Raw genomic sequence first — 101861 nt, 5'->3', positions numbered from 1 at the left:
GACTTGTCCCCATCAAGGTTTGCATCTTGTCTATTAAAAAAATGTATTGCATGAAATAGTTACAGGTAGAATTGGACAGGTTTGAGGCATGAGAAACACCACCAACAATTAACAAGTGAATGTTTGTATCTTTCTCTGGAGTGCAGAATTACGACATGAAAACTTTCCCCCCAGTGCATAGAAGCATCATTTACTACAGACTGAGGTAGGAACACCACACCAGAAGTTCTTGTTGCTTTGTTGCATAAAACATTATAAATCCTTGGATATGTCCCTCCATCTTCACATAGACAATACAAAGTGTAATGTTATGTGTTCCTCTTGCAAAAACCGCAATTGCTTCTGGCTCCCGAGAGGCTGGCCGTGGTATTTAATGGTTGACTCTGAGGTGGGTTCGCTAACCAATGTGCATGCACCCCGTCTGAGTGCAGCAGAGTTGCCCATTCCCATGTATTGCTAATGCTGTTAATTGTGCTCTTTTTTGAATGGTGAATGACCAGCTGTGGAGGAAAAGTCAGTGCGCAAAGTCCCACCTCCATAGCCTCCTTCCCATTGGTTCTGGCAGTGCTTCGGTTCTGCTGAATCCAGAGGGCCTGTGCACATACATGTGGCTGCTCGGGCAGAGCCAAGATAATGAAACCAGCCTCTCGAAATATTTCTGATTAGATCCCCGAACAACTTGAAATCTCTCCCTGAGATGAAATAGAACCCTTGCCAGTCAGATTCCGTGCTCTTGCTCTCTTCCCGTGTGTTATTGCTCCCTGTACAAATGAGCTGCTTTTAGAGAATATTCTCTGAATCACAAAACAAAACACAAGAAAGTCTGGATTTCCTTTGCTTTCCAGACAATGTTGGGTTGATTGTTTTCTCAGTGTTTGCTTGCCATTTTTCCTAATTTTCATTTTAAATAGCACAAAACAGCCCACTTTTTAGAAACAATGGATGGTTTATGCAGTGTTAACACATTGTTCTAAAACATTAGTAACCTTGTGAGTATCATCCAACACTACATTTATCCAATTTATAAAGTAAAAAAGGTTTGGTTCATTAACAAAATATATTTTTCTTAAAATATAGGTTGAAATAAGTTCTTTCATAATACAAAAAATTTACAGTTTACTGTGGCAGAATCTCATTCAAAGAATCCAGATCTGATGATTACTGCTACAGCAAGACTTCAGAAACAACAATCAGGTGCACAGATTGACTCTTCCCATCTACATCGATTCCTGCTTCCTTTGGCAGCCAACTATTCTAAGAAAAGGTCTCTCTGGGATTGTAAAGGACAGGGGTTGAAGTTCACCAAAGACAGATGTAATGGCCATTGCACTCCATGCTAAGGGAAGAAATAAATTTATGCCTGCTGACTTCCTCTCATAACAATCTATTGCTTGAAAAGAATTAGTAATGCTAAATGATCTCACAATATTGGCATTGGTCCTATCATTCCCCCCCCACCCACCCGCGGCCACCACCCCGTCACTCCCCCACATAAAGCCAGGTAATTGGTAAAAAAAATAAAACTGCCCTATTTTCAGTGTCCATTTCCAAGATGGTAGTGCTAAGCACAATGGCAGTTTTAATAAAATAATACTATATTATTAAACTTACAACTCAGTAGCACCATTACAAAAGCTCCTGCATAAAGTAACAGCTGTCTTCGTGAACTGGTGTCCCAGCTGAAGGCTGGCATTTAGTCCAATGATAGTAATAATAAAATAAGCTCTCTACTTGAAGTTTCTGCAATTAACACCTCTATGAAAGCAAAACTAAATTTGAACAGTGCAGAGTAATTTGAATGTTGGAAAGCAGAACTTTGAAGGCGCTTCCCACAAGAGGACCTGCAAAGAAATTGGTTGTGTGGTGGGTTTGATCCTTTCCTTCGGCTGGGAAGCTGCCCTCCTGGGCCGCAGCGTGCTTGGAGTCATGAGAGGAGGGTTTAATTTATGTGCTGATGGCGCCACGATGAGCCCCGTTTTCTGGGAATGGGCGGCAGGGTTCTTCCACAGTCCTCCTGGCTACTTACTAGGAGGACAACTGCCTTCAGGTATCATTGATCAGGCTGAGTACGGAGCGGATTTTGCAGGCAAACCATCGCCTGAGGGGACAAAAGTATTGATAATGGAATTGTTCAAACTCGGGGGTCTGGCGAATATCACGGAAAAAGGCAACGTCAAGGTCAGACTCCGTAAGGATGATCAGGAGAAGGAGCAAAACCAAGAGGAGTCCGACTGTCACAAGGAGCAGACGGAGGACACTTAAAACAAACTTATTCACCTGTTCGGATTGGGTTCCTCCACTGCTGCACAAGGCGCGGAGGTCCCTTCCCAGCTCCTCTGCCTCCCCCGCCGCAGCGCCAGCTTCCGACTCCTCTTCCTCTATGCTGCAAGGGGTGCCGTTAACTGGCCGCGACAGCAGCATCAGTTCCAGGCTCTCTTCGGCCACCGGAGTGGGCAGCACGCTGTCCGACGGACTGTAGACCTCATCTGAGATGACTGCCACACGCTCGGTGCTCTCTGCCCTGCCGCTCCGCGAGTGGGGCAAAAAGGTGTCGCTGTGGGAGGTCGACCTGACCGGGGTTGAGTGAGCGCTGTCCCGCAAAGACTCGAGCCCTGGAAGAAGAAAGGTCATTGCAGAGCCACAAACTTTTTTTATTTAACATTGCAACTTTCTGCTTGCAGGAGGTCCTATAGGAAAAGATAAGCATTGCCAGTTCAATTAAGGATAGGCATTAACGAGTTGGTTTGATCAACAGAAGCGGCTAGAGCACGGGTCAGCAACCCGCGGCTCTGGAGCCGCATGCGGCTCTTTAAGCCGTCTCCTGCGGCTCCCAGTCCTCCTCCGCCATGTGCAGTTCTGAAAAAAAGTTCAATCAATTCAAAATGCTCACCAAAAAAAACCCCTCCCGAAGTTTGAATTGATTGGTTGAGCTTCTCAAGCCGGACTGCAAAGGGCAGCAGCGGAGGAAGAGACGGGACGACTGGAAAGGTGAGTGGGCCCTTTTTCTACCTGCTGCACGGTTGGGGGGCGGCCAGTCTCGGGGTGCCCCGGGCCTGCCTCTTCCCTGCCTGGCAGGCCTCCCCTTGCCCTGCTCCGCCGCCACCTCTGCTAGCCTGGGGGGGGGGGTCCCACGGGGGTCTCAGAAGCTTCCCCTGTTGGCCCCGCCTTTTGGCCGTCTCCTTTTCTCAGCTGGCTGGCCCGAACGAAGGCAGCTGAGAAGGGGGCGGCAGAGGCTGGATCCCCCGAAAGAAAGAAAAAGCAGCCGCCCCCTTCTCTCAGCTGCCTGGCCCGAACGAAGCAGCAGCTCTGCAAGCCTCTGGCAGAGGCTTGCAGAGCTGCTGCTTCGTTCGGGCCAGGCAGCTGAGAGAAGGGAGCGGCAGAGGCTTGCAGAGCTGCTGCCTTCGGCTGCTTTTCTTTCGGGGGATCCAGCCTCCGCCGCCCCCTTCTCAGCTGCCTGGCCCGGACAAAGGGGGCGGCGGATCCCCATACAGGGGAGACGTTGTTTTTATTCGGGAACTAAATTTCACATACGTTTGGCAATGTTCATGCCAAAGCAGGACACGTGTGCGCAGTACCATAATCGAGGCCGTGCAAGGAGCCGAGCTTAGCAAAAGCGCCTCCGGTGCCTTTTCCTCCGACCGAGAAGCAAAACCAAGTGCGCTTAACGCTGTTTTATGTTTGGAACCCACACGCTCCATTTGCAGTTAGGGTGTCCCTGGGCGGGCTTTTTATTGCTTGGCCCACCTGTTTTGCAGGAAACCTTTCCTTTCCCCCCCCCACTACTACCCTTCTCCCCCTGCGTTCGGTTGGCCTTGGAGCCGCTGCTGGGCAATGCCGTTGGTGCGCTACGGAAAGGGGGCGATCCTGGGAAACCGCTCTGCCCGGCCGGAGGGGGCTGTCCGCGGAAGGCGAGAGGTGCCGAGCGGCTGCTCTCCCGTGAGCAGCGCCTCAAGAGCTGGGCGTCTTTTTTGTTCTCTCTCTCTCTCACACACAAACACAGAGAGAAAAGAAGGAGGGTGTCTGGCTTTAAGCGGCAGAGACGAGAGGCAGCAAGGGCAGGAGACGAGGGGTCAGCCTCTGCACACGCACAGACTTCAACGGAGGCTTTCAAACCTGACAAGCACACATCCTCAACCTCCCCCCCCCCGCCCGTTTTATTTTAATCCCACCACCGCCTCCCTCTTTGCAAAGCCTCTCCTCCTCCGCTTCTTTGGAACCTTCGCAAAAGGCGGAAAGGAAAAAGTCCCAGAGAGAGAGAGAGCGCAGGGGGGGGGGGGGAGAGCAGGCTTTTCTGAGGGAGGAAAAGCCAGGACGGCAGAGGTGGACGTGGGGGGGGGGGCAGGGCTGGTGCACATTTTGCGGCTCCCACTCTTTTGTGTGTGTGACGGAACCAGTTCCGAGTGGCTCTTGCTGTTTCAGGTTGCCGACCCCTGTGCTAGAGGATGAATTTCTGTAGAGATGTAGCAATTTCTTATAATGCAACTCCACCTCCTCTTTTGTTAGTTCTGTTTTTTGAACAGTTTATATCCTTCTAGCAGTATATTCCAGTCACCAGTTTCACCCCACCATGTTCCAGTAATGGCAACTATATCACATCTGCCCTCGTATACTAATACTTCCAAGTTTATCCTGTTTGTTCCCCAAACATTGAGCATTACTGGGTTTGCTTCCCACATCTCCTTTTTATTTATTGATTTCCCTTTCCTTCCCATCATTCCCTATCTCCTTGTTTGATTGGTTGTCTTCTGGCTTATGCTTGGGATCAGGTCCTAAAGATTGATCACCCTCCCACCCTCAGGTTTATCTTAAAGCCCTTTGGATAAGCTGAGCAGGTGGTTTTCCAAATACACTCTTCTCAGCTCTTGTGCAGCCCATCCCCTGCCAGACCGTTTGTCTCCACATGGAAGAGAAGAAAGGGATAACAGTCTGTGGGCTCTCGTCACTTCCAGGATTGATTGTCGGTCTACAAATTGCTGATTCCATTCCTCTGAGAAGTGAGTCTCCTATCATCACCAAACTCCTTTTGTGGGGGGGATGAACTCTGAGCTACTTTTCTTACTGTCACTGGAAAACATGTCAGAATCAGAATACAGCTGGAAGGGACCTTGGAAGTCTTCTAGTCCAGCCTATCCTACACCTATACCATTTCAGACAACTATCTAGTCTCTTCTTTAAAACCTCCAGTGATGGAGCACCCACAACTTCTGAAGGCAAGCTAAGTCTCAACATCTTTTTTGTTGTATGGTGACCAAAATGGGTTGCAGTATTACAGGTGTCTTAGTAGGGTTTTATCGATGTGAACCACATCAGCTCTTTTCCAATCCTCTGGGAGTTCCCCGGTGTGCCAAGATTTTTTAAAGACATGATATAATGATTCTGAGATAGCATCTGCCAGCTCCTTTAGTACTCTGGGATGTAATCCATCAGATCCCAATGATTTCATTAAGGTCAGACAGGTGATCTCTTACCATTTCCTTGCTTATATTAATTCTTATTTCTAGTCTTGTCTTTTACAGTCATGTTTTGGTAGGTTGGGTTATAATTTCTTTTTGCATGAAGACTGATGCAAGTTAAGCAGCTCTGCTACCTCTCTACTGTTTGTTACTTCCCAGTTAATTATCTTTGACTTTTGTTGCAAGTCTTTGTTTCTGAGCCTTTGCTTTCCCGATTTCATCTTTGCAGATTCAGGCTATCTGCTGATATTCTGCCTTAGTTATGTGTCCCTCTTTCCATTTTTTGTAGTTGTCCTCTTTGTCTTTCAGTTTATCAGAGAGATCTTTGTGCAACCATGCTGGTTTCTTCTTGGATTTCTTGATTTTCTTTTTCAGTGGTATTGTGTTGGACTGGGCTTTTATGATCGTATTTTTCAGAGTTTCCCACACTTCTTGAGTTGTTTTCCTCTTTAGGATTTCCATCCATGGAATTTTTCGTAGTCTTTCTCTGAGTTTGTTAAAATCAGTTCTTTTGAAGTTTAAGACATTGGTTGGATTATTTTCTATTGCTTGTGTTTGCATTATATTGAATTCCAGTATGACGTGGTCACTCTCGCTCAAAGTTCTGGCAACTTCAACTCCCTCTATCACTTCTTCTCCATTAGTTAGTTCCAGTAAAGTAATCCCCGTGTTATGAGCATTCATTTGCTCATTCAAAGTTACGTGATCAGTGCCCCCTAGTGCTTATGAGCAATTCCCAAAATTACGACTATTACAGCACCATGGCAGCGAGCACCACGAGTGACTGCAGAGGCTCTGCAATACAGTATTTACCCTATTCCCTTCCCCACTCCTCACAACTGCTTCCCCCTCCCTTCTTGCCATGCTAGAGTCCCTTACCTTGCAAAATCTGTCTCCTCTCTGCCATGGTTTCTTTCCTTTGAGGGAGAGGAGAAACCACAGCAGGAAGGGAGGCGGAAGCATGAGGTTTCTTAGTGGGTCAGGGAGGCTTTGTGGGCCTGTTCCATCACTAGCCCCCCTCCCCCCTTGGCCTTCCCCAGCCTGAGATACCTCATGTTTACTTAAGGAGCCATGTGCATTTTAGCGAGGAAGAGAATGATCTCGCTAAAGGAACGAGATTCACTCTACAAGTTTTCAATTTATGAGTGGAATGGGCAGGCTCCATTACACTTGTAACTCGAGGATTACCTGTATAGCTTTTCCTCTAGTTCCTTCCGCTACCTTTTGGATGACAAGTTGTCAGCTAAGTTGGTTAGGAATCTGTTCGATCTCCCACTTGCTGCAGAGTTTGTCTCCCAGTTGATATTAGGTTAATTAAAGTCTCCCATTACTACTGTGGTATGTTTCTTACATATATTTGTTAATTGTTTAGCAAAGAGTTCGTCTGTTTCTTCTGCTTAGTTGAATGGCCTGTAGTATGCACCTATAGCAATGTCATTTTTTCCCTTTTATACTGACCTATATGGATTCTAGGAGGTTTTCATCCTTGGTTTTCTGTAGTGATCTTTTATGTATGATGCAACTCTACCTCCTCTTTTGTTAGGTCTATTTCTTTTGAACACTTTGTATCCTTCCATAAGTACATTCCAGTCATGAGTTTCACCCCACCAAGTTTCAGTAATGGAAACTATATCATATCTGCCTTCATGTACTAATACTTCAAGTTCCCCATTTGTTCCCTAAACTTTATGTGCTCGTGTATAGGCATTTGAGTCCTTTATGGGTCTTGGGTATTTTTTTTATTTTTATTTTTTTCTATATCATACTTTGTAAGTGGGATTTACATTCTTTCCATCACACTGTTTCATTATTTTTTTATTTTATTTTATTTTAATCCCATTTATATCCCGCCCTTCTCTGAAGACTCAGGGCGGCTTACAATTTAAGCACAAATCAATGTGCTTAACAATAGCCTTCATTCTATGTATATGCCTGCTTATTAGGGCTTTCATACACCCCCCAAGCGGCATTATTACAAAGTCAGCTTATTGCCCCCAACAATCTGGGTCCTCATTTTACCTACCTCGGAAGGATGGAAGGCTGAGTCAACCTTGAGCCTGGTGGGACTCAAACCTGCACTAATTGCAGGCAGCTGGTGTTACTTAAGGAGGCAATAGCCCACTGCTCCACCAAGGCTCTATGTATTATGTTTTTCTTTTTTTCCTTTTTCTCTTTATTGCCTTCGTCCTTATGTGATTGGTTATATGGTGGTTTTTGCTTGGAATTGGGTTCTATAAGTCGTAAAGATTGCCCCCCTCCCCCCTCAATTTTAGTTTAAAGCCCTTTTGATAGGATGAGTCAATTTCCAGTTCTTCTGAGGTGCGCTCCACCCCTTGCCAGAAGCCCTTTATCTAGGTAATGCAGACCACGGTTAGGAAGCCAAAGTTCTGTTGATGAAACCAGTGGTTTAAGCCAGTGGTTCATTTATAAAATCCTTTGCTCCTTCATTGGATATTGGCCTTTTGTTGGAAGTATAGATGAAAACACCACTTGTGTTTTTAATTCTTGAACTTTCTTCCCTAGCTGTTCATAATCTTTTGTTGTTGTCAGATTCATTGTTGGGTCACTGTTCCCCCCCCCCCCCCGTAGGAGAAGAAAGGGATAGTAATCCATGGGGTTTATTATTTTACTAAGGTACTCAGTTACATCTTTGATTTTTGCTCCATATACCTCTATACCTCCCTAGACTGGCTGCCTGGTCTGCAGACTATAGTTTCTGTACACCTTAGAATTGAATCTCCTATCACCAATATTTGCCTCTTTTTTCCTAGGGAAGTCTGGAATGTTTTTCTTCCTGTCGTAGGACTGCTGGGTTGTGCCTCTTTTTTAGAAACCGCAAAAGAAACTATGTCCCTTCTCCAGCTGTCTGTGTGCTTTCTTCTGGGCGAGGATATGAAATCGGTTGCTCAACTCCAGCAGGGCTAGACTGGATTGGGCTGGCCTAGACCAGAGGTCCCCAACCTCTTGGGCGCCAGGGATCAGTTCCGTGGAGGGGAGGGGGTTTTCCACGGACCGGAGGGGGGCTGGTTTTGTGTGCTGCCTGCATCCCGTGGATGGGGCTTTGCTTGTTTGTGTGGACCAGTTGCTAGCATGCCGCGGCCCGGTACTGGTCCACGGACCGGGGGTTGGGGACCCCTGTTCTAGACAGCAGGGACATTGTTCTTGGTTATTGTTTTCCTCTATGAGTGACATGTTGCCATCGGTCTGTGTCTAAAGATTTATAAACAGGTTCGTTTCTTCTGGTAGCTGGCAAAATATTCAGCAAATGCATGAAAAGACATTCCCCTGCCACAATTTTGGGTAATGCTGAACCCTGCCTTATAAAACTACTGAAAGAACAATCCATGAATTTGCTTTGCATATCCTGTATCGCTCTTCAGAATACACTTCCCTGTTCCACACTAGCAAAGAAGGGTGACGTTCGCCCAGAGCCTTTGATCATTCCAATTTGGCATGTGAAACTGAAGCCTCAACTCCCAAGCCCTTTTTCCAATACCTAGTTCCAAAACTGATTAAAATCTACAACAAAGACATCTGAGCAATAGAACAAAATGAACTCCAGTGAACCAGAAGCAGTGTGTGGCGATTGTTCTGCAGTTGTCAGCTGCCTATCTTCGCTTTCTTTGAAGCTTGCTAGCAACCGCCATAACCAGGAGGGAGGGGGGCGCTTGGGAGGGAAAGAGTGCTGGAGGTGTGAAAGAATCTTGTGGGAAATTGGAGCATGGACACTGACGGGAAGCAGAGGTGCGAAATCGAGTCCAGGACAACAGCCCTGGGAAAGGAATTTGCTGTGGCACCGGAGGCACCATGTTCCCAAAACATCGGAGTAAGACCTGATTGGACTGCTTCCCCCCCCAGGGGGGAAGGGTTTTGGACATTGGGTATGGCTTTCAATATATGGTTTTCATGCAGCTTTTCTTTAGCGCTCACGCTGCACTCGACATCTACAGCAAAAGTACCTTTTCTCTATCAACTATAGAGTCGAGGGTTCTTTCCTAGGTTGGGGCCAGTCTGACAGTAGTCCTTGTTTAGCAACTGTCTTGTTTAGCAACCATACGCAAAACAAGTGATGAAAAAGTAACTTTACGGCCAACCCTCACATTTTCAATCTTTGCATGTCTGCAAAGCCAAGGAAAGCTGAAGAAAGATTGTAAATAGAATCATGGTTTCACTTAGCAATTGTTTCTCTTAAGCGATCAATGACCAGGTTGCTGGTCCTAAATGTGGTTGCTAAACGAGGACTACATATATCAACTGTGATCAGCAACCTGGGCAGCCAACTCACCTTCCATGATGGAGATGTGGACAGCTCTCCTCCTGGTCCTGGGAACGCTGCTGAGCCTGGGTCCATGGGGGATGGAGGGGCAGCTCCGGCTGGGAACCAGTCCAGCCCTGCGAAAGGAAGGGCGCAGGGCAGAGGCAGCCTTCCCATCACAAGGGTGGGGTCTGGCAGAAGGTCCAGCACGGGTCCCACCACCCCTGTCTTCTTCCTGCTCATGGTGGCCCTTGACCCTTTCACTCTTCCACAGCTGCCTTACCTGTGTATTTCTGGAGGCTCCCTCTTAATTTTGGCACTAGACTCCATCACTTCTTTGGCAACTCGGCCGCTGAAAGAGATTGGAGAGCTGAACAGGTGACAAGCATGGCAAACGCCCAGCCCGAGATTCTGCTTGCAAACTCCACCCGTCCTGAAGGTCAGGAGCATGGCAGTGCTTCTCCATCCCGTGCAGAGTAGATCTGCAGCGTCACTCAAGGCTATCGTTTGACCCCTGGTAATAAGCGGATTGTCTACAATACCTGGGAAGGTTTTGACTGGGTGCCTAGCTTGGCAAGAGCACCTGGGCAACCGTGCCGGTTCTGGAAGAGCCAAATGGTGGTGGCTCTGTGTGGTGTTGGGAAGGGGGACCTTGGAAATGCCAGGACTGAATGGGTCCAGCTCAACTCAGAGGAGACTGCTTTTGCACTGTCACCTCCCTTAATCAGTTCTCAGGCTTCACACAACCAGGCGTGAGTCAAAACAGATCCAGCAAACGCTGCTTGGAGTCCTCATTTACCTGTATCGGAACCGGCTCCCTTTGAAAAATAAGTTGCTGCTGGAGACGGTGCGAACTTGACTGGACTTCTCCAACCTGAAGCAAGAAGCACAGGTGGGAAAAGGGGTCGATCAACAGTTGCGTGGCTTTTGAAGGGCTGCGACGGGAGGGGGCTGTTTTGGAAGCTTGTCAGTTCCCTGTGCTGAAAATGAAGCAAAGGCTCGGAGAACTGGCCTTCAGAGATCGGCCCCTGGGGGAGCAACTGGCTTGTGTGCTGCTAATGGCCACGAAGCACAGAGGGCGGTTTCTCCTGTTCTATGGGAGCTGCCCCTGTAAATCGGTGCTGCTCAGAAGCGCACGTGGGGCCAGCTGAGGCTTTCGCAAGGGCCATTGTGGACATGTGGGTGACTTCTCAGACCTGCCTGGGGGGGGGGGGCCCGGGGGAGCTTTTCCCAGTCACGGTCAGAGTGTCATCTGAGCTTGCCAGGATTCATGGCACTTCTCCCTGTCTTCATTGCTGTGGCTCTGTCTTTATGCAACCAGCGAGAAGTTGTGGTTAAAGTACAGCCAGCCTGACTCCTGCAAGGCTCCCTGTCTAAAGTGGGGGGGGGTCTCCACCTGCGATGCCCACAGCCTGATCTGCAGGGCACCTGCCTAGCAGGAAGAGCCGCAAGGGAGGCCTTTCCAAAGAGGCCTCCATTTCTCCTGCCAAAAGCCTCTGCTTGGCACAGGGGGAGGACATCGCCTGCACTGGCCAGGCCAAGAAATCTCCCGCTTGGGGATTTGCACTTTGCCCAGACACGTGTCCCTTACCAGGGTCATCACTGCTAATTTTAATATTAACCTATTTTCTAATTTTGTGTGTGCCACTTTTGTCACCTTGGGAGCTACATACCCAGCTCAACAGATGAAAGGAGGAAAGTGGGGTGTGTGACTGGCCTCTTTACCTTTTTGAGGATTTTGGCCTGACAGGAGAGGGGAAGAAGTGGCTTTTGGCTGCTAAAGAGAGATGGAAAGTGAGTCAGATGGAGCAGCTGGCTGTTTCTTACGAGGTTAAGAACAGTTTTAAAAGTCAGCTCAAGAAGTCTGAATTTCAGGCTTTGGGGCCTCCATTTGAACTTTCATGTGTAGTTTCTGAGAGCTGCTTAGCAAGATAGAAGAGAACCGAGTTTTCTCCCAATATTAAATTGAGTTTTGGTGAGGGAAAGAGCACTCCTCAGAGGAAACATGGGAATGCAAGTGGCATTTTAAAAACGGCTCTTCAAGATAGGCCAGGACGCTCCACGATTGAGGCAGAATCTCTAAAGCCCAGCTGTGTTTCCCCTTCCCTCTCTTACACCAACAAAAGTTGTGGAACCAGAATTTGTTTCTCTTCCCACGCTGAACTCCTATGTGACTCAGTGCCATCGCATCCCTTCTCTGGCTTTCTCTATCCCACTTGGCTGAGTCATCCCTGCCCGCTGCCCAAACTGCCATCCTGAGCTTCAGCCTTGCTTTGCTAGATGCCAGCCTCTGGGGGAGGGCGCTGCAGCGAAGGGGGTAACTCATCGTGCCTTCCCGAGACCCAAGCCAGACACCTGGCAGGGGGATGCAGCCACTCACCATCTAGGCCACGGATGCAGGGAGCGCTTCCAAAACAATTCTTTTGAATGTGACTGGACAATAAGGAGATAAGGGACAGGAATGGGAAAGGGAAAGTTAAGTGGGGAAACTTCATGTGCAACCTGTAGCTCTGGGTTGATTTACTGCAATTCACTTCTAATAAAATTATTCCTTTTGCAACCAAAAGAGCCAAGGATCATTTCTCTACTTGGGGGTCCACCTCCTCGCAAGACAGACCACAGAGAATGCCAAGGGTCATCTCCTTGGTTAGTGGAGCCAGTCACAAGATCTTCTGAGCTACTTTCAGGGGAATCCATTTCATAGCTGATCAGTAGCACTGATCCAGTTGAGATTGATTTGACTTAACAGAATTGGAGATGATCCAACCTGGGAATCTATAGCAATATCTGGAAAAGCTGCACATTAAATTGCAATCTTAATGTGTTATTTTGGCAAGCCTCCAAGACTACTCAGGATTTGGTTGGTGCACATGTACAATATTTGGTGTGGATCTGTACAAATTGGTTTAGAATAATTAAAAGCTGTTCTTTGGTATGTAGCCCCAGCTCTTAAAACTAAAGCAGAAATATCTATCGCCTCTTCCAGGACATGCATCAACCTCAAAGCAATTATTGTGGCCACTTTTCAGCCTCTCCCTAAAAAACCCCAGAGAATCTGTCAAATAATGCAGCCCATGGCTTTTGCCTTAGTATAAGGGGAAGGAGGCTGCCTCAACACAAGATTTCCAAACAGGTCCAGGCATCACACAGAGCCAAAGGAAATTCATGTGATGCAAAAGAAAAGGTGACTTGGGACATGCACACAAGACACTTATGGACAGCAGATGCTCTTCATAAGAAACTCTCACAGACGCTTTAATTTCTCAGGCTTCTGTGCTTTGGGAGATGGGAAGACTTCCCAGGCAGAAGCCAGAGGGATCTCCAACCAGATTAGGTGCCCATTTACAGAGCAAGATATGGCTGCAGCAGAGAAACCAATCCTGGACCAGGTTTCTGCAAGAAACGTCACTGCCTCCTTGGGTCGAGCGGTTGGGCTCTGCATTGGCAAGGCTGCTACAATTCCTTCCCAAGGATATAAAGAAACCCTGGAACATACATCTACTCACTTATAAAAGGCTTGATTTTCAATCCCACATTTCCAGAGATGCTTGCAGGCTTCAGGAGTCGGAGCAAAATAGGCCAGAACAATTTTCCTTTCCTGCCAAAATCCCAGAAAAATCCTTATGGTTAATTTATAGGTGTTCTTAATACTGCTTGAAGGAAAGCATGCAAAATATAATTGCTAACAGAAACATGGTTTAAATCCAGCTCTGTTGCAAGGATGCCTGGGGGAGAAGGAGGAGAAGAAGGAGATTGTTTACAGTCGAGATGGTGGGTCACACCCACTGGTAGGTCAGAACAGGAAACCAAGTCCGCACTCAGTGTGGCCAAAACTGCTTTTATTTGAGCTGGCCTCTAAGAACAGAACTTTGCCACTCTTGCTCCTCATTATGGTCCAGTGAATTAGGGAGGAGCCTGATCCATTTCCAAGTGTTATCCAGGCATTCTAGATTTAACAATTATTTTAGTCTCCTGCCTAGGGTTAGGGTTGGGGGATCCTGATGATGATAACTTTATTGTCACTTTGAATGTACACCAATCGGCATACATCAAAATGAAATTTCGTTGCATACAGCTCTCAAAGGGTCACCACCTCCGATATATACTCCTTGTTCGGGGCCCGCTCAAATTTCACATTGGCCAAGTGAACGATGGCAAACAGGACAGATGGAAATGGGGCTCCATGTGGATTAGCCCTCAAGTTAGCTTGTATTCTGACAACCTCGCCTTCTTTCCTTTTTCTGATGCTGACTCTCCCACCCTTTCCTTAAAGAGGAAATGCATAGCTCCCTTCATCTTCACCTTCCTACATCATGCCATCAAAGTTCTACCCTGGTTTTTAAACAGAGCAGGTGGCCACCATCTTGACTTTTTGACAAAGCAGACACCCTTGCTCTATTGGACAGCGAGAGCCTGGAAAAACGCATCATTTGAGTAACTGACCTGGGCAGTCTTTCCTGGACCCCAATATTTATTTATCTCCCCACCCAGCACTGTCCTGAACTCCTCCTTATTCCTCTGCCTCCTCCCCCCACGTCTTTAGGGTAATGAAGAGGGAGGTGCAGAGTGTCTGCGGGCGGGGGGACGGCGGTAAGGATTGATCTTGAAATGTGGTGGGGAAGAAGATAAGTTATAGTATTCCCTCTGTCTGGCAATAAGTGCAGCCCTTCAAATCCCAAAGGTCTTCCAGTCCGGATTTATTTATTTATTTGTTTGTTTATTTGTTTGTTTGTTTGTTTGTTTGTTTTATATACCGCCCTTCTCCCAAGTCCCGGGACTCTGTGCCTGGGCTGTGATGCTCCTCGCAAGGATGAAGAGGCTGCTCTAAGGGGGCAGCAATTGGGATGGTCCTGGAGGTGGCCTGGAGAGGTTCTTCTCCATCCAGAGGGAATGCTCAGCATTCCACAAACCCAAGTGGGTGGATCTATCCACACTGTGGCTCCATCCCTTTGAGCAGCAGACCATTGATCGAGTCGGCTCTGGGCTGGGCTTCTCTGGGTTCAGTGGAGCCTAGAACCAAGGAAACATTCCAGATTCCCAGTCTGATGGTTGCTTTCACGAGGTAATACAGAGTTTAACCTGGATCCACACAACTTCCTGAGATATCTTGGGTGATCTGCAGACAGAGACACCATTGGATTTGTTTGGTCTCATTAAGCAGATCACTTTGGAAGGCACTCACCTCTTTCTGACTTACGTATAAATAGAACGTCTTGCCTTCAAATTTCATTTTGGCCACTTCATTCCTGCAAGCAGAAGAAAAGCACTTCCGTGAAAGAGGAAACCGCCTCAAAGTCTGGGGCATCGCGTGACAAGGACAGGCCCACACACAGCGTGGAACAGGTTCTGGCAAAAGGCAGATTTTAAGTTAAACTGCACAAAACACAAAGTTAAATGAAACTTCTTTTGGAAAAGGAGAGCAGTTGCAGATCTAAGTTGAACACGTATGGCTCAGGGCAGGGGGCTCCGGCTGAAAACAGCGGTGGGGGTGAAAGGCATCTCGGCCTCAAGAGGGGCAGCAGCACTTGGTAGCCTGGCAGATTTGAAGGAGGAGGTCGAATGGAGAGAGCCACGCTTGGCTGATGCGGGCAGAGGATGAATCGTAGGGCAACCAGGTCCAGAGCTGAGGGGATCTTCAGGTGGCTGTGCCAAGAACATGGACAGTGCAGACAAACGGACAAAAGGGTATATTTGGCGGCACAAACTGAATATTGCGGGCACAAATTACATGGAACAGTCATGCAGTGTACTGACCAGGAAAGGGGTTTAGGGGATATTGTAGAAAAATCCATGAAGCTCAGGATGGAGCTGCAGTAAAAAGGGCAAACAGGATACTAGGGCATATCAACAACGGGCTACCAGACAAAGCAAGAGAAATGATACCAACTACACATCACGTGGACCAGTTCACGGCCAGATTGTTCCCAGGGAAAGAGGTAGCTGGGTCTTGCCAAAAGGAGTGCCTATGAGAGCAGCACAAGCAGCACAAGCACAGCCAAGGCCTCCGTCTGTTCTCAGCAGCACAGGCCCACCCAGGGCAGCCCCTTCCCCAGTGGCTCAGATCCGTTTCCCTCCCTCTAATGGAGGAAGCCTAGTTCAGATTTCAGTTTAAAACCTTTGATCCCTTCTTTCAGAAAGTCAGTTCTTTCAGAGTCTGTGGGCTACCTTGGATCTCGCTTGGATGCCCACTGGTTGCAGCAACGGGCAGATGGCTCGTGTGCCATTTCCCAGGAGCAAAAAGCCCGGTCCAACCGCCCCCTTCTTAGCCTGCCAGCCATTTCAGGTCTTGCCAGCCTCCTGATCAAGGGCAGGAAGTCCAGCTTTTTCCCAGAAGAGACTTTGCACACCCTGAAGAGGGCAGCTTTTCCTGTCTATTCATCCTGCACCTACAAACCTGGGAAAATTATGCTTCCTTTTTTGTGGCCGTGGGAACTTTTCTCTGGCTAAAAAGACACGGAAGCCGGACTGTCGCGTGAGGCCAGAGATTTAGAACTCCCCACTGCCTGCTAGGCTCCCAGTCCAGGGCTGACTCTTGTCTACACACACAGGGAGTGGCTTGTTGGGTTTCACAGTCTCTCAGTCTGGGTCTGCACCTGCACAAAGAATTCTCCAGAATTTCTCACTTTCCAGAACCCAGCCTGGGTTTCACAGCCTGCCAGCCTTCTCTGTTGGCCCAGAGCAAGGCAGAGACTTGAAGCATCCCGTCAGGAAGGAAGACACAAGATCCCTTTGGTATCACAAGGCACTTTCCCCCCCTTAAAATTGGGAGGACGGATGGAAATCACGTACTGAAGGATCTGAGGTTGACCTAGGAGACAGAAGCATTCCACATCTCCACCTCCAAGGGAGATTAGCTTTCTGCCCCTTCTATCGATTTAAGGGCCAGCTTTTGATCGCAGAAGCAGAGGCTGCCTTTGGAATAAACTGGCAAAGGCTGATACCAGTCTGCCATTTCTTTTTCTAGTAAAGTGTTCTACACTGTCTGAGGAGCAGATGAAGACCAATGGGGATGTATCTTAGTGTGCTCAGTTGCAAAGAACATCATAAAAGAAGCAAAGATAGATTGCACGTTGCTCTTAAAGAATCAAAAGTAAAACTGCTAAAATGATTTGGTGTGCAACTGAGTTGATAGGATTCTGCAAGGAGTATTTTAAGAGATTTGTATGGGGATGGTTAGTGATATAAAGAACATGTTGCTGTAATACTGTGTTTCCCTGAAAAAAAGACCTATTCCAAAAATAAGCCCTAGCATGATTTTTACACGTGCGCCTAATATAAGCCCTATCCCCCAAATAAGCTCGTTTTGGGGTGAGGCGCACACATAAAAATCAAGCTAGGGTGATGGTGGAGCTGCCCCATATGCCCCATACCCGCTTAAATTAGGACCGCTGCAGCCAGGCTTCCCACATCCCAACACCTGCTGTGCCGCTGCCCGAGTTCTTCTGTGGCCACTTGAGGCCGCTCACAGCAAGACGCCGCATGACGCTTCATGCCAGTTCCGCTGCTTGCAGCAGGACAGCACGTGGCTCATTGTGCTGGGCTGCGGTGGCACCGGCACGATGAGACATGTGGCCTGCTGCGAGTGGCGGCACCAGTGCGACACACCACATGGCGTCCTGCTGTGAGCAGCCACAAGTGGCCGCACAAGAAGTCAGGCAGTGGTGCAACAGGTGTTGGGGCATGGGAGGCCTGGCTGCAGCAGTCCTAAAGTAAGCAGGTAAGACATCCCCTATCTGGTGCCTCTTTTGGAGGCAAAACAAATTATAACACAGGGTCTTATTTTCGGGGAAACACGGTATTAGCACTGTAATGCTAATATTAGCATTCAAGAAACATTATGAACAAGAAGCAAGAAATACTGGCAGAACATTGAAAAGGGGTAAGGCTGCAGGTGTAGATGGTGTAACTAGAAGAACCTTAAAATGTTGATGTAGTTTACTTACGTTCAACTTGTTTAATGGATAAAGCCTGCATTTGTGACTGTCCAATTGTGCCCTTTACAAAGGCAAAGCCAGTAAGAGTGAATGCAAAAACAACAGGGGGATCAGTTCGTTAAGTGGGAGGGGGCTGACTGAATTCTGAGAAAAAGGTATCATTGAACCTTATCATGGATGCATGAATAAGGAATAGTTGTGATGAGATTACATTAGTTGGGAGTGTGAAATATTGTGAATCTTCCTAATAAAAATGGTGATAGTTCACAAAGATTTCTAGGTGCAAGTAAAAATACACACTATTTCCATAGCAAGGAAGATAAAGCAAGAATGGTTAAATTGATCGTTTTATTCAAAGAGGAAAATATATTGAAGTACTTTTTTTCACTTGGATATCACTTCTGGATTTTATGCTTGTGATAAAAAAACCACCAAATTTTGACTTTGGTTTTGTCGATTAGATAGATTTGTCATTACTAGTCATTAGAAACGGCTAGTTATATACTAATTTGTAAAAGCAAAAAGTTGAGGCTAGAGTGTTTTTATTTTGTGTTGTGCTAAATAGACTCAAGGGACGCAGTGGCTTAGTGGGTTAGGATGCTGAGCTTGTCGATCAGAAGGTCGGCAGTTTGGAGGGTGGAATCCCGAGTGCCACGTAACAGAGCGAGCGCCTCTTACTCATCCCAGCTTCTGCCAACCTAGCAGTTCAAAAGCACGTAAAAACGCAAGTAGAAAAATAGGGACCACTCCGGTGGGAAGGTAACAGCGTTCCGTGCGCCTTTGGCGTCTGTTATGACTCAGGGCCAGCCGGTGGGTCCGGCAGCCGGTTCAGATGTATCGGATGACTCAGATGAGGGGGAGGAGGAGGGTGTGGAAGACGAACCGGCTGATGATGGCTTGGAGGCTTTGCAGAGCCCTCAGCCGGGGACCTCTTCTCAGCTGCGTGAGCCCGATAGTGCGGAGAATGATGACCCACAGCTGGCCCTGTTCAAGGACGCCCGACGCAGGAGGCAGTCGAGCAGGAACAAACAAAGAAAGGCTGTGGGACTCCTTGGGAGGAGGCACAGGGAGACCACGCCCTGAACTCTAAATAAAAGGAGTGTTTGGGGAGGGGCTGGTTGCTGAAAGCAACCCTTCCGCTTGAGGATTCAAGTTCCAGTGTTTTTGTTTCTTGTTCTGTTAATTGACTAATAAATCTTGGCAGACGCTTTTCAGCCTTGGACGCTCTCCAGTCTCTTCTGTTTGAATAGGGGTTTGCCTTACTACAAGGCCGGAAGAGGGCTGGTTCAGAACAGCGTCTAGTCATGCCGGCCACATGACCACGGAGACGTCCTTGGACAAGCGCTGGCTCTTCGGCTTTGAAACGGAGATGAGTTGGAAACGACTAGCACGTACGTGCGGGGGAACCTTTACCTTTTAAAATAGACTCAGAAATCAACGCCTTTTCTTTTTTTCCCTTGTACTTCTCTTTTTCCCCTTTTTCCTTCCCCTAATTTTTTATTTCTATTTTTTTATTTTATATATAAAATATAAAATATATTTTATATTTTATTATATATTATTTTATTTTTTATTTTATTTTATTTTTAAATAAATATAAAAACTTTAAAAAAAGAATCCAGAAAGAATGGAGAGAGCATAGCAAAACCCAGAAGAGTTAAAGGAATACAAAAGTGAGTAATCAAGACCAAGAAAGTATAGAGAGATGGTTGTGCCGAGAGAATGGATGGCCACTTGGCTTCCTTCTTAGGGTTTTTTATTGACTCTTTTCAATGGTGCATAAATATTGTTCATTTCTCTGTGCCTGTTGATAACTGATTTCTCTGAATGCTTCCAGGACTTCCCTGACAGTTTTGGATTTAACTTGGATTTAGGATGACTAGAGTTTTCCAGTTGCAACTGTGGCTGAATCTGTCCATTGTGTTGCTACATGAAGGAGTTTCCATGAACACCAACTAGCAGTCAGAAGACACAAGGAGAACTCCTTCATCTCACACCATACAGACTCAACCATAGTTTCGGCCAAATCAGCCACGATAGACTTAAGTTAACAGAGGCAGAGATTATCTGTGATGTATAAAGGTAGCCAACAGTAGTTAACGGAAATTCACGACTTACCCTGGATTCACGACTTACCCTGGAAGATCACGTAGCAGCTGTGACTAGGGGGGCTTTCGCCCAGGTTCACCTGGTGCGCCAGTTGCGGCCCTATCTGGACCGGGATGCCCTGTGTACGGTCACTCATGCGCTCGTGACCTCTCGCCTAGACTACTGTAATGCTCTCTACATGGGGCTTCCCTTGAAGACCACTCGGAGGCTCCAACTGATACAGAATGCGGCCGCGAGAGTTGTCTTGGGAGTTTCCCGGTACTCCCATGTTACACCTTTGCTCCGCGAGCTGCATTGGTTACCAGTTGTCTTCCGGGTGAGGTTCAAGGTCTTAGTGATGGTTTTTAAGTCCCTACATGGCATGGGTCCGGAATACCTCGGGGACCACCTGCTGCCGGCGTCAACTCCCCTCCGCCCTGTGCGTTCCCACAGAGAGGGCCTCCTCAGGGTGCCTCCGGTCAGAGAATGCCGGCTGGTGGCCCCCAGGGGGAGGGCCTTCTCTGTGGGCGCCCCGGCTTTGTGGAATCAACTGCCGGTGGAGCTCCGGATGGCACCGGATCTCCGCTCCTTCCGGCGCGGGTTAAAGACCCACCTATTTGAACAAGCTGGCCTGGCCTGATGGGGAGTTAATTTGGGTTTTAAATATTTGTATATTTTATTGTTTTATCTTGGGCATTAATTTAATTCTATTTTAACTTTTGTAGTTTTGTATTTTTATTATATGCCCTGTTCACCGCCCTGAGTCCTTTGGGAGAAGGGCGGTATAAAAATTTAATAAAACAAAACAAAACAAACAACAAATGTGAAGAGTATGAAAGGAGATGTTTACCATACGAACTTGTGAAAAAGCGTGTGTGTGTGTGTGAATGATACAAATACAAAATGCAGACAATTTTAAAAAAATTAATATTTAGTGGAAAAACCAGAATTTTCCTCATTAGGACTGACAGACAGCTGGCTAGAACAGACTCGGGGAAGATTGGTTTTATATACGATAACTGCAGTGAGGCTATTATGTGCACAAAGATGGGGAAAGGACAGAAATACTCATAATGGAAGAAGAGATTGTAAAGATGGAGAAACGCAGAAATGGCAAAATTTATTTGTTTGATTAGGGAAGGGTAACACTTACTTTTCCCAAAGGCTAGAAGCCCTTTATGGACTTTTTGCTGAAAATGTATGGAAATGAACGGGGCTTTATTAAGACTGGCTTTATATGGGAAGAAGGGAACTGGATCATATAATTTGGGAGGGCATCCAGACAAGACCATCTATCTCTGTAAGTACTGCAAAGACAATCAGAAGTCAATTCTTTAAATATTCTTTCTTTCTTTCTTTCTTTCTTTCTTTCTTTCTTTCTTTCTTTCTTTCTTTCTTTTTCTTTCTTTTTCTTTCTTTCTCTTTCTTTCTTTCTTTTTCTCTTTCTTTCTCTTTCTTTTTCTTTCTTTCTTTCTTTTTGAATCTATAATGTTCACCTTTGTCTGTGCTTTGTTTCTTTCCTATCTTTCTTTTTATATCTTTTCCACTTTTCTACATACTTTTTTACTTTTCTGTACCATTTAATTTTGCAAACCACTTCTTCAAAAAAAAAAATGACAAGGAAATAATGAAGTCTTCTCTGGAGGGCGAGGGAGAGGGGAGGGGAGGGAGTCTGGCAAGATCAAGCCCCAAAGACCCTGGCTATGTAGACCTGGTCTTGGGGGAGAGGCTGCCACTCTGGCAGAGGCCACAGACAGACGTGGGAGGGGCTGAAGGGGGGCTGATGATGTCACTGTATTTGGGGAAGCCTCCCTTCCTCCTATGTAAGTGTAGGAACAGGGTTTTGGCGCAGAACTCACCATTTGATGAAGTGCACCCGCTTGTTTCCCTGCAGGACCACAAATCCGAAAGGGGTGAAGGCCAGAAAAGCAGCATTTCCGGACACATCCTGCAACACACCAGCAGCTGCTCACCGAGCGATGCCACGGCTGAAGACAAACTCAGCGCTAGGGGGAGCTGGCCAGCCTCTTCGGCCACCAGGATTCTGAGCTGGATGAACACCAAGGCTCCGCAGCTCTTGAGCCCTGGACATCGCTTCCCTCCCCCTTGGGGGGAGCAGCGTCCCCAAGCTTCTGGGAGCCCTTCCAGCATTTGGCTGTCTCCGGGCCTCTGACCCGAAGGGGCCTCTTGCACGCCCTGCCTGGAGGCATCGCAGCCCTCTTCTTCAAGTCACCTGGGCTGGTTTATTCACGGGCAGGACCAACACGCGTAGCTGCACATATGCAGCCACACGTGGTCCCAGAAAAGAGGGACTGACTGTCAACCTTTCAAGGTAGAACAGACAGGGAGACCAAGTCACACAGGCAAATGTTACTTTTCCGTAAGTTTAGTGACAGCATCCTGAAAGCCTGAATATGTTCCCCTCCCCCCTTATCTTTTGAGATACTTTCTCAAATTGCCTTTCTGCCCTGGACCCCAATTTCTTTTCTCTGAGCGTTGCCTTGGCTGCTGCCCTTCCTTCCATTTCTCAGGGTTGTTCCCACTGCCCAGCTTGAACTGGGAACCATTCTTAGACTGGGATCCAACTGATGGCCTGATACCATATCTGATATTTGGGTACATTTATGCATAAAATCTATATTTTATAACATACCTAAATTAAAATAAATTCCTAATAATATAGCCTGAGCTATAACCCCTCCGCAGGGGGGCTGGATCCATTTGATTGGCTCACCCCACAACAGGGTTTCAAAGAGAGCTGGAGGAAATCCTACCGATCTGCCACTTGGTCCCGCAGAGGCCCTGGCAGCTGCCTGGAACAGGGAATCTGCTGGGGCCCTCAATGGGATCGTGTCTGTGTGGTCTCTCGTGGCCCATCACTCCCGTTACTCCACACGGTTCATGGAGGAGTTGTCGGAGTTGAAAAGACGCCTAGACCACCGCTAGAAGACAATGAAGAATGAACTCCACTACTAACGTTTATCCCGTGGTGCCAAAGGGCCACTACTTCTCAGTTCTTAGGGGTGCCAAAGGGCCACTACTTCTCAGTTCTTAGGGCATCCACAGAAAGCCACCAGCAGCCCTCTTTAGGGTCACCCACTCAGACCCTCCTTGGAAAGACTGACTCAGAGATCCCTCTACAGAGCCACATGGAGGGATTTTCCCGGCATCTGGATGCTTGGATTCGTTCCCAGGTGGACTCCTGGTGTGGTGCAATTCCTGTGGAGATGCTCAGGGAGCAGACTTTCCCAGTTATCTGGCAATGGTTTGAACCTGTTGACCTGAGGAAGTGGACAGGATCCTGCGGAATGCAAGTGCCACCCCTTGCGAGTTAGATCTGGGCCCCTCTTGGCTGGTCAAGGCCGCCCAGGAGGTGAGATACGGGTGAGCCCAAGTGGTGGGCAATTCATCCTTGGAGGGGTGGGTGGGTTTCCCAGCTCCTTTGAAAGAGGGGCTGCTGTGCCTCCCACTCAAGAAGCCATTGCTGGAACAACTTTTGTTCAGTCTCCACCTTTTTAGGGGAGGTGACTGAGAAGCTTGTGGCGTTGCAACTCCAGAGGATCCTGGAGGAAATGGATGATCTGGACCCCTTTCAATCAGGTTTCAGGCCCGGATCTGGGACCAAAACTGCACTGGTGAATGGGTTTTTAGCAGCAGTGGGACGGAGGTGGTACATCCATCCTTGCTCTTCTTGACCTCTTGGAAACTTTCCGTACTATCAACCGGGATATCCTCTTGGGCCAACTGAGGGAGCTGGGAGCGGGTTGCCCAGTTTTGTGCTGGTTCATCTCCTTCCTCCCAGGCCGACACCATTTGGTGTCGACAGGGAGCCAGGGGGCCACCCAGGGCCCCTGCCCTGTGCGGGGGCCAGAGGGCTCCGTGCTCCCTCTGCTGCTGGGCAAGCGCATCCGTTGCTGCAAGGGGGCAGGCAGTTGTGGGGCTGGTTAGTGCCACGGGAGCCCTCCCTTTCACTCTAATTTTATGGAGCTCAATTATTCTTGCCTCCTTAAAAATTTTTAAACTTCTTAAATTTTCTAAAATGGTAACTCTAACATTTTGACTGTTATATATTCTTTTATGTTTTGATGCTTTTTCTGTACACCCCCCTTTATTCATTATTCTGCAGGAGACGCTGCTACCTGAAGTGGGCCCTGGAAGCCAAAGAGGTGGCATTCTGGGCTGGCACCGCCTGCTGCGGGAATGCCTGGCATTCCAGGGAGGGCCTGAAAACAAAATGGAGTAAAAAATCATCTTGGGTTGGGCAGGAGACCACTCAGAGATCCTGGGCAGTAAGAAGTTGAAGAAAGGAAGCAGCAAACCAGTTCCCTTCTGCTGGCAGATAAAGGGATGGGAATGAAGCCCTGACGGCTCTAGGAGCCCCACTCCGCTCATGCTGAACCCCACAAACCCTTGAAGAGCCTCTGGAAGCTGCAGCTGGCAGAGAGAGTGGCAGTGCGGGCAGCCTTTGGGGCCCCTAGCATGGCCCATGTTGCCTGCTGTTCTGCCAGCTGCGCTGGCTGCCAGTTTGCTTCCAGGTGCACTTCAAGGTGGCCATTACCTTTAAGCCCTGGATGGGACAGGTCCAGTTACCTGAGGAGCCATCTCTTCCCAATGGGATGGGCCCACGCCGCCTGCACCGGCAGGGGCGGCATGCTACGAGCCCCCCCAGTCAAGAAATCCTGGCTGGCGGGTCGAGGAGAGCCTTCTCTGCCTTGGCTGCTGCCCTTTGGAGCATCTGCCCCCCCCCCCAGGTGAGATCTGCTTCCCACTCCTGACCTTCCGTAAAGGCTGGAAAACCTTTGGGGCTCCAATGGGGAGCATCACACTGGAGGTGGTTGATGGGCTAATAGCAGATCCCACCTCAGTCCTGCACACTTGTTCCCTCCCTCCCCAACTGATTACCAGAATGTGTAACTGAATTGTTACTGTGTGTGTGTCTGTGTGTGTGCAGTGTGTGTGTAATTTTATTGCTTCTGACCTTGTAAGCTCACTTTGTGGCAAGATGGGTGGCAAATAAATTTAGTAAATAAGTAAATAAATAAACTTCATAATTAATTTGGAGCACAAGGCAAGCAGCCTGAGGACTTGTCCTTGGTAACTGCTCAGATCTCTGCCATAATTGGGTTGAGCGGTTTGCTCCCTGCCAGCTGCTGGATGGAAGGCAAAGTATGGGAAGAAAGAGAGAGAAAGAGAGAGAGAGAGAGAAAGAGAGAAAAATAGAAAAAGAGAGAGAGAGAAAGAGAGAAAGAGACAGAGAGAGAAAAAAGAGAAAGAGAGAAAGAGAGAGAGATAGAAAGAGAGAGAAAGAAAGAAAAAGAGAAAGAAAGAAACAGAGAAAGAAAGACAGAGAGAGAGAGAGAGAGAAAGAGAGAAAGACAGAGAGAGAGAAAGAGAGAGAAAGTGCTGCCCAGCACTTTCGCAGCTGGATCCTGCCGAAGTCTGAGTCTCAAGTAATCAGCGCTCACCAGCCTTAAATTAGGGTTGTTTCTCTTGCATAAATTATATGTTTAAGTAAATTGGAGCAAATGAAGACAATGCCAAAGACAACAACAATTAAGGCCCAGGATGAGGTCTCACTGCCACAGAAGGTCTCCATTGTGGGAAGGAAGGGTTTTGCTCAGGCTTTCTCTCATCACAGAGTTCTTAAACTCTTATTTTGTTTCCAAGTGTGGCCTGGCTTATTTCCCGGCAAGGAAACTGTCACTTGCCATGCAAAAGAATGGTCCAGCAGGCAGGAATCCCACTGGGAAAGCTGGGCTGTTTGCGGGCCACGCTCTAGGCGTGCCAAACAGACAGCTCTCCGAGCTGGGAGATGCCATGTGGCACTCAAGGAAGCCTCACATCGCCAGTGTGCAGGTTGTCCTTCTAGGCACTGCCTTAAATATTAAAGACACCGCAAGAGTCAATCCAGCTGATCTGACAAATATCTTTCTGCTGCAGATCCTTCTTGAACTGCTTTTGCTGCAGAATTTCCTTTCGGATGTTTTGAGTCATGTTAGCAGTTAAAGGCAGCTGTGTCCATTTCTCTCTGTTCATTTCTGACAAAGGGGGAGGCGGCAGTTTTGCTTCCAGATCTGAGCAGATTGCCGTCAATCAGCAATTTAAGTCCGGTTCAACGGGGGAGCCCTACAAAACCAAAAGGACCAAGGTGTGCCCGGGGGAGGGGGGGAATGGTGGTGTAGAGAGGAGGACTCAGGTCAGGGGCTGCCTGTCTTCCACGGGGGAATCCAGCCTCTCCCAGGAGGAGGATTTTGTGGCCAATGCCACAGCCGGCAAGGGCAGCCACTGCTGCTTGTGTGGGACCTGGGTGCGGAAGAAGGCAGGCGGCTGCAGGCAGGCAGAGGACGGGGACAGCACTGTGTACCTTGCAGGGATGTGGGTCCACGCCATACGTCTCCAGGGTCTGCGCTTTCCTGAGAAAGTTCAGCTCTGCCATTGCGGGGGTCTGCCCACTGGAAGAGAAGAAGAGGGGGGGAGTGCAGCCGTCCCGTGGCACCAGGAGCTCCAAGCCCCACCTGAAGCCCTAGAAAACCAGCTGCAGGCCCCGAGCCTGGTTGCCTCCGAAAGCCACAGCTGCACAAGGGTGTGCTCAGGCGAGGCACCTGCAGAGGGAGGCTCCGCCCTCCGGGCCCAGGGAAGCAGCCCAGCGGCCCAGGCAGGAGGAGGCAGCTGACTGTTTTATGCTGATGCCATCCTTGTGTGCCTAATTTGGTATTATTGATGGGTTTCATTTTGCATTATTAATTGGTCCTGCTTTCCTAGCCCAGCCAGAGAACTGTCAGGGTGAAAGGCGGCCTTAAATATTCTGACAAAATGCTAATGCAGTAAGTAGCCAGAAGTGTTTAACGAGGATTTAATATGTCATTTCTTAGATGCCTCTTGAATCACGTGAGAGGCAATCTTCTTGCCCAGTAATATAACACTACAGATAACAACGCAGCAGAGAGAAGGAAGACGGGGAGGAGAAGAGAGACGTCCCAATCCTCTCGCATCTGCTTGAACTGTGAGCAAACTGGGAGAGCAATTTTGCCCAGCCGGGCCAGGGAGCCAGAATCCCACCTGCCAAATGGGGTAAAACTTAAAGAGGTCTTCAGGCTCAGCTTGGCTGAATTGTTGCAAACTAATGCCTAGATTTTCAGTCCCAACTGCAATGTAATATTGGAATTATATGGGATTAAATTGCCATCTGGCTGAATTTGCATCTGCTGGACCAGGCCATTTGTGTTTCAAAGGGACCATTTCATCTGCACACAAGCCAGGGGTTCTCCTTAGCCGGCTTCTCCCCACTCCAGAGACACTTCCACCCTTCCACGGATCTTGCCCTGTTCTGTGTTCTCCTTCCCTGGATCAAGCAATGCCCTGAGGCGATTCATAGCGGCCCTGCCTTTTATTAGTTAGAGCGTCTCCTGGCCTGACCCCAGAAGTCTTGCGGAGGTAGAGAAAACCTTGGTTCTTAACTCCTCCTCGTTCCAGGGATGGCCTGGAGCCAGGAAAAATAGTTGGGGCTACTAAATCATATTTTGCTTTGGAAGGCGTCCACCAGGCCACCAAACAGAGAAACAGTCCTCTGAGGAGCTGGAAGCAAACAGGGTGACCACGTCTTTCGGGTGCAGCTTTAAAACCAACCATCCCGGTTGCTGGGAAGGCCGGTCCCATTAGCTGACCACAAAGCAGGGTTGATCCACTTGCAGGGTAGTTTCACCCTTGTGGTCAAGTACTGGGCAATCAGGCCTCATCTCCTCTGCTCTGCCAAATGACCAAGGCCATCAGGGTCAAAAAAAATCTCTTCCTGAGCAGCTCCAGGCACACATTTCCCCTGCCTTGAATCAGGGTTCGAAGGTCACTCAAATTCCCCCCTAGCAGTGCTGAGCTGGATAGCTGAATCAGAGATCGCAACTCCCGACTCAGCGCAAGACTCGCTACAGGAGACTTCAGGAACCGCCTTTGCACAATGTAGGAGACAAACGAAGGAGCAGCTACTAAGAGAGTCACCTGAGCTCAATCTTATGGATCTCAGCAATTTTCCTCTCCAATTTTTCAGAGTGTTTGGGGAAAAACTGGAACTTGGAACTGTATCCCTCTGGGTGTTTTCCAGGATCATAGTCACCAATTTCAGCTGAAAGAAAGAACAGAAACAACCAATAATTATTGACTTTGGCAAACGTAAGCAAAGGGGATCTGGGACTGTTGTTTTGGAAATATCCGCTTAACCAAACAGATTCTCCAGGAAGCTGATTGGCTGCAATGCCTGATGTTTATTTGCAGGACCCCTTTCCACCCCAGGAGGATTGCCAGAAAAAGGCAGAGATGCGCTCTTCTCTTCCTTAAACTATTTTCCCCGAGAAGAAAATGGGTCGGGGTGCAAGTGAAACCCCAAGACCACGTCTCATTTGCCAGTCCTTTGTAAAAGGCCACGAAGAGCTCCTGCCTGGGGGCAAAAGGGCTTAAAGGCAGACCGGCTTAACTGTGTTGCTGGGGGGGCAGCTTGCAAGAAGGCCTTGGTGGGGCCCCCAGCTCCCTCCCTCCCAAAGGCCTCCCTCTGAACCCCTCCCTACCTTGGAGGATGTAGGCGGCCAGCAGAGCAGCGTCGGAGGTCTTGCACAGGAGACGCCCGTGATACAGATCTCGTTTGATCTGCAAGAAGACGAGATACCTGTCAGGGGAACCAGAGCGAGAGCCATGAGTGCCTTCCTTCCTGCACCGTCCACAGAAGCCACTCGGGGCCTTCCCAAATCCCTTCCGGGCCTCTTCCTCTTCCGGGCCCCTTCCTCGCCAGGCTTCCCTCTCCCAGATGGGTCCGAAGAGGGCTCCCTTCAAAAATGCCTGGGCAAGGTCGTTTCTGACACACACGCCCAATGCCCGCCGGGGAGCCAGTCTGGAGGAGAGCCTTTCCACGCCTCTGTTCCTCTTCTGAGCTCGATGCCTCAGGCAGCCCTTTCAGATGTACGGCTAAACTCTGCTCCTCTGAACAACACTGTAACCCCTGGGGCGGTTGGGTTGAAGGCTGCCCAAGTCCTGATCCAAGGGGGAGGTGAGGAGCGAGGAAAAACCTGCAATGGGCATATCCTACAGGGATGCCACCAAGGGATGGACCAAGTGCAGCTAGATGACAGCTGTGAAAATGGAAGATCCACTGCTCCTGGCTTTGAAGGCATCTCAGCAGCCCTTGAGAAGACAGCCCCACCACAATACCTAGTAGAAAGGGGGAGATGGGCAACCTAATCTGTCCCAAAGTTCTAATGGATCTCCTCCTCCAGTTGTTTCCAGCAGGAGGCTCCGAAGCAGAACGCAGCCCTCCCTGGCAAAGCAGGTCCCCAAAGGGAAACACCCACTTTCCTTTCCCTTCAGGTGTCCTTGCTGCCTCCTTCCTCTCCTTCCTCGCTGAGGCATCAGAGCAACAAGCGGAGCCAAGGGCCTCTGATGCTCTCAGGCTCTCCTGCCCCCCTGCCCCCCCAGCAGCTTTTCCTGTGGCCAGCCCTCTTACCTGGTGATCTCCTCTTTTAGAGCGGCTGGGTCGGTGGGGTAGAACTTCACCCGGAAGCACATAGTGAAGGGGGGCTGAGCTGCAGAAGAGAAAAAGGCCTCAGATGGGCTGGGGGTCTACAGGAGCCCGTCAGCCCCGGGGGGCCCTTCACCCTCCTGCCCCCTCTCCAATCTGGCTTAGCAAAAGTAGACTTCATCCAGGGCAAAAAGAGGATTTGTGTCTTGGAAAGGAAAATCTGACCACTGCTCGTCAGAAATTGGAGAATATAATGTGACAAGAGGAAGGGAGCCACATCTAGGAACAGACACAGGTCTTATTTGTAGCTCACCTACTAATCCAGCCAGGATCCATTTGGAAAAGTCAGTACTTCTCTCAACTTAGTGGATCCCATCAAGTCAAGAAGAATGAGGGGAACCAGATTCCACTAACACATCACATTCACAGAGGTTCAGATGGCAGCACAGACCACCCCACCAACATGCAGAGTACAAGTAAGAAGGCACCACATTGTTGTGTGATGCACTATAGTGCAGGGCTTTTCAACCAGTGGTAAGGGTACCACCTGTGGTACATTGGCACCTGGCAGGTGGTACGTGACCATCCTAGAAAAGTGGTAGCGGGGGAGGGGAAGGAGCTGAACCAGTGGCAGCACCACACAAGCCTGAGCGAGAGACGGCTGGAGCTGCAGGGCTGTCAGGGCTCAGCGGAAGTGCCAGGATCAGCGCCAGGATCCAGCTGGAGCTCGGCGCTGATCCTGGCACTTCTGAGCCCAGAAGAAGCGCTGATCAGCTGGAATGTTGCAGCATCTCCAGGGTCTTGTGATTTACATTCAGATGATTGGCAAATGATTCATATTTATGATGGGCACAGTGTCCCAGGGTCATGTGAAGTGACCAAAACCTGCTGCAACCACCCAGCAGATGGGGGGGGGGAAATAAAAACCAAACATCCCACCCCACCCCACCCCCACTGCCAATCCTCAACAGAAATGCTCACAATGAAAACCTCGGACAGGAGAAAGAGCGCCACCGGGCAGGCGGGTAGGCTTCTTGCTCGGCTGTGGCTTGGGGGGCACTTTTTTCAGTGCCATTGTAACTTCAGTCACTAAGAGAACTGTTGTAAGTCGAGGACTACCTGTACTTTATCACTTTTTTTCCTTTTTTTTTGTCATCAAGTTTTTGACACCTTGCTAGGCGACTGGTGGTACTCAGATGTTGCCATATCCTAAAGTGGTACAATGGGTGAAAAGGTTGAAAAGCCCTGGCATAGTGAAGTTTCCAAACATTGCCACTGGCTGTGATCCTCTGAATGGGATCACTGAAATGGCCTCTAAAGCTCCTGAGGAAGTTCTGATACTTGCTAGTATAAGAATGGATTAGGAATAGGAATTGGGATGGGATGGGATGGGTTGGGATGGGATGGATAGGATAGGATAGGATAGGATAGGATAGGATAGGATAGGATAGGATAGGATAGGATAGGATACAAAAATAAAATAGAACAAAACAGAATAGAATAGAATAGAATAGAATAGAATAGAATAGAATAGAATAGAATAGAATAGAATAGAATAGAATAGAATAGAATAGAATAATAGAACAGAACAGAATGGATAGGATAGGATAGGATAGGATAGGATAGGATAGGATAGGATAGGATAGGATAGGATAGGATAGGATAGGATAGGATAGAACGGAACGGAACGGAATGGAACAGAATAGAATAGAATGGAATAGAATGGAACAGAACAGAGACAGGGACAGGGACAGGATACGATAGGACAGGACAGGACAGGACAGAATAGAATGCCTGGTCATTTGGCAACTCTGACTCTGCTGTCCGTGAACATCTTGCACTGAGTAAGGAAGGTACTGAATTGGTCCACATCCTCTCCACACTTCCTCAACCAGCCAGCTGCCCAGGGAACGCACAAGGATTGGCTGAGCTGCTGTTGTCAGTGTGGCTGCAGCTGCTGGACATTTTGCCTGACCTGCTGCAACAACTACATCATTGGGGCTTGTGGAGTATTGATCTATGCATCCATCTTCTGCTGGTGCTGGAGTAAGATCTCTGCTAGTTGCTACTGATTCCTTGTGGATCCGTGGGCATGCTTGATTCTCCTCCCTTTTTTGTGGAGATCGATGTCAGGTGTAGTTCAAGAACAACGTAACACAATCCAGCCAAATTTATTTGCTTCCACTATATAGACAGAATCTTGCCAGACTAAAGCTACAGTACTCTAACCCTAATGGATGTATTCTGGGAGATTTTTAGAGAGTGGCTATCCTAATTCTCTTCCTCTTCCTATCCAGCTCTGGGCTGCCTTTTGTCTATCCCCCACCTCAGCATGTGCTTTGGAAAGTGCTGCTTCACTGCAGTGCATCCACCCCCTCCCCCTTCAGAGATCCAGTCCCTCACACACTGCCAAGTTAGAGACGTGCCAGCTCACTGAAGAGCGATCATGGAGATAAATACTTACATCGCATTTGCTTCACAATAGACTTTGTGAATTCCAGCCAGTGCTGAAGCAAAAAAAAAAAAAAAAAGAGAGAGAGAGAGAGAGAGAGAGATTCAAAAGCTAAAGAGGGTGGCTGCACTATCTTTCTGCTTGCCCCCCCCCAAAAAAAAACCTGGCTTCAGTTATAAAACTGCACTAGCTGCAAAGCGGTTGGGGCTGAGCAGAAGCCGTGTAGAGATCCTGTAGGGATATTTGGGGTAGCTTGCTTTCAAAAACCTAGAGCCCTGATCTTCACAAGGCGAGCGAGATTTGTGCCTGTAAATCATTTCAATATTCAGGATGTTTTTTCCACCCCTGCGTATTTTGCAGTTCCTTTCTTAGGTTCTCGTGATCCTAAGGTGGTGGCTTTTTGTAGCCGGCCTCAAATTATTTACGTGCACCCAAGGCTGGGCTCTTTTGCTGACAAGGCAGCTCCAGAGTGTGTCCTGACCGAGGAGGGCAGGGCTGGCTCTGGTCTCACAGCCTCTGGGTGAGATAACCCTCTGCAGAAAGCAGCAGTCTGGGCAGGGCAACTGGCATCCTTGGGCACTCCTCGTCTTGTTGGGCAGGCAATGCTGGGCCCGAGCTGCAGAGGGCACCTCGGCTTCCTTTGTGGATAACTTCGATCGACCTTTTTGGCCTTTCATAAACTTTTAAAATGGGGATGACTTCAGGGAGTTTGGGAGGACAAAGTGGTGCCAGGAGTTATCCTGCCTGTTTCCTTTGATTTTGACTATCTCCCCGGGTCAATTCTGTACCTTGCACTGCTTCCTGTCGTGATATTGTGGGCCACCAAGAGCCTTTCAGCCCCACTGCTACAAATCCAGTCAATGCTGTAATTGCTAAACAGCTGTCAGTCATCATCGGCAGCAGATCTTACACCGCAAGCAGTTTCAGAGAGCGAGAAAGAGTCTCAGGCCAGGCGAAGCACCCTCAGTGCCCACCCTGTCTCTGCGCTTGGACCTCCCTCGCTTAGCAGGCCGCTTCTGCTGAGCGTCTGCACGGACAGCGATGTTGCGAAGGCTCTGAGTTGTCCATCATTCTCCAGCTGGCCCTCTGCTTCTTACCTGAAGATTATACACTCTTCTTTATTTGGAAAGGTGCGGAATATTGTGCGCCAGTGGCTCAGACAAGAACCGTTCCTGTTGACGGACTGATTACCTGTCACCTCATGATGATATCCCCCTAGGCTGGTCCTTCAGGTTTTCCCACAATGCAACCACAGCTGCTGTAACTGAGCCAGTCCCCCCCCAGCTGCCGCCCCCCTTTCCCTTTCCTTCCACTTTTCCCGGCATTAGCAACTTCCCCAGAAAATCTTTGCATAATGTATCCAAAGTATAATTAATAAAACATTATTTTGTTATATGATTTTATCTATATCCTACCTACACCATATAGTTACCTAATCATTTTTATAATTTTACTATTAATAGTTTCTATATAATCATGCTACAGCTTTTGGGTAATTACGATAGCTCTCAGATGCCTGTTCCATCTTCATTCTTCTCACAGGTTCAATTGCTGTTATTGGGGGAGCTGTAACTGTCGGCACAGGCAGCGCAATGTCTCCGTGCCCCCAAGGACCCCCGGCCTTGTGGGAACCGTGGAGGGATGGACCGTGGAGGGCAAGGATTTTGCCTCTTGGCCACCTGCTCTCCCAGGCACCCAGGGGACCCTTCTCGGGGTCTTCGCTTATTGCTACCCGGGAGCAGAGAGACGAATCTAGGAGGGGGCAATAAGAGACCCCCCGGGCACCTGATCAAAGCAGCTCCAGCCAGGACAAGGGAGGGTCAAGCTCTGCCTGGCTCCCTTCTTTGACTCCCAGCACTGTAGCAGAGAAAAAATAGGGGGGGGGCTGAATCTATTGCTCTGGTTCCCAGAAGAATGGGGATGGGAGATTCAATTTTTCCAGTCTGAACTGTGCTCCAAAAAGCACTGAGAAGGGGTAGAATTTCATTTAATTTGCGATTAAATCAGATTAATTTCAAAGATACTCTATTCACACATAACCATATAATATCTACTAATGTGGAGTCTCTGGGTATCTCATCCAAGGCTTACAGGGCCACATGGGGCCTGGGGCCTTTACTGAATATCTGACCTCAAAGTGTGGTCAGGTATAAACTCAAGCTGGGAGCTAACAAGCAAGCAAAGATGCCGCACACACATTTGCTGTGTAGGGAAATCCTCACGAGGCTTTTTGACAAGTGGGGCAAAGCAACTCCAGTCTTTTAAGTGGGTCTCTGGTCTTCTCCCTCTCCAGAATAATGCAGGAACAGCTGCTGCAGTGGAGTTGAAGGCCCACCCAGCAGGAGTCCCTCCGCCTGCAGCTGCTCGGCTGGCCTGGAGACCGGGCACAGGGAGGGGGCTCTGCTGACCGAAAGCACCAAGCTGGGACTTACCCTCTGCTTGTCGGGGTCAACAAAGCGGATCCCAAAGTAGTCCTTCTCCAGGAGGTTTAAGTGATGGCACAGAAGGTCAAAGAGGAATTGGCCTTTGGCATCTCTCTGCAAAAGAAGGGCTGGAATCAGTCGGGACAACAGCCAGAAGCGGGCAGGCGGGGAGCAGGAGGGAGGTCTGAAGGATGGACCCAGGCCAGGCAGCAACCGCAGCAGCAGATACAACTTTCCCAGAAGTAACACGCAGTATACTGAGTCTCCACCCACATAAGACGGCATGAAGCATCAGGAGATGGGAAAGGGAGTCCCAGGCAGATGCAGTCCCTCTCCACCCATGCCGGATGGTGGTGCGGGAGTCTTCTTCTGTGCAAAGTAGATTTCCCACCAATAATGGCAGAAGAATTGTTGGCCAGAAGCACATCATGAGTCATGAGAACCTCTGCAGAACTCGTCCATCAAAGGACGAGAAAGGCAACAGCTGGATGGGACCTAAGGGGGAGGGGATGTGGACTCCCCCATTCCTCCCCCCTCCTGAATCCCTCAAGCAAACATGCCAGTCACTTGGCGGGGGGGGGGCTAGGGAGAGCCCCTTAAAACTCACCCTCTAGAACAGGGGTAGGCAACCTTGGCTCTTTTGATTCATGGACTGAAGTCCATGAGTCATAAAAGAGCCAAGGTTGCCTACCCCTGCTCTAGAAGTCTAAGATCTGTCACCTAGGGAGGCTCCATGCCCGTCTCCCTCTGGGTGTCTGAACCAGCCTGGTAGATTCTTACCCACCCATCTCTTGGGGGAGAATCTGAGCCCTCCTGAGAGAATGGATGGGGCTCAAATCTGCCCCTGCTTTGCTCCCAGGGCAGAGGTGTCCCAAGGCACTTGCCCTTCTGCTTCCCCTCCTGACAAGTAGGCTGCTTGGCCTGGCCCAGAAGCTCCCTCCTCTGCAGTCATGGCCTCCCCAGCAGGAGCTCTAAGATGGAGGGGGCATTTGGGGGCCACTCCCAGGGGCCATTTTGCCATTTGTCATCCAAAACTGCTGCGAGGAGCAACCAGCAACAACCCGTTTTGAGGGCTTTTCGGATACAGTCACATGCAGAATAAAGTTTGCAGCTGAGCAGCTGTGGGTGAGTTGTGATAAAAGAGCAACTGAATCCTGCAGACAGCCTCTCACTGCCTAACCCTCGCTTAACGACTGCTGTCAAAACAGTCAAAAAATCAGATCTGGTCACATGGGTGCCTCAACTTGAGACTGTCCTGACTTACAACTGAAATTTCAGTGCCAAGTGTGGTCATATGTCAAGGACTACCTGTATAGGTTTGCAGCATTCCCTGAAAGTCCCTGAAAGTCCCTCCAGAAGCCAAAGATACACTGAGTTATTTTAAACCAATTTCCTTTCTCGTTCTTCACCTACAGACAGAAATTTTGCCAAACTGAAGCAGACTCCTTGCTGCACGAAACATAGTCTCTAGGAACTATGAGGGAGGAGCTGTCTTCATTCTTTTTCTCCCACACGAACTATCTAGGCTGCTCTGCCTCTTGCTCCTCTGGAAGGCGGCCCCTCCCTCCCAGCTGGGAATCCAGACTACTTTCCACCACAGTGGAACTGAAAGCTCTAAACTTCCTCCCTGGGAAAGAGATCAATGAGCCGACAAATGCTGCTAGGCCTCCTACGGTACTGGGGCTCCCTTGGCCCCGCCCTCCAGCCTCTCTGGCTGACTGCTGTGTATAATAGGGAAGGGGGTCCCCTCCTGCTTGCATTGGGGCAGTCACGCCACGAACCCTGCTGTGCAGCCGGCCAAGGGCTGTTCGTGAGCACACAGGAGCTAAGAAAGAAAGGGAAGCCCAGCTGGGCCTGCTTCCAACTCTGCTGCTCTGGAGAGCGGGGCGGTCTCCCCCAAGAGCCCAGCTGCTCGGTCCCAGGGCAGCTGCCCTCTCCTCCCCACCGCCCAAGCCCAGACCAGCCTTGTTTGCAAACAGAAGCAGCTTTGAGGTTTGGCAAGAAGGACCCCCACAGCCATGCCAAGAACATGGAGGTGGAATTTCTCCCTTCTGAAACCTCCAAACTGGGATGTCTGAAGAGCAGCTCTCATCTGACAGCCTGGCTTCAGCCGAGAAGGGCCTCCCCTGGAAGGTGCAGCTCAGCCTTTGCAGAGTCCCGTCCCACCTCAGCCCAGGGGAGGGGGCAGCTGCCTGGCTTCAGCCTGGGCCTCGCTCACTGGGCCTCACCCTCCCCGAGAGCCTCGCTGCATCTTCAGCGGAAAAAGAGCCAGGCCTTTCTGGAGGGCAACGACTTCCTCTTCCCCACTTTTCCCATGACTCTTGTGAGCAGAAAATCTCTGTGTCCCCCTCCTTTCGGAGCCAGGGTCCCCACTGGGATGCAGGGGGCAGGGCCGAAACGGGCGGCTCGGGGGCTTCTCCCTTTGGCTTAAACGACTGTTCCGGATGGGGGGAACCTGAGGGTGCCGAACTGCCTTGTGGCTCTTAACCCCCCTCCTCAGACCTCGCAGCAGCCCTGGCTGAGCGTCCATTTTAGCTCCGAGTGGCAAGCAGGCCAGGCCCAGAATCACACATAAACCAGTGGCGGGAAAGAAAGCCGAGCCCTGGAAGCCATTCTCAAGACAGAGGCCGACAGGGAGGATCTAAACAGTAATGGACTTCAGCGGAGACAAATGCAAATAAACGCCGCTCTAGGACTGTAATAAAGCTTTTTGATTTGATCTGATCTGAAATGCTTTGGGGAATCTAGAATTAGTGATTGTCAGTGGCAGACCTGACTTAATGGAGGTCCAGAATCTGAAGGCGGCAGCAGCAGCGCAAGGCAAATGCCAAGCAAGCCCCAGCATGGCTGCACCTGATCCGGAAAAGGGGGGGGGTTCTGGGAGGCCGGAGCCACAGAGAGGGCAGAAGGGGGGGGGAGACAGGGGGAGGGGGCAACCTAAGGAAATGGACAATGAAGCAAGTGCATTTTCTGCTGCTCCAGAAACAGGATTCAAAGGAAAGGAATCAGATTTTAAAAAGGCAAACTAAAGACTAGGGCAGAATCGGTTTGTTTAGTTCTGAGTTCTAGTCCTGCCTTAGGCGCAACGCCAGCCGGGGGTCCGTAGGCTGGGGACAGTCTCCCAGGCCTGGGATGCAGGTAAAATTTCTGAAAAATCTTGCCAAGAAAACTGCAGGCACCATGAGTAGAGACTCACTGGAAGAAACAAACAGGTGATACTTTCTGTACAAGGGAATGGACTACTTTGAAAATGGAAGGTATGTTTAACTTAAATAACTTTTAAAGTAAGTACACTGGGTGTCCCTGGCTGCTTATCAGGGATATTATATCAGGGCCTCAGTAGGGTGTTCTTTGCTGCCTGGATGCCCTTTTCTGCTGGGGCCTTTGTCCCTCCCACCCCCAGCGGGTCTCTGCCCACTGAGGACTCCCACAAAATCTGAGGACCCCAACGGTTGTCCCAGAGCCAGCCAGTCCCCAGGGGCCCCTGGCCTGAGATTGCCCTCTCTTACGAGTTGTGCTGCTGAAGGCCCCTTTACGCATGTGGGATGGCGCTCCTTCCCCTTCCGTTTTCCTCTCACGTGCAATTTTGTAGATTATAGTTTCATAAAAGTTTTGTGTAGGAAGTCATGTAAAAATATATGAAAGAATAAAAAAAGGAAAATAGCTGGAGGAATATTAATATTCCTCACTAGTTCAGTCCGGAGTCAAAGTGGTGAAGGCATGAATCTGCCTTGACATGGCCTCCAGTTGCAAACAGAGTCACAATTCACATATTACCCTAAGCTGGGCTGAGCTTCTGCTAGCTTTGCCCTTTACCTGCTGATGAAGCAGAAAGCACTACTCCAGGAAGGAGAGAGAGAGAGAGAGAGAGAATGATGATGATGATGATGATGATGACGATGATGATGATCCCACCAGTTCCAATCCACGCAGGCAAGTCCTAAAGTCCATGGACAGCAGGACTGAATGCTGCTAAGAGGGTTCCCAGGGCCTCCAAGGCTGCTCTTCGCCTCCTAGAAGGTGCAGGTTCTGTCCCCTGCCCAGGCCTGACATTTGACCGGAAGGGGTCGGGTCAACCATGTCCAGCACTTTTATCATCTCTGTCCTGAGATCACGAAGCCTGCCTGTTCGCTGAGAAAATCTCCCAACTGCCTCCTGGAAACCAAGTACGTAGATCCATTAAATCTCTAGGGTGGACCATCCTAACTGGCCTCCCTGCCCTGACCGGTGGAGGTGACCACCCGAACACAGCAAAGAACTTAGCAGTAATGTCCCCCATATTCCATCATGTAAACCACCCAGTGAGATGGAATACATGACAACCTGGGTGAGAGGGGCAGATGGGTCAGAGCCAAGGTTCCCACGGAAGTCTTGTATTCCCAAGCTTGCCCAGAACCTTTTCCCTGGGCACCCTGAAGTCCTCAGGCCCCAGAACTCAGGAAGAAATCCTGCTGCGGGATGGGGAAGCTCTACCTTTCATTGCAAGGCTGAAAGAACTTTGGCAGAATTTTCTGCAGACAAAGGAACCTGGGATTGTCTAAATTTCCTTTTTCATATACACTGAATAAAAACATTGCTTGATGGTTTTATTGGCAAGGAGAATTGCATTAATATTTTTGAGTACAACTGAACTTTGTAAAAATTAAAATATAAAATAATGAGGTGCTGGTTGTTGTCACTGTGGTATTTCATACACTTCTGCCAACCAAGACAGCAGGGGCTGAAACCTCCTTGTGTGCAAGCCGCTGATTGTGCTCTCCCTGCCTCCCACCCAGGCCTGCCAGTCTGAGTGGCAGAGCAGCAGGAAAGATGCACCCTCCTGTCCCAACTGCGGCAGCCTTGCCGGGGGCTCGGCTCCCCACCGAGCCCCAGAGTCAGGCGGCAGAAAGCAAAGCCAGCTTTGCAGTCTCCGGACAAAAGAGACTTCAGCAGCTGATGGGAGCCCTGCCAAATCCAGAACGCCTGGCCTCGGCCTCCTTACGCAGGGGAGGGGCTTTTGATTTCTGATGTCTCCAAAGCTGCAATCTCTGTGTTTTGTCTGCCTTTTAAATACTGTCAGGAGATCCCGGGATAGTTACAGCTCCAAAGTTAACAAGCAAAGCCAAAGCCTTCTTTTGGCTTCTATTTAATTGAATGCTGGTTTCTCCCTTTTGCTGTGCGTCTATAAGCAACTCCTGCTTAATCCAAGTGAATCTCTAGGAGCAAAGATAGTAACTGAAAAGGAAAAGGTGGTGAGAAAGAAAAGCCAGTCTGAAAAGCTGAGATTAAATCTTCTCTGCTGCCTAGGAAACTCTGTGCCAATTCCTTGGTAGGTAACGGATCCTAATCGGGACACACGTCTTGTGTGTTTGTGTGGTTTTTATTCCTTTCCACACCCAGTCAGAAATTCAGAGGAGGAGGGATGATGCCAGCCTCTGGACTGTAATCACAGCTTGAAGTCCAACCCCGCCATCTGCAAGACGGATCCGTTGTAACCTTTGCTGAAAGTGACATCTTAATCTCCCCCATTACGGAATCTTCCGCCGCTTATTTATATCATCCTTCTGGGTGAGGATTTATAGAGGAGAAATGCTTCTTCTTTACATCCTGAGTTAGACTCTTTATCTCTTTAAAACTAATCTCAGGCCCTGGGTGCTCGGAGTTGACTCTGCAACCCTCACTTGCAGCTCAACCAGCTGCGCAGAAGCCAATTTTTCCCTTTTCTCCTGCACTTTTGGGCAAACCTCAGTTGGGCAAAAGTCCAGCTGGTCACTCTCTGCTTGCGCCCTCTCTAAAACCGAGCTGACCACATCTGAGCAAGTGAAGCCCAGGGAAGTAGGACTAGTACCAGCAGGTAGCAGAGAATCTCTTAATAACAAGCAAGGGATGGAAGAATGCAATCCAAAGATATTAAAAGGAGGGAAGGGAAGGGAAGAAAACATTCCAGTCTGGAGATGCTCTGTCTTCTGTGCTTCCACCCAATCCACCCAGGCCACTGCAAGGGGAACCATCTGTTTTCTCCTTTTCACATCAACACATTCTTCACATCAAACATGCCTTAATGAGCCACAATTAAGAACGAGTATGAGACATGCTTGTGTCAGAACAAACCACTTAACACGATTTAAATATTCATAATGAACTGAACACAGAGGAATGCTCCATGATGCATTTTTGAAAGAAAAGAGGCCTGACACTCACAACTGCAGCCTCCAGACAGCCTGTGCTGAGGGGCTTCTGGGGACACATCAGTACCCATTTTGCTCAGCTCTGTGTAAAGTGGGACCAGGAAGCATTTGCTCTGGTAACCAGAATTACCTGAAGCTGTGGACACTTTGCAAGGACGGAGAGGAAACTGGGAACAATAAAAGAAACCAGTCTTGTGGCATTCATTATGCTGCAGCCTCCCTGCCAGTCTGAATGCCAGGCAGGGTCCAAATCGGATACACATCTACCTGGTAAGATCCACCACCAGGAGACCCTCCCTGCCCTCTTCCCTTTTCTGGAGAGGAAAAAAGCTTTGTCCATAATTCCTGTGGCTTCAAGGAAAATGGAGTTCCAAGTGAAGAGAAAGAGGAACACCTGTTTCAAGGGATATATTTCTGTGCAAATAGGTCAATGTTTGCACCAGGAGCTCCTTTTCCAGCTAATGAATATTATTTAAAAACGGGAGTTTGCGAGTCCAGAGTGGCTGAGCTGATGGACAAGGATTTAAATTGGGTTGAGTGTTTGGCGGGGGTGGGCCGGTGGGGGTGGGAAGAGAAGATAGGTGGTTATGCAGATGCAGGTTACAAATGGAGTAGATTGTAAGTACCTGATCAATCAATTAACAATTGTAATGTGTTAAAACCACTGTTTGTTGAGACATGAGACTGCCTGAAACCTTTTTGCTGTGAGGTCAGCAACCTCTCAGTCAGTGATGGAGTTAAAAAGTGGAGACAGAATCCTACAAGCATCTCCATCGTGCCATGCTTAAAGACGTCTTTTGCTCAAAGGTCATTTGCCAGGGATTTCCATGGGTGATCAGCCATCTGACCAGCTGAGGAGGTGAGTTTTATTAAGATGTGCTAGATGAAATCTCTGGGGTACGTGGCTTGAGATGTCAGATTTTCAAGGAAAGTTAACAGCGTGTTTCAGATTCAAGCATGCCTTCAAAGAACTTCACTTTTTTTATTTTGCTTTAGCCCTCACTCTCCTAAGCCCCTAAATGTAAGATGGGCAGGTAAGTAGAGGCCGTCCTCTCTCCTGCACTTCGAATGTGGTGCTGGCTGCTCCCTGCCCCACTTTCCCCAAGCCAGACAGAACCTGCAGCCTGTTTGAGATCAAGCAGTGCCTCTTCTACTCCACCACGACCCTTCCTGGATGCGCCCCACTTCAGAGTCAAGCAAATCCCTGTTGGGGTGGCTGGGATGAACCCCCAACTGCAAGGGGAGCCCAAGGCCAGCCCCTCCTTTCCCAGAACCCATCGCCCAGGGGAACAGGGGTCAAAAAGCATCTTCTTCCCAATCCTCTCCATTTGCTTCTCCTTGCCAGCAAACTCTAGACAATTGCTTCAACATTACAAGACACCAAGTACTTAAGAGCAACCTGGCTTGCAGACTTGCAGTCTCTGCCTACACACACACACACACACACACACACACACACACACACACACACACCAGCTCTGGCCTCCTCCTCGAGGTATTTTCAGTCTGAGCTTCTTTCTTACATACACCCCTCGCTCTACACTCTACACGATAAAGGTGGCCTTCCTTCTGAAGCCCCTCACCCAGGCCTTTCTAAGGCCCTCTGCCCACAGCTGCAGAGCAGCACTCCCCGCCTGTCCCTTAGCGAAAGGCCATTGTCAGCCAGCCAGCAGCTCCACCCCCACCCCAGGACACAGTTGCTGAAGCCCCTGGAAAAGGCCTGGGTGGGCCCGGATGCCCTGGACCCCTTTGGGTGAAGACCCGAAGCAACCCACCCTGCAGCTGCCACGCGGGGTCCCTCCTGGAACGCAGCGTTTCTTCTGGAGGGGCACTGCCTTTTGCCAGGCTGGACAAGAGGCCACGGCTGAGGTTCCAGGACCACAAAAGGAATACGAATCAAAGCAAAGTGACTAAAGCCACACTAAGTGATTGTTCAGTGAACAATAAGTCATACTCAGAGACGATCTCAGTAAATTAAAGGTAGGCTGAAACAGTCCCTCCACTGAAAAAAATAAAACACAAGTCTGGCAGAGGAAAATAGAGGCACAGAATTCCAGGGCTGTTTGCGTATTCTATGGGTAACTATAAATAAAATAAATAATAATAAATAAAATGAAACAAAATGAAAGTGGCATTTTTTCAGAACTTTTACTAATGGTTTGAAAAACAAAGAAGATAAGAAGTGATTGATCTGTTGCAAATGGGAGACTTGAAGGTCATAATCCAGCCTCGTTCCTTCTTCCAACAGATGCAAAGAGAAGCACTAAACAATGGGAAGCCACCAGGAGCATTCTGGTCCCACAATGAAAGAGGAGACCGGGACAGTAAAGTTAAAGCCTGCTTTTCATTGCCAAAACCACTATAACCATAAATACTGATCTGCCCAAGATAAAAAAAAGATCCTGAGGGTGACCTGCTCTTTGGGGACAAAGAGTGCCAAAGCAGGAATCTGCTTAAGAGATTTGCATCTAAGCAACATCTGCTCATCAACTGGACATGTGTGGAATTCACTCAGGCTTTCTGCCTACAATCTCTTGACTGGCACAGCCAGTCCCCAGACAGGATTCCTGCAGATCCCCATCGGGGTTTGTTATCCACTTCGGCTTAAGCAGGCAGAAGCTCCCAGCAGATCCCAGACCACCTTGTCCTGCTAGAGTCACCTTGACAGGGTTGAACAGTGGGCTCTATCTAACAAAATGAAATTCAATGCAGAGAAAAGTAAAATCTTACACTTAGGCAAGAAAAATATAGATTGGGTGAAACCAGGCTTAATAGCAGTAACTGAGAGAGATCTTGGAGTCTTAGTGGACAATCAATTAAATATGAGCCAACTGTGTGTGGCAGCAGCCAAAAAAGCCAATGAAATCCTAAGTTGCATTAACAGAGGAATTCAATCAAGATCACTAATACCACTCTATAAAGCCTTAGTAAGACCACACCTAGAATACTGCAACCAATTTTGGACTCCACACTATAAAAAAGATGATGAGAGTCTAGAAAAAGTGCAGATAAGGGCAACAGAGATGACTAGGGGACTGGAGGCTAAAACGTATGAAGAACGGTTACAGGAACTGGGCATGGCTAGTCTAGTGAAGAGAAGGACCAGGGGAGACATGATTCAGTGTTCCAATATTTGAGGGGCTGTCACAGAGAGGGGGGTCAACCTATTCTTCAAAGCACCTGAAGGCCAGACAAGGAATAACGGATGGAAACTGATCAAGGAGAGATTCAACCTAGAAATAAGGAGAAATTTCCTGACAGTGAGAACAATCAACCAATGGAGCAGTTTGCCTTCAGATGTTGAGGGAGGTTCATCACTGGAAGCCTTCAAGAACAGACTGGACTGCCATCTGTCAGAAATAGTGTAGGGTCTCCTGCTTGGGGAGGGGGTTGGACTAGATCAGAGGTCCCCAACCCCCGGTCCCTGGACCACAGCATGCCAACAACCGGGCTGCACAAAGCTCCATCTGCGAGATGCAGGCAGCACACCAAACCAGGCCCCCTCCAGCCCGCAGAAAAACCTCTTTCCACGGAAGCAGTCCCTGGTGCCCAAAAGGTTGGGGACCTCTGGGCTAGATGACCTACAAGGTCCCTTCCAACTCTGTTATTCTATAAGGCTTTTTATGCACAGTCTTGTGATCTCTTTCTCACCTCCTCCATCGCAATCAGCAGGGCAATCTGAAATACCCACCCAGGCCGAGTCCTTCTGAGTCTCTGCACGGATTTAAAACTGTCACTGAGACCATCGTTAAGCTGTTCTTTGTCTAGCAAAGGAAAGCATACAATATGATGTTATGGGCACTTTTGCAGATGACCGCCATTCGCATGGACAGGAATTTACCCTCTCAAGGGTGACACCGAGCAGACCCTGCTTTTCCACTCTGCTGTCTTCTGGAACCAAAAACCTTGTTCTCGCTGTTTAGTGCCTGGTCAGATCCATTGAGGAAAGAGCAGATTTAATCTTTCTCCCCCTCCCCCAAATGAGCAGTTGAAATACTCATCTATTTTGAATGTTTTTCCCCCACGTTGCTCCTCACCCTAATCATGCTGCAGGTTTTACAGTGCACTGCTAAACCAATTCTTTAAAAAAATAGCCCAGAACGATGAAAGGGGGAAGACGACAGGAGAGGGAGTCAACAATCCAGAAAGAAATCGCTTTCTTGAATCATTGGTGAATGTTTTAGAACATGCGTTTTTTAAACAAGAATTCTTGGGATATGATAGAGAGGAAAGGAGAGTCAAAGAGGGTGTGTGAGAAAGGGATAAACTGACAATGGGAGATACTGAGAAGGCAAAACTTCTCCCACTTAATGCCCCTCTTGTAGAGGGAAACAGAGCCCTAGAGGGTCTTGGCTCGGCCACTGATGGAAGGAGGGGTCTCAGTTCAGGATAAATGAGCCAAGTGACAAAGAACTTAGTTAACTGAAGAGAGTTAATTCCCCGTGGCCAGGTGCAGTCTACCCCAGGGTGCTGAAGGAACCAGTGGACTTGATTACAAAACCCTTTTCAGTAATCCTGGAAGACCCCTAGAGCAGCAGGACCGTCCCAGAAGAATGGAGGAGAGCAGGTGTCACCCCCAGCTTCAACAGGGGGAGAGGGAGGCCGGGGACACGACAGCTTGGTCCACTTGAAAGCTCAGAGATAATGCGGAGGGAGGGAGGGACCCAGCTAGCCCATCCAATAATTGAAGTCTTGGCAAACCCCTCAATTGCCTCAACTTTTGTCTTCCTGGAAAAGTGCTGGATTGGCCAATTAGAAGAGATTAGAATTTCTATTTGTCACAGGAAAATTCCATTTTCCTCTTTACTCTGGAGGCAGGTGTCTGACTCAATTGCATCTGCCTAGGATCAAGTGGCATCGTTTTCTCTAATGCAGTCAGAAATGGCACGCATGTCTTTGCTGCAGGGCAGCGGCTCTGCCATTGTTGGTGCCATTGGCAGCTTCCTCCTCAGAGCCCTTCGTTGCGAGATGGGTTGGCTGGAGCCGTCGTGCCGCTCTCTCCAAGGCTGCCACTCAGCCGGCCTTGGACTCTGGCCGGGAGGCACCTTCGTCCTTCAGGGAAGGTTGGCACGAGGTCTCAAGCGCTTTGATTTCCCACTCAGGGCATGGTTGGGGCCGATTCTTTTTCTTGGAAAGAAAAGAGGCGGCAGAGCATCAGCTTAACGCAGCAGGTGACCAGTTGGCCACTGAGGCAGCCCGGCTGAGCTCAGGTTGGAAAACGAAAATGGCCCAGCTGGCCGGCTGGAGAGAAAAACCAAAGAACCACCAGATCTGGGTTTCCCTCCTCGAATCTCTGCAAGGAAAGAAGCAGCAACAAACTCTCCTTGGTCCCTTGGGAGCCAACAGGCAAGTGCCCGAGAGAAGGGCCCGATTCTGACCCGGGCTTCATGTGGAGCCAGCCTGGGTTGGACATAAGGGAGATGCCTCTGGCCCACCTGGCTCCTTTGGCATGATGGCTGCAGAGGTTGCTAAGGCCAGACTGGAACCCCGAGGAGACACTCGCCTGGGGAAATCCCTGGACACCACACCTCCTCCCCAGCTGGGGCCATCCCCGCTTCCTCCCTCATCTTTTCCATACGTAATGGTTGCTCCCCATCCTCCACTGCCTTTGCCCTTAGGTCTTGGCTTGAAAACATTTAGGAATAAAAACTGCTTAAAAGGCGGTTTCCCAACTCAAGCATAATGCAAAAGGGCGCCATGTCGGGAAGTACATTACATTCAGATCATGGCTGGTGCGGCCTGGTCAGGATCTCCGCAGCCTCTTGCCCCAGGCTCCTTTCCCTGATGGCGACTGAAAGCCCGTGAGCAAAGCCAGGGCCTGCGGGCTCAGATCAACGCGTCTCTTCCCATCCTTGAAAAAGGAAAACGTTTTGCTGTGATAAATACTGCTAAGAATATTTATTATCTATTATATAATCGAAAATAAATACAGACATAGTCCCTGTGCCTTAGCCAGACCCCCTGATGGGCTGCTGCCCCTTACGGGGACATCCTGAAGGGCCCCAGGCCCCCCTCTCAGGGCCAGCCATTCCCTGCATACTCTCCCCTGGCTAAGCATCTCGTCCAGAATATCTTGGAATAGCTCAAACCTTTATACAGCTGCCCATCTTGCATGCCCAACGCTGAACCGCTCACAAGCAAGAAGGGCCCGGATCAGCCCAGGGAAAGCTGGCCGGCTGTTTGAGAGGAGCAGGTGGGGTAATGCCTTGCTGACTTTCTCTGTGCGAAGAGGGGAGGAGGGCTGCCAAGTCAATCCTGGAGGTCCTTCCAAAGGGACCCCTGGCTCCTCGGGAGATCTGCATCTACGTTCCCCTTTCAGAACCCACAAAAAACAGGAAGAAACTGACTCTCCCTAGCAGACGCAGCACAAAAATGGGCCACGGAGGCCCAGAGCCCAGTCCTGGGGGTTGCTGACCTCCAAAGGCTTCTCCTGCATGAGCCCCAGACTTCCTGCGTGGGGGGCGGGGGTCTGGCGTTGCAGCACTCTGTCGTACCGGAAGACCCGAGACGAACTTCAGCCGGGCTCAGCAGTGGGCCAGCGACCCAGCGGAGCCCATTCTATGAAGACTTGTCCTTGGCAATGGGACGTCTTTACATTGCAGCCGTCAGGATGCCTGGATGAGCCCTTTGCCAGCATCCTGCCACCCCTCTTTCGAAGAAGACAAGAGGACGGTGGGTCCGCAAAGCAGGCTATGAACAACAACCGAAGAACTTATTCAGACATGGTGAAAAGAAAGCAAGCCAAGAACTAGGACACCAGAAAGTATGGACTCCTAGAGTAAGTGGCAATCAAGGCAAGGAGGGTCTTTACACAGCTCTGAGTGATGCGCCAGTTGCACTCATTCCTGGATCAGGAGCCCCCCCCGCCATTCAGCCTCACATGCTCTGGTCACACAGACACACAGACACACACAAACTCTCTCTCTCACACACACACAGACTCACGTGCAATGCTGCAATACACTCTACATGGGGCTGCCTCTGAAGCCCACTTGGAAGCTTCCGTTGGTGGCAACTGCAGCAGCACAGGCAGTTTATGTGCACAACTAAGCCTGTGCATGTTACACCTCTGCTTCACAAGTTGTACCGGTCACCAGTTTGCTGGTGATGACCAATAAAGTCCTACATGGCATGCTGCCAGGCCATTTGAAGATCCTCTTCTCCCCAATTATATCCACACGCCCCGTCAGGTCAGGCAGGAGGGCACGTGGCGAGTCCCATCGACCAAGGAATCTCATCCAATGGCACCCACTGCACCTGCCCTCTGGAATAACCTCTCCCCCCCCAAGTTGAGACTGGCCCTAACCCAGCTTTGCCCTCTGGCCTGGGGATGGGAGTGGCAGCCCGGAGCCTATACAATGTTGGATCATTGCTAAATTGTCTGTGGTGACCCGTTGGTTGCATTCTTTTAAATTGTTTCCCTGTTTTAAAGGCTGGAGCCTTGCTTTGCTCTGCTCAGAGCTCTTTTGCAGGTCTTTGGCGAGACCAAAGATTGCTGTTTTTGTACACACCAATAAAAGATACTTTGTGCGTCTATCTCCAATTACTTTGATTCCTAATTTAAGGGGCATTTTTCCCACAACAGTCCTATTTACTACTCATCCTAGGACGTTACTTAGTAATTACTAATATTTACAACTACTGAAGGAACAACGTTGCCTTCATAAGAAGGGTATAGCAAGGACAGTACATGGGCACAGTGAATCAAATAATATCAATTAAGCTTCATAGACAATCCTTTAATATGATGTTATCCAAGCTTATGGTCAAACCACCAATGCAGAAAGAGGAGGGTGATTTTTATGATAAAGCTTAATCTGAAATCAACAGAACATGAAATCAAGGTGTGCTGCTTCTGGGGGAGAAGAGAATGCTACAAAAGGAAAAACATCCCTGCACTGCATGACCAGTCGTGACTCCTGTGGCTGTTGTGACTTGTGAGTCTCTGATGGCCACTAAGGGCCCTGCCCAGCACCTTTTATGTGAGTTTTGGAGGTGGGTTCAGAGGGGTTAGGGTGTGAGTAACCTTCCTACCTGCAGTGCAGCAGCATCTCTGCCGGTGTTTCTGGGCTGGCAGTGGAGTTCCTCAAGCTTATGATTCTAGGGGGCTTCAAACTTGCCCTCACTGGGCCTGAGGTGTACATGGGGCTGCAGGTGACTCAAGAGCTTCTATTTAAAACCCCTCTGGAGAACCCACAACTTGACAGCCTAATTTAGATGTCAAGAGCCTAGAGTCAAGAGGTTCCTCCTGATTATTAGCCTGAACCTACTTCCTTGTAGTTTCTTACTCATTGGCTCTGGTCCTGTCTTCTATGGAATTAGAGGGAAAAAGTCACTCTTTCTTCTGTATGACCCCCTCTTACTTTAGAGTTCCCCAACCTTTTCAGCTTTGAGGACCGGTGGAGGGGAGGAGAGGGGATAGTCCTGCTCGCGCAGTAGGCAAGCACGCGCACAGCTCCATTTGCGCAAGTGGCAGGCAAGAAGACCCGCTACTTGTGCAAATGGAACGTGTGTGCACGCTCACCCACTGTTCATGCAAATGGAGATGCACACGTGTGCTCACCCACCACTTCTGCAGTCCAGTTCTGAGCTGGACTGAAGGTGGGCCACGGCCCAGGGGACCCCCGTCTTATTTGATGTATCTCCCCTTAGTTTTTGAAGGGTAACTTATCCAGATCCTTTCATTCTTTCCTTCATAGTGCTTGGTTCCACGTCCGTCATTATCTTGCTAGCCCTCCTTAGATCAACTTACATCTACCTGTCACTGTCCTTGTTGAAAACCAGTAATGGACACAGGACTCCAAGAGGGGCCTAACCAAGCCAAAGGAAAGGGGAAGAATTCATTTCCATGATTGGGACTCTTGTTAAAGCATCCCACGAGTGTGTTTCTCTTTTGAGAGTGGAATCTCAAGACTGGCGTCGAGCCCTTTGAGGTAGGAAAACTCATGAAACAAGAACTATTTGGATTTATGGAAAGTTCCTTATTGGGAGAAAAGGTACTGTAGCAGACGCTTGAAAGTTTGCTAAAGTAATTCTCCAGCTCCGTTTATACCAGTCCCTAGCATAATTAGGGTGGAGTTTGTCTGATTTTTTTTCCATTATTTTTCTCCTCCCCTGAACTCGGGAACATTTTCTTTAACACTCAGGCTCCCTCCATGAGGTCTTCCACATGTGCTGGACACTCCAATATTTTCCAAATAGTTCCAATATTCGAGGGGCTTCCACAAAGAAGAGGAGGGTCAACCTATTCTCCAAAGCACCAGAAGGCAGGAGAAGAAGCAACGGATGGAAGCTAATCAAGGAGATAGGCAACCTGGAATTAAGTTAGAACAATTAACCAGTGGAACCACCTGCCTCCAGAAGTTGTGAGTGCTCCAACACTGGAGGTTTTCAAGAAGAGATTGGACAGCCGTTTGTCCAGAATGGTATAGAGTCTCCTGCCTGAGCAGGGGGTTGGACTAGATGACCTCCAAGGTCCCTTCCAACACTTTTATTCTATGTTCCATGTTCCATTACCTTGGCTCATGTTTAAATTGTGGTCAAGAAGAAAGCCTATGTCCTTTTCATAAGGACTACTGCCAAACGAGTTCATCTCATACTTTTTTGCCTTTCATTTCTCCCACCCAACTTTATATTTCTTCTTATTAAATGCCATCCTATTTGATTCGGCTCATTGCTCAAGCTTGTCTAGCCATTTTTGATTTCTCTCTTTCCCTTTAGTCAGTTGAGTAGGCAGCATATAAATTACAGTCAATAAAATCAATAAATAAAAGAATTAAGCAAGCTTCCCAGTTTTGTGACTGTAAATTTGAGAAGTGTCACTACAATTCCCTCCTGTGAGTTACTGTTAAAATGTTGAATTGTACAATCCAGGGTGCTATGGCACACTGTGTGACTTTTCCCTCTAGCTGAGGTGGAGCCATGAATGAACAAGCTCTGAATATGGTCACTCAGCCAACTGTAATTCCATCTAACAGTAGTATGATGCTCATATTTCACTGTTTTTTAAAAGAGCATTCCATGAAGCATTCTGTTGAAGTCTTCACTGAGATCCAGTAACCTACCTCTGTAGCACGACCTTGATCTGCTATGTTCAAATCACCAGGACCAGATGGACTACACCCAAAGGTTCTCAAGGAACTGGCAAATGTGATCTCAGAACCACTGAACTGTATCTTTCAAATATCCTGGAGCACTGGGGAACTACAAGAGGACTGGAAAAGACCTGATGTAGTTCCCATCTTCAAAAAAATGGAAAATAATGGATCCAGGAAACTAATGACCTATCAGCCTGACGTCAATACCTGGGAAAATTCTGGAAAAGATAATCAAGCAATGAACCTAGAGGCAAACAAAGTCATTACCAAAAGCCAACATGGGTTGCCAAAAACAGATTATGCCAGACAAATCTTATTGCATTCTTTGACCACGTGACAAAAATAGTGGATCAGAGGAATGTTGTGGGTATAATTTATTTGGACTTCAATAAGGCATTTGATAAAGTAGACCACAACCTACTACTTGATAAGATTAAAAAAAATGTGGGTTAGACAGCATCACCACCAGATGGATTCGTAGCTGGCTGACCGGCTGTGCTCAGCGTGTGGTCCTCAATGGAACTGCATCTACATGGAAGAAAGTGTGCAGTGGAGTGCCCCAGGGCTCTGTTCTGGGCCCAGTGCTCTTCAACATCTTCATCAATGATTAGGATGAGGGGATAGATGGGGAACTCATAAGATTTGCAGACAACACTAAACTGGCAGGAATAGCAAACACTCAAGAAGATAGGCTTAAGATACAGGACGATCTTGACAAACGTGAACATTGGGCGCTATCTAACAAAATGAAATTCAATGGTGAAAAAAGTAAGGTTCTATATTTAGGCAAGAAAAACCAAATGAACAGGTACAGTATAGGTGGTACTTGCTCAATAGTAGTAATTGTGAGAGGGATCTTGGAGTCTTAGTAGACAATCACTTCAATATGAGCCAGCAGTGTGCTGCAGCTGCCCCAAAAGCCAACACAGTGCTAGGCTGCATTAACAGAGGGATAGAATCAAGATCACGTGAAGTGTTAATACCACTTTACCGTGCCTTGGTAAGGCCACACTTGGAATACTGCATCCAGTATTGGTCACCACGATGTAAAAAAGATGTTGAGACTCTAGAAAGATACAGAGAAGTGCAACAAAGATGATTAGGGGACTGGAGGCTAAAACATATAGGGAACGGTTGCTGGAATTGAGTACGTCTAGTTTAATGAAGAGAAGGGTGAGGGGTGACATGATAGCAGTGTTCCAATATCTCAGGGGCTGCCCCAAAGAAGAGGGAGTCAAGCTATTCTCCAAAGCACCTGAAGGCAGGACAAGAAGCAACGGATGGAAACTAACCAAAGAGAAAAGCAACCTAGAACTAAGGAGAAATTTCCTGACAGTTAGAACAATTAATCAGTGGAACCACCTGCCTCCAGAAGCTGTGAATGCTCCAACACTGGAAGTTTTAAGAATAGACTGGACAGACATGTGTCTAAAATGGTACAGGGTTTCCTGCCTGAGCAGGGGGTTGGACTAGCTCAGAGGTCCCCAACCTTTGGGGCACCAGGGACCGGTGCCACGAAGAAAGGTTTTTCTGTGGACCAGAGGGGGCGTGGTTTTGAATACTGCCTGCATCCCAAGAATGGAGCTTTGCTTGTTTGTGCGGCCTGCTTGCCTCCACCCCGAACCAACCCAGCGATGCCCTCGCCGTGATGTCCCATTGCCTGGAGGCGGTCCAGGTCTCGTTGGGAAGAAACAGGCTTCGTCTCAACCCTGCCAAAACTGAGTGGCTTTGCGTACCGGAATCTCAGGCTAACCAAACTATTCCACCTTTAATGATGGGGGGTGAGGTGTTACCCCCCGTTGATAGGGCTCGCAACTTAGGCGTCCTCCTGGACTCACGGCTCAATTTTGAAGATCATATACGAACCGTAACCAGGGGAGCTTTTGCCCAGGTTCGCCTGGTGCGCCAGTTGCGACCCTACCTGGACTGAGATGCCCTACGCACAGTCACTCATGCGATCGTGACCTCCCGTTTAGACTATTGCAATGCTCTCTACATGGGGCTGCCCTTGAGGACCACTCGGAGACTACAACTGGTGCAGAATGCGGCCGCGCGAGTTGTGATGGGGGTCTCCCGATACTCCCATGTAACACCTCTACTCCGTGAGCTGCATTGGCTTCCGGTTGCCCTCCGGGTGAGATTCAAAGTGCTGGTGATGACCTATAAAGCCCTAAATGGCTTGGGTCTGGGATATTTGAGGGAACACCTGCTGCCAGCATCAAGTTCCCTTCGTCCAGTGCGCTCGCAGAGGGAGGGTCTTCTCAGGGTGCTGCCAGTAAAAGATTGCCGGCGGATAACACCCAGGGGTAGGGCCTTCTCAGTGGGTGCGCCTGCCCTCTGGAACCAGCTGCCCGTGGAGCTCAGGACTGCCCCTGACCTACGCTCATTCCTCCGGGACCTGAAGACTTGGCTCTTTGAGCTCTCTGACCCAGGCTGAGAATTTTAACTGGGGTTTTATTTTCAGGGATAATTTAAACTTTTAATTCTCTTTTAACTTTGTATTTTATATTGATATGATTTTAAAATGCCCTGTAAACCACCCTGAGTCCTTCGGGAAAGGGCGGTATATAAATCTAATAAAATCTAAATCTAAATCTAAATCCTGCTATTACCTAAGAAGATACATTAGTCTGGCTGAAGCATGGTGGCCCCTATCCAAGCACTTCAATGCCGACACTTAATCCTCCGTTCAACAGCCTCCCCAGTAGAGACGCCAGGCTCAGTTCCTGGGTTCTCTTTTTCTACTCTTCTGAAGAGGGGGAGACATATCCTGCCTTCTCCAATTCTCAAAAATTGCCAGGAACAATTATGCAATCAACACCTTTAACACGCAGGGTTGTGGACTTTCAATTAGTTTAAATTGAATACAGCATTTAGTAAATAATAAATATCTATAAGAAAGGCTGAGCGCCAAAGAATGGAGGCCTTTGAACTATGGTGTTGGAGAAGACTCCTGCGAGTCCCTTGGACTGCAAAGCGATCAAACCGGTCAGTCCTAGAGGAGATCAACCCTGACTGCTCTTTAGAAGGCCAGATCCTGAAGCTAAAACTCAAATACTTTGGCCACCTAATGAGAAGGAAGGACTCACTGGAGAAGAGCCTAATGCTGGGAAAGGTGGAGGGCAAGAGAAGAAGGGGACGACAGAGAATGAGGTGGCTGGATGGAGTCACGGAAGCAGTAGGCGTGAGTCTAAATGGACTCCAGAAGATGGTAGAGGACAGGAAGGCCTGGAGGAACGTTGTCCATGGGGTTGCGATGGGTCGGACACGACTTCGCAGCTAACAACAACAACAACAACAAATATCTATTTCCCAGGCTTTCAAATTGGCTTTCAATTGTATTTTTATTCATATAGTTTTAGTTTTTGAATGCCTAACTTGCTGCTACAAAGCAGATTTTGTATCTGCTTTGATTATATTGTACATATTTTTGCTCAGATTATATTTTTGGCCCAAGAGCTTCAGATATTGGGTAGTGTAATATTTTAATAAATAAAATAAAAATAATGAATTAAATACATTCTCTTATACCCATTCTTTGTATGTGTATAACATTCCCTTTTCCTTCCTTCTTCCCTCCCTCCCTTCTTGCACTAGTGACTGACTGTAATAAAGCATTCATTCCTGCATTCACACGTTCATCTCCTCCTCCTCTGGATGTCATGAATTCAGAGGTAACAGGGCCATTTTCCTGCCAAGGGGCCAGTCACCTTCAGCCTGTGGACGGGAGTTCAGTCTAGGATAGCAACTCCTGGTGCTTTTGCCCAACTGGCCATCCAGAAAGGACAGGCACTTGCTGGACCCGTCTTTGCGCAGAGATGGATATCAGGATACTTGCAATTCCTCACCCGCCTCTTTGAAACCCAGATAATCCCAGCCAAAAAGGTCTCAGGAGGATCTGTGAGAAACTTCCTCAAGGCTTTCACTTTGTTTCTTCTCCCTTCAGTTCCTCTACAAGCTGTTTCAGCTGCATTTCTATGCTCCAGTTCCTGTATTTCTATTTATGTAAACTGCAGTGCTCCCTCCCTGTCTGTTGCTCCATTCCTTTTAAATAAATTATAGCCTTCTGGGCTGTGTGTCCATCACGAGTGTCCTTCCTCCAAATTTCAGTGATGTCTTTGCCATCATACTTGTCCTCCAGAGTTAGGATCTCCAGTTTTCCTGTTTATTTCACTTGGTCCTGAAATAGCTAAAACTTGGAGGGCTCCCTTTACTTCCTGAGAAATGTCCCACTTTGACCTTCTTCTTTTGCCTTTGGAGCCTGCGTTTGTGGCCCCAATCCCTGGTTGCACGTTAGGTTCTGGGCTTCTGCTACCCTCTGCTTATTCTAGTTTTAAACTTTCCTGATGAGACTGGTGAAGTGCCTACAACGTATTTCCTTCAAGTTTTTACACCATGTAGCTCATCTCTCTAGAGGTACCTTGGGCTTTTGTTGACAATACTATCTATGTGGCCAAGAACCCGGTTGTGTTTAGTTTTGACGCCCCCTCAAATGGAAAGATGGATGAAAAGAAATACTTCTATCTTTGCTTGGGAATATTCCCAAATGTTCCTTTGGGAAAGGCTAGTTAACAGTGAATCTGAATAGTTTGGGTGACCTCTGTCATGTCCTGGATACAGCCACCGGGAAAATAACACATCTCCTGCAATGCCACGTTAGGCTTGCATGGGGTAAGACGAGAAGATCTCCAAGGTCCCTTTCAACTCTGTTATTCTGTTCTGCTTGCGCACAAAATCCAGTGGGTCTAGGGCAGGGGTAGGCAACCTTGGCTCTTTTATGACTCATGGACTTCACTTCTCAGGAAGTTTGGGAGTTGAAGTCCATGAGTCATAAAGGAGCCGAGGTTGCCTACCCCTGGTCTAGGGGTTCAGTGACGGGCCTGGCGTGCCATACGCCGCATGGCGCTCACTCCAGTTGCAACAGCCTTTGGAACTCTCAGGAGAGGAAAGCAGCCGCTTCTCTGGGCCACTGGTGGGTTTGCCAAAAATCAGCTTTCTGGGAGGAAAAGATGGTGCCGGTAGCCTGGCTGGATTAGTCCTTCCAGCAGAAACACTGGCAGAAAACCCTACATGCACAAATCTTTGCTAGCCACCAACTGTCTTAATCTAGCTGCCCAATGCAGATGACCTTCCAGCATTGCGACTGATTGTAAGTCAAGGCCATTTGGGGGAAACACAAGTGAGCTTTTCTGCTGAGATAAAGAGAGTTACTTTTCATTATCCTTTGGGGCAGCAATTAAAGCAACCAAGCTTTTTTTGTACCAAAGGCAACAAGAAGCCCTCCCCTCCAACCCCACGGCCACTTTTCCTCCCTTCCCAAGTAAAGTGGCTCCACAATGCCTGGTGGGCAGAAACTCAACAGTTCCGCTTGCCTTAATCTCCTCATCGCCTTCCCCCCCACCCCAGGCTTGCTTTTCTGCTGCCCACCCAATCCACCTTTCTACCAACTCTATTCTGCAAGAGAACGCCGTGCCAAGCCCCCTGTGCAGCCCCCTTGTCAGGCTGGCTCCTGAGGCCCTTCCGCTGTTCGGCCACTGTAGCTGCCCCAACCCTTTTCGCCACACCAAAGGGCCACCTGAGTTGGTTGTTCTTGGAAGCTGTTGAAGGTCTCAAACGGAGCACAAAACCCAGCCCGGTCTTTGCACCAGCAGCAAATGCCAGCATGTTCTTCTTTGCCTTCTGCAGCAGAGGAAGCGGCTCATTCCATCTTGCCGGTCGGTCCGCATCTCCTCCCAGAAAACACTGCAAGGGCCGACAGGCTGGCTGGCTGGCCGGTTTATACGGGAGCTTTCAGTAATGGCAACCGATTAACTGAAGCAGCTCAGCTTTGACCTTGTGCTGAGCAATTTTTTTGGACAGCCAAATGACAACTCATCTCCCCAAATCAAGAATGATGCTATTTTTTTCAGGCATGACGAAGTGAGCGGGACTTACTGCTTTTTAGCATATTGCCCCCAATTCTCATAGGTGGTGCCACTGCCACTGTCTTTCTCCGCAATGTTCCCACGCCTCCTTTCCAAGGTCTCCGTGGCACACAGCCACCAGACCAGGAAATTTCTTTTGGAAGGTCAGAAATGGTCAAGAGCTCCAGACCACACCTGCCCCAATGATGAAACTTCAAATGAGCTAACGTAAAAGGAATAGTTTGATTAACTATGGTTTTTGAATAACTCTCAATTGTAGCTATGGCATAAGCCACAGCTTACCAACCAATGCCACATACTGTAAAACTATATGAACTTCAAGAGTGAAGGTTAAGCCACTTGCCTATCATCTGGAGAGGCTGAAGCCCAAATCTGACCTCAATTAACCCACACACCACTGATCACACAGCACCTTACCGCAAAGCCAGAGACAAAGCTTGTTTGGGTGATTAAGTGGATGACTGCCTACAAAAGAACACCCACCCCATTCCTACCAGCTGCCTCAGAGCAGCATCCTGGCTGTCCTTCACAAGGCTGAGCTGTCACGGGATGACTGTCCGTGGGTCCCTTCTGCTGACTCGCACGGATGCACAGGCAGCCTCCGGGAGAGGGAGGAAGGGTTCCGGCTAACACTTCCTGACAGGGTGGAAATTCACTGCCATCAGGGGGAGCCACAGGCCACGCCAGGAGGCTCTTTGGCAGCGGCTGTGGCACAATGTTCAAACATGTCACTTTGGATCACATCGCTAAGTCCATAAATAAACTCTGGCCTCCACTCAAGGGTACGGAGCCTTCAACAAATTCTAATCTGAATATGTTTTCCCCTAAAACCAGACTCCAATCCCATCTTGGATGTTATCAGAAAACATCAGACCTCTTAAGGGCAGCTGCCAAGACCAGATCTCCAAAAAGCAAAATGGGAAAGAAGCATCCTGTCTACTTCCTGGTTTAATTCAGTCAGTGAGACATTGATTTTAATTACAGCAAAGGAGTTAGAGGGGTTTTGCCTTGCTTTCTCCCAGCTTTATGTAACTGAAAAAAGTTCACTAAAAGTGAAATCAATGAAGAGAAGAGCAGCTATTAAAAGTTAATAAAGAGACAGTTTCTCCAAAAAGAAGTGGGAGGCAACTCGCACCATCAGGTCGTTTGGGAGGGCACCCGAGTGCTGCAGCTGAGACCCTTATATTTTAAACTGTCTCATCTCCTCAAGGGTGAGCTGAGAGCAGACACTCCAGCCAGATGTTGCGGCCCTTTGAAAGGCATAAAAAAGGCTTGAAGCTGATCTAGTAAAACAGAAGCTAACGGAAGGCCAAGCAGAGGACGAGTGACTGCAAGCTGCCCCTGTCCCCAAGCAGGCCCTCCTGGAGGAACACGGGAGGCCTCTCCAAACGGACCAGAGACATTCCCCAAGTGGCAGAAAGCCAAGGAAGGCTCGGGAACATAAACCTGGCGCTCTTGGCACATGACGCGTGTGCCTGCGGTGGTAGCTGGGCCTTATGAGCCTGCAGACAGCTCACTTTCATGGCTTGTCCAGGGCAGCCAGAACCTGGAGCCGGGGGCACACTGGGGGCAATCACCCCCCCTCCAGAAACTGACTGATGGAGATGCTGCAGATAAACCAAAGAACTCTTCCGAGGACTTTTCAACTTGCCAGATATCCAGCTCCATTTTAAAGTAACAGCAAGAGGACACAACAATGTTTCAAATGCAGCTTTTAAAATTGTTTAAATAACTCAGAAGTAAATATAAGATTCTGATAGTTCTGCTGGGAAATAATTAATCAGATTCCCTATTCTCTAAGTGACTGTTACAGAAGTCAGGGAAATGGAAAGACTCGGTTCAACTTCCAGCTCAATGCAAAAATTGCAGCGCAAGACAGAAACAAAGCATTTCTGTCAGATAGGCAGGCAGGAATAGAGAGCTCAGCCCTTTTCTAAAGCGCTTACAATTCAGAAATTTCTTGTATTTAGCCCAAATCTGCTTCCCTGCCATTTCTATGCATTTGGAGCCACAGGGAATGAGTCTCCTCCAGCTTCTGCAAACCGAAGCTTTAGATGGTTGAGTGGTCATCACGTCACTCCTTACTAATTCTCCTCCCCAAGTGCCCCCTTTATTCTGTGGTGTGTCTGATTTACAAAGACATCCTCACTCCTATTTGTTGGGCATCTCAAGGTCCTTCTCCAGTTGGGCCATTACAACAGGAGCCAGAAGCAGCCCAAACGCAGGCTGCTGGATGCAACCCTGAGCTGGGATGCCCATAGGATCTGCCCAGGCCCCAGCCAGCAGCTACACGGATTGCCTGCCTCTGACCCACTCGGACGCATCATCAGAAGGGCCACAAGGCCGGGGGCTGGGCCAGGATGGCTGTCCAGGGCATCGAAGGCACCAATTGTGGAGAAAGAGCAACACTATTTCCAGGGGAAAGAATGAAGGTTCAGAAGCTCCCCAAAGGTTGCCTCAACTGGGCTGCTGCAGCAAGCGCACCAACAAGAGCCTTCCGGAACATTTGTTGTGTCGTCGCTTTCCAAAGGACCTGGATGGTGTGAACAATGACACTGGGCAAAGGGAAGCGTCTTTTGCTTCTGCCTGGGGGATGCCAGCTGGGCCCCAGCATCTCCTGCTGCCTGGCTCCTTGAACAAAGAGCTGGGCGGGGGAAGGACGGGGGCTGCATTCAGAAAGGGAGCAGGGTGCCTCTTGGGCATGCCGCCATCTCCTTGGAAGGAGGGGACAGGCTCTATTAGGCAACTTCTGCCGAACTTACAATTTTTTTTTTCCGGGTAAGAATTTGAAGGTGCTCCAATTTCAATCAGGGAAGATCCTGAGTGGGTTGGTGCGAATGAGATCTTCATTCTTTTCCAGAGTTTTCACCTACCCTAAGTACAAAGCAATACTATCACTTCACCTGATCTTGAAACGATCCCTCTGTTGATGCATGTATACCTTGTCCAGAGCATTTCGCTAGTCCACTAATTTAGTCATTTAATGAAAGAATACAATAAGGTTTGTCCGGCATGATCTGGTTTTGACAAACCCATGCTGGTTTCCAGTAGTAGCTTTGCTATTTTTTTAGGCAGAGATTTATTCATTGATAATCTTTTTCAGAATCTTCCCAGATATTGGTGTCAGACTGATTGGTCTATAAATTCCAAGTTCCATTTTTTCAGCTCTTTTCCAAACCTCTGGTAGTTCCCTGGTGCTCCAGAACCTTTGAAAGGTTAGGGTTCAGTGCTTCCAAGATTATACCTGCAAGCTCCCTCAAAACTCATCTGGCCCTGGTGATTTAAACTTCAAATAAAGTCCATCTATTTCCTCTGTTTGGTTGGGTGGTCTATAGCAGCAGTCCCCAACCTTTCTGGCTCCAGGGACGGGCAGCAGCAGCAGTAGCGGCGGCGGCAGTGGGGGAGGGGATAGTTTTGCGTATGCAACCTAGCTTCTGTGCATGTGCAAATGAAGCTTTATGCGCTCACTCACCACGTGTAGTTCAGTTCTCAACGGTCTATGGACCAGTATCAGTCTGTGGCCCAGGGCTTGGGGACCCCTGGTTTATAGTGGCAGCGTCATTCCTTTTTCCTTTTATATTTACCCAAATGCATTCGATAACATTTTCATGGGTTTTTTGTTGTTGTTTTGCATTTCTATAGAGCTATAGTTATTTCTTATATAATATATAATATTCTAATACAGTATATATATAAAATGACCTCCACCTCCTTTTATTAGGTCTGTTTCCTTTGAACAATTTAAATCCCTGAAGCTTTATGTTCCAGTGACATATTTCATACTACCACGTTTCGGGAACAGCAACAATATCATACCTGCCCTCATGAACGTTCACCCTGTTTGCTCCTCATACGTTGAGCATATTTTAAGCATGCAAGTCCCTTTTGGGCGAACCTGAATTTGCTTTCTGTTCCTCCTTGTTTTGTATCCGAGTTCCCCTTCTTTCTTACTGCTTGGTTGAGTGCCCTGAGATTTATGCTTGGAATCCGCTCCCAAAAATTTGCCTCCTTCCCCCTCCAGTTTTAGGTTAAAGCCCTTTGGATAAAGCTTGCCAGTTGGGTTCCAAAGACCTTCTTCTCAGTTCTTGTGAGGTGTAGCTCATCCCCTGCCAAACACACACACTCTTGGCAGGTGTTGTAGACCACGGTATAAGAATCCACAGTTCTCTCGATGGCACCATCCTTTGAGGTAGCATTTTACTTCCAAACTTCGGCGTTCCCTTATTGGATGCTTACCTTTTGTCAGAGGTACAGAGCAAACCATCACCTGTGCCTCCCTCTCTTTGGCTTTCATGCCTAGCTGCTCATCATCTCTTGATTTTGTTTTCAGGTACTTTGTCCCATCATTCGTCCCCTCATGAAAGAGAAAGGGATAATAATCTATGGAATATTTTAGTAAGCCTCTCAGTCGAATTTTTGCTCTTGGTAGACGGCAAACCTCCCTCGATTGATTATCTGGTCTACAAATTCCTGGTTCAGTTCTCTCAAGTAGTGAATCTCCTGTCACCAATACGCACCTTTTTTCCTTAAAGAGGTCTGGCCTACTTTTCCCCCGCAATTGGTACACCTGATGAAGAGGAGGTTATAATATTGATTGCTTCACTCCATCAGGGCTGGACTAGACGGGTTTTGATTTCATTTTCCTTCTATGAGTGACGGGTCGCCATTGGTCTCTCTCTAAAGGTTTGTTTTCTGTGTCGGTTAATTGTTCCTTACTATGTTCAGTTTGGATACAGTCTTTGTCCTTTAACTGGAGTTTCTTCTTTTGTTGTCTGAGTCTCAGAGTGGCTGGACTCTTTTCTCTGGACCCTTTGCTTTTTCCTCTAGACCGTTAACTTTTTCCTCAAGTGTTTCAATTAGTTTACATTTGGTACAGTTATAATTTGGGTCTTCTGCGGATATGAGTACATACATGAGACATGTTTTTGCAAATCAAAACATTATTTGACTTTTTTTCCTCCTGTGTGTTTTTCTGTGACTCTATTATTCTTGTAGTAACTGCTCCCAGTAGTTTCAATGTACGACCCCTTCTTTAAAAAAAAAGTTTAATGAAGGTTTCTTCTTTTACAATCTTTCCCAACTTGCAGTTATTATGAAAGGATGAGAATATTTATCTAAGAAATTAGGATTAGGGGTGACATGATAACTGTTTTCCAGTCCTTGAGGGGCTGTCACAGAGAAGTAACGGATGGAAACTAATCAAGGAGAGAAGCAACCTAGAACTAAGGAGGAATTTCCTGACTTGAATGGGTTGTCTTGTGTTTTATTCTCATGTTGGTGTTCACCATGTGATAATGAGGAAATCCTTCCTCCTTTGTAACAATGCCTGGTTTGCTCCACAAGCCACAGCAGCATCAGTGAGCCTGCTGGAGCACCTCAGCAAAAGAGATGCAGCAGAAACTTTTTCATCAATTATTCCAATTATTTGGAAGGAGCCTTCCAAAGTCAGGAGAGGGCTGAAAACAACTGTGGGTCCCTCCTGAGCACCAGGCAAGACTGTGATGACTCACCTGAATGCTTCCCCAGATACTTCTGTAGATATCAGCTTGGAAAAGGATGAACCAGTTCCTGGCATGTCAGGAGGGGAATTAGTCAAGGGCTCCAAGCAGCTATCTGAGTGATTTGGCTGAAGTGCAGTAGCAGCAGAAACAATCCTGAGGCTCCAGGTGGGGGAAGCATGCAGCCACAGCTGGTCAGGGATGAGGAAGAGGAACTGCCTTCTGCACCTGATCCTAAAGCATGTAGGGCAAGTGCCTTGTGAACTCACTGGCCATTGCTCTGTGGACTAGCCTTGATCTGCTTGTGCCTGGACTTAATTGGGACAGTTCTGGGTTTTTGGCGAAGGGAATTGCTGGGGAATGTTAATAAACCCACTAAACCACAGTTACCTTTGGAAACTTCTTTCTTTGCAAATACATAGCCTATTATCCAAGAAATGCAGAAATAGAGGATTATACCAAGAGAATTGACTGAATTTGAAAATCTTACAATATGTAACTCAGAACACTTCTTGGGCCATATTTATAGACTGATGGTGAAGAATGATTCAGAAAATGAACAGGTCAGAAATTAAATGGATGCAGATCTTGAATACAGGAACTGAGATGCAACGATAGGCATTTGAGTGGAAGAACATTTACTCTGAAAGTTAGAAAAAAAATATATACAGCACTTAATCACTGGTAAATTATGTTTGCTTCGCTAAAATAGGCAATGCTTTTTTAAACAAATCACTTGGATTCCCTAAAAAAAACCCAACAGAACATTGTAAATATTGAAGTCAACAGAGAAAATGGGGGGCACCTGTCTCCTCCGATATCTATCCGTCCGGTTACAAGACGACGGGCATGCTCTGGGTCCCCTTGATCCGTCTGTCCTCTCCAGCCTTGGGGGGGGGGGCAGAGAAGGGAACTCTCTTGTGAGATGTGCTTGTCATATGTTGCCTGCATTTTGAGGTTCTTCTTCAAATTTGCCATTCTGTTTATTTCTTTTATGGTATTTTTATTTTTCTTATTGACAAATACTGACATTTGCAGATCACACAACAGTGATTGGTCTCATTCAAGACTATGATGAATCTGCATACAGACGGGAAGCTGAACAACTGGCCCTGTGGTATGGCCGAAACTATCTTGAACTGAACACACTCAAAACTGTAGAGATGATAGTAGATTTTAGGAGAAGTTGCCCTATTCTACCAGCTCCTACAATACTAGACAACACATACAATACTTAGATTTCAGTAAGGCATTCAATAAAGTAGACCACAATCTACTGCTTGGTAAGCTAGAAAAAGGTGGAACAGACAACATCACCACCAGATGGATTTGTAGCTGGCAGACAAACCGTACTCAACGAGTAGTCCTCAATGAAACTGGACAGTCACTTGTCTGAGATGGTATAGTTCTTCTGCTTGAGCAGAGGGTTGGACTAAAAGACCTCCAAGGTCCCTTCCAGCTCTACTCTACTCTACTCTACTCTACTCTACTCTACTCTACTCTACTCTACTCCACTCCACTCTCCACTCCACTCCATTAACAGTATCAACGGTAGAGACCTTCAGGTTTCTAGGTTCTATAATAAAACTTAAAATGGACACCTAAAATCAAAAATGTCATCAGAAAAGCACAAAAGAGAATGTTCTTCCTGTGCCAACTCAGAAAGCTCAGACTGCCCAAGGAGCAGTTCTGCAAAGGAATTATCGAGTCTGTCATTGTTGCACCTCTATAACTGTCTGGTTTAGCACAGCAACCAAACAAGACAGACTCAGACTTCAATTAGGACTGCAGAAAAAACAATTGCAACCAGTCTGCCTTCCATTGAGGGCCTGTATACTGCATGGGTCAGAAAGAGGACTGAGAAAATATCTACAGACCCCTCACATCCTGGACATAAACTGTTTCAACTTCTTCCCTCAAGACAACATTATAGGACATTGCATGCCAAAACAACCAGACACAAAGACAGCTCCCCCCACAAGCTATCACTCTGCTAAACAACTAATTCCCACAACACTGTCTATGTCCTAAGGTGTCAACCACCTAGTAGGGCTGTATTACTTATTATCCTTCTCATCTATCCTATTATCTATTTCCTTAGATTCTTAAGACTATAACTTGTTGTATCTCATGATTTATGTTGCTTTTATTTTATTATGATTATCACTTATTTCTTGTATGTACTCTAAGAGCTTATGTACTGGAGATAAATTCCTTCTGTGTGTCCAGTCACACTTAGCCAATATAGAATCCTCTGTTCTATTCTGTTCTGTTCTTTGCATTTTTAATTATTTTGAGCTCTACTGTCCAGAACGATAGATAGATAGATAGATAGATAGATAGATAGATAGATAGATAGATAGATAGATCTATATATTACTAAAACTTCTCATGACCTTTAATTGGGCAAAATGGTGCATGACCTTGGACCAGTCACTCTCTCATCCAACCTCCCTCACAGGGTTGTTGTTGTGGGGAAAATAAGAGGAGGGAGGTGTGTTGGATATGTTTACTATCTTGAGTTATTTGTAAAAGTAATAAAGGTGGACTATAAATAAACAAATAAATCCTAGGACAACAATTTTTGAACTAGGATACCGCAAATGGGCTTATAGATTGTGTCCAAAATCCAGGGTATACCCAAGGATATGAAATTTGGGAAAGCTGGTGCTGCTTCAGTGCTACTGTCTGCTGCGGTCATATGTTTTTCATTTTCATTTTCAACATTCTCACAGTTTCCCAGCCACTCTTGCAATCCTTTGCTTTCTCCCTCACCCAGCAGCAGCCAATTACTTGCAGAATGAGAAGGAAAGGGAAGGGAGAAAGGAAAGGGAGCTTTCTGATGCCCCCTGCCAGATTCTCACAAGGAAACTCAATGGGGAAGCTGGCAGGAATTTGCTCCTACTCTCATTCCTTCTTTGCCCGCCCATGGCCATTCTGTTTTTCTGTCTAGGTAAGGAAATACCTCTGAAACGATGACCCAGTGGGACACAGATTGTCTAGTAGATAGATAAAAGTATTTATGAAAAAAATATTGGAATAGTGGTTGCGTGCAAACTAAAAAGGAGCTAGAAGAGTGATCTGACTGCAAAACATGCAGTTTTAGGCTGCATCTATAGAAATGCAATAACAAAATAGTGGAAGTAAGTATTCTATTATATTAGGTTCAGATCCATAAGCCACATTATCAAGGAGGATTCAGAGAAATTGGCACAGGTTGAAACAAAGGCAATGAGGAACATCTGAGGATTGATATATTAAGTACTATGGAGAAAGATTGCTTGTTCGGCTCAGAAACTTCATAATTAAAATAAGGCATATTGTATGGGATAAGATTCAAAATATAAAATACAAGATTAAACTATGTACAAACGAAATAGATCTTGCCCAGAAACTAGCAATGTTAATTGCGTTCTGTCGCACTGCCATAAGTGATAGAAGACAAGCCAGGCAGAGGACCCAGGTTGGGAAATACCCAGGCCTTGCTGCTTCTGCTCCACCATGAGCAATCCCCTTGGCAAGACAGAGACTTCTCTGCAGAAATCAAATATGGCCACAGGGAAACAGTCCCATCTGCTGTTGCTAGTCGGCAGCTGGAGTTTACATAGCCGAAGCATTCAATAAAGACGACAGCAGCAGCCATTTCTAAGACGTAGCCTGAAAACAAAGGCAGAGCCCAATGGAATAGCTGGCTTGCCGTGGAGGAACATCTGCCCGCATTTTGCCTGGCTGCTCTTGTTCGGAGAAGGAAGGAGAAGCGGAAAGTAACCAGCACCAGGGCTTCTCTCCCTGCGGGTCTCCTCTCTCTGCCCTGGGTCTTCTCCCTGGAAGAGGCGTCTCCCCCATGCAATTCAGCAAAGGCGCCAGGCGGGAGGGTAGCCAACTAAACAAGCACAGGAAATCTCTCTCGTTCAGCTACGATCAAGCTGAAGAATATATTCCCATCTTTGTATTGAAACACACACTCAGGAGATTGGGACTTGCTTGGGATCAGCTCGGCACATCTTTGGAGCTTTTGCAACAAAAAAGAAAATGGGGGGTGGGCAGAGGTTTAGAAATGAGTAGACTTCCATCCTAATTGGTTCAGAGTTACTGCTCTGGCAGTGTCAGAAGAAGGCCCGTTGCGGCCATTCAAAAGGGATTACCTGATGGAGATCAGACAGACAGTGGATCTCTTTGACCACCTGGCCAGGGAAGATTGAGCAGCGCTCCCAAAGAGTTGCAAGGATGGAAGGGCTCAAAGGGGCAAAAGTCCCTCCAGCCACCCTGAGCGAGCCGTCCAGGCACCTGTCGCCTCTGAAGGCCTCCCGCGTAGCCATGGAAACAGACACGAATGGAAGTTCAGCTGCAAAGTGGAAAGCCACAAATTTCATCAGACAGTTCTGGCTTCCATGCTGTTAATAGCTGAGGCCTTCCATTTATCCAGAGTCTTTATTGTCTCTTTAATGAGTTCTCTCTAAGTAACCTTAAAGGAGACTCCTTCCAATTTGCCAGCAATTGATTTCTTACCAGCCACACAAACTCTTGCAGAAATACATTGGCTTGATTAACTATTGATAACCCTGGCTTGTTCAAGCACTCATTTGCGGTCTATTTTTGTGCTGTTTCCTTTTGTTGCAAATGTCCAACGCTTGTGTTGATACAAGATCCCTGCTGGGGCCGGAGGACTAATGATGCATTTTAAGATGAGCAAAGCAAATCCTATGGCCCAGAGTGCCTTTTGTGACTTCTCTCTTTCCCTGGCCTTGTACTGCACTAACTTTGAGGGAGGGGTCATCTTCCTTTGCACCCCAGGAGCTTTGGCAGCTATTCTGCCCTGTGTAAATTGTACATGCAGTTGAACAGCAATGAGTGCAGATTAGCCATTGAAAAACCTTTTATTACAACTGACATTTGCCAATTTACTTTTTAGATGGCTTGTGCCATTGATGTGGATCATTTTTACTTTGACATTTACCAAATATAGTATGAAACCGTGTGGAACGACACAAACACTTTTTTTATGCATAGATACAAAAAAGGGTTTATTTTGCACTCACTCTTTCAGCTTCAGATCAAAAAATAACTTCTAGCTCTTCATAACTTGTGTCCCACACAGTTATAGGCTGTGTTAGGTTTGGGGTGGCCTTTGTCTAGTTTGCACAGCCAAGCCACGGATGCAATGAGGCAGTCTGTGATTTAGTCACTCAGTGTTGATTTGGAGAGGGCGGTCAGAAGCCCCCAGGCAATTGGGGGGGGGCTGAGGGTAATTAGAACCCAGGCCTCCTACTCCTATTTTTTTCTTCTATACTAGAATTCTCCCATCTTTCTGGCTTTTCAGACTGTTGGGGGAAGGGAGAGGGAATGGTTCTGCTATGCATATCCAGCAAGCGCACACACATGAACAGCTCCATTTGTGTGACTGGTGTGCATGCATCACCTGCTGTTCGAGCAAGTGGGGATGTGCGCATGTGCCCTCACCTGCCATTTCCATGGCCCAGTTGCAAACAGCTCATGTCCCAGTACTAGGCCACAGCCCAGAGGTTGGGAACCCCAGTTCTATATCACTCTGACTCTCTAAATGGAAAAACAAATCTTTGCCTTACATACCTTAGGAAATATGTAATGAACTCTTCCCATTATATCTGTAGGCTCCATATATATGGTGCCATCAGGTCAAGCGCCCTCAAGCTGCCCCTCTTTGCTTGTCGCCCATCTTTCACCTGAGCACCATTTCCAGGCAGCAAAGTCTGCTACCTCCACTCCAGTCCCAGACGGGCTCCGGTGCCCATTTGCTGCGGCCTCTTTCATGCAAACCAACCGGCACTGAGCAGTTGCACATTGATGGAAAAAGGCAGGCTATGCAGGCTGGTTCAGCAGAGAAGCAGCAGTGAAAAAGATATGGTTGCCATTTACCATTTGGAGCTTCGTCAAATGGGCAGAGAAATCCTGGCCCCCAGGGTGGCACAGAGGCTTCCTCAGCAGAGCCACATCCCTTCCGGATCCCACCCAGAGCCACGGAAGAAAAGTCCTTTGCTTTTACCATGGCAACAAATGGATTTTCCAAACGAGGCTGTCAGAAATGCTTGACATTTTGAACAGAAATAATCACCAGGTCTTACAGGTGCTTAGCAAACCAACCAGCCAACCAAGCCGGTGGTATTTGCAAGGATGTGCTGGGAAGGGGTGGGGAGACTGCTATTAGCCCCCTCCCCCCGCCCAGGGATTATCCAAGCCTCTGTTTAAAAAAAAGTTGAATTCTGCTGCTTCTTCCTCCTGGTAACCCAATGTCCCCTTTTTGGACAGCTAACCAGTTGGCCGCATGCATGATTCTTTGGGAGCCAGAATGGGCCACTGTGGCCACCACAGCACCTCCTCTGATGTCCATTACGTAGCTGTTCCTTCCAAGGCAGCAGGCACCTGCCATAGCTGCTCCACTCTCTCCCTCCCCCCAAAAAATAAGCTTGTTCTTTCCCATCTTCCTTCCCCCGCAATGAAATCAGTGATCCCATCATCCCCCACCCGACAGAATATAGCCATACACTCCTGGAGATTTGGTTGATGAAATAGCCCAAATCCAGGAGATTCCCAGAGGCATCCTATGCGTAGGTTTGCTTATTTCAAAATGTAACATTTGAGCAATAGGCCACGATCGAAGTCTCCTGTTCACCAGGGGCATTTGGCCAGATACACCTCAGCAACTGAGGCAGCGACTCCTCTGGCCCCGAACTCCCAGTCAGCACAAAATCATAATGTCCCTCTGGCAAACCTGCTCCCCTTCGTTAATCCCTCTTCCCTCCACAGGTCCGCAATGCCGCTTTCCGGCTGTCGTGCTATGGAGCTAGCGAAGGTGCATTGTTTCTGGCACCCAGCGGCCCACCAGAGTCCCTGGAGGGTCCTTTAGCGCCTGCGTCTCATCAGCTGGGACAGACCCTCCTGTCTGAGACTCGACTTTCCAAGGAACAGCTCTTCTTGCCCGCAGCCACTGCAGCGCGCCTTCTCTCCCCCTCTCAAGCCGTCCAAGCCTGGGCAAACACCCTGCAATGGGAAGCCCCATCTTGAACCAGGCCACTTGCTCACCTTCTCTCACTCTTCCCAGCAATGCCAGATGCTTTCCGAAGGGCAGAGACCAAAGCTGCATGCAGGAATTTCCGAGAAGGAGCTGCATCCTGCATCCGTTTGAAAGGAGCTCCGGGTCGCTGGGCCGGAGAACGGAGTAGATCTGTTTCTGGCCCCTCTGAGGAAGAGACGCAGGAGCCATTTGGCCTTTGGGTTCTCAAATGCAGGGACCCCCTCTCCCTCTTGAGCTTCGGGTCTTGCTGCTCCCCCTCGGTAGCCCAGGTCAGGGAGGACCAATGAGCAGAGCAGTCAGTTTCCGGCTCCTCTGCAAGCAGCCTTTCAACTCAGCAAAGATGGAGACTTCAAAGGGCTTTGGAGGGTTTGGGAAGCGAAAGGGCTGCTGATAGGAAGCACTCAAAGGACGGGCATATCGGGCACCCATGCCGAAGCACTCGGGTGCTGGCAATTCTACTTTTTAACAATCCTTCCTAAAAGAAGACTAATACAGAAGTTTGTGCCAGCTGCAGATTTAATTAACATTTTCCTAAAATGTCAACATCCTATTTTCCTTGGTGATTTGTCAAAGCTCAGAAGGCTCCAAGACCCACTGGTCCAAAAGACGGGATTCTGCGTCAGACGGCACCAGCACGATTCCTAGTCCTTTCCCCCAGCAATGGGAGAGTGCGATCAGTAAGTGTCTGTGGTGGAAGGCTTGTTAAAGGGGACCATGGGGCCACTTGTATGCTATCCGCAGTTTTAATAGATATAGCTAGATATTAATTCTACAAAGATGCTGTTTGAATTATTGGTTGGGAGCCACCCAAAGTTTGGTATACGATGGGTGGCCATGTAAATCTTATAAATAGTTCACTTATGAGTGAACTGACTTTCAAGTAAGCTAAAAAAGCGACAATCTCAAAAACATAATACAGGTAGTCGGACACATACAACAATTGAGCCCAACATTTCTGTTGTTAAGTGAGACATTTGTTAAATGAATTTTGCCCCATTTTAGACCTTTCTTGCCACAGTTGTTAAGGGAATCACTGTAGTTGTTAAGTTAGTGACACGGTTGTTAAGTGAATCTGGCTTCCCCATGGACTTTGCCTGTCAGAAGGTCACAAGAAAGCGATAACGTGACTCTGGGACACGGCAACCGTCATAAATATGAATCACTTGCCAAGCGACCTTATTCTGATCCCGTGACCATGGGGATGCTGCAATGGTCATAAGTGTGAAAAATGGTCATAAGTCACTTTTTGCGGTTGTAACTTTGTGCAGCTGCAACTCTAAACGGTCGCTAAATGAAATGTTGTAAGTCAAGAAATACTCGTACATCGGCCAACAAAAGGGAAGGGAATCACTCCCCTCTGTGACCGAGCCGAGCGAGGAGAAACAGATGCTGGCTGGTGGGTGGTCCCCCATCTGGCTGTGGTACAGAGAGAGGCCTCCCCACGGCCCCCGTGGCCCCTGTGCACGTTGCTCGTCCGCTTACCTATTCCCGGGCACTCAGGGTGAAGCCTCGACTTTCACTCAAAGACTCCTTACAACAGCGAGGTCAATCGGGCCAACAGACCCAGAGAAGGGGCCACACGGAGCCCCACTTTCTGCCTTCTTCAAAGCAGCCAAAGCAGAAAATTGGCTGAAGGTTCCCAGAAACTTGAAACGACGTGACCAGGCCAAATCTTGAACAGTACCCACCACAAACCCCTGTAAATCTCTGGCCATGAAGGATGGTTCCTCAATTTAATCTTCCTTGGGCTCAAATCCAAAATTCTTCCACCCCACCTTTCCCTCTGTGAAAATGTGTTGTTGCCTTGTGCATCCCAGGTTTGCTGAAGGTGCCCGTTGAATGTCCCCACTGCCCACATTCCTCCCCTGGGAATCTCTCCTGGCCCCTGGCAGCTGCTGGCTTGACAGTTTGCAAGCCTTTTGCCCGCCATGCTGGCTTTCATACGAGCCCCCACCCCGGACAGCTTTCTTCTCCCTGGGTGGGAAAGGCCCTGGCCCAGCTCTCCCCCCCCCCCGTCACTAAAGTTGCTCTGAGGAAGGCAGGCTGCAGCTGGGTCTTGGGGAGGCTCCTTGGCTGTCTGGCTCTGCCTCCCGATGGTCATGGCTAAGCTGCACCTCCTCTCCCACCGGCTCACTGAGGTGCCAAACCTGAGCGGCCCTTGGCTTGGCCAGCAGCTTCAGTTCCTCGGGGAAAGGCCACTAACTTGCAGAGAGCAAGAATTGCTTGGCTCACAATTTGAAATCTGCTTCCAAATAGCAGAGGCAAGAATGGACCGAATAACGCTCGGGTTTTATGCTGTTAGAACCATATTTTAATGGAGAGTAAGTCATTTGGCAGGCTGTGGAAGGAGACCTTCCTCATGTGCCTTCTGGCATTTTGGAAAAGAGCCTCTGCTGCAGAAGGCGACCTTCCGGGAGTTCTCCCGCTTGAGCCAATGTCCAGTCCCTGAAGCCAAGAGAGACTGGGAAGGCAGGACCCACTGCTTTCTGGCCACTGCTGGGCTGTTGCCAAGAGTCAGAGCAGGCCAAGCAAGCTCATCTTGGAGCCTTAAGGGTGGAGCAAATGGCCCGTGCTCTTCTATCCTTGGCAGCGAAGAAGTGAGGAGTTCTGTGCTCAGAAGTGGATCTTGAGAGAAAAGAGCAAATGAGATGCTCCTGGGAGTCTGTTTAATGTGCTTGTTTAAGTGTTTAAAACAGAAGTCTGTGAATAGATATCAAGAGCGAGAGTAAAAACAATCAAACGTAAGCGCCCCTGGTGTATTTTCCTCACAAATCTCTGACTTGAGCTCCTCAGAGGCCCAACGGGCTGCTCCCTCAGCCGCTACTCCTGCTGTCTCCCTGCATTGCAGCAGGAACACCAACCGACCTACTGGAATCTGAAGGAAGAAAGCGAGACTCTGCAGGATCCTTCTTCATTGGCAAACATCTCCCGCAGATTTCTGGCACAGCCCATCCAGAAGACCAATTTTGCACAACAGGAAGAAGCCGTCTTCTTCAAGGCTGCTGCTGGACTCAAGAATCCAACAGAGCCTTCTAAGGCCTCTTCCAGCACGGTTCCTCGCCAAGTTCTTTCAACAGACAGACCCCTAGGGGCCCTTTCTGTGTCCCTCAGGAAAGAAGAAATGCTCCTTCGGCCTCTCAGAAGAGGGCAGTGCAACCAGTAGCTACACAATATAGAAGAGGCTTCTAAGTATACAGAAGAGGTGGACCAAGCAGCGATCCCACTCTGAACACGCCTGAACGTTGCCTTGTTTCACTGGCATTGACATGCAGATGGGGCAGCAAGGGCTGAGAAAACAGGCCTAAGTCAAGCCAAGGAACAGCTAAGCTGTAGGTCCACCAAAAGCCCTACACTCACCTGCAGCTTTACACTGAGAAGGCAGAGGCATTTGGCCCTGCTGCCTGCATATGTCTGCCCAGGTAAGAGACTTGCTCTTCTTTGCACAGTCTGTGATTACCCTACAGAGTTCATTTCTACGAGATGTGGTGGTGGCCACTAAATTGGATAACTTTAAAAGAGGCTTGCATAAATTCAGGGAGAACTGTAAGCCTGAAGACTCCTAACTGAAGGGAGGAGAGGGGTCAAGCCTTTGTTTCCCGCTTGAAAGCAAACAGGGGCATCTGGAGGGGTGGGGGGCTCTGTGAGAATCACAGAGCCACAGAAGTACAGAGAGGCTGGGCTGATGCCGTGTCATGGACATTTTCTAATCTTCTTGTCCTTGTGTGAAGATGGAGACGCTGATTTCTTTTCATGGGGAGGCAGAAAGAGCACATAGGAAGGCGGCGCTAAAACGGCTGTTTGGTCGAAGGAAGCCAAGCTGAGGTCCTTGTCTGCTGCTTCTACTGATGGATTCTGAAACCAGGCCAGGTGGCCAGGGGAACCAGAAGACGAAGAAGGCCGTCTCAGAAACACAAGTGCAGCCCTCAGTCCCCTGCCCAGTCTCCATCACTTTCAAAACTGAGAATGTTAATGAAAATATATTAGGATGACAAATTTAGCACTTTGTTGAAAAGGAAAGCAATCTATCTCTAAGTTTGTAGAAGGAAGGAACATCCATCTTGAGTTTATGATGTCGCATCAATAAAAAGAACAGGCTGACTTGACAGGATACAATGGAGAGGCTTTCAGTGGCTGGGAGGACTCAGAATTATAATGGTAGGAACAGACCATTTTATCTTCTGTTAATTAAATGAATCCAAAAATGACCGTTCTTCTTTCTGTCCTGATTTTTAATTTCCTTCAGCCCTTATTGACACGTTTGCACCTCGCCGTTCCTCCGGCTTCAGCACCGTCAGGCCATAAATCATTCTCTAGAAACGCTGCTGCAGCAGCACAAGGTCAGCCATGATCTGAGCAGGCCCCCCCACCCAATCCACCTTCTGTCCTCAGGCCCTGTCTCCACCCCAAAAGGAGGTTTCTCTGCAGCACCGTTTTTGGTGGGAACGTGTAGAATAAGGACCTGGTCATGTCTACAAAGGAACCTGTGGCCAACTGAGGAAGGTCCCTGGATAAAACCCTGCAAAGTAGGAGATTGAACTGAGAGTCCATCCTCTGACAGATCACAGGACTGTCAGGAAAGAAGAAGCCAGCCCTAATGCGGATGTCACCAGGTCTTCTTGCTCAACCACAGATGTCTCCGAAGGAAGGAAGAGCCAGGTGGCATTTGTGTGGGGAGGAAATAGCTAAGGAATTCCACCACCCACAGCTAGAAGCAGAGAACTGTGCAGGGCCAGGCATACCTGCACCTTCCCTGTTGGAAAAGGCTGGCTGCCCAAGGGACATATGGGAGCCTGGTCCTGTTGTGGTTTCGTGCCAGCCAGTGGACCCGGCAGCTTAGTCCAGGGAATCAGAGGAGGTGGGGCCTGGAGAGCCATCAGAGTCAGAGGAAGGCTCTGATGAGCTCCAGGACTTACAATCTCATGAAGAGCTTGGCCCCTCCACTCATGCTCAGGCTGAGACACAGCTGTGCTGGGAAGCTGAGTCAGACTCTGAGGATTCACAGCTGGAAGACATCAGACGCTCACAAATGCTGACAGGCAACAAGAGCAGGACAGAGGGAGGCAATGGGGCGGCTCCAAGGGAGGAGGAGGCATTGAGAAGCCACACCTTGGGGCTGCATAATAAAAAGGGTAGGTGTGGGCGGTGCTGGTTGCTGAAGGCAACCGTTTGCAAAGGACTCAAGTTTCATGAAATCATGTTCTATTTGCCTTGCCTGTGAACAATTCTCCATTTGCATCATGTTCTGTTTGCCTTTGCTTTGGGGACATTTTGCAGGTCTGTAAATAATAAAAAAGGGGTTTGTTTTTCCTGCATCTCCAGCCTACTTGTTAAAAGAGGGGTTTGTCCTTGTGAGTTAACAAGGACTCACATAGGCCGGGAAGAACAGGTCCAACCTGCCTTGCTGAAGGTCCCAAAAGTTCCACAGGTAAAGTTTGGCCCAGGAATTTACTGTACCTGTAGCCCTCCATACTTTCAGCCATCAAGGGGGCCCACCCACCCTCTCAGCACTTCCCCACTGCTCTGGAGCCCTCAGCTTCCGTACCATGACTGAAACACAGCACAAGGTCTGAGTTTTGTAACGTATCCAAACTAAAACTCTGGGCCACATTTCTCAGCCTGCCTCAAGATCATGTTAGAAGGTTCATGCCAAACAATTTCCCAGAAGGGAAGCAGCTACAGACAAAAATCTTTCAAAGCCAAATCTTCTTCAGCTGCCTACCATCATGAGTCTCCACTGCTGTTCCTGGTAGATCTGCAAGACCCTCTCAAGTGCAGGCTATCATCCCTGGGCAGTAGGTGGGAGAGAACGGCAGACCTGGAGGTGGAGCGAAAGGAGGGCGCAGCCTAGAATCGCTATATAGCCATGATTGGACTAAGCCCAAACCTTCCTGGAATTCTGTTCTAACCCCAAACAAGTGCTGACCTTGCTTAAGAAGATTCCTGTGCACAGGCTTCTAGCAATAAATCAGCAATAAATTCACATGTGGACTTGTGCAGGCCTTCCACTTCCCAGAGCACTTGCACTCTCTCCGGGAACAGACATAGCTCCGTGCTTGAGAAGAAACCAATGTGAGCCAACCAGAATGAAAGCCCTTCATCAAGTACTCTATTTGGGGATCTCAGACATTTTTATTCATTGTGCTGCCACCACATGGCTGTTTTGGGGAAATTACAATGTGGGCAGCCAGACCCCCTCCTACCCTATGATGTATTTCCTCTTCCCTCCCCTTTTCTGGGATGGACTTCCTCCTTCTTGCTCCCTGGAGGCTCTCTTCCTCCATAACTGGGAGACACACATGTGCTCCTTCATAACTGGCAGACACAAGTGCAGACGCTGTGAGTAATTACCATCTTCTGACCTTGGAATACTGTCCAAATATAATCTTAAGGTAAAGGTAAAGGTAAAGGTTCCCCCGCACATGTGTGCTAGTCGTTTCCGACTCTAGGGGCTGGTGCTCATCTCCATTTCAAAGCCGAAGAGCCAGCGCTTGTCCGAGGACGTCTCCGTGGTCACGTGGCCGGCATGACTGGACGCCAAAGGCGCATGGAACGCTGTTACCTTCCCACCGTAGTGGTCCCTATTTTTCTACTTGCATTTTTACGTGCTTTCGAACTGCTAGGTTGGCAGAAGCTGGGACGAGTAACAGGCGCTCACTCTGCTACGCGGCACTCGGGATTCGACCCGCCAAACTGCCGACCTTCTGATTGACAAGCTCAGCGTCCTAACCCACTGAGCCACCGCGTCCCTATAATCTTAACACACCTCATCTGCTGTAATCTACTCTACATGCAAATAAAGGTATTTCTAGATGATAAAAGGTGTTTCCATGAGTTCTGCTATCTGGAAAAGAGCTGTTAACAGTGATAGCTTCTTTTATACAGACCAAGCACAGAGGTCTTAACAAGGGATTAATCACAATACAGCAGCTTGATCCAGAATAGTCAGAAGACTGTAATTACTCACAGCGTCTGCACGTGAGTCTGCCAGTTATGAAGGAGCACATGTGTGTCTCCCAGTTATGGAGGAAGAGAGCCTCCAGGGAGCAAGAAGAAGGAAGTCCATCCCAGAAAAGGGGAGGGAAGAGGAAATACATCATAGGGTAGGAGGGACGTGCCCCCTAGTGGTCAAAGGGTGAACTTCCCTCAAGTCTCTAACCACGCAGAAGGCACCCCCTAGTGGTCAAAGGGTGAACTTCCCTGAAGTCTCTAACCATGCAGAAGACATCCCCTGGTGGTCAAAGAGCAAAGTTCACCAAATTAGTTAAAAATACCTAGGAAGTTTTCTGTACCTATCCTAGCCATGGTGGAGTGTCCCATTGATTCAGAAGAGCTGGTTTGACGAGACAACCCTGATTTGTACAAAGATCCTGCTGTAAAACCTAAGCGTACAACAAAACCAAACCAGAAACTCAGAGAAAATTATGAGGCAACTAGAGATGAATTTTCCAGTAATCTGTCAGAGCTATGGGACAAAACTGCATACTGCATGACAATTTTGATAAGCCTTAAGGATAATCCTGTTGAATTAAGAGGCTCTATAGGTCGTCTATCTGCAGCATATGATAGTTACCAGCGGCAGTCTGCAAAATACACAGGCTTTTTGAATGACTCTAATGTAGATGATTCCTCAGCAGAACTAACCAAGATTGAGGAACTGAACCAGCAGAGATTTCCTAGTGCAAGATGCAAAGAATAAGGCAGAAATCCGTATTGCTGAACTGCAGGAGACCAGATCACATAGATCCACATCAACTAAAGTTACAGTACGTTCTGCTAGATCCTCTCACTCCAGGGCTTCAACGATACATGACAAGCTAGTAGAGGCCCGTGCACTTGCAGAAGAAAAGAACGTGCTTCTTTCCTTTGCCAGAAGGGAAGCTGAAATAGAAGCTCAGAGCAAAGCCCACCAAGCAGAGGAGAAAGCCCGCCAAGCAGAGGAGAAGGCCCGCCAAGCAGAGATGGAAGCTCACAGCAAGGCTCGCCAAGCAGAGGTAGTAGCCCAAATGAAAATTCTGCAAATAGAAAAGGAACGAGCAGCTGCCCGAGCAAGGCTGAAGGTCTATGAACAGGCGATGCAGGAAGGCACCAATCCAGATTGTTCCATCCCAATAGAAGTGGAAGATCCGATGGAACGCACCAGTCAATATGTATGTGTTAAGGCATAATGTTTGCAACGATGCAGAGCCATCTTCTGTACCTCCTACAAACAGCGCTGTCCTGACTCACCACACTGAGAACCCAGAACTGCAAAAGTTTGCACCTCCTCCACACTACAACGCAGGTGCATCAACTGTGCTTCCTATGAACAGCACAGAAGCCCCACGCCTGCAAAGGCCTACCCCTCCTCCACGCCATAACGCAGGTGCGTCAACTGTGCTTCCTACGAACAGCACAAAGACCTCAAGTCTGCAAAGGCCTACACCTCTGCAACGCCACAACACAGGTGCGCCAATGCTCCAAACTGCATTACCTCTTACCAATGACAACGTAACTTCCAGCAATAATCAACAGTTGAATCGACAGCCAGCACAAGCTTTAGGGACTACACCACAGCTGAATGCTCTTGCAACATCATTCTATCCTAGTACACCTCACCCGTATTCACCAGAGAACCTTCACACCCAAGGGGCCCCACGAGTTTCTTTGCCATCAAGGAGTGAGGGGTCAGACCGTTCTGACCATGCCAATTACATGATTCGCCGAGAGCTTCTCAACTCTAGCCTCTCAAAGTTTAATGACCGTCCAGAGACCTACAGATCCTGGAAAGCAACCTTCAAAGCTGCTATTGGTGATCTCAACTTCAACACCAGAGAGGAACTCAATCTACTCATGAAGTGGCTGGGCCCAGGATCCGCAGATCGTGCTCAAGGACTGAGAATAGTACATGTTGACTCCCCAGATGCAGGTCTCGCTGCTGCGTGGGCAAGACTTGAACAAACCTATGGAAGCCCAGAAGCATTAGAGAATGCCTTGTTCGAAAGACTACAAAACTTTTTGAAGATAGGCGACAAAGACAATTACAAGCTTCAAAAACTAAGTGATCTCCTCATGGAAATAGAATTGGCAAAAACAGACCCACGTCTAACTGGTCTGACCTACCTGGATTCCTCCCACAGTGTCAATCCAGTGGTGTCCAAACTGCCATACAGCCTGCAGGTGGACTGGACACGGCACGGCTCAGACTACAAACTACGCCATAATGTTTCCTTTCCCCCACTCTCATATTTTTGCAGGTTCATCAGCCACCATGCCTGGACGAGAAATGACCCCAGCTTCAACTACCCTGAATCCAATGTGTCTGCTCCATCATCATCATCAAGGTTCATCGGCAGACACACCTGTACAAGACATGATCCCAGCTTCAAATACCCTCAATCCAGTGTGCCTGTTTCATTATCACCGCCAAGGTATGTTAACACCGCAGCTCAACACAGAGACTCACGTGGAGCTGTGTCTACAAGGAAAACAGACATCTCACCTCCTGTGTCGTCTCCTCTTCAATGGAGTGATTCAGGTGGTGGCATCTCACATCCTGTACCATCTCCTCCTCAATGGAGTGATTCAGGTGGTGGGGATGAAGATCCTAATCGTCAGTGTCCTATTCACAAAAAGCCTCACCCTCTTAGAAAATGTCGTGAGCAATGACTATACAAGAGCAGAAAGAGGTTCTCCAAAAACTTGGAATATGCTACAGGTGCTGTGCCTCATACGACCATTTTGCTAAAAATTGTAAAGCCTTTGTCAAGTGCACAAAATGCGATAGCGACAAGCACGATACAGCTATGCATCCTGTTCCACTTCTAGGCAATTCACGGCAACCACCTGTATCCAACCCTGCTTCAAAGTATGGCGGGGAGCAACATGGCAGGGAGCAACAAACTCACGCTCCAGTCACAAAGGTCTCATCTTCACCCCAATCTTCGTCAGAGACCTTGTTCTGTTTAAGGACCATCAAGCTCAAGAATCGAAAGGCATCAAAAAACTTTCATCAGACCATCGCAGAACTTGTCTTGCCTTTGCCTCTTGAAAACTGAATTCGTCGCCTTTCCTGGTTGGATCCTCACTCCAAGAAGAAAAGTTATTTGATCTTTAATCTAGACTATTTGCAGCCTGTAATGGCAGTTCCTATTACTGCAATATGTATGCATGTTTATTTCTTATATCATTCAGGTATTTATGTTTATATATCTCAGGTTATTTCTTATATCTCTTAGGTTTTTATGTTTATATATCTCAGGTTATTTCTTATATCTCTTAGGTTTTTATGTTTTATATATCTCAGATTATCTCTTATATATCTCAGGTGTTTTATGACAACAGCAAACTATAAACGTGTATTTGCATTTGAATAACTACCGTTATATGGTTTTATATGGTGGTATTATGAAATGCCAGATGGGGAGTGTGCTGCCACCACGTAGCTGTTTTGGGGAAATTACAATGTGGGCAGCCAGACCCCCTCCTACCCTATGATGTATTTCCTCTTCCCTCCCCTTTTCTGGGATGGACTTCCTCCTTCTTGCTCCCTGGAGGCTCTCTTCCTCCATAACTGGTAGACACACATGTGCTCTTTCATAACTGGTAGACACACGTGCAGACGCTGTAATTACCGTCTTCTGACCTTGGAATACTGTCCAAATATCATCTTAACGTACCTCATCTGCTGTAATCTACTCTACATGCAAATAAAGGTATTTCTAGATGATAAAAGGTGTTTCCACGAGTTCTGCTATCTGGAAAAGAGCTGTTAACAGTGATAGCTTCTTTTATACAGACCAAGCGCAGAGGTCTTAACAAGGGATTAATCACAATACAGCAGCTTCATCCAGAATATTCATCAAGGTAACAAATCCAATTTGAACTTTTGCTTCTGAAAATGTCCTATTGAGAGACAGCGGAATGAACAATTCCAGAATTCTGTTGCTGGGAAGGGCCACTGAGTCCGACCCCTGCTCAGGGCAGGAGCCCAAACCCAAGCCACTGAGCAGACCCACTGAAGAAGGGCGGGAGGTCTCCCTCTGGCATCCAGTCAGGGGCTGCCCTTCTCCGACTTCAGTCTCCTGCACTCCAGAACAAGAGACCCTGGGAGGTTTTGCTCAACCACAGGCACCTTTTTAGGCATCTGCCAACCACTCTCACATTTTCATCTCTCTTTTTTTAACTCTCAAGGCTAAAACTCCCTCTGCGAAAGAGAGGCAACCAACTCTGACTCCCCCCGCCCCCACCCAGCCTTCTCAAAGCCTGGAAAGGGGCAGGCAGCTCAAGGGGGAGCCTGGCTAGAGCACAGCAGGGTGAACCAAGCAGAAAAGTGGCTGCCCAGAGGAGAGCAATTCCCTCTTGCATGGACAGAGGTGAGGAGCTCTCTCACCATGTGGAACGCTCATTCCGAGGAAAAAAAGTTCTTTGCTTGGTTCAGTTATAGTTCCTGTTTCTGTTTCATAGCATTCCTTATTTTAAAAGATGTTCACAAGGTGCCTTTTCCAAGCGTTAGCAGTTTTCTATTTACTGTAATCAAAGGAATACAGAAAGGGCTGGTCATGCTTGCAATTGTCACCATGGACTCCTGGGATGTAGACTCATCTTCTCTTGCACTCCGGCTCAAAGCAGGAGTGAGCAACCAGAGACTCTGGCAACTTGCATCTTCTGAAACAGACCAGAGTTCCCCAAAAGTTGCCACCCGACTATCATAGAAACAGGAGGTTAGAGGACATCAAGCACCAACACTTGCCCAGTGTGGATTCCTGGGTAGTATCTATGATACATGACCATCCAGCCTCTATTGGAAGCTCTCCAGTGAGGGAGAACTGCCGCATCTTGTAGCAGCCACCTGCTCTATGTCTAGCACTTTCTATAGTCAGGGAGTTTCTCTGGAGATCTAACTCAAACACTTATACTTTAAACCCATTGGTTCTGGGCCTGCCCTCTGGAAAAACAAAGATTAACAGTCTCATGTAGCATTCAGAGATTTAAACAGTCTCAAGTAGCATTCAGACACCTCCCAATAGTCATCTCTTTGGTAAGCTAGGTAAAGGTAAAGGTTCCCCCGCACATGCGTGCAAGTCGTTTCCAACTCTAGGGGCCGGTGCTCATCTCCATTTCAAAGCCGAAGAGCCAGCGCTTGTCCGAGGACGTCTCCGTGGTCATGTGGCCGGCATGACTAGACGCCAAAGGCGCACGGAACGCTGTTACCTTCCCACCGTAGTGGTCCCTATTTTTCTACTTGCATTTTTACGTGCTTTCGAACTGCTAGGTTGGCAGAAGCTGGGACGAATAACAGGTGCTCACTCTGTTATGCGGCACTCAGGATTTGACACACCAAACTGCCGACCTTCTGATCGAAAAGCTCAGCGTCCTAACCCACTGAGCCACCACATTCCTTGGTAAGCTAAACAGGCCCAATTCCTTCGGCTACTTCTCATGGGGCTTGGTTTCCACACTCTTTGCCATCCTGGTAGCCCTTCTCTAAATTCCAACTTGCCACTCTCCTTTTTGAACTATGCTGCCCAGAACCACACATATTAGCCAAAGTGGGGTCTGACCAGGCCAGAGTAGGGGATTCCATGAACTGGAATCTATGTTCCTCCTTTTTCTGCATACTAAGAGTTTCTTCAGCCATCACCTTGTTGTTAACTATGTTTAATTTGTGGTTAGGGAAAAAAATGAATCCAGGAAACTGCAGACCTATCAGCCAGACATCAATACCTGTGAAGAGCCTGGAAAAGATAATCAAGCAATGAACCTGCAAACAACTAGGAACAAGCAAAACCAACATTTTTGGCTTCTAGCAGATCATGCCCAACAAACCTTACTGCATTTGTTGACAACATGACTAAGTTAATGCACCAATGAAATACTGTGGATACAGTATAATTAGATTTCATTTTGTCAAGGCACTTGACAAAGTAGATCACAACTTACTTCTTGGTAAGCTAGAAAAATGTGGGATAGACAGCATCACCACCAGATGGGTTTGTAACTGGCTGACAAACCGTACTCAACAAATCGTCCTTAATGGCACTACATCTACATGGAGGGAAGTAAGCAGTGGGGTACCACAAGGTCTTAGGCCCAGACCTTTTCAACATCTTCATAAAAATTTATATGAGGGAATAGAAGGGAAACTCATCACATTTGCAGAAAACACCAAGTTAGGAAGAATAGCAAGTGCTTTAAAAGATAAGAGAGTTGGCATGACAATAAGCTTAAGATCCAGAAGGATCTTAACAGGGTTGAACACTGAATCCTGTCCAACAAAATGCAATTCAGTGTGGGGAAAGTAAGGTTTTACACAATCAAATGCATAGGTACAGAATGGGTGGTACATGCAGTAACTGTGAGAGGAATCTAGGATTCCTAGTGGACAATAACTTAAATATGAGGCATTAGTGTGCTACAGCTGCCAAAAAGGGCAATTGTAGGCTGCATCAACAGAGGGATAGTATCAAGATTTAATGAAGTGTACTGCACTAGTATGACCACACTTGGAATACTGCATCCAGTTTTGGTCACCACGATAGAAAAAAGAAGTTGAGACTCTAGAAAGAGTACAGAGAAGAGCAAGAAAGATGATTAAGGGACTGGAGGCTAAAATATATGAAGAACAATTGCAGGAATTGGGTATGTCTAGTGTAGTGAAAGGTGACATGATAGCAGTGTTCAAATATTTGAGGGGCTGTCACAGAGAAGAGGGAGTCGGACTAAAGCACGTGAGGGCAACACAAGAAGCAACGGATGGAAGAGAGGACTAAAGAGTTGTGACAGTGAGAACAGTCAATCAATGGAATGCCTTCTCTCCAGGAGCTCCTCCATCATGGAATTTTTCAAGAAGAGATTGAACAACCATTTGAAGATTCAGCAGTCCATCGGCATTTAAAAGACAAAGGCCACTCTTTCAAACAGAGCAAAATCCACGTTTTGGACAGAGAGGATGGCTGGTTTGAAAGAGGAGTCAAAGAGGCCATCTAGGTCAAGATGAACAGCCCTCTCTCAACAGAGGGGGTGGGATCCAACATCATCTATCTCCAGTCTACTACACAGTCCTTTCAGCAGTTCCAAGAAGGCTCCACACCCATTTGCACTACTCAGGTGACCCTGAAGACACAGATAAACCTCCAGGTGGCCTCAATGACTCCCTAAAAGAGTGCAAATGACCCATTGTTCTGCAAGCATTATAAGTCCTTCCATTCCCCACCATCCAGTCAGCTGAAGAAGCTTCTTGGATGAAAAGTGAAACATCTTCAAAGAAAAACAAGAAAATCCAGTTGCCTTGTGAAAAAGCATCTTTGGGACATTAGACTAGACCAGAGGTCTCCAACCTTTGGGGCACCAGGAACCGGTTCTGTGGAGAGAAGTTTTTCCATGGACCGGAGAGCGCATGGTTTTGTGTGCTGCCTTCATCCCATGGATGGGGCTTTGCTTGTTTGTGCAAACCGGTTGCTGGCATGCTGCGGCCTGGTAATGGTCCACGCACCGGAGGTTGGGGACCCTTGGACTAGATATTCCCAATTCCTGCAACTATTCTTCATAGGTTTTGGCCTTCAGTACTCTAATCACCTTTATTGCTCTTCACTGCAGTCTTTCCAGAGTCTCAACATCCTTTTTATAACATGGTGACCAAAACTGGATGCAGTATTCAGAGTATGGTCTTACTAAGGGTTTATAAAACTTTTATTTGCTCTCCTCCCATCTTTTGGGACCACACCAGTTCTCCAAGGAATGTTCAAAGATTAAAGAAAGAGGCCACCTCTGCTAGTTCCTTCAGTATCCTAGGTGGGGATTCATTCATCTGTCCCTGGAGACTTGGATTTCTTTACATTCATTTCTCTCTTACCTTCTACTTGTCTATCCTAAGCAACAGTCCCCCCTACTTACCCCCATAATGGCAAAGCTACAGTCATGGGGGGTCCATTTCCATTTGAAACCAAATTTAAGCAATCATTAAGTAACTAATCTGCAGTTTCCTTTGATTTCCATTTAGCAGAAAATTCAAATGGTGAAGATATCCCTTCCTCTTGTTTCAATGTGAATCAAAAATCCTTTTTTACCACACGTACAAACCTTTTCAGAGGAAACATCTTTCTAAAACCTTTTTCCAGCCGGGCCTTTTGCAAAAATGTAAAAGAGCCCCCAGTAAAACACTAAATATTCTAAATGTACAAAAAGCTAGGAAGCCACAACAATGTGCTGATTAGACACCCACCATTCCTGACCTTTGTAAAAACCTCAAGGATTTTTTTCTCAGCTGTGTCAAGTTCATTTGCCTGATTCATTTTTTGCTGCATGATTTTCTGGTGATTTTCAAATGTCTCTATTTTGCTAAAAAAAAAAGGACGACAGATACTGCATTCTGGGAAACGCATTATATCAGTGTTAAAGATCATGGTGACAAGCAACAAGCTGAGAGAGGAATGTCAGTAGAAACACCTGAAAGAGCAAAACAAAAAGTGCAAATAGGGGATGGAGATGGGCCAGGCTGGGCAGCAGCAGAAGCAAAAAAAAAAAAAAATCTGGATAGTTTGGTGACTCACAATCTAAGCCAAAAGGATGATTCAAGGGAATTTAAGATGAAATCAAGAGAGGAACTAATAATAGATGGACAGAGCTGTCATGGTTTTCTCATTTACAGTTATCAGAAAGATTCAAAATGGCTAAAAAGACTGATGAGGATGGGGCAAAGCAAGATAAAATTTGATGTACAATTGTGCACCAATCATAACATGTAATTGCTAAAACGTACCTAGAGTTTTGATGATTAGATCAGCTAGATTATAGAAAGTATTATGATGTACCTTTAGAGAGAGGGGTTGAATATATATTGTCCTTTACTGCCGTAAAGAATATCAGAAGCTTCTGGTTTGTATCTTTTTTCTTCTTTTTCTAGTTTTAACTTTTTTTTGTTTTGCTTTGCTCTCTTTCCCTTTCTCCCTTACTTAATGTTATATCTCCTCAGAATGGACAAGCAGAGACACAGTCCAAGCAAACACAGATCCAAATATTGAATCGGCAGGCATTTGACAGAATTCCAGTAGGTGGACACCAAAATTCCTTGATTAAACATCTGCCATGGAAATGGCAGAGCCTGAGAGGCAAATCTGAGGGAGAAAGGTGTAAACAGAGGTTTCCCCATCAGAGGCCTTCAGAGCTCGTTCCCTCGACAGCCTCCTCCATACTGCTGTCTTTCGTTCCTGGCCAGGGGTGCATCCCCACTGCTGCCCGAGCCAAAATATCCCATCTTCCAATGACCAGCAATATTGGCACTTTCAGTGGCTAGGAGGTGATGTGCCTAACTGCTGCCAGTGTCACTGCCCCTTTCCGGCAGGCGCTCAGCTCCTTGGGGCCCGTTTGGGAAGGGTCTTCTGGAGGCAGCTCCTCCTGAGAGCAGCCCGGAAGGGCACTGCATTCGGGGCAAGGCTGGCACCTGGAGTGGCTTCTGCACTGCCTCCTCCCAGGAGTGTCCTTGCCGTGCCCAGAGACATCTCCAGGCTGGGGGAAGCGACCCAGGACAGAGCCCCTTGCACAAAAGAGGCTCAGTGCCACCCCACAATAGCCCCTTGTTCTAGGCAAGCCGCCGGACCCACACAGCTCCTGCAGCCTAGGCCACAAAGGAAGCCGTCCTCTCATCACCTGCCCGACTTTGGCCTCAGGCCGTCCTCTCCTGCTCTGCCAGCTCTGATTTTTTTCCAGGCTCAGATCTCAAGCTGATTGGTCCGTAAGCCCCCCCCTCTGCTTTCCTCCTTTGGGGCCTTCTGGGGTGTACTCTCCTTGACTTGAATGCAGGGCCTCCACACTTCCCCAAGGTCCAACTGCCCCCCCCACACACACACATGGAAGCCCCTCCAGCCACCCAATTGCTCCGTTTGATTGTTTGGCAGAATCTGCATTTCCAGCCTCCTCTTTCCAGAAATGGGAGCCCTCTGAAGACCTTAGACCCACAAACGGAAGGAGGCAGGGGAGGGGAGGGATGGCCTCTTGCTTGGGCTGAAAATGGCCCTAGGCTTCAGCTCTCCCCCTCACCCAGAGGGCGATGCCTTCGGCTTTGTCAAGTAAATGCAGCGGCCACTTATCCCGTGTTCCCATAGTAATGCTCAGCCCTCTGAGCCACACAAAAGGCCCCTGAATCAAGACAAAGGAGCTGCCATTTCAGATGGCAGGCTGAGGGAAGCTGAGGCACTGACAGGCCTCCCAGAGAAGCAGAAGCTGGTGTGAATTTTTCGTCTGGAGGTTTACAGCTCAGGGCAGCTCTGTGCCCCGGCATCCAAAGGCTGCCTTCTCCCTTCGACGGATGCCTCCTCAACACTTTCTGGCTCCCAAGAGAGCTGCTGGATCGGCTCCAATCAAGCTGGAAAGAATGCAGAGATCTGGAATGCTGCAGCCCAAATATAAGGGTGCTGAGGGAACGAAAAGAAGGCAGAGAAGAGCCGCAGAGCCGGTGAGGAAGTTGGAGGCTACACCCTATGAAGAGCAGCTAAAAGGACGGGGGAGGGGAGGAGGCAAAGGGTGTTCAGTATAACCATCGGTCTCGGACGGTCGGAGGATTCCTGCCCCGGCGGAGATTTGTGCTAAGACCCCCAAGTCCCACCCATCCCTATCATTTGCTGTTCTCCACGCTCAGAACTCCAACTGGTATTACTGGACATGGATTACAATCCAGCCACGAAGGGGACCTGGCGTCCCTGGGATCAGTCATCACTGTGACTGGATCCTTAACATCTATAAACTACTTTAAGATAATTTTCTATAATTTGGGTAGAGGATAAAAATATCTTTGGAAGATCAAATTTCATTCCGATCCCCGTCGAGTGTAAGGATGCGATTCGGATGCTGGCCTAGAAATCAAGAGATTGTGAGTTCTAGTCCTGCCCTAGGCATGAAAGACCATCTGGGTGGCTTCGGGCCAGTCCTTCCCTCGCTCCCTCCACCCAACCCGCCTCATAGGAAAAATAAGAGGAGGAAGAAGGAGTATTAGCTATGTTTGCCACCTTATTTACAAAAAATAAGAAAGGTGGGATAAAACAAAATCTAAAATAAAAACTAAGAGTAATAAATAAAATTTCTCCCCTCACCTTGGCAACCACACAAGCGGCTGTGCTCTTAGAGTTTTATTGTAGGACAATTTAAGGGCAATGACTGATGAATTCCTCTGGCACCCTTTTCATTCACAACCAGCCTCACCAGGTGAAGGGCAAGAACCAGCTGTACCAACTGCTTTCTCGGTTGAGGTGGAAAAGGGCTGGAGCCTCTGGGACAAAGGCTTAGCCTCTTTTCAGCCGGCCTGGAGACGGGTCATCTCTGACCCAAGTTCCTCTGAAAGACCAGCCAATCTCCCTCCAAATACAATCAGGTTCACTGGTTAGAGGGGGACAGGAGGGGATGTGGGGCGAAGCAGGAGCAGGTTCACAAGGCACATTGGGAGAATTCCCTTACAAACCCTGCAAAATTAGAAAACTTAACCTCAGTTTGTGGAAAGATCTATGAATCAGAAACTTGAAGGTTTCTCAAAGAAATTCTTCAAATCAGTGTTTCTCAACCGTGGCCACTTTAAGATGGGTGGACTTGGAGTTGATCCCAGAGATGGCTAGCTGGAAGATTCGGGAGATGAAGTCCACCCATCTTAAAGTGGCCACGGTTGAGAATCACCACTCCAGATAATTCATACTTTGTGTAATCAAAGGTTACTCTGAGCCTCTGCTCCACATTTGGCCCCTTTCCTGGCCTTTTGGTGATAGTTCCTCTAGCAATGGTTTTGCTCTCTCCTCCTTCAGGGCCTGTTAGCCATTCTATCACATCTCACCAGCCTCATCCCTGGCCCATCCCCCATGCCACCAACTTCTTTACTGGTCTATTTTGGGACACAGATTTCCTGGTCTTTCCGTCACTTGGACAGATGCTAACCCAGAGTCTGGAGACTATAAGGAATTAGATGACAGCAATCAGATTTGCATGAAATCCCTGCCAGATAGAGAAGCTGCTCGCCTGGATCCAGTCCAATTCCAAGTCTTAGTGATCCGCAGGGCTGCTTCCCTCTACCAGCATCTACCTGGCCAGCTCCTCCGGAAGGATGGGGCACGAAACAAGCTTTTCCACAAGCGACTCCAATCTCTTGGAATACTCCTCTGCCCCTCCCTGCCTGTTGTGATTCAGGGTCAGCCTGTGGGTTCGGCAGTTGGGTCGGACGATGAGGAGGAGGAGGAGGAGGAGGAGGAGGAGGGGTTTGGAGAGCCTGCAGAGGACAGTTCTGAGGCTTCGCAGAGCTCTCAGCCAGGCCCCTCCCATCTGGTTATTACACAAACCCAGCTGTGTGAGCCTGACAGCATGGATGAAGATGACCCACAGCTGTCCCTGTTCAAGGATGCCCAACGCAGGAGGCAGTCAATCAGGAGTAAACAGAGGAAGGCAATGGGGCACCTCAGAAGGAGGCAGAGAGAAGCCACGCCTTGAACTGTTTAAAAGGGGAATGTGTGGGAAGGCTGGTTTGCTGAAGGCAACCGTTTGAATAGCTCCTGTTTTAGTGGTTCGTGTTTTGTTTTGCTCAGTTTGCTCTGTTTTGGATCTGTTTTGTGTAAATAAATTTGGCGGGCTTACTTCCAGCCTTTTGCCTTTTGTAAAGGGGTTGTCCCTGCCTTTTCTGCAGGGCCGGTAGTAGGCTGGAACAGAACACTGCCATCTGCTTGGGAAAAGGAGAAAGCTGCCTCTTCTCCGGTACGTGGATGCAGAGGATGCTGCTGTGTTAGGTCTACACAGGGCTTTTTTTCTCACAGAACGCTCAGAACGGAGTTCCGGCACCTTTTTTGGATGGAACCTTGTAGGATAGGCAAGGCAGGTTGTATGACATGTGTGAGTTCCGGCACCTTTTTCTTTTACAAAAAAAAGCACTGGGTCTACATAAAACAGTTTTATACTGACGTTATGCTTTTTATCTTCTAAGGCATGTTTTATATTGATTATCATGATAAGTTCAATTTCTTTGATAGGGCTAGTATACAAATTACTACAAAACAGAACAACAGAGTTGGAGGTCTTCTAGTCCCACCCTCTGCTTAGCAGGAAACCTTAAACCATTCAAATAGTTGCCAAATCTCTTCTTAAAAACATCCAGTGTTGGACCACTCATAACTTCTGGAAGCCAGATTAACTCTTCTGACTGTCAGAAAATTTCTCCTTAGTTCTAGGCCGGTTCCCTCCTTGATTAGTTTCCATCTGTTGCTTCTTGTCCTGCCTTCAGGGGCTTTGGAGAATAGATTGACACACACACCCCATCTGTGGCAGCCCCCTAGATATTGGAAGGCTGCTATTGTGTCATTAAGTTAGACATTCCCAATTCCTGCAACTGTCCTTTATATGTTTTATCCATACAACGGCTGTCAGGGCAGGATGGATGAAGCAGTCTGGCAAAAACCCCAACCCACCTGGCTTCCTCGTTTGACACTGTGCAAGTCAGACAGGAGCTGCAAGCTGGGATGCCTTTATTTCTGAAGGTTATTACCGGCACTTGCTTAAGCAAACATCATCCAACTTCTCCTCTAGGGCTGCTACAACAGAAGAAACAAGTTACTGCACCTTCTCCCTAGCATCTCTTCGAGTGACTGGATCCCAGAAATCAAGACCATTCCAGAAATCAGGAGGTAAAAAATGACCAGAGAAGGATCAGAGCCAGCCCAAGAATATAGATGAACAGCAGGAAGTAGACATTCTCCAGATATCTAGATCAAAGTAGCTGTGAGCTATTAAGAGAAGGAAGGAAGGAAGGAAGGAAGGAAGGAAGGAAGGAAGGAAGGAAGGAAGGAAGGAAGGAAGGAGACAAACATGGAAAAAGGAATGACTTCTCAAAGAAGACAGGAGATTGCAGAACATTCTCCATGCTGTTTCTCTGCTTCCATCTAAAAAAACGAAGCTGCTGCTTAGGAGGTGGGTGGTGCAGGCAGCCTTTTTTGCTATAAAGCCACGAAAATGGACCACCAAACTTGGAATAAAATGGTTCCAAGTGGAAGAGTTGGAGAACAGTAGGAGATGAGGAAGGAGAGGACATGAGCCCTGTTTTCCCCACAGAGACCCAGCAGTCCTTCACTTGGAGCCTGGATCGCCACCTTGCTCAAGGCGGCTCTTCTCCTCATTTGAACAAACATTGCTATCGGGAGGCGAAACGGATTCAGGCAGGCCTGAGCGGATGAGCTGGATGGACAGGCCAGCGGCGGCAGAGGAAACAGCCACAGGCGGCTTCCAACTCATCTCCTTCAGCTTGTAAAGGTTCCTCTAAGGACAGAAAAGTGGGCTTGCAAACTGCCTCTCAGTTGGGGACAACAGGCAAGTTCTTCAAGCACAGTCCAGGAAAGTACAAGTGCACAAATTTGTCTACTCAGCTCAACAGTTCACCTGCTGGCCCCAACCATTCCTTTGTAAGGATCTTGTCTGGGAGCGGAGGCAGCCATTTCAAACGCTCCCTGCAATTTTTCAGTTTTTCAGAAACGGATGCTCCTTGCCTTCCTGTTATCATTTCATTTATTCTAAGCAGAATTGCTTGTGATGGAAGCAGATGGGACACAGCTGTCTCCTAATTAGGCCAGTTCATGCTGCAACTTGGCTCCGGACTTCCTTGGGGATAGGCCTATATAAGGCTAAAACAGAATCATGGGTAGTGATGCACTGAATGGCCTCCAGCAGAAATCCCTGAGAATCAAGACAATCAAAATACTAGGACAGATATGGTCCCCCCTCCGCCCCACTCTCTCCTGAGGGCTTCTACACAGCCCTTCCACTTTGCAGGTTGACACACCCAGAGAGAGTCTACAAGAGATTTCGGGTACATCTGTGACCTGGTGGGCCATAACATAGTTTGAGGAGAACCCTTGAGATCTGTCTTGGGAGAACTGACCAAAGAGATCACTGCCAACTATGTTTCCCTTCTGTAAACTTTGGTTTGGTGTGGAACGGGAGGAAGAAAGGGCGTCTCAACGCCTAGGCAAGGAGCGGGTCAGAAGGTCTCCCGTGTCTTCTTCTGAGAAAGGTGAACAACCCACAGTGGCAAAGCAGCGAATCTTCTCACGGGAATGCCAGACGGAAAAGTGAAAGGCAGGGCAGGAAACCCCAAGAAATGATTAACTCCTAGGGCTCTCCAGCCAAGCAGCTCCTCCTCACCTGTCCTCCCCTTCCTTTGGGGGCTTCGAAGGAGCCCAGGTCATCCAGGGGCAAAGACAGTTTTGCGTGCTTCCTTTTTAATATTCCTATGCTGCCTTGGTGAAAAAAGCACAGAACCAAAGGAGCATAGCATCCTAACACAGAGCCCTAACTGGAATAAAAAGCAACAGATTTTAATTTTGAAGTGACTGCAGGGGAAAAAGGCCCGCCTTGCCCTTCCAGGGAGCGAAAGGCTCCTCAAAAGAGACCCCCTCCGGGTGCAGGCACGTCCTGGCACCCCCTGTTCCTAAGCAGTGCTGCGCTTCTAAAGGGACAGCTGGCAATCGGGGCGGGTCTGCTGACGGGGGTAAATGCCAAGCACAGAACACACGTTGACCTGCCGCACTTCGTGGCAATGGAAGCTTCCAGAAGCTCTCCAGCCATAGTCCTACTCAGAGCAGACCAAGCCCGAAGCAATCATGGGCAACAGGAGGGCCGTCTGAGGACAGGAACATAATTCTGCCTGTGCCCACCTGGCTTCCCAGCGCTCCTGCCGAGAAGTCCCGAGGCAGCAAAAGGCCCAGAGAGGTTCCAAGCGCACAGCGTGACACGTCAGAAGCCCTTCTGGGGCCTTCCTTGCTGCTGCTGAAGCAAGGCCCCTTCTCCGGGCTGAGCCGGGCCCTGGCCGCCCAAAGGCAGGAGACGACTGGGATGGAGAGGTCGCAAACACACAGCGCAAAGCCAGGGTCCCAAGAAGGGGACAGCCTAGTAAAGGCAACGGGCCTGGCCGGTAAAAAGCCCCTCCCTTACCAAAGAAGCAAGGCTGCTCCCGACACCCTCTGACCTGCGCACTCGCCCCCAGGTTAGACCCCTTTTTTTGGCTGGCCGGGGGCACCCGCCCCATGAACAGCCCGGACTCTGGCTGCCCCCATTTTCATAGCACGCCCAGGAGGGCAATGGGGCCCAGGGGGGTTTCCGGAAAAGTGGCTCGTGGAAGCAGCAACGTTTGCACTACATCCCAATTTCAAATTTGAGATTTGAAGGAGGGAGCCAGGACAGCCTTCCTGCCTGTGTCGGTAGGTGCAGGGCTTCTCCTGCTGACAAACATTTCGCTGTTCCTCGGAGGCTGAGCAGAAGGAGCAAGAGGATCACCAGCTGCATAATAATGGCTGCTCCCTTCAAAGCAGAGACCAAGCAGGCAGGCAGGCAGGCAGGCGACTCGCCTCACCCGCCCCAGCTCAGCCTAGACAAAAGCCCTGGGGGTGAGGGACGGAGGGAGCTGCCTTGTCTGGAGGCCCCTCGTGCAGCTGGCTGAGATTCAGTCTCATTGCTAGGACGCCTAGACCCAAAGACCTGGTATTTCGGCTGCAAATCAATGACAGTATGCATGAGTTGAATGGGGCCATTCAGATCACAAAGCCCTCTCCTCTGGTGTCAGAATCCAAAGAGCAGCATCAACTGAACCAATGGCTGCTGGTCCTCCACTCGCTGGAGGTTTGCGGAAGGTTTGCAAGAAAAGACTGGACAACCATTTGACTGGGACAGAATAAGGTCTCCTACCTTGGGCCCTGGGGGTTGGACTAGAAGACCTTCAAGGTCCCTTCCAGTTGCTCTTCTCTTCTCTTTAACGGGGCAGCTGTTCCTCCTCCTCCCCCCCCCCCGCGAGCATTGAGAGGTTCCTGGATGGCTCTTCCCTGAAGCCGTTTACATTAAGTGACAAAAAGGAAGTTTCTGGGTCCTCTCACCAAGACCAGCTCAAAGCAGCCACTGCCAAGGGCTGCATTCAGACGAGCAGCTCTTCAAGGCAAAAAGATCAGGTACAGGGCCCGGCAGGTCAAAAGACAGGGGTTTCTTCATATCCTTCATATCTTCATGAGCAAGTTTACCTTAAGAGAGATGTACAATGAAAGCCCCCACAAAGGGCAAACTCTTCCCCATGGGAGAAGTCTGATTTCAGAGAACCAAACATCTTCCAGACCTTTCCAGACCCCAAAATAATATCACCCCAAGCATGACTATCATCTGCACAGCTTCCACATGTCTGGGTCCTGACCCAGAACTCCCCCCTATGGCACAAAGGGGAGGAGGGGGAGGCAGACTGGCTGATCATTGGCCCTGCGTTGGGGGTGCGAAGCAGTGCAAGGCTGCCCTCCTGGCTGAATCAAAGAACCAAACCCAACAGGAGCCAAGCAGTTACAGATGCCAGCAGCTGGGGGGCAGGAGGGGGGCTGCAAGGATTTGTTTCAGAAGTCTACATTCACACACACACACACCAATCAATATATGATCCAATCCCACAAGATACCAGGGCAGCCATAATAATCTACTAGGGTTCACCTTAGGTTTAGAACAAAACAGAACAGAATAGAATCTGGAAGGGACCTTGAAGGTCTTCTAGTTCAGCCACCTGCTCAAGCAGGAGATCCTATGCCGTTTCAGACAAGTGACTGTCCAGTCTCTTCTTAAAAACCTCCAGTGATGGAGCGCCCACAATTTCTGGAGGCAAGCTGATTCACTGGTTAATTCTCTTCACTGTCAGGAAGTTTCTCCTTAATTCCAGGTTGCTTCTGTCTTTGGTCAGTTTCCCACCATTGTTTCTTGTCCTGCCCTCTGGTGCTTTGGAAATAACGTGACTCCCTCTTCTTTGTGGCAGCCCCTTAAATACTGGAATACTGCTATCATGTCACCCCTATTTCTTCTTTTCTTTATGTCAAGTTTCCAACCTATGGGCTTTTCAAGTGACTCTGAGGCATTGTTTACCTTAAAAGTCCTTTATTAGCCTAATAAATGTTATTACTTGACACTTTAGACTAGCCAAACCCAAGTCATGCAGCGTTCTTCATTCTTCATGTTTTAGTCTCCAGGCCTTTGATCATCTTAGTTGCTCTTCTCTGAACTTTTTCCAAGTCTCAATATCTTTTTTTGAGGTATGGTGACCAAAATTGGTTGCATATTCCAGGTGTGGTCTTACAAGGGTTTTATAAAGTGGTACTAATACTTCATGTGATCTTGATTCTATGCCTCTGTTTATACAACTCCAAGGAGTCATAGAGGACGATCATTGGACTATCATTGAATATGAGCCAGCCATGTGCAGCAGCAGCCAAAGAAGCTAATACAATCCTGGGTTGTATAAACAGAGGCATAGAATCAAGATCACATGAAGTATTAGTACCTTGGAGTCATAGTTACTGTTTTTGAGCCAGGTCTCGCCTAATCTGTTCTTGTACCTTTGATTTTTCCTACCTAAATGTAAAACCTTGTTTTTCTCTCAATTAAAATTCATTTTGTTGGATAGGGCCAATTGTTCAAGTTTGTTAAGATCTTTTTGGATCCTGAGCTTGTCTTCTGGAGTGTTGGGTGTTCCTGCCAGTTTTGGTATCATCTGCAAATTTGATGGGTTGCCCTTCTATTCCCTCATCTAAGTCATTGGTTAAAATATTGAAGAGTACTGGGCCTAAGACGGAGCCTTGTGGCACCCCACTGCTTACTTTTCTCCATGTGAATGTAGTGCCATTGAGGACTGCTCGTTGGGTACGGTTTGTCAGCCATCTACAAATCCCTCTGGTGGTGATGTTGTCTATTCCGCCTCTTTCTAGCTTACCAATAAGTAGGTTTGTCAAATGTCTTATTGAAATTGAAGTATACTATGTTTAGTCCTGGCTACTTGCACCGATAGTGTGGGGGCTTAAATGGGGGCTTAGTCCTGACTAATATGGGTGGACCTCTGCACAGGAGAAATAAAAATTTAAACATTAAGATGACTGGAAGAAAATTGCAGATAACGATATATACCATAAAAACATCCACTCCTAAAATAGCTGCTGGATGGAGAGACAACTGCTGTAAAGAAGATCAGAAGATGCTTCTTTAAATTGTTTTTTTTCTTTTTCTGTCTATCCTCCTTTTTGCACTAGTGGTGACATGATAACAGTATTCCAGTATTTGAGGGGCTGCCACAAAGAAAAGGGGGTCACCTTATTCTCCAAAGCCCCAGAAGGCAAGACAAGAAACAACGGATGGAAGCTAATCAAGGAGAGAAGCAACTTGGAATTAAGGAGAAACTTCCTAACAGTGAGGACAATCAACCAGTGGAACAGAAGTTGCCACCAGAAGTTGTGGGTGCTTCATCGCTGGAGATTTTTAAGAAGAGACCAGACAGTCACTTGCCTGAAATGGTCTCCTGCTTGAGCATGGGGCTGGACTAGAAGACCTCCAAGGTCCCTTCCAGCTCTATTTGGATTGACTTTTTCTTTTTTCTTTATCATATAGTTTTTCATGGCTATCTTTTCTTGTAAAACTCTTTCATAAAATTACTTTAAAAAATAGCTGTTGGACAATAACACTGACATCACTTAATGTAATTTTGTCTGCTTGTCGATGGACATCCAGAACTATTTTATAAAATATTTGTGGCCATATCTCTTAAATAAATAAATGAAATATACTGAGCACCAGACATAGCTGAATTTTAATCCCCTCCACTCCTCCCAGTCATAGAATTGAGTCATGTTCAAAGTCTGAGGACCCCCTGCCCCCCCTGCAGAAAAACACTTTGTCTTTTTAACAGGACAGACCGAGAGGGCTGAAAAGAGAAAAGGGGGGGGGGCTTTGCCCAGCAGCCTCAGAGCTCTGAGAAGGAAAAGAGACCGTGGGAAATCAGAGAGGTTGCCCCCTTTGAAAGGAAAAACAGAGAACCTTTGGTGAGACTATTGCATACAATTACTTTTAATTTAATTGGGGGGAGGGGGAGTTAAGTTCTCTTTATTGTCTGTAGTATTTTATGTTTTCTGAAACTGTCCAGTAAATTGGCTCCTTTTGTACAGAGTTGGAGCATCGGAGCTTTATGTTTTCCTGCATGCTTTTCCTACTGAAAGTTCCCTCCTGCTTTTTATATCCATAACTGAATTTATTTATTAAACTTATATGCCGCCCATCTCTCCAAAGGTGACTCTTTGATTGAATCCTTTGCAAGCCACTATTTAAAGTTAAAACCCATATACGTGTATATCTTTTCCTTTTAAAATAAAGTATGTCAGTATTTATACTTTGTGCTTTTATGATAATGGTCTACATGACTATGAGCTGTTTGGGAAGAATGGTTAAAGGTGGGATCTAAATAAGTGGACCTCGAGTTGTGACATCTTGCTCAGTTCTCAGTGGATGAAAAGCTCCTCCACCTGCCAGCCTCAGCGCGGCAGAAGCTCTCCGGCTTGCCTACAATTTTGGAATTCTGCTTTTCCAGACGCTACCTTCGTTTCGTCTTTCCCACCTGCGTTTTAGGACACCAAGCAGACGCCTGGGCCAGTTCACTTGAGGACTTGGGGGGAGGGCTCCATGCTTGCTACTGCCTGTCTCCCCCTCCCCCCCAGCAGAGGAAGATGCCTCCTGGACAGCTCTGCTCCAATGGAGCCGGCCGATGGATGCTGCTTCTACATGACACAAGCCTCCTCTGCCGATTCTGCCAAGGGGGGGATGGAGCAGCTCACCTAGCACCCAACGGCCTCATCTTGACTGGGATGCTCCGCTTCTGAGCACGCAAATTGCTGCCTGCTGCCCTCCTGAAGACTCCCGGAGAAGAGGCGGGGGGGGGCTGCCCTGAGGAAGGGGGTGGCTGAGGCTCTGCAGTGGGGGGGGGAGCAGAGACTGGTCCAGTTAACCCAGGCGGCCAGTGGACATCTTCCCTCCCCCCCCCCCCCCCCGTGCCAGAGAAGCAGTAGGTGACTCTGTGGGGGTGGGGGGTGGGGGGTGGGGGATAGCCAGCTGCTGCCACTGTTCTGCAGTCTCCTGGCTCTCCCTGAGCTGGCAACGCTACACCAAGGAAGCTACATTAAAAAATAAAAATAAAAAAGAGAGCAGAAAGTGGCTGAGGTTTCTTTCCCCTTGCAGGAAGAAATTCAGAGGAGATGCAGGCTGTTCCAGAAAGGGGATCTGCCTGGAATGAATTGAGGGATTCACCGATGCAGCATTTGTTGGCAGAGGTGAAGGAAAAGGAGCGTTTTTTGTCAACTTAGTTTTTGGAGGGATGTGAGGCTGTACAGAGAGGAGTCCATCATCAACATTTTTGGAACCGGGGGGAGGGGGGAGAATTCTCAACTGCCCAGGTCCGTGGACCAGTACCAGGCCACAGCATGCCAGCAACCGGTCCGCACGAACAAGCAAAGCCCCATCCGTGAGATGCAGGCAGCACACAAGACCGTGCACCCTCCGGTCTGTGGAAAAACCCCTCTCCATGGAACCGGTCCCTGGTGCCCAAAAGGTTGGGGACCTCTGGACTAGGAGAAAATCCCTATTCCCCAGTGACCATGGTGGCTTCTACCCACTAAGTTGATCTCTGCCGTTATGGCCACAAGTTACAGACAGGCTCACTCTGCAGGGATCTCTCCGATGACCATCCAACCTTAAAACCTTAGAATCAGAGGGCTGTTAAACATACAGTTTAGCCTCCAGACCCCTTATCATCTTTGTTGCTCTTCTCTGTACACTCTCCAGATGTCTCAACATCTTTTTTGTATCATGGTGACCAGAACCGAACACAGTATTTCCAGTCTGGTCTCACCAGTGCAGTATAGAGGTACTAATGCTTCTTGTAATCTTGACCCCGTCCCTCTGTTGACGCAGCCTCGGATTGCATTAGCAGGCTCATACCTCAATTATTGTCCACTAGGACTCCTAGACCTCTTTCAGAGTTATTATTGTGGGGCCACAATTGTTGAGCTATTCTATACTTGCGCATTCGGGTTTTCCTGCCTATGCATCGGAACTGACCTTTCTCAACGTTGAATTGCATTTTGTTCGAGCCTGTTGAGATCCTTCTGGGTCTTGAGCCTGTCTCCTACAGCGCTGGCTATTCCCCCCAGCTTGGTGCCATCTGCAGATCTGGTGAATTCTCCTTCTATCCCCTCCTCTCCATCATTTATGAAGACGCTGAAGAGCACAGATAGTCCTCAACCTATGACCACAACTGAGCCCCATATTTCTGTTGTTATCTGATACATTTATTAAGTGAGTTTTGCCTCATTTTACAACCTTTCTTGCCACGGTTAAGTAAATTACTGCAGTTATTAAGCTAGTAGCAATAGCATTTAGACGTATGTCACTTCACAGTGCTTTACGGCACTCTCTAAGGAGTTTGCAGAGTCAGCATAATGCCCTCCAAAATGTGGGTAAGACGGTTGTTAAGTGAAACTGGCTTCCCCATTGACTTTGCTTGTCAGAAGGTTGTAAAAGGGGATCATATGATCCTAGAACACTAACCATCCTAAATATGAGTCAGTTGCCAAGTGTCCAAATTTTGATCACGTGATCATGGGGACGCTGCAACAAAATTTAAGTGTGAAAAACGGTCATAAGTCTTTTTTTTTCAGTGCCATTGTAACTTTGAACTGTCACTAAATGAACTGTTTTAAGTCGAGGACTACTGTACTGGGCCCAAAACAGAACCTCGAGGTACCCCTCACAGCATGCTTCCCGCCATGTACTGCAGATGTAATTTCATTGAGGACTACCCATTGAGTACAGTTGGTCAGCCAATTACGAATCCAGCTGGTGGTGAAGCTGCCTGTCCCACTTTGTCCTAGCTTTGTAGCTGACATGCCCCCCAAATGACACGGCAGCAGCAGGAGATCTGCAAACACGAAGCGTCTGGGGAACAGGGCGGGGAGAAGTCCAGGAGCCCTGGGGCTGCCTTGCACTTTCCGTCCACCCGCCCACTCACGTTGACCTTTCCTAAAAATGAAGCTGCTCCCTTGGCCCGGAAGTGCTACACCAGCACATTGTGTGCAGAGGGGTGCTCAGAGCAAAGCGTCTCGCCCGTGGCCACAAAAGAGGAACAGAGCAACCCAGGAAGTCCTTTGTAGTCAATGTCAGGGCTTAAGCTCTTTCTGGAGACTAGGCAGAGGTGAAGGAGGACAGTCGCCGGAGAAGGACCCAGCAGGTTCATGGGTATGGGGAGGCCTCCTGCCGATCTCTGTGTGCCCCCCCCCCGCTCAAGAGACTCCCACTTGGTAACTGTGTCTGGTTCAATCATTCCTCCACTCAAGGCCCCAGCCTGGCTAGAGAAACGTGGCCTCCCGTGCAGAGCAGAAGGAAAGGTACCGATGGGGTCGCATTCCCTTGGAGCAGGCTGGCTAAGTGGAGTGCTTCCTCACTTGGGACCTGCTCCAGTGGGGGCTCTACCCACTGCCAGGAATGGGGGCTTAGCAGGGGAGGCAGCAGCATTTAAGTGAAATGCCGCCTGGGTCATCAGAGCTGTCTCTGTTGGAGAACTACGGGAGAGCCAGTCTCCGGCAGCGAAAGGATCAGGAGGCCTGGGGTAAGATTTTTCCCAAATGTACTAAAAGACACCAGTTGGAAAAGGGACTACTAGAGTCCTCCTGATCCTTTGGGATCAGCAGTCTTTCTTTTAGTTATTTTAGAGTTATTTCAACTAAATGCCAAGCAGCTGCAGGGATTATATAGTCACATGTTCTGATTAAAATCCAGTTCCTCACATAATCAAGATAATGAAAAATACATTCTGGGAAAGGCATACACGCACCTATTTGTTTTTAAATGGCAAAGTGCAGCCTACTTTAAAACCAGCACACCCAACAAAATCCAAGCCTCAAGTCAGGAAAGAGTTGTGTGTTTCGTCTTTCCCCCTAGAATGACCTCCAGGATCCTCCCACTTTCTTTCTCTCTGCAAGCAAGGTCTCTTAGGGAAAATTCCCATTTTGTAGATGCGGTTTACTCCCAGGTCAGAAATGTTTGGAAAGGAAGAGTTTGGGAACCCCAGAAAAGGCCAAAGCCTCTGCAAAGCCGGCTTCTCAGTCTCTTTGCCATCAAGCGATGCCCGGGCAACTTTGCACTGCTACCTTCTAGAGTTCTGCTTGCAGTTCCGGCCCGGGAGAGCCGCCCTGTCAGCACAGATCAGGAGTCCCTCGAGGCCGTCACAAGAGTAGGATGCGGAGCTGAAGTCGAATCCTGCAGCAGAGCCTCTGGCAGGCAGATCTCTGGGTGAAGCTCACAGCCTAACCCTAACCCTGTCAAGGGCTCCGCTCTGCTGGCTCTGTGAGCATTTGGCTGAGTTCCTGACAAGGGGAAAGCGAACTGGGGGGCCAAAGCTGCTGTGAGGCCTGGCCCTGGCTCTAAAGGGGGCCCTTCTGCTAAACCGAAAATTGTTTCCACACATCTCGCTAAGTCCAGTTTCCTGACTGTCACAATTGCCGGGAGCGTTCATCACACTACCCAGTAAACCAGACTTTCTGGTGGCAGGACAAGGAGGCTGAGAGCACAAAACCAGTTCAGTGTTGGGAATATCCTCCACCGGCAAAGGGAAGGGGGGCCAGGGCAGAGCTGAGAAGGGGGGAAGATTCCTCTGCCCAGGCCTCGGCTGGGTCCCCAGACACTGACCGCCCCCAAGAAGAGCGACCGCGGCCCAGCAGCCCTTCAACAGAGGGGCTTCCTTCAAGCAGCTAACCCCCCTCAGACCAAAAGCCCGCCGTTCCCTCCAACCGGCGGGCAGGGGAACAAGCGAGCCGCCCGACCAGCTCAGGAGCCGCCGCTTCTCCGGGCAGGGCAGGAGGCCCCGCTCGGCCTCTAGGCACAGCGAGCACTTGGGCTGGAGGACCAGCGGCGACCCAGGAGGCGCCCGGCCGGGGCCCCGCAGCCCGCCGGACCGCACCGCTGCCCAACGCCGCTTCTGCCGTCGCCGCCGCCCCGGAACCGGCCCCGGCGGCGGAGCTTTCGCGCCCGAGTCCCGCGCCGTCCCGGGCCAGGCGCAGCAAAAGGCGCCTCCGGAGCCGGGCCGGGCATAGCCTCGCTGGGCAGCCCGGAACCCAGCCCGGCAGCATCTCCGCCGGGGCGGTCCCCCCTGGGCACCACGGCGCCCCCCCCCCACCGGCGCCAGCCGAACTGCCGACGGGGCCGCCGCTTCGCACCGGGCGGGAGTCCCCGGGAAGGCTCGGGCGGCGGAGAGGCCCCGTCCCGCAGCGGCGCCCTCGCCCGGCCCGCCCCCCGCCGCGCCTCCCCGGGCAGAAGTTTCTTCCCCGCCGCGCTTCGGCACGCAACGCCGGCCGGCCCCGCCGCCCCTCCTGGCCGCTCGGAGCGGCGCCCGCGGAAGAGCCGCGCCGCCGGCCCTCGCCCGGCTGGCTTCTCGCCCGAGGCCGCCGCTCGCCAGGCCGCCACCAGCGCGGCGTTTCCCGGCAGCGGCGGGCCCGGAGAGCCGCCCGCCCGCCCAGCTCTGGGCCCCGAGGACGGCTCGCCCGCCTGTCCGGCGCCCCACCTGGATGGTGCAGGAGTACTCGTTGTCGTCGAGGAGGCGGACGGTGCAGGGGAAGTCGCGGTCCAGGCTCCTGCTGCTGCCGCTCATCAGCCGGCTCAGCATCTTGGCCGGCGCCGGGGCTGCGCGGCGGGCGCCTTCACATGGCCGGAGCAGGGGGCTGCCGCTGCCGCCGCCGCCTGCCTCGGCTGGGCTCGCACAAAGCCCGGCTGGGCGGGTGGGGGAGGGAGGCCGGCCGGCCGGCAGGCAGCGAGCGGCGCGGCTTTCGGCTGCGGGAGGGCGGGGGGGAGAGACGGGGCGGGCCGGCGCCGAGCTAGGCCCCCCGGTTCGTGGCCGCCGAGGCCAATCCGGGCCCGGCGCCGCCTCTGACGAGCTCGCGCGCAAACCAACGTGCCGCTCCGGTTGAGAGTCGGGGGGGGCTCTCGGCCTCTCCGTCGGGGCCCGGTAGCTGCAGCCGCGGCGAGCGCCCCCCGCAGGGCCAGAGCGCGGCGCCCCAGCGACCTAGTGGCGGTGTCGGGCGCGGCTGCCTCGCTCGGTCTCGGCCGAAGCTCCGCGCCGCGGACGCCGGGCAGGGCGGCCCCCGGGCGCCTCGAGGAGGGACGCGGCGCTGGGGATGCGGAGCCACTGCGGAGCGGCTCCCGGGAATCCA

The 101861-nt window shown here is 48.6% G+C and overlaps 1 protein-coding gene across 2 annotated transcripts; it reads right to left on the bottom strand.

Moving 5' to 3' along the window:
• Window positions 1–2043: 2043 nt before the first annotated feature.
• Window positions 2044–101371, bottom strand: FRMD5 (FERM domain containing 5; the record flags this gene model as incomplete). Of its 2 annotated transcripts, XM_083370936.1 has the most annotated exons (14): window positions 2044–2612; window positions 9739–9845; window positions 9992–10060; window positions 10508–10582; window positions 13215–13306; window positions 14891–14954; window positions 21590–21678; window positions 26095–26182; window positions 27723–27846; window positions 28286–28383; window positions 29215–29293; window positions 31694–31736; window positions 34114–34218; window positions 101216–101371. In XM_083370936.1, 14 exons carry the CDS (start codon window positions 101315–101317, stop codon window positions 2044–2046), a joined length of 1704 nt encoding a protein of 567 aa, XP_083227062.1. The 2 variants fall into 2 exon arrangements, with proteins under 2 accessions (XP_083227062.1, XP_083227063.1); XM_083370937.1 differs by lacking the exon at window positions 34114–34218 and having other exon boundaries at window positions 101216–101317.
• Window positions 101372–101861: the final 490 nt, after the last annotated feature.

Source organism: Vipera ursinii (genome assembly GCF_947247035.1).
Source record: "Vipera ursinii genome assembly, chromosome: 11".
Classification (NCBI taxonomy): domain Eukaryota; kingdom Metazoa; phylum Chordata; class Lepidosauria; order Squamata; family Viperidae; genus Vipera; species Vipera ursinii.
This window is presented reverse-complemented; position numbering and strand designations above follow the sequence as displayed.